The sequence below is a fragment of the Conger conger genome, chromosome 11 (genome assembly GCF_963514075.1).
Source record: "Conger conger chromosome 11, fConCon1.1, whole genome shotgun sequence".
NCBI classification, from domain to species: domain Eukaryota; kingdom Metazoa; phylum Chordata; class Actinopteri; order Anguilliformes; family Congridae; genus Conger; species Conger conger.
Window position 1 is genome coordinate 27,929,650 of NC_083770.1, and position 124,883 is coordinate 28,054,532.

At 43.2% G+C, this 124,883-nt stretch overlaps 8 protein-coding genes and 1 long non-coding RNA gene across 12 annotated transcripts in view; 1 reads left to right on the plus strand and 8 right to left on the minus strand.

Annotated features, from left to right (window-relative positions):
- The window catches only part of inpp5l (inositol polyphosphate-5-phosphatase L), a 31,965-nt gene extending 31,051 nt beyond the window's left edge, over nt 1-914 (minus strand). Inside the window, exon 1 of the mRNA XM_061260593.1 lies at nt 415-914. Within this exon, the coding sequence (XP_061116577.1) occupies nt 415-474 (60 nt within the window). The 5' untranslated portion in view covers nt 475-914. The remainder of the gene's footprint in view (nt 1-414) is intronic.
- A 3,535-nt stretch (nt 915-4,449) lies between these two features.
- gpat4 (glycerol-3-phosphate acyltransferase 4) lies at nt 4,450-29,359 on the minus strand. The gene is given in 16 exon segments (XM_061259665.1): nt 4,450-5,526; nt 5,856-5,935; nt 9,877-10,005; nt 10,420-10,505; nt 11,058-11,113; nt 11,456-11,571; nt 11,919-12,012; nt 16,058-16,147; nt 16,299-16,373; nt 19,131-19,225; nt 19,227-19,331; nt 19,333-19,434; nt 19,732-19,815; nt 19,817-19,822; nt 26,799-27,509; nt 29,220-29,359. Coding segments are annotated over 15 exon segments (1,395 nt in total). The 5' UTR covers nt 26,967-27,509; nt 29,220-29,359; the 3' UTR covers nt 4,450-5,417.
- A 755-nt stretch (nt 29,360-30,114) lies between these two features.
- Nucleotides 30,115-34,817, minus strand: polr3d (polymerase (RNA) III (DNA directed) polypeptide D). Of its 3 annotated transcripts, none has more exons than XM_061260964.1 (9): nt 34,639-34,817; nt 33,755-33,914; nt 33,547-33,590; nt 33,274-33,428; nt 32,710-32,834; nt 32,189-32,387; nt 31,459-31,709; nt 31,201-31,353; nt 30,115-30,952 (listed from the first exon to the last, which is right to left on the minus strand). In XM_061260964.1, exons 2-9 carry the CDS (start codon nt 33,899-33,901, stop codon nt 30,833-30,835), a joined length of 1,194 nt encoding a protein of 397 aa, XP_061116948.1. In that variant the 5' UTR covers nt 33,902-33,914; nt 34,639-34,817; the 3' UTR covers nt 30,115-30,832. The 3 variants fall into 3 exon arrangements, with proteins under 3 accessions (XP_061116948.1, XP_061116946.1, XP_061116947.1); XM_061260962.1 differs by having other exon boundaries at nt 33,755-33,993; XM_061260963.1 differs by lacking the exon at nt 34,639-34,817 and adding an exon at nt 34,571-34,588 and having other exon boundaries at nt 33,755-33,993.
- Nucleotides 34,818-37,858: 3,041 nt separating this feature from the next.
- LOC133140950 (phytanoyl-CoA hydroxylase-interacting protein) lies at nt 37,859-48,704 on the plus strand. Its single transcript, XM_061261270.1, has 5 exons — nt 37,859-37,978; nt 41,780-41,956; nt 43,644-43,821; nt 44,390-44,507; nt 46,489-48,704. Exons 2-5 carry the CDS (start codon nt 41,792-41,794, stop codon nt 47,033-47,035), a joined length of 1,008 nt encoding a protein of 335 aa, XP_061117254.1. The 5' UTR covers nt 37,859-37,978; nt 41,780-41,791; the 3' UTR covers nt 47,036-48,704.
- A 7,093-nt stretch (nt 48,705-55,797) lies between these two features.
- On the minus strand, nt 55,798-58,178 carry ppp1r3c2b (protein phosphatase 1 regulatory subunit 3C2, duplicate b). Of its 2 annotated transcripts, XM_061260518.1 has the most exons (3): nt 57,938-58,178; nt 57,377-57,464; nt 55,798-57,298 (listed from the first exon to the last, which is right to left on the minus strand). In XM_061260518.1, the coding sequence occupies exon 3, from the start codon at nt 57,253-57,255 to the stop codon at nt 56,404-56,406; it is 852 nt and encodes a 283-aa protein (XP_061116502.1). In that variant the 5' UTR covers nt 57,256-57,298; nt 57,377-57,464; nt 57,938-58,178; the 3' UTR covers nt 55,798-56,403. The 2 variants fall into 2 exon arrangements, with proteins under 2 accessions (XP_061116502.1, XP_061116501.1); XM_061260517.1 differs by lacking the exon at nt 57,377-57,464 and having other exon boundaries at nt 57,938-58,177.
- A 6,386-nt stretch (nt 58,179-64,564) lies between these two features.
- Nucleotides 64,565-69,138, minus strand: gins4 (GINS complex subunit 4 (Sld5 homolog)). The gene is made up of 7 exons (XM_061261078.1): nt 68,782-69,138; nt 68,291-68,377; nt 68,081-68,194; nt 67,768-67,865; nt 67,407-67,495; nt 66,824-66,914; nt 64,565-65,513 (listed from the first exon to the last, which is right to left on the minus strand). The coding sequence occupies exons 1-7, from the start codon at nt 68,872-68,874 to the stop codon at nt 65,417-65,419; spliced, it is 669 nt and encodes a 222-aa protein (XP_061117062.1). The 5' UTR covers nt 68,875-69,138; the 3' UTR covers nt 64,565-65,416.
- A 4,384-nt stretch (nt 69,139-73,522) lies between these two features.
- LOC133141167 (uncharacterized) lies at nt 73,523-74,694 on the minus strand. Its single transcript, XR_009710054.1, has 3 exons — nt 74,639-74,694; nt 74,216-74,431; nt 73,523-73,704 (listed from the first exon to the last, which is right to left on the minus strand). It is a non-coding gene; the product is annotated as an uncharacterized LOC133141167 (long non-coding RNA).
- Nucleotides 74,695-75,334: 640 nt separating this feature from the next.
- igsf9b (immunoglobulin superfamily, member 9b) lies at nt 75,335-108,459 on the minus strand. The gene is made up of 20 exons (XM_061259429.1): nt 108,432-108,459; nt 107,766-107,987; nt 98,865-99,071; nt 88,016-88,162; nt 87,006-87,157; nt 85,501-85,618; nt 84,655-84,796; nt 84,085-84,230; nt 83,624-83,766; nt 82,963-83,103; nt 82,756-82,872; nt 81,969-82,119; nt 81,649-81,760; nt 81,383-81,558; nt 80,802-81,028; nt 80,209-80,293; nt 79,720-79,890; nt 79,018-79,054; nt 77,317-78,547; nt 75,335-75,772 (listed from the first exon to the last, which is right to left on the minus strand). The coding sequence occupies exons 1-20, from the start codon at nt 108,457-108,459 to the stop codon at nt 75,335-75,337; spliced, it is 4,191 nt and encodes a 1,396-aa protein (XP_061115413.1).
- A 5,781-nt stretch (nt 108,460-114,240) lies between these two features.
- Nucleotides 114,241-117,669, minus strand: tmem230b (transmembrane protein 230b). The gene is made up of 4 exons (XM_061260715.1): nt 117,514-117,669; nt 117,001-117,106; nt 116,696-116,818; nt 114,241-115,686 (listed from the first exon to the last, which is right to left on the minus strand). Exons 2-4 carry the CDS (start codon nt 117,094-117,096, stop codon nt 115,546-115,548), a joined length of 360 nt encoding a protein of 119 aa, XP_061116699.1. The 5' UTR covers nt 117,097-117,106; nt 117,514-117,669; the 3' UTR covers nt 114,241-115,545.
- Between the last annotated feature and the right edge of the window lie 7,214 nt (nt 117,670-124,883).

The window sequence follows — 124,883 nt, forward strand, 5'->3', positions numbered from 1 at the left end:
TCAGTAATAGGCTACATATGTGTTCCTGGAAGCTTCAGGAGCCTTTAATGTAGCCTACACTTCCCGTGAACATGCAGATACTGCACCTAGCTAGCCAAACAGAATTGCTTTAACAAGCCTTACGTAGGCTAGCAAGCTCGCGAAATACGCTAAATTCTTAGAAATTTTACTCGGCTAGCCAACTAAAAATTCTAACAGCCAAAATATTGCACCGATAGTCTATTGTAATCTACGTTGTCACATTTTAAAATAAGGATTACAGGACAGAGGCTGCGTTTTGTTGCAAGTTCTTGATAGCCTAAATATCATATCTGATAAGACATTTCTTTGAAACATTTTCTGGATTCAAACTTGTTGCTAATTCTTTTCTAATAGCCCATGTTTTACATTTCATTACCAGGTGCAAATACTCACATCACCAAATAATGATCCAACATTTGCTGTGACTAGTAGCACGTCAATGTGTGTTCCCATGATAACGATCGAATTCCAGAAATAGTCCAAGTTAGGGAATTATTTTGACAGACGGACTCACTGGTTACTGTGCGTAAAACGAAGACGTATTTACGAGCGGATTGAAACGACTAGATAAAATGGCAATGGTACATTATCTAAAACTGAAGGTACAACAGACAGGTTGCGTCGTGTACATCGTCTGTTTCATCTTGGAGATGTTTTCTTCGACTGTTTAAAGTTGTAGGCTAAGCCCGGTTTCATTTGGTGGTAGCCTACCACCGTCTATTCTTATATTCCTTTTGTTAAGTTTATCCGCTGTGTCGGTTCAGAATCGTCATTGCGAGGCTTTCTTCTGGTCTCCACATGATAATTGGACTAGATTCTTAACAGAATTAACTCACGCAGCTACGGTGCATCTAGCACACTTCGAAGAGTGTGCCCTGCCTGCTTCTTGCAGTTGTTGCTAATGTTATGTTTCATGAACTCTAAAGCTCCGCCCAGTTATTGCAGCTTGCTGCGTTTATTCAAACAGCAGGTTTCCGCAGATCTGTCGGTACTCTCTTGATATGCACACCACGAATTACTGGAATAAACCCGCTAATTAAATCGTCATTTACTCTGGGAGTAGGTGGGCGATAATAATGATGGAGGCAAGAGGAAAAGCCTCCGCTGGGATATTCACGATTTTACTGGCCAAGTAAAGATAAGACCCTATGACAGAGGCTAAGTGCCGTAGCATATAGGCTACATACCCAACTGTAGGAATAATAGACTTATTTACAGTGCACGTCCTGAGCATGGTCAAATGAGGGAAGTCAGTGGATTTTCCCTGAAAAAAGGGGGACATAACAGGCTATACCTTAAAGATGAGGCAAATCGTGAAAATGGAATTAAGCTTATTTTTTCACGTGCAAATATATCCAGTTAATCCAAACGGACAGCATTAATAACATTAAAAACGAGTGAAACTAAATTATGTTTCTTACATTAGTATACATTTTACATATCACTATTGCACATTCGCTATTCTTTGCAAGATAGCAGTTATATTTTGGTCACTGAAAGGGCGGATATTTCGGGAAACATCGACAGCAACGTGAGATGAGGACCCATATCTTGATGAAAAGAAACCATTTCGTGATTTAATTTACAATGGGATGTCCTAATGCAACTGTGCAAGACTTCTGACTTAGCGTGTCTAACTATATGCTTAACTGAAGTTAAACTGATTTAAAACTAAACGTAGCACCGCACGAGTAACGTTAGTAGAACCAAGTCTGGTTGCTTGGAGAATCAAAGCAATTTCAAGAATAGCAGAACCATTGATGCTTTGTTTTGCACAGCACATACTAGAATGTATGCCTACAATTCATCCTCTCTCTCTCACCGGTTAATATTAACTTTATATTGACTTTTAAGATAAACCCTTTCCTTTTAATTATTTTCTTAGTCATTAAGAAATAGTGTTAATAAAATATTCAGCATTGAGTGTCCAATGTAAAATATTGCTTTATCTTCAGAATGTTTCTACAATACCACAATAATTTCGATGTAATCAAAAATAAAAGAAGTAGGGCAAGGTCAGAGATCTGGAGTTCACTGACTTCCACTGGCCCTTTGCTCCAGTCTGTTATTGCATTGTCTGACATTGGGCTAAGGGCTTCTCTGCCACAGTGCTGCTCCTCACTCAGCAGTGTTAAATTCAGTGAATACACTTCCCAACAAGCTCAGGCCTGACTCTTCCTGTTGGGAGTGCAGCAAGAGAAACACAACAAACACTTGCTTGGCAAAACTACAGCAGCTCCAAGTTAGAACCAGCGCCTAGTTTTCTCAAGGCACATTTTGTGGTTCTCAAATGGCTTGCTCCTCCTTCATCTATTATGTTCAGTATCCACCCCTTTCCATAAGCCGGTCTTGAGGCAATTACAGCACAGAAAAGGAAAACGTGGTGACTACAAGAGATAAACATACTAAGATCCAGCCATTTCGTACTGTATACAAACCTTAAAGGAAAACAAACTGAGAAACCAAGGTGGTCTTTTGCCACTTGGAAAAGACCAAGTTCTGGAATCGGCCGGGCAGAATCAATGGCCGTAATTTACCCAACCCCCAACGTTTGAAAGGAATCCTGGCTGCACAACTTGTCCCAGGGAGCACGGCTGCCTCATGGATCAATTTGGAAAGTATTGTTCAGGGCAAGGCTGCTAATTCTGTACTTGTGGCTTCCGGCCCAAGATGTGTTAAATTAATCAAGACGGCAGTTTGCCCTCTGCAGAGAAACTGGGCACAGTGCCATGTTAGGTTTGTGAGGTGAATGCAAGAATTACCTGGAGTTTTGCCCCTTCACAGAGAAACCAGAGAGAAAGAGATTGGAGGGGGTACATTTTTTTTAGTACATAGGGCCAGACCTCAAACATCTGCTGGTCTGGCAGGCAGTGCTTTCAAGTGCATGAGACAAATCAATAAATCTAGAAGACCAAGAGGCCAGAAAGCATCGGTTCCACTCTAGAAAGGGAATATGCATACAGCAACTGGCTCAGGAGCAGTTTTGGTGACCATTTGCTTGTGCACATTGGGGAAATTCCAGGACATACTTCAGTATTTTTTCATACATTAAAAAAAGCATTCTAGCGCCAAAAAATGGTTATTAAGTGAAGTTGCAAGAAACACTCCAAACACTGTGCAAACATTTTTTCCATTTATCTTGCAGAAGAGAATGGATGTGTGAACAGACCTAATATTTGTGTCTTTGTCATAATTGATTCCTTTAGGTTGCAAATGCCAAAAGCAGGACTCCTTTGGAACAATAAAAGCATTCAATTTTATTGGTCTTCTGGAGGATGTTGGTTTTGGAGGCTATGAATGAGGAGCTCCTCTGTTTCATGAGCAGTGTGAGTGGAGTCAACAATCGGCTGCTCTGTGTAAGACCAGCAGTCTGCTCGATCTCGAGCAGCAGTGGAGCATAGAATAAACTAAAGCATGGTCAACAGCCACACCCATTCAGCCAACAGTGGGCAAATTTCAAAGACCTGACCATTTTCAGCGAATTTGCAGAATGTCAACAGGTATGAGGGCAATGCCAAGCTAGTTTTGATGTCCCAGAAATGAAGCGAAACACTTCATCCATGGGTTGCTATTTCCCCCCCATGTGCTCCACACCACTGATCAGAACCACAGTCTGTGCTAACCTTTTCTGACAGCACCCAAAATAAAAGGCTGAGCACTGTAAAGCTGGATGAGCCAAAAAAATGAATAAAAATATTAGTGGACTGTAATTACGGGAGAATTACCCAAGTTCCAACAGGGAACAAGGATTTCAGTTGAACTGTTATACTTTCATTTGAATGGACCTGAAAGCAAATTAATCTGCAGCAGTCGAGTGAGAAAAGATGGCAGATCAGCATTATTACATTCAGTTCATCCACCACTCTAGCAATTGGCTGTCAGAATGTACATAAATAAAAATGGGCATTCAGAAACCAGAGCAGTTAAGCTGAAGAGGAGCATTTTGACAAAGGAAATGTAATGTTTCTCACTTTTGGTTGCTAGGCAGCTGTATTCATGCAGTTATAATGTCCACGCTTACCCTGAGATGAATCTTGCAGGCACAGTGCGTTTCAAGATGGAAACAGCATCTTATTGTCCATTTGCACATGCATCTGCCCAAGAAATGCTTCAGACAATAGATCCAATGCCATTTGTCCCTCTCTGTGCTCTTTTACTATCATCAAGGTTACGATGGACATTCTTTGTAGCTGGCAGTTAACTGTAAGTCACACAATGAGATTTAATTCTGAGCCAGCAATATATTAATATCTGGCTACTTATTACACTTTCAGTGATTTGATCAAATAGGAAAACTGCACATAATAGATTTGTGCATTCAAGTACTTTTAAAACAATTTTCTTCTCCCAGTGTAGTCGTATGTGTCCTCCATTATGGCAGACTAGCATTTATGTCCTCTGAAGTATTCCCCTTGTACACTCCATCAGTCGAGCTTTGCAGTCACTGACGCCGATTTATTCACAGTCATTTCGGAGACCACAACAGAGTTCTCACTGGCCAAACGGATACACTGTACACCTTCACTCTGGTCCGCTCTGAAAGGACTTACAATCTGGAGTCTGCATGAGTGAGGGATTAGAGACCTGTGTGAACAGGGGCAAGTGCGGCCACATGGAAAACAAAACAACCCACTTTAGTTTTTTTTTTGTTTAGTTTGAGTAAGTCCTGTATTTTATACATGTGCGTTACAATGCTTAAATGAGTTTTTTTTCTGTTCCAAAAAACTAAACGAGAAAGTATGGAAATTAACTTAATAGGGTACAATATGCAGCTGTGACTACTTGCCATCTGCTTTCCTCGTGCAGACATTTACAAATGCAGGCATGGGCAACACTTTCCACAAGGGAGTCTTTACTTCCCACTGCTGCTCCCCACCCCCTTTTCAGCCCACACAATCTGCACAATAACAATGATGACTAATAATATTAATAATGAGAATAATAATAATAATAATAATAATAAACATGGAAAGTGAAAGGTTAGGAGCAAAAACAAAATCAATGGAGATAAATACGTTACAGTTACTCCCAATGAAATATTTGACCTTTTTTTTTTTTTTTTTTTTTTTTCCAGACAGGAAGGAAAGAGCCCTCTCCTGCTTGCATGTTTGGAACACTCTTGGCAGAAATAACCGTCCGTTGTCGATGAATGATTCAGGAAAAGAAAGGGGGAATGGAGAGGAACAATTCTCCTGCCCAGAGCGGCCCTGTAACAACAACAAACATCAACAACATCGTTTAAAGGAAAAATGCCCTCTCCTCCTTAGTGGAGTAAACGAGTCTGTGGCAGTGGCCAGGGAAGCCGGTTTTGTGTTCTGGATGTGGGGGTGTTCTCATCCAGAGATTTCAGGGTTCTGTCTCCCCCCGCACGCACGGTCAGCGTGGTTCCCGTCCTCTCATGACCGGCTGCGGTCTTCTGTGGTTCCCACCAGCATCTTGCTGTAGAGCTTCTGCTGCTCCTCTTTGAACGTGTCCTTTACCTTCCCTCTCTTCAGCCCACCGTCCCTGCAGCGTCAGACACACGCAAGCGCACAGTTCAGCACACTCCACACAATCAGGCTGCCGAATTCACACCAGCCACTAACCAAATGTTGGTACATTTTATCTGTTGCTGGCAAGTTTGTTACCACCCAAATTTGGCATGGCGACCCATTTTGGGATCTTGTTAGATTATAAATATCTAGTTGTCTGGTAAAACCGTGAAACTGGCTGGTTAATTTTGGGCAGCACTGGCCACTGTGGTCAGTGGACGAAAAACGTTAGTTTTATGCCCTGCACACAATACAGAGCAGCAAGGAAGGCTTCAGGACTAGTGCAAGAAATAGTCAACTCACCACAGCAGGTCCACTAGCCCTCCTTGCCTGGCGATGGCTGCCTTGACTCGGTTAGCAAACTGCACAGCATCCTCTCCTTCCTGGAGAAAGCCACAAAATGGATGAGCCAGAAGACAGACAGACGCATGCGCAGACACTGCTTTTTACCCACAACCTGTTCTTCATGAGCAAGTCATTGTTATTATGCAGCTGAAGTTGAACACTAAGGCCCCATTTACACCCCGTAGCAAACTGCATCTCTGATTGGACCTGGAGACACATCTGGTGAGATCAGATACTGCTGGGGAAAAAGATGAGTATGTATCAGATCATGATCCGATCTACAGACCCAGCTGTACCTGAGGACGCATCAGGGTCACTGAATCTCATCACAACACTCCATGTCAATCCAACAGTCCCCTTTCCTTAAAATCTCCTGAAAGGTACTCTCAGAACACAGGAAAACAGTTCCAACAATCCCCGTTTAGCTTGGATATATAGCCTATGACAGCCGTCGATCTGCCTCACACTGTGAAGATGCTCATTCTGAAAGTAAACCCTGGGCTACCGTGGGAGGTGTGCATTCCTCGCTGGGGAATGATATGGGGGTAAGCGGGCTAGGTCTGTTGACCTCAGTGCTCATTAGCAGCCATGCCTGGGTTAGACCAGGCATCTGCGGACGCACAAACGGAGAATATGCTGATCTCACTATCCTGCCACGACATGGCCAACATGTAACCAGTGGTGCATTTGCAGTGTTAACAGAAGCAAGAAGGCAGCGGGAGATCAACAAGTTTTGTTGTTATGGTTGGGAAAATGAAAATGAAAAATGACTCAATAATTACAACGAAATGACAATTCAGTTACATGTATGACTTGGCATCCTCAATTTAACTAGTGCCATCTACCCACTCCTCAGTAGAATTGTTTACAAGGATTAAGTATTGCCAATGCGTTGCAATGGTCAAAGTCAGTGATTTCCTGTCACTTGTAATTTTGCTTAGGAAAATTGCAATAGTTGCTGTCATTTTCTTAGCATTACATTTTGTCACTGAAAACTGCCCCTTCCAGAGTTGCAAAGCCACAGAAAAAGTCCATGAAAGAGCATATTGGCACAACTACTATTGTTATTATTCTCCATCTGATTATGTAGTTTTTTTAAATGCAAATTAACGATGGAAAAAGACTCCCCAGCCAATATGCAATTAAATATACAGTGAATATATTGTTAAAATATATGACAGTTTGACACCTTAGAGAGCTTAATGTGGTTTGCAAATCATCTGTGCAAGGCAAAATGATATAGGCATTGCATAATCAGTAGAGGCGTTGAATGACTCACTAATTATATGCAAGCGATTTTGTTTTGGAAACTACGACTATGAGAACGACATTTGAGCTGCTCTTATTGAAATAATAATCCTGCGGCATTTCAAAACTGCATAGACAATGGAGGACGTCCTGAGGGCAGAATAAGAATGAGAGAGAGAGAGAGAGAGAGACAATAAGAGAATACAGCTGTATTCAATAACATGCGTTGGGGAGAGCGAAATCCAGACCAATGGGCTACACACAGACCTGTGGAATCTCCCCTCTCTTACCCAGCAGAGAACGGACAGCGTTCCCATCCACCCTCTCACGGAAAGTTTGAGCAAAGGGCAGAGCAGCTCTGAAGACTGCTCTGGGCACGGTGTGTGGGGTTTTCTGTGCTACAGGGGCTTCAGTGAAGGGAACAGCACAGGCCCTGCCAGGGCAGTCACTCTAGCGCTTTGTCTGGGAGCCCCTCGCACTCTACCCTTTTCCTGTTATTCCCCGAGCTGGGATCCAAGCACGGCTCTTTCCTATCCCGGCATGGAAGTTCAGCCAATGCCTTTTGAAAAGATGTGATAATGTGGGGCAGTTAGCTTACTGATATTTAGCCAAGCAGATAATTTCACTGACAAACTAGAATAACAATGGAAAGTTTTAGTCCGTTCAGCTACGAAACTAAAACGCACTAAGTTAGGAAACTCGAATGATAGTAAACTGTTCCAAGTTTCTAACATTAACAAAAGTAAATTTTTGTACAATTATAGCATTTCAGTAAAAAAAGAAGACATTTTAGAAACATTTAATTCTCTTGTGTTTGACCATGGGCAAACTCAAGACAGCCTTAAGGCACTGCAGAGCACTGCTGCTCGTGGAAATTTGATTTCCATATTATTTGCTTATTTTATTACCCTACGATGCATGTACGCTGGGTTTAGCGTGACTGTGGTCCGCACAGCTATGATGCCTTCTGCCCTTTCCTCCAAGGCCCGGTCTCAGCCCTGACCTTCTCAATGCTGAGCACTGATTTGGACACATATCCTCGGCCGGCAGCCATTTGCATCAGCCAAATACAGACACAGGATGCCATTTACATTCAAAGTCCATCTGGTGTGCGTAGAATAACTTATATGGGAAAACAGGGTTGCCTTATTTTTTTCCAAAACTAGGGCTGCTAATTGTTCACCTAAAGTTTAGAAGAAACCACTGAGATGTAGACACCAGGAATGCATATGAATAGACACCAATTTTAATTTAAATCCTTTATTAATTGGAGTCATATACATACACTCAGTGAGCACTTTATTAGGCATTTATTAGACTTATTTTTTAGACATATTAAGTCTTCTGCTGCTATAGCGAGAGTTTTGATGCATTGTGTGTTCAGAGATTCTCATCTGTATACCACTGTTGTAATGTTTGGTTATTTGCATCACTGTCACCTTCCTGTCAGCTTCCTGTCAGCTTTGACCAGTCTGGCCCTTCTTCTCCTCTTGTTTGCAGCTCACTGGATGTTTTTGTGTTTTGCACCATTCACTGCAAACTCTAGAGACTGTTGTGTGTGAAAATCCAAGGAGATCAGCAGTTCCTGAGATGCTCAATCCACCCTGTCTGGCACCAGCAATCATTCCACAATTCACTTAGATAAAATGTTTTCCCCATTCTGACATTCGATCTGAAAAACGTCTGAACCTCTCGACCACGTCTACAAGCTTTTATGCATTCAGCTTAATCAGCTGCAACACGATTGGCTGATTAAGTATTTGCATTAACAAGCTGGTGTACAGGTCGACCTATTAAAGTGATCACTGAGTGCACATTATGGTAGGCATGGTACATTATTGTTAGGCTACTCCAATTTTGCCACTATAATGCTTTAGTTTAAATAATAACCGATAATCAAACCAACAGTAATTGGATCTCATTAGAACATATTTGTTTTACCAATAGTGCCAAGACACATCCCTTGTGATAGTTTTTTTTTCTTTTTTTTTTTTCTCTCCTTCAGCACAGTCTAGCCCTCCCTTTATCCAGACAGGTAGAAAGCAGAGGCTAAGAGACAGAATAGGGACCACAGTTAGAAATGCCATGGCAGAGGATCCAACCTCCACCGCCTTAGCTGCTGATTACAGAACAACTAAGGCCAAGTACCCTGCTCAAGGGTACAATAGCCGTGCCCCAACTGGAGCTCAAACCCACAACCGTTGGGTTATAGGCCCAGTACCCCAACCACTATACTATGCTGCCTCCCTACAACCCACTGTGCCTTTAAAGTGTCGGCAATGTTTCAGTTCTGGTGGATTTAGTGACAGCTGTGGTTGCTGGTTGCATTCCAAACTAAGCTACTTAATAAAACGCATCAAGTAATTTATTTTTCTAGGAAGATAATCCAGCTGTAGCATATATGGAGAATGGAAACTGCAAAACAATGTTGTTTGACAAGGTAATATTGAGCAACATATCAAACCTCATTTTGTTATTTGAGATGCTTGCTCTTCCGCAATCGCCACGCAATGTTGTGCGCGCTTTTCTCGTTACACATCAAATCTCAGTACGTGGCGGGAATGTCACCCCAGACACAACTGGTTTATAACGTCAAGGAGAAATTTACAAATGCAAAGGCTTAGAATCGATATTGCCACAAAAATGCCATCCTGAGAAGGCATCAAATTTGGCATCTTTTAATATGAAGGTTAGGAGTTGACAGTTGAAAGAGAAGGTGTGGCTGGCGTACCTCTCGGCTCATGGGGGGCAGGTACCAGACGCTGCACACGATGGCCCAGCTGCTCATCATCCTCAGCAGGTAGTTGACCATGCCGAACTTGCTGCTGTTCCAGAAGGCGTCTCCGAAGCGCGGGTCGTACTGCGGGGTGCAGGAGAGGAGGGGTCAGGGGCGGAGCAGGAGGGGTCAGAGGTGGGAGAGGGGCAGAGCAGGAGGGGTCAGAGGTGGGAGAGGGGCAGAGCAGGAGGGGTCAGAGGTGGGGTCAGGGGCGGAGCAGGAGGGGTCAGAGCTGGGGTCAGGGGCGGAGCAGGAGGGGTCAGAGGTGGGAGAGGGGCGGAGCAGGAGGGGTCAGAGGTGGGAGAGGGGCGGAGCAGGAGGGGTCAGAGGTGGGGTCAGGGGCAGAGCAGGAGGGGTCAGAGCTGGGGTCAGGGGCGGAGCAGGAGGGGTCAGAGGTGGGGTCAGGGGCAGAGCAGGAGGGGTCAGAGGTGGGAGAGGGGCAGAGCAGGAGGGGTCAGGGGTGGATTGGGTATGGGGGAGCAGGAGGAGGGGTCTTACCTTGATGGCGACAGGGTAGACGGTGGAGCCGATCTCAAAGCTGCCCTTCTTGAACATCATCACTGAGGTGTTGTTGATGCAGGTGCCTGGAGCAGACAGGGGTAAACTTTACACAGGCATGGACACCAGAACTGGGTCAAATACACTATTCTTTTGGATTCAAATACACTTCTGCGCTTTACTGAGCTTGTCTGGTGTATTGGAACCTATGAAATCCTCTCAAAAAGTCCATCTAACACAGAACAATCTAACAAAAACAATTAAAAATACTTAAAAACAGTTGTTACTGCTTGATGTGAAATTTTCATATCCCACTGGCAAATGTTGAAATCAGTCAAACAGTCCTACCTCATTGGCAATATTTTTATTTTATTAGTTATTCACCAGAAAAGTAAAGGAAATAAGATTTCTCAGTACAAGACCAAAATACTTTTTTGTTTGTTTTTGATGTGTTACCCCAATACATTTCCATATGGGAACTGGAGCATGCATTTTGACCAGTGATAACATTAGCTGGTTTAGCAAACTGCAGTGGGTTTGCCTTTGCTGGTTTTGAGCTAAACAGCTGATTGACATAATAACCACAGGCCCTCATAGTCACAGTCCTTCAGTCCAGAAGAGAAGCACTCAGGACTCACCTTCAGGGAAAATCAGAATGGGTAGTTTAGTCGTGTCCTCGACATGATCGCTCAGCCTGCAGGGACAAGCAGTAGAACAATCTAGTCACACTCAGAGGATTGCCGGTGTTGATATGTGCCGTTTTAGTAGTTCATTCTATTAGTAGTAGTAGCATTTACTATTAATTTCACAATTTTCTCATCTCTTTTTTTGACCTTGATTGTTATTTTCCCCGTCTTGCTGTTCTTTCCAAAACATCTTTGTTTCTTTTCTCTTACTCCTTTGCTTTCAGGAAATACTTGGGGTCCACGTATCAAAACTCAATTCTTACTACTTGTATTAAAATTGTTCTAAAAGAAACTCTAAACTGAAACATTCTGTGCAGTTAAGGAAATTTGAAGTAATGCATGCAGTTCACCGTTTTGCCACCAGGTGTCGGTCTTTCACTTCGGAGCGCTCAAACCAGATGTGAGGGCAGGCCTTCACCATGGACCTCTGAATGACCCCCATCAGGCCCCCGTGAATCTGACCCACCTGGAAGACACAGCTGGCCTGTCAGTACTGCACTGGGCCAGGGCGGGCACACACACACAACCTACCAAAACAGAGTCAACCAACCAGGGCTCACACAAACACACTCAGAAACCTCTCCTTCACAAATATGAACAGAAAAACCCTTATGTGGAATTTACAACAGAAACAAGGCTGTTTATGGTGGGCTGAGACACATAAATATAAATATAAATACAAACACACACACGGGACACCTGTGGAACCATTGTTGCAGTCATTGTATTTAATATTCTTACGTTCACCACACTGTAGCAGAGTTTTTTGAGATATGAAATGATAAGCACACCGGACAGAGCGTCCCGTCCTACCATTGCATAGCAGCCGTCGCTGGCCAGGATGATGACGTCGATGGGCGAGGTGTGATTGGCCACGCAGATCCCGCCGTTCTTGGGCTTGTTCTCACTGTGGGGAGAGCGGAGGGCAGAGTGAGTGAGTGGGGCGAAGGGCACATTACAGGCAGCCTGGAGAACATCAGGTTCCCCTCACACTCTCCAGCAGAGCATGCAGGTCTACCTAACATACAGCACCTGAGGAGGGGAGGCTAAACCAGAGACACGCCAGCATCATTATTCAAGCAGGAACATCGTGACAAGCACAAGCATACATCTCTTACACAGGGGGCCCATAATGTCAGCTTTCCATAAAAGCAGCTGATGCCTTTCCTTTGGGTTTGAAAAACCTCTATACAACGCATTGATGCAAATACAACAGCAGTATGCTATTATGCCTTGGACAAGAACCCTCGGGCCTGTTGAACTAACTGGCACTCTGCACAGGCAGTGTATATCATGTCACGCTTGGCATTTATATTGCCTGGACGCGACATAAAGCATAATGTCAGTTTGAAATGAAGACATCCATCCATGAGAGTTCAGTTCAGTCGACTGAAAAAGCTGACAGGGAATGAGGGGCCAGCTTGATGTTATCAGCTTCTTGGTGAATTTAAACTGAATTAACCAATGTTGGAATTATGTGCTATATATATTTAGGCACAGCCGTACTGCTGAGATATTCAGTCCCAAGACCGATATCGCCCAGTGTGATGATTACAACTGGATTCTCTTATTGTCGTTAATTTTTCCGTTTTTATTGTTATGGATATGGTTCTAACAGCACAGTCTCAGAATAACATTTACATGAATTTCCGGAACCGATTTCAACCCTCAAATTGTACACTCAAATCATATTAAGCCTTAAACTTAAATACGATGTTACAAATTAATAATAGGAGAGAGTAAATTAATAAATTAAGGGTTCAAAATAGTAAACTGATGGCAGAAATTAAAAGGGCAACTACTTTCTTTTCAAACCAGAAGAAATGGTAAGACATGTTACAGAGATGTTCAAATGAAGGATTCACATAACCTGATTCAGGAGGAAATTGTAAGGACAGGCTTGGTAATTAATCCTCCTTCTCACTATGGGGGCTTAGAATGATGAACCCGTCAGAAGTGCAGAAGAAGGTGTCTGAGATGCAGGGCCAGGTGTGATGCAGTGACTGCAGACAGCTGCTAGCCTGACCTCCGCAGAAGGCAGGGACGGAGGCCGCAGTCACATTCCCTGGATATACGGTTTCTGATGGGGCTGCTGAAAAGGCCCAGTGGTGAGCTCTGGGTTTTTTAAGCACTGCAAAGCCACGTCACACCTGGAGCCCCGCCGCGAAGGTCTGGCTCTCAGTAAATGCGCAGAAATACAAGTCACAGCGCAATGGAACAAAATGAGAAAGAGCAACTGAAAACAGGTCGCGTGAAAAGCCTCTTAGGCTACTCTCCTAGCTTTATTTTACATACAATATGGAGAAGATTAAAACAGATCAAGGTTGTACACTGTGTAGCCAAAACATTTCGAAAAATCTGCCATTTCTAATCTGGGAAATTCTGCAAGCGAAAATAAATTAGGAAATTAGTGAAGGATTTTCAGGTAATCCGATTCTCTGGAGAGGCGCGCTCTCATTTCACCTGGAATGGAATTTTGAGTGAGTACAAATGACGTACAGTACTCAAACTAAAGCACGCATCTTCTCCATTTCTGAGAACAAGCCCAGACTTATCAAAAGAATGTACAAATGGCGGCGTCTCAGGAAAAAATCTATAATCGTGGAGCGTGCCAATTAACCTCGCCAGCAGCCATTCGAGTTCTCAAATGTGCAGTTAAAGCAGCGTTCAAAGCTTAATCCCATCAACAACAAACAAGTTTGTGGAGAACCTCAGGTAACTCTCTTAAGGGAATGTCATTGTAGGGGACAATTTGCATCCACATTAACATATGCAAAGTCATTTTTGGCTGACTGGATTATTATTGTGTGTGAGAGGACAGGCCTTCTGTATGCTTATCAAAATAACTAAATCAATCATGGAGGAGCACAGCGGCACAGTGCACTGTCGCCTCACAGCAAGAAGGTCCTGGGTTTGAATCCCGGCCTGGGCCTTTCTGTGTGGAGTTTGCACTTCTGCCCGTGTCTGTGTGGGTTTCCTCCGAGCACTCCAGTTTCCTCCCGCTATACAAAGACATGCAGGTTGAGACTAACAGGGTTTTGCTGCAAAAGAGCATGCTCAGTCAACTTACCCTGTATAAATAAAGGTAAATAAATAAATTATGCTGCAGTGCAAATGGAACAAGGGCCAACTTGTACTCCACAGTTACAAGCCTTGTATCATTCAGTCTGAGTTACAATTATAGACTTTTTAATAGATGCCCCCAATACGTCTGAATAATCACTATGAATGTAAATAGAGAAAACAAACTAGAAGTTAATCTCATCATCTTGTTTTCCACCCATAGGACTGAACACAAGGGGCATTCAGCAGGAAGTCAACGCTTCAAAAGACCATTCAGTGCAACAAATTTCCAATGACTCAACTGGCAGCGCGAAAACCACCATTTTCACCAAAGTCTGAGTTTGCCGCATGCCCACCCCCAGTTCCCATCAGTGTGACCACTCCCAGCCTCCTCCAGTCATGACGAGAGGACGTGGGACTTCTCTGTAATCGTCTGTTCCTGATATTCGCATTAAAAGCGACAACAGGCAAATCTACACTGCGGTGAAGTCCGGCCCAGGCAGCTATGGCTCCATTAAACTCACCTGCTGCTACCCAAATTTGGTGGAGCGGTAACAACGCCAATAAAATGTTCCGTCGTGATGGGAATACGCAATTTACAGCGCCATAAACGGCAAAGCGCTCTGTGGGCAAAAACAGGGGCTTGGTGGTATCTGACACAGGCCGTATAATCAGCTTCCCCACAGACCTTAAGAGCATGAGCAGCCACAACAGAACATGCGATTGTCTAAGAGAGAAACCGCAATGCATTTCTTCACCCAGCCCACGTTCGCATTGCACTCCGTTAATAAAAACTAAGACCCCCGTTGATTTGAGGATTAGAGTCGTTTGTTTGTGCACCGTGTTCGATTAACGTGGCTCTCGGCTGTACCGCGGGTGAGGGACGGAATGTCCTCGTTTGCCCAGGCTTTGTCCGTTTCAGCGATTACGGCGAAAGGCTTTTGTATGAGGGGCCACTAGAGCACAGGAGGGATCGATTCGGGCACTTAACTGCCTCCACCGAAGTCCACTGCCGAGCACAGAGGAGCACAAGCCGAACTGTGTGGGCATCGGACGACTAACGTCTAACGACCCCTGTTCAGTAGCACCAGTGTGGTGATCCAGCACAGGACACAAAAAGCTTTCATGAATACTGCATTTGAACGTCAATGGCCTGTGTAACCTGATAGGTCAGCAGAGTTCTTTCAATCCTTCGTCAACCCAAAGGAAATTTCATCACCTTCCATTGCAGCAGTCAACACTGGTGTAATAACAATGAAAGAGTCCCATGAAGGAGAATTATCCCTCATGAGGATTCATTGAGGGAAGCCTAGTGTTACTTCAGATGTGCTGTAGGTCACAAGGGAAAACCCAGGGCGACACCAGGCTGCCACCGCAACATTCAGAATATCCCCATGCGGACGGGTGATGCCACGACTGTAAAACCGCAGAAAACAGACTTGTTCCCTAAGCCACACAAGAGCAAAGAGTCAGCTAACTGCCCACAGTATGGCAACAAACCCCTGAATGGCACATTTTACCCTGCATAGCTGCCTTGATACTGGGGTGTGTGTCTATTATTGGGCTGGAGTGTACATGATTGCACATTGCGTGGCTCAGTGACTCACAGGGACACAGTATGTGTGTGGCTGGTTGGGCTGGAGTCTGCATTAGTTCCCCATGTGTGGCTTGTAGTGACTTGCGGGGGCACTGGGTGTGTGGTTGATTGCACTGGAGTGTATACGAGTTCCCCACATGAGGCTCAGAGAGACTTGCAGGGGCACTGGGTGTGCGGTTGATTGTGCTGGAGTATATGAGTACACCACGTGTGGCTCAGAGAGACTTGCGGGGGCACTGGGTGTGTGTGGCTGATTGTTCTGCACCATGTGAGGCTCATCGTGGACACTGACCTGTCGTGGTAGGTGATAATGGCAGTCAGGGCTCGAACGCAGATCCGGTAGCACATCAGATGCACCTTTTCACTGAGGACGTTCTTCATCCTCCAGGGCCACAAGAAACAACAGTTAATCTTCATGACTTCTCTTTTTTAAGAGAGAATCAAAGCAAGAGTTCGGAATGGGGGGGTGCTGATGAGTAGGGCTAGTGGAAGAGGGGTTTTAAGGAGTTGAAGCCACAGATGTTCTAGCCTACCTTCCATTGGGCAGAAAACCAATGATGGTGGTGAGAACTACGAGGAGCCCCACTCCAGTGAAGGCCAATGTTACCCTGTAGGGACACAGACACACAAGCCTCCTGTAAAGGGCTCAACCAACTTTCCCAAGAAGTCACATCAGCTTCTAAATTACAAAAGCGGGTCACACCCATATGAAATCATGTTTGCTCTCTTCTCTCAAAACAAATATGTACATTGTATTAAAAGGTCACCTTCCTTAGAGCAACCAGGATAGGCACATAAATAGCCATGGTATAAATAATAAAACCACGTAATTGTGGAGAATAAACATTACTCTAGGGGTGGAGGGGTTTGAAGAGGAACCATGTGTGCTGGACCATTAAGAGGAAATCCAAGGAACATTGTGTGCTGATTTTTCACAATTACAATTGACTGAATAACAAACCACCCTGTATTACCCTATACCAAACATTCCAATTGCCCGTGTTTTAATTAGGGATTCTGGCAGTTGGGATCAGGTGATCCTGAGAACAACACCTTCTCCAAGCCGCATGGTCCCGCCCGGGTACCCGGGTGCCCGGGTGCTGTTGTACGCAGCCATCTCACTAACACCCCTTGTCGAGTTCTCTCCCCACCCTTGAAGAGGCGAGCCAATTATGCCGCTCCATGTGGGCAAGCCAAACTCAGCTTTAGCGGGACCAGGAATCGAACCCAGGTCCTCGGTGTACAACTAAAAACTAAAAACGTAAGGGGCTGAACAGCAGAGCCAATGACTGCCTCCGTTTCCCCTGTCCCAGGAGCATACTGAGAAATATGGGTTAAAGCAGGCTGCGTCTCAGGCCTAATCCAGCTCAAATCCCCAGATGGCTGGTGGCTGTGCAGATTTAACTGAGCCGCTCATTAGCTGCGGTCTGGGTGAAGGGGAATCCGACCAGTCGCTCGTTTGGCACGTCCTGTAACGAGTCTCCGGACGGACTGGGCGTCAGACTGCCAGTCCACATGGAAGGGTGATACCTCTCTCTGAGGGTGGGGCACTAACACAGGGCCCCTCCCCCAACCCCCCGGCACTTGACATTTATACATGATGCACTAACTGGCTCGGCAGGTAGTGGAGGGAGGGGCAGCTGCCGTTGGTGCGGTAATCAATCAAGGTAACCCGATAATAAACCCTCCCCTCAAGCAGCCCTCCTCGGGCTCACCGGCACACACCATTTTGTCTGCTGAAAAAGGGCAGGTGGGCGTGGCCTTACCACATACAGAATGGTTAAAGGTTATGAGGCTATGCATTGGACCAAATAAAGACTAAGTGTGACTTAGTCCATGATACAGAATGGTTAAAGGTTACAAGGGTATGTACTGTACTAAATAAAGACCAGGCAACAGCTAATTTAGACCCTGAATCTCAGATGATTTCACAACCCGTCCTATTAAAGACTTTTAATAGCCCGCACCTGGGGCGTTCCGAAACTCAGTCACCTCATTATCCAGCCCGAGATAACAGTGTCATCTATTCAGATTTATTCATTTATTCACTTGGATCCTCATTAGCCGTTATCCCTGGGATTTGCATGCACCGGGGGATTGAACGACGAGCACAACAATCCACCCAAACCACATTGTCGAAGACCGCAAACTGCAACGGAAACAGAGCCGTTAGCGTTTAGGCTGCTTTCGTCTGGCAGCGTGTAAATCAACACAACAGGTCGAGAGATGTGTGGCATGATTGAAGCCTCTACATTTGGCAGAGAAGAAGAAAGAAAGAGTCTCAAGTACAGCCAGCTCTGCCAAGGAACTGTGTGTGGTCTGGCAACCCAGAGCAGCGCTGCTTAAAAACAAAATCAGGTCACTGAGAGAGAGCCCAACTAGGCCTCCAGGCGAACTAGGCCCTGCATCAGTGACCCTACACACACCAGAGCTCCAGCCCTCTTGCTCAAAGCCATGAGTGGTGCACATTCAAGCCAGCCTCGCACGTTTCTGATAAGGACAGCAGTGTGAGGAATTCAGCGCAACTCACTGCTTCTCACCGGAGAGTTGCTGCACCGCTGCATAACGCCGGAAGGTCTGGGAGATGTAGTCCACTCCCGCGTGCGGAGGAATCTCTCATTTCCCCCATTCTGACGGGACCGTAATTACACGACACAAATGAGCAAAGCAATAACTCTGGTTAAGCGCTGGAGTTAAAATGGCGTGCCTGCACTGTATCAGTGGCAGTGGGGTTTGGGGCCAGCGGGTACAGAGGGGGGGGGGGGGGGGGATCTGCCATCCAGGTCAGGCACGGGTCAACAAACTTGTTGTCCCTACTGCAGACACCGTTGGTCCTCTGGGGAAGGCTCTCTTGCCACCACTCTCTGCAGTCAATCCTCTGCCAGCAGCGGCTGACCTATACAAGCTCAGTCCTGCTGTCCTCATACTGACACAGGGAGTCCATGCCCTCACGCTCCACTCTTCTCCCTCAGGCCACAGATTCACACTTCCATTGGTGAAATGCAATAGATGGGGGGAAAAAAACCTTTATACCTACAGCCTTAGGCTTACTGAACTCTAATACTCAGGCATACTAACCATTTTCTTCTTGAAATTGTTGTGTGTAGTGTGTATTGAGAATGCCTATTGTGAATGTGTTTCATAGTATTTCTTATAAACATCTTTACTCCTGGCTGGAAAGAGAATTTCCCTACAAGGGAGAATTAAGGCACTGAAATCAGTCAAATACGGTTCTGCATTCGACTAAGCTCGCCTGGTGTATTGGAAAAAATTAAATGATCCCAAAAGTGCAAACCTATCTGCTCCACCTTGCAGGTGCAAACGCACCAGAGAAGATGAAAGGGCAGAGGAGAGGAAGCGCTGACCTGAGGGGCAGCAGGAAGCCGTAGCGGATGAGCACGCCCAGGCCCCACAGCACGGTCAGCCTCAGGCTGATGTGCTGGAAGTTGTAGTTGCTGCGGTGTGAGCAGGTTCCAGGACTCCAGCTCCTCGGCTGAGAAGCGCTTGGTCACCTCGTCGTCCATGATGCTCTCCACGCCGCGGCGGCAGAAGTAGAAGAGGTCGGTACATCTCGAAGGCCGCCGCGGCTCCCAGGTCCCGGTTGCTGCCGCTGCGGCGGATCTCTTTGATCTCCTCCTCCAGGGAGGTGGGCCTCCTTGGCGATGATGCCTGGAGAGGGTGATGTGATTGACAGGGGCATCAACACACACACGGACACAGACAGGACACACGCACACATTCTCACATGTAGACAGACTTGCACTCTCCCTCAAACAAACAAACACATTCTCTCACACACACAGGTTCTGACATACACAGACACACACAAGCACGTATGAACACACACTTAAGTTCTTACACATACACAAGTCAAACTAGCCCAAAAACAAACGGACACAAACACACACATTAATTTTCTCACACTAGCTCAGCCACAAACACACATTCAAACAAGCTTTGCCAAACACACAGTGCCGCTTCATACCATTAGTATAGGGGTTTGTAGAGCAGGTGGTTCTTCTCCTTGGCTCCTCTCTCTATTCTCAGCGTTGGCCCACTGAAAGAAGAGGACGAGAAGCACGATGCCCAGTCAGATATTCCCAGAAATGAAGACTTATCTGGCACCCGTTCCCTCGGCTGGGCTGCCAATCAACACTCCTAACAAACTGGCTTCTCTGGGCTGGGACTCAATTTAGTGCACAGCCAATTCAGACCACTGCAGAATTAAGACGCATCCTCTTCCTAAAGCTCATTAAAGACAAGGCGCAAAGTAATACTTTCAATTTGTTATAATAAAGAACGAAAACCAAATACTATGATTCTAGCCCTGTATTACTTTGTTGTGATTTTATATTAAAGCAGCAAAGCCCTTATGCTGCTAACTAGAGAAGGACTTTGCAAAGGTAACTTGGAGCCCATGTTTATTGCATACTTAAAATATATTATTTACATATTACACATCACTGCTGTGAATGTTCAATGGGCTGTCAATCAAAAGTGCACTTGATATGAAAATGCATACAGAAAAGGCCAAAGCATGTCTCATAGAACTTCAGTTCAGAGCCTGGGGTCTTTAACTGCTCACAACACAGATTAGCCTAACCCTGGCATCTACAGCATCACATCATTTTAAACTATGCTGCTGGGTTTCAAATCATTATTAAAAGTAGGAGACCTGACAATGCTTTTATTAAAAGTGCTTAAAGCTCTCCTCTGGGCTTGGTGTCTGAGCTGGTGTGGGGCCAGTCACACCACATCTCACGCCACGGTCACATCGACCAGTCCAAACACAAACAAATTCAGAGTTCAAAAAAAGAGAGAGAGATCATACTTCTGCTCTGCAAACACCATCCTTGCTATTGACTTAAAGCTACCTCGATGAGCGAGTACACAGACAAGCGCTTTTTTATGGCTAACAGACCCAGCTGGCTACACAGTGCAGGTAGAGAGGGCCACTCGTATTACCATTCACTTCCCCTGATGATAACTATATCCGTCTGCGTTCATTGGACTGAGTTTATATGTAGGCTGAAGGTGGTATAATTAGCCATTTTATGCCAGAAGATTACATCTGAATCGCTTACTTACGTCAGCCTAAATCTTTTTAACATTGTTTAAGTAATTTGCTGATGATTAAGGACAGGCTGAGTAGGCAGGATAACATTACAGCTGCACCAAATCAATGGCTTTTGCAGGATGAATTGAGTGGGGGACGTTACGCAACACTGCGACTACGAAGGCCAGCGCTTCAGCTTTTTCAGCTGGTAGGAAAACCCTAAAACAGCCATCCCCTGAAAGGAACACAAAAACAGCTTGTGTTACACATTCATGTAAAAATACACCATTGGCGTATTCATTACAGAGACCCTGCCATTCTGTGACATCGAACAGTGTGACTTTTTCACAGCTTTGTAAGCAGGCTGGTAACTGATTGATAGCAATGTGGCGTCTCTGTAATGGGTTCCAGGCAGGAGTGTGCACGCTTCTTTACACAGTTGGCTGATATGGCGGTTACGTGCACGCGCAGGCTCACGCAAGCAAAGCCCGTTCTGAGGAGAGCTGAAAAGGACAGCGTGTTCCTTCTTCTGTACAACAAGCATGAGGGGGGAGGGGGGTGTGCCTGGTGTCTGCAGCAGGTCAAATTCATTACTCCCCCGGGTGGGCGCGCACACGCAGACACACGCGCACACACGGCGGAGAGCGACGCTCCCCCAACCCAGCGTGCGAGTCAGCCCATGTGCTGAGGGGGGTCAGCTGGTGCGCAGAAAAGCACAGGCATTGTTCACATTCTCTACAACAGGTTGGCCATTGAGCCTAGACTGGGAGCGATGCTGCTGCCTGTTGCAGAGAGGCTGCTGTGGGCTGTTCTGGGGGGTGAACAGTGCCTGTTGCAGAGAGGCTGCTGTGGGCTGCTGTGGGCTGTTCTGGGGGGTGAACAGTGTCTGTTGCAGAGAGGCTGCTGTGGGCTGTTCTGGGGGGTGAACAGTGCCTGTTGCAGAGAGGCTGCTGTGGGCTGCTGTGGGCTGTTCTGGGGGGTGAACAGTGCCTGTTGCAGAGAGGCTGCTGTGGGCTGTTCTGGGGGGGTGAACAGTGCCTGTTGCAGAGAGGCTGCTGTGGGCTGTTCTGGGGGGTGAACAGTGTCTGTTGCAGAGAGGCTGCTGTGGGCTGTTCTGGGGGGTGAACAGTGTCTGTTGCAGAGAGGCTGCTGTGGGCTGTTCTGGGGGGTGAACAGTGTCTGTTGCAGAGAGGCTGCTGTGGGCTGCTGTGGGCTGTTCTGGGGGGTGAACAGTGCCTGTTGCAGAGAGGCTGCTGTGGGCTGTTCTGGGGGGGTGAACAGTGCCTGTTGCAGAGAGGCTGCTGTGGGCTGTTCTGGGGGGTGAACAGTGTCTGTTGCAGAGAGGCTGCTGTGGGCTGTTCTGGGGTGGTGAACAGTGTCTGTTGCAGAGAGGCTGCTGTGGGCAGTTCTGGGGGGTGAACAGTGTCTGTTACAGAGAGGCTGCTGTGGGCTGTTCTGGGGGGTGAACAGGTTCAAGCGCTCACTGCCGGGTCTCTATGGCCTGTGGAAAGGGTGGGTTAGGTCTGGGTCTCCCAGACTCTCTGATGCAGCTAATCCTGAAGAAAAGCCAGTTTATGTAATGTTATGGTTTTATAACTGTTCATGGAAGATCAGTGTCTCGCCGCTCGAGATGGAAAAACAACACTCCGGAGCTCTGGAGGAAGGCTGGAAGATTGGGAATAGGAAAACTAGGTACTGGAGTTCTGGACTAAAGGTCCACCATCTGGGAATGGGAAAATATGACACCGGAGACTTGTGCGAAAATCTCATGGATTGGGACTAGGAGAATACGGTACTGGATGACAGGAGGGTAGGCCAATGGTTTGGGAATGGGGAAAAACGGTACTGGAGTTCTGGAGGGAACGTAAACTCCATTAGACTGTATACGCAGTATGCGCTTTCTTTTTTTGTTTTTGTTAGTCATCATCTTTTTTCCATTTCCCCTTCCAACCCTCCCCGTTACCGGCGTTTCCCGCCTCTGCAAAGCAGCCGTTGAGGGATCTGCTGTTAATCCTGGAGAACGGCGGTTGCGTCTGAAGGGCGGGTGCAGGGGCGTGGGGCCAGGAGGAACGCCTTGGGCAGCCGCGACGGTGCAGGAATGCGTGCGCTGTTAACAGGGCGTAGGCCGCTCACGGCGTTCAGATCTGCGACGGTTATGTGCCGGATCAAAATAGATCTGCTATCCATACGCAACACTGCAGCAGAGGCCAGCCACAAACACACAGCAGCAGCCAGGCCCTGTGCCCAGCTACAGAGCCACCCTGATTCAGTGTACATCTGGAGGACACTACGCCAGGCCTGCTTGTGATAAATATTCACCTAACTTAACTGAAATATGAAAGATGATGTTCAAAGTTGTATTTAACACATGCTACAGTTAGTCAGCAAAGTTTTTTTTTCATCCCAGATGGTTGCATTTAGCAACATGGAGTTTTACGTTAAAGAATATTATTTTTTATTTTTATTTACTTTTTTACATACTGAAGCTTTTAATTTCAGTTGTCTAGACCTTAGACAGAAATATGACCCCAATTGCCCAAGAGTGCACCTCGATCAAATTTTAGCAGAAGCATTCATAACTAGATAATGTTGTGGAAAACCAAGGGTAAAAGTGAGATTTCCCCATCAGTGTAAGGCAGGGGCAGAGGTGTCCCCAAACAGGACATTACATAACGGTGTGGAAACATGCTGTGGAGGGGGGTGTTCTCAGAGCCATTAGAAAGAGTGTGGAGGCCCACTTCCCCCAGCTTTCCCCCGGCTGGCCCCTCCCCCACCCACGCCTCCCTGGCCTTGTTTGTGGCAGCTGTGCTGCATCATCACACCAGGATAACGGCCCTGTGGGTCCCTGTGGGGCTGTCCGTCTCCATATGAGCTTCAGTTCAGCATCCCCCCCAGAGAAGAGGTGGGGGAGAGGTGTAGATTTTGTTCACGAACCAGACCGGACCTCAGCCGCGAACCCTGAGAACTGCAAAGCCACTGCAAAGGTGTACCGTCCATTCTTCCAGGGAAGGCACCTAAACTTCACCCCCCACCCCCGCTTCTGTGTTTCACTTGGGCCTTCATGGCCAAAACACTGCCTGGGTATTGGGCAGGCGTAACCCTGTACAGCAGGGGCGCCCATTCTTACCTGAAAAGGGCTGGAGTAGGTGCAGGTTTTTGTTTCATCCCAGCACTAATCCATCCGATTCTACTTATCAAGGTCCTAATTCAAGACCATGACTTATTAATTAGTTGAATCACGTGTCCGATTGCTGGGTTGAAACAAAAACCTGCACCCACATAGGTTTTGTGTGTAGGTGTGGCCAAACTAAATTATAAGATTTGTCACCGCCCAGACAGTCCTCAGGGTCCTGTCATATCAGGTCATTTGGGGGGAGACGTCCTCAGTGCCTAAGTGATTGCGCATAGCCTGCAGTGCTGGATGGGTGGGGAGTGCCGTGCGAAGAGTACTTCAAGATCAAACGTGGATGTCTTGAATGCAAATGAAGTCCCTCAGGCAAGGCCCACTGTAAGCTCCCTAGCTGTTCAGCCTGAATATTGATGAGGGAGACATGTTGGATTTTAACTGCTTAGTTTCCATTGTCAGGGCCATTTTGCTCATTGTACCTGGAGGTCTTTTTTTATACAGTCACTCTACTGTATAAAAATACATTTGCATTTGAAAGCGCAAGACTTCAACCTGAAGTACTACAAAAAGCAGCAAAGTGCTACTTAGTCATCCGTCACATGACTGTTATGTGGTCATCGGAGCTCTTTCACGCCTCTCTCTACTGCGAGATCCGCTGGAGTTGCGTGAGTAAAGAGCTCCCCCCTGCTCCCCCTCCCGGGGGTCAAATTATTCCTGGATCTTCAGCTCCCTCCCTGAGCACATTCCCAGGAAAGTGCTGACGGTTCTGGTGCCCCCCACCCCCGGCGAAGTGGCAGGATGAGCAACGGAACGGTAACCTTCTCCGGTTTCAGCCACTGGCCGGCACTGTGGGAGGTGAAGGCCTGTGGCTGTTATTAAGTAGGAATGTTCTCTTCAGAGGAACACTGTGTTTTCTGGGGGGAGGGAGGGCTGAAAGGGAGAAGCTGAAGGCATGCTGAAACCAGCCCCTTCCTGGAGCCAGCGCGACCTTCAGTAAACTTGGTCAGGGTCCGTTGACACAGCAGTGTCAGCCTGACCTCCCAATCCCCCCCACCGCTGGAGCCAGAGCCAAGTTCAACACACACCTGGGGGGAAGCAGCCTCCTGTCCCAGGCAGGCCGACACAGGGCTGGGGGAGACCGTGATGTTATCTACACAGAACAGTCGCGCCATGCGCAGCCTGGGTAAAGGGGCGAGGCTTAAAGTGTACCCAACAAGCCAGGCCAAGAATCAGCGTCAAGAATGAAGCGTCATCTTTCAACAATTCCGAATTAATTTTTGATATGTGGTTAAATGTGTTGCGGCCGACTCAGTTTTAGGAAGGAAAGATGACTGATAATACCAACACACCCAGTGTGCACTGTAGCAATGGTGTGGGCCTCTCTGCTGGGGCCCCGGTCGCTAGGCTAACGGGCTAAAGGGGCTGTGCACTGGAAAGAAAGAGGCTCCTCCTGGCTGAATGGGGAAGGATATGAGGCACAGGCTGCCCAGCCCTAGCACAATGGAGTGGGGACAGGGGAGGGGACAGAGGCACAGCGAATGACCTCAAGTAAACCCTACGGGTGTTACAGCGCATTCAGGAACCAGGCAGAAAGGAGAATGCTTTTAAAAAAAATACAATTTGTACTCTTATGATACGCAGTTGCATGTACAACTGTATGTTATGAATCACCCCACTTTAAGCTTAGAACCAGCTTAAATATTTACTCATGGTTATAATTATTGTGAGTGAACAATAATACGCAGAACACTAAATGCAGCAAGACATCTTGGGAACTGTATTAGAGCTAAAATGGACTACAGAAGATTCTCAAGTCCTTTGATATAGTAGATGAGCAAGAGCAAGCCTTGCTTTTCACTCAGTTGCCAAATAACTCAGCAGAAGTATCACAATGCATAAGATACACACTTTTTCCTACATGATCCTTGGTCTCCTAGTTTAATTGAATGGGGATCTAGGTGGGAGTGCAGCCATTTCCCATGGGGCTTTTTCACACTCGGGGTGGAAGAACAGTCAGTTTCTAACACTGATTGGAGAAGAATATGTGGGTTCCAGGCCTACATTATGCAGACCGGGACTAAAGAATTACACATGCAGGGCCTTAACACAGCACAGAACACAATACTCTTTCATTCTAGCCATCACTCCTTTAAAAGTGAACTTGTACGCCCTGGCCAAGTAATCACACAGATATGCAGTGCAGCAACAATCCACTCAACAATAGCACAGTACAAGGCATCTGCCCAGTTTAGTACTAAGTGCCAACACTGTTAATGTGCTAGAACCTAGATGACCAATTACAAGCTGCCATCTGGTTAATGCTACAGTGAATGACTAAGATTAAAAACATGGTAGGAACTGGATTAAAGATTCTGAGAACCACCCGAATGGTTTGATACTTTGCTCTGGATTATGTTATGATAGATGCAATGATTACATTGGTGTCCAAGGCATATGAAATTTTACATTAGTCTTATCCAGAGCAACTTAAGTTATTTTCTTTGTCATTTTATAATTCTGTGTTTTACTAAAGCAAACGTACATTGCTCAAAAGTACAACAGTAGTACCCACCTGGATATGAAACCTACAATCTTGGGAGTTCTAATCCCCAGTTCGTTCCAGCAACCATTACAGATGCAACACTGCCACCCCTTAAACCGTGTCTAAAAATATGTGTGTTTCAGAAGAAGCTGCTCCTGAGGCCAAAGGTCGGTTAGGAAGGTAGGTTCACCGAGTGGGCAGTGACATGCCGCACTCCACCAAGCTATCCATTACACTGCAGGGAGATCCCCAGAACTGCCCATCCACCCCAGCACTGCCCATCCACCCCAGCCGCCCATGCCACTCACCTCAAAGAGCTTGAGCAGGGACTTCATGTAGAGGCGGCGGATGCCGAAGGAGACGCCGAAGATGGCGGGAACGATGATGAAGACGAGCAGCAGGGTGCACCAGACGGTGAAGGAGATGCCCAAGAGCATGCACAGCAGGTTGTCAAAGGGGGAGGGGAACCAGCCCATCTTGGCGGACCACCGGGCGAGGAATTGCGAGGAGAAGGGTCTTGCGCGCGCAAACAAGTGTTTGTTTTTCGGCCAGACGGCCCTACCCTTCCTGGACCTCTACGGTCTCAGTCTCTGCAGCCTGTGCAGGAACAGAGGGCTCCCCCGTGCAGAAGGGTGGAGACCACCTCCATGGAGGTGCACATTCCACTGGGGCGCTCCCGCAGGCCGGAAGTCTGAAGCTTTATTTACACCCTGTCAGCAGTCCCGGCCCAGCTTCAGTTACGTTCGGCTGCTTCGTTTCCCTCTCGCAATAAACGCAGCCATGCAGATTATTTCCAACCAGTCAGTCTTCAACTACATCGCTGAGTGATACAGTGTGCACACATTTATTTAAAGACACATTTACATTTATTTTCCCCACATCCTTTTTTTTTTTTTTTTACACTTCTTACTCCGATTGTGTTAACTGCTTCAGTAAAGATGTCTGGTTGGAGCGGACAGCATCACACAAATAAATCCTCAAGAAGGGATCAACAGGACTCCAAGAAGTTGCACCTGAACCTGAGAAAGCAAAGAAAAGAGATTATTTTCCAGGTTCTGCAGGGTTTTTTTACAATCATTGAGAAGGGAAAACTAGAGAATGATCAGGCGATCTCATTGGTGGCAATAGCCTGCAAATACCATTGCTGATACAAGCAATCTGAAAGTACACCCCAAGCTATTAAAAGGAGGTAGAACTGCTCAACTCAAGCAGCTGCTCAAATGATATGTCCACTACCAGGCCTGCCCTGGGCTTCACCTTAAGAGATATTTCAATCATATCAATCAAACTTCCCGACACAAGTATTCTTAGTCTTGACACAATGATTCCCTGATGTCTCCAATGAGCAACACGTGTGCCAAGTCCGCGATCCACTATGATGCAACCTCACCTACAGCTGTAGAACAACTAACCCAGGGAAATCTTAAGCACTGAACGGAATTATTCTTCGTACAATGTAGAACAGTGACGTGTATATAACAGAGAACGGTTCACAATGCAGCGTCTGCATCCACTACACAATAACAGAAGATGTCCAGAAAGCGGACAGTCTGTAGCTAACGTATGCCATGCATGTTTTTCAAATGTAGTCATGGACTCAAAATTATGTGGAAAATCTAAACGTTAACTACAGTGAACGTGTATGCATGTATACAGGCAGGGTTGCATGGATGTTTTTACTGAGCCGTTTCCCGTAGTTTTGACACTATGACACAGTATCTATTCAGTCCAGGCTGGCCAGCTAAATTCTCAGTGACAGATGGACAGCTGAATTAGATGCCGGTAGCTTGACATCAAACTACTGCAAGGGAACGTTACGAGGTCTATTCAAAAGTTAAAATAAACGTATACAGTCGTTTGCATTCTTGTACGTTAATTATCAATCACACAGCATGTCCGTATATAGTATTAGCTAGTATAGACTCAAAATCGTAAAACTAAGCAGGTGCTAACAGAGGTGTTCGTTCATTACCGTTAACTTGCACGATAAATATGTGCAGTGTGCTCAACAAGTCAAACAGTAACTATTACCTTGCGTGTATTTTGCGAATAGCTCGCGCTACCGAACTAGCAGTTAACGTTACCGCATATGCACTGAATCCAGTAAAAAAAATCAATTAATTCGAAATAACGGTTAGGCGAGTTGTGAATTACATCATATGCACGATGTACACCTTATGCCACTTATGTTAGAAAGCTGATGTAACGTTATCTGACATAAATCGGCGAAGCCTCTGGCTAACGTTAGCTAATGTGCTAACAAAAAAGGAACACTATGTAACGTTAGTAGCAGCAGCCAATCCAAATGATAGCTGGACGTTCCCGTGGCTGACTAGTGACTACGCACCAGAATCGACATCGTGCGTAGTTGGTTTCTTTACAACTCTGCATGTGTAAAGTAACTTACAGTAACAAGCTAGCAATATGGATAACCAAGCGACCGCTAGCCTTGGGATAAATATCTGGCCACGATAGCTACGTATTAGATATTTCAGATAACAGTGATGAGAGCTAGCAAGCTACCCTAGCTCAGCAAAATGATGCCAATGTCATGACACGTTTCCGTCCATCTAAGTCCCTATAGGTAGCTGGCTAGCTCGTTTAGCATGAAAGCCAGTCGTGGAAATAATAAAATGCAGTAAACAGCTACTCGGCTAATAATGATTGCAGTTGAATCAAACACACATTTAAATCCCAAAGATTATCCCACATATTTTGGAGTTACTCACCGCATTTCTGACTACAGGTTTCCCCCGCAATGTGCTTTGCCTTTGTGTCCGGCCTGCAAATTCGCGCATCAAATCTGCCCGACGCCAGGCTGGACAAGCACGCGCTGCGGGATCCCGTAGAACGCGCGCATTGTGCGCTAAAGATGTTCCAGCGCGTGCACGTCGCACATACATTTGACATGATGAAATACGCCGTAAATGTAATATTTAAAATGTAATGTTGCATAAAACTAATATCTCCAGGGGAAAAGAAAGGCTAATTCATTTGTCATTAATGATTAATCCAGGATGAATTATTTACAAACATGACAAATCAACAGATTATAATTATAATCGATTTTATATCTTACACATTTCTGTACAAGACTACTCCGCAATATTTTTTTTAGATGGGAATGTTATGTTTTTCTTTTAATGGCTCAAATTTGGACGCATGTGCGACAACAAACATTGCCTCATGAAAAGCTATCAATTTCTGCCATCTGGTGGACATACTCAGTATTTAAATATTCGAAAGGGAAGTGGAGACTGGGCGTTATACAGACAAATGGAAAAGCTGTTCGTCAATAAAACAATAAATTATATCAACCTGACCAACCAGCCTTTGAAGGACAGCATTAAACAAACTGTGCTACAGTGCTTTCCTTTGTTTATCTAGTGTTCAATAATCATTCATGATAATTAATGATCGCTATAGCAGGGAGGCACTGGTACTGTGACTTGGAGATCAGAAACAAACCAAGTTTCATTTTGGTTCAGTGGCCTCCTCAAAAGGCCTTCATACATACTAGTGTACACATCATGAAAGAGACTGTGACTGCAAGCGCCTTGCGGAGGAAGCAGTGGACAAGCAACAGCGGAAATGAATGACGTACAAAGGAAAGCCACGTGTCCATTCTGTTCAAGACATTTATTGACAAAACCATTTTGCCCACCACCAAAACCAGCACCATGGTGAGAATTGACTGCTTATTCGGCATGACAATCTACCACTGTCACCAACTCCTCTTGACGATGCTGATCTCAGAATATAGGGATGGAGGTTTTGGATTGGAATGATCCCAGAGGAGTCAGGAGGTCAGGAATCTGATGCCTGGCATCGTCTTGCTCTCCAGCCTTTCAGTCTTACAATAAAAGGGGGAATCGGATGACATTCTTTTGTTGGAAAAATAAAATCATTTGTGGGCCCCACAATTATCTCAATGTCCCTGAGAAATCTCTTCCAACACAAAGCTTTACTTCAAACAGAGGAAATTTGGCAACAATCTTAATGATTATTAAACTTCCTCATAGCCATCCTATTAGATCTCTCATTATGTGAAAGAGCATTATGTGAAAATGGAAACTCAAAGGCCATTTTAACGGGGGAAACCAAGCAAATAATAGTCTCCCATCAGTTAACTGCTCTGAGAAAAAAACAAAAAAACAATGACAAATAGTAGTTGTAAATGCAGAATTCCCTCCAGCTAGGTTTCAGCTGTAGGACTTAGTCCATTTAGGATCGTAGTCATACAAGTGGTCCTGGAACACAGTTAGCTGCAGAGAGGTGAGTCCGGGGATCAGATGCAGTGTGGGAGCTTTTCTGTTGCACAGCCTGCGGACGCCCAAGTTCTTCACGCCCTGTTCTCCAGCAGAGCCTCAAAGTCCGGCGAGCAGACAAGTTTGTGTTTGATATGACCCAGCACAGAAAGGTCACCAATCCTCCCCTCTCCTGTTGCCACGGATACCAACTCCTAAAAAGAGTGAGCAAGGGATAAAAGAGTGCATGAGGGAAACGAGTGTACATGTGCAAGGTACTGCTGTACTTTTGAGGTATTAAAAGTGTACAACTTCATACAGAATTAATTTACGAAACAAAATATTTTCCAAAATATCATCCTGGGGACAATGCCTTTGTAATAATGGCACAGGACTCCAGGTATCAAGAGTGCAGAGACAGAACACAGATGCTGCATAAAAGCAGATTATTCAATAATCTGACCTGCAGGAAGGCGCAGGAAGTCCCCAGGGCCAGATCCAGAGTGATTTGTCCCAGGATGAGCTGCACCCGCCCAGACTTGCGTACCAGCAGCCGACCCACAAGTCCCTCATGGAGTTGCCCCAAACAGCAGTTATTCTCATCTTCTGCTTCCTCCTGCCCTCAGGATAAGGGTCACACACAATGTAGTCACACACACCTGGCCACACAAGCATACACATAAAACTATGTATTATTCAAGCTGCATGTGGGCATAGTTACCTGGCTATTTTCAGTCTTCATAAGCATCTGGCCATCTTCAGACTGCACTTCCTTCTTGACTGGCCGGACATCCTCAGTAGGGGGCTGCCCGGGCAGCGAATCGGGCAGCTGCATGAAAAACAGCTCCTCCCCCTTGGACTGGCTCCAAGACTTCAGAAGCTCTGGCAATGACTCGGGCTCAGGCAGAGGAGGAGGCCTGAAAGAGGGCTCCATCTTCCTGACTTCTGGACCATCTGCTGGCTCCTCCTTCACTGAAGAGATGGAGAAGAGGGAGGCCCAGGAAAGCAAGGCGACAGTTATGAATAACTAGACAGTCATTTTTATGTTTTCTGGAACAGCTCATTGAAAATGATCCCAAAGGATCAAGTCTAGCAAGCATGTTCTAAATCAATAGTTGCAGCCAGACTAACATTATTATGAGTATATTTCAAGTCAATAGGCATCATCAGGCTGATTTATAAATACACTACATGCCCAAAGAAACATCTTCCCTTAGTTTTATTGTTTTGATAAAAGCAATGTCATTAGATGACTATGAAACAGTTACTGAAACAACCTTACTGAGACTTAACTGTTGGCTGCAAAACAGAGTTTGTAATACATAATTCCAGCCAGTATTACTGCCCCGTTGGACAGTGTTAATCTTTTATCATATAAATGGTTAGACACAGGCAATATGCCGGATTGGGGCTGTGGTCCTCTGGATGTGATAACTTGTTTATTTGGTTACCTTTGACTTTGGCTACTGGATCCTCCATGTCCATTCCATCACCCTCCTCCTCCTCCTCCTCACCCTTCATCTCCTCAGCTTTGAGGCTCTCTTTGATGTCAGCACTAAACTCCTCCTTGAAGACCCACCCTGACACAGCCAATGGCAGCTGAACAGGACAGCTCCTAAGCTCGCTCCTCAGTCGAGGGTCATCCAGAAACTGGAATCATGGAGGAGAGGAAAGAATAAGTAAAAGACAGGCGAAGTATCATCTAGTATCATCAAGTGTCATGGGTTGATGTCAAACAAGTGGACAAAGTAACCACATTTCTGGGTTTTAGTAAGTAAATATCCAATGAATAAAAGGATTTGCTGAAGGATTTTATATCAACAAAGATGGAGAGACAGTAAAATAGATGGCTGTAGCCAAGTAAAATAAGAACTATGGTAAAAGCCTTCGAACGATCAGACACATCAAGAAAGCCCAGAGCAAAAGACTGAAGAGGAAGCACATTTTTATGACCAGACACACAGGGACTCACATTGTCTCTCTCCAACATACGGAGTATCTCTTTGGTTTCCTCCTCAGTCTCCCTCTTCTCCTTCTTGATGTTAATGATGGGTGAAGGGCCCACGGCAGGGGTGTCCTTGTCCCCATCATAGGTGCCTGAAGGAAAACAATTTAAGAAAAAATAACTTCCAGAAACACTCCAATGGTTAGTGCAAGGGTGTCAAATTCCAGGCCAGAAGTGTTTGCTGGTCATTGGTTATTGTCTGCTGGTTATTGGCTAAAGAGTCCACATACCTTGTTCTCTATGCCTTATTTGGCTGCGGACTGAAAGGAAATATTGCAGACACTATGATACTCCAAAACCAGAGTTTGAAACCCCTTGTTTAGTGTGTGTCCCTCCAAGATATTCAAAAAGGTCTTCCCTTACCAATGAAAATGTATACATATTTGCAATCAAATCACCATAAAAATGAATGGTAATGTTGACAGTAAATACAATAATAGTGAGGCAGGGGCTGTTCATTTGACCTGACCAAAACTGCAGAGCAGTGTTGCACTTTCTGTGTCCATGTGTCTCAGATGTTTCCTTCCTCACCCCTCTTCTTCACCATCAACTCAGCAGGTCCCTGCTCGAAAATGGAGTGTGATTGGATGACCTCAGGGCGTCCGCGGCCCCGGCCACGCCCGTCCCGCCCACGGCCCCGGTCCGCGTCCTTCCTCTCCCGCCTCTGTCCGCCCTCTGCTTTCGGCCTGCGAGCACAAAACCCATTTCACTGGCTGTTCGCAGCAAAGCTTCGTAATGTTCCAATGAATAAAAGAATGGAGTAGAAAAATGTCTCAACAAGAGTGGCTTGTCCACTCAACTTACTCTTCTTTAACTTTGCGCCCAATGATATTTGGGGTGAATGTTTTCTGCATGACAAACAAACAGGTTATGTTAGCATGAACACAAGATTGACAAGATGACATTAAAAACATACATTACTGCATTCATTCTAGATCTGCCCACCAACACGCCAATAAGAAAACACTCTAGGCCACTCCATTGGCTGCTTTCATGACTGGGAGGACCATACCTTCTTCACTCCTCCTAGGGTGAGGTCCCGCGAGCGCATGGTGGGCAGCCGACCGGGGGAGAGAGTGGCAGGCAGCCTGCGGCCAGCCAGCACACCCTTTCCAGGCACATTGGGTGTAGGGGGGTTGGAGCGGCCATCCTCCGCCATGCTCTCTCAGGCACTGTTTCACGCCGTAAAGAACCAGGGGACACAACACTGATTCAATCTGAACTGGACCCACTCCTGACCGTTCTCCTGACCTAAACAGCCCAAACAGAAAAGCAGCATATCAAAAATGGCCACTTCCTTCATTTCTAATTACTACTATGATGCTTCCAACCTTTTAGAAACGTTTGAGAAACCTTTTTAACAACAACTAGGGCATGTATCGAAGAATGCAGAAGAGTTAAATGTACCAGCAAACACGTTATTCCGGAAGTCCATATTTGTATGCACATATGCAAATCATCTACTTTGTCAGCCATAAACAAACGCAGCGTACTGTATTCCGTATAGGGGACAGAAAATAACAAAAGAGGTGCTGACAACTGTCCTATTAAAACTATAAGTTACTAACTTAATAACGTTACGGGACATTTATCTAGTCACCCAGTTAAATATGGATGGAACGAATAACGCAAGACATTATTCAGGCCAACTTACTTGAAAGCTAGCTGATAATTACTTTGATCTATTTTAATGCCAAAGATGTTAACGAACTACATACAAAGCAAAGTAGACCATTAATTTGATATAATAGAAACAACAACAGATATCCATATAGGTAGCTGCTTAGCCATAGCTAGATGTTGAGTCACGAAAAACATGCCAACTCACTTGGCAACACACCGCCAACTAGCTAGTCTTCGTACTGTAACTACAAAGTCACACTGATTACAAATTACCTGGATTTGTCTTTGTTCCCCAAAATGAAAATAATGTCCGCGGACACGAACAAAGCGGGGTTTCTCTTTTTTGGATATATCACATGCGTTTACTATATCCTTACTTAATTGTCATTCTCTGACAAGCAGAAACAAACCTCCAACAAATTCACGTGGACAGCGCGACGGCGCCATGACAGTTTCGTAATTTCACGTTTTGACCCGTGTGACGTTCCGTCATCTCGATGCGTTCTGTTCAGACGCCATCTTTGTGAGGGCTAAAGCGACATCCTGTCCTCAACCAGCACAGGCCAATGGTATGATCAAATTCACAATTAGTCTAATCCCTCTTAGTTTTTTCTCGAAGCAATGTGCTTACTCCTCTGTGGTTGTCAGAATTAATACTTTTTTTTTTTCAAAATAATGGCCAAACGGGGTACTTGATGCAAAGGATAGGTTGTGCTTATGCTTAATTTTAAGTTTTACATTTGTCTTGCACAAACAAACAAGGATGACACAATTATAATTTTAAGCTTAACCTGTTACAATTCATTATGTTCAGTGCATTTATTGATCAGAAGGGCTGGCCAGAACTTAGAATCTAAAATACTCAACTAATTTTTATCAGTGACCCAGAGCTATAGGCTCTTCTAATAGCCGAAGGATCCACATGTTTCTCACTGCCTACTTCAAGTGGAATACATTATGCATTATCCTCGGCCATTTTAAACAATAGATACTTTGTGAAGCATTGTATTGATCTTCGTGTTATTTTTGATGATTAAATAAAGAACTACCATCCATCCATCTATTATCTTAACCCGCTTATCCTGAACAGAGTTGCAGGGGGGCTGGAGCCTATCCCAGCATATATTGGGCAAAAGGCAGCAATACACCCTGGACAGGTCGCCAGTCCATCAAAGGGCACACACATCATTCACTCAGACACTCATACCTACGGGCAATTTAGACGCTCCAATCAGCCTAACCTGCCTGTCTTTGGACTGTGGGAGGAAACCCACACAAACATGGGGAGAGCATGCAAACTCCACACCCCGGCCAACCGGGATTCAAACCCAGGATCTCTTTGCTGTGAGTCGGCAGTGCTACCCACTGCACCATCCATGCCGCCTAAACAACTACCACCACTATTTATCCAGAATTCAGCTGCTCAATGTGTCTCTAAGTCAATATTATTTTCAAACACATTTGCTGAACAACTTATTGTATTTAGGCTGGCCTCTTCACTTTGTTACAGCTGACTAGTTCAGCTAGCAGTTTTTGCAGTCACATTGTGATGTTTTGCTGCATGACATTTCTATATCAATGTGTATTTTGTCTCATGCACGAATCCATAAATCACCCTGGATTAGACCATTTGATAAATGATTCATGTAATGGAATCATCTAAATGCAATTCTCACTTATCTGATCCTGCATAGCTAGGAAAAAATACAATTTTGCATCGACACAAAGAACAATACAATAAATAAAAGAATCCTATACTACAGTCCAGTATATTATAGAGATATTTTGGTATTAAATGTAAAATATTATTACCCACAGTTTAACAGTTTTTCTTGTGACAGTTGTTCTCTAAGCCCCACTGATGCGCACTCCGTTGTGTTTGCCCCTGATGTGCCCTTGCCCTGCTGTCAAGGTTTGTCTGAAGATGGATGATTGCATTTTAATTACTATGTGATGAGACTGGTTAGCTGCAGCCAGCCTGGCGTATAAAAGGAGCGGGGACGCTCTGTGATAATTCACGCAGTGGTGTCTCCCTTTATGGCTGCGAGTTGCGATCGCTGCCGCTGATAAAACCAATTCTTGTTGAGGACAGTGTCCTGGGTAATGCATCATTGGAACATTGACCACAGGACATATCATTGAGCAAACACAGTCACTGACTTGCACAGATGGCTTCACTTTACCGTTACTGGCTTCAGTGCTGTATGATGTACATTATTTTTACCATATGCCTCACCATTCAACCACCGATTCATATCGTTAGATATTTCATGTTCATTTCTTCTAGACAAAATGCTTTACCCTAGTATTGAAGGTTCTGTATGATGATAAATAGCATTATTATATTAGGTGTCAGAAAACTTATTTTTGAACAAACAGGAAGTGCATTTTCTCTTAGTGATCATGCTTTCAATAGATAATTTATTTTGTTTACTTGGTTCTGTTATACAGTAACAGTCTCTCGCTGTGCTCATTCGTGTATCTCCCGATAGATGAGTGGGTTGTTTGTCCTGTTGAGAGGGTCCATATGGTACAGCATTTGGTAAGGAGCTCCAGTGCTGGGTAGCACAGTGCACTGCCATTTTGTTTTGACACATTTACATTATGCCCAATTCAGGAAACCCCGGTAACTGCTGGAGATCCCTTCCCATCATATCCTCCAGAATGGAAAAAGGAGGTAGACATGAAATCTTAATCCGAAATCTTTCAGGAAGTTAATCGCGGAACTACTGCAATTTGCAATTTTAGTTTGACTTTACATTTGACTTTTTGGATTGTAATACAATGGATTGCATTTGTTCATGTTAGATGGATATTTTTACAGTATCATACATACTGCACATATCATTTCTAAATGCATATGACTAGTTGGCGGTAACACACTACACTAAGGTTACATGGATTGACATGCACTAATGTATCCGACAACTGAAACGTTAAGCTGTTCAGCTTTGTTTATGTATTTGTACATCATGAATACATGCTGGAATGAAAAAAACTGTTATTGTATCTATGAATTTTTAACAAATAAAACGTCCTATGGTTTGATAATGTATAAATATTAATGTAACTAACACATTACTTAGGAATTAAGAATACATTTAAATCATTAAAATCTATGATTTGTAAATCATTAATTGATGTTAATTACATCAGTTAATGTCAATTCATGTGACCTTATTGTAAAGTGTTACCGACTAGTCCACTGCATCACATAAACACCTCCGCAAAATACTGTGTGTGAAGCAGTGGGCAGTATTTAGGGAGTAGAGCTGTGGAACTGTGCAGGCAGCAGTTCAAAACACATCCTCTCCCGACGCTCTCAGCCCCTACATCAGAGAGGTGTATGAGAGAGAGAGAGAGAGAGAGAGAAAGAGAAGGAGAGATACACTCATTTTACTTCCTAATGGTTTTTCCTGAGGGATCCATCATCCACTGCAGAGAAGGCAGCGAGAGAATGAGAGAAAGAGACAGAGAGATCAAGAGAGAGCGAGAGAGCAAGAGAGAGAGAGAGAGAGAGAGAGAAGAGGTGAATCCGAAACACTTGGCTTTGCAGTCTTTGATCCCATCCGTAGACGGATTCCATCTCACTGCTCAGCACCGCTGCACAGAGGTAAGGTTTTGAATCATGTGTCGTCTGTTTCTCCACACTGTTGTGGTATTACTTCACACCAGCTGGAGGTGAGCTTCATGTAAACATGCAGGCTTTCTGTTGATGTTTGGTTCTCAGATGGCAGTATCGTGTTCAGGTGCTCAGTTTGTTTGTGTGAAAACCCTTACAGTGTCTAGTGCTGTGATAATCTGTGAACATCTGAGGTTGCTTCAGTCTGTTCATTGTCTTAGTGTACTGCTATGCTGGTCACTCGTGGTGATACTATGAGTTAGACTGTCTGTGTGTTCTGTATGTTAAGGCAGTTGAATGTTGGTCAAAAAATTTAGAATTGCCATGCTGGTTTCAACAGTGCTCAGTATCTCAGATGCTCACGCACTGGTCCACAATATGATCTGCACCTCACTGTGTTAGAGTTCTGGTTTTAACTGTCTCAGTTAGCTGTCTGGTTTGGTCTTCATTGTCTCAATTAGTGTCTGGATGGTCTGAACTCTGTTCTGTATCTCAGAGTATGAATTCATTTATTATGGCAGTTTTTATGGTTGAATAGATGGCTGTGAGGTTTAAGCTGTTTAGGGACTGACTTGCCCCCAGACTGCAGTGCAGTTGTGGATGCACTCTCCGCACATCAATATAATCCCAAACCATGAAGCCATTAACAACCATTTGCAGATTTCTATTCCAGTGTTGAGATAGTCCATTACGAGACAAAGAGAATGAAAGAAAGGTTGATCTTTTCCAGTAAGATCTGCATCACAGCTGGGTCCACTTTCACACCAGTCACGTGAAGACATGGCTATTACCTGAAGATAAAATTGTTTTGTCAAGACCATATGTTGTTTGCCTTCAGTTTTGTTCCTTGCATTCTGTTTCACGATAACAATTATTTATAGCCAAATCATATTAATTCTGATTCATTCTGAGACTGCCAGGGTTTGTGAGCATGGTGCATTAGTATAAACCCATCCCCCTGTCCTCTGGCACACATACATGCCCAGGCACATGCAGACGTGCACATGCACACACACACACATGCACACACACGCGCACATGCACACACCCTTCCCGTACCCCAGTTCCTATCAGCTGCATATATTTTGGGTGAATTCAACACCAATTTGTACACCTGATACGCTTACCCCACTGCTGCTGGAGGATAACATTGCTGAAGCATAGATTCATTACAACTGTCAGCATCTAAAGGGTATAAAAACTCACACATACTGTACACATGCATGCATGCACTAACACAGCATTAACCAAACCGATTAAGCAATAATATAATACGTGTGCAACAGAGGGGACAAATAGCTTCACTTCAATAGCTTCATTCAGTATTCACACAGATTCATCATGACATCTTAATGATGAACAAGAGGGAGTTGTGTTACTTTGTGCAGTTGTGCAGTTGACATATTTAAACTCCACTGAACAGGTTCACTCACACTGGTATTTCCCCTGAGTGTAATTCTAAAATCCCAATGCCGATGGCCTCTTTCCTCTGAGGAATGACAAGATAAAAACATTAAGACCATATAGCAACCTGATTCACTGCAATGATTTATCTGTATTAATCAGATAACAATTTTTTAAACGTGAACTGATGAACAGTCGAACAGGACGGAAATGCTCATATTCGCAGAAAGTAGAGCAAGATGTACTGGAGGGGAGTAAGCTTTCACTACTGTCCTATGAGGCTTTCCTCGTGCCCTACATCCTGCATATGTGAAGACACCACAGAGCAAGATGAACATCTGTCAGGAAACAAGGGAGACCTGCGTAGCGCCGCACAGCACATCCACTCTCTCGCCACGGAAACGCTGCAGCCGGCACGCACGCATTTCACAGCTCATAGGGTTTAATGAGCTGCAGCAGTGGCTACAGCACAGGGCAGACTGTAATGCCATTGGACACGCACGCTTGATTACGGCAGCCTTGTGCCCTGCCTGTGTGCAAACACGCGAGGCCAGTGCACCAATTTCACACACACTCAACACACACCGTAAAGCAACAGTCAGAGACCGTTCCAACGACAGCGTGTACTCATGTATCGGTATTAACATATGCTGTGACATTCAAGAATATGCTCTCAGCACATGGTTTGTGTCTTAGTGCTTGTAATTAAAGGGAAATAGCTGTTTGCCCTGTTTGGCAAAGTCATTGCTGCTGTAGGTTTGCAGCAATGGGGTGGCACTGGGGGAGAATTGAAAATGGCATTTGATGAGGAGGAATATAGTGTTACAAAAACATAGTTTGATATGGAGGCAGATAGGAAGATAGACTGATGGAGTGGAAAGGATAACGAATTGTCTGAGTGACCCAGAGAGAGCAAAGGAGCGAGAGAGTGAAAGAGAGCACCCGTAAGTCTTTCCTCTCCTTCTCTATCTGACGTACACCCACCCCAGACCAGAGAGGAAGGTAATTGTCTTTGCTGAGAACACATCAGCTGGATCATCGATTCCTGGGGAAAGGTGATGGCTAATCAAACACAAAGCCCCAGCTTGCTGATTGAATCCCTTCTTCAAGGCTGTGGGCACCAGGGTGGATCAAATGGCCCCCGGAAACAGACGGGGAAATAAATAAATATATATGAGCATATATCATCTCAAATTTCTACTGGCATTTCATTTCCCTCCCACTGTCCACATGCCGCATAACCTGATGAAGGTCTCCATCCTTTATGCTTGCTCTGCTGTTTTCATCATACATTCAACCTCTCTGAGGAACCACAGAGGCACAGGGCAGAGATGGAGAAACTGGAGAAGTTTGCATGCGCAGCATATTTGGTTCAACTATGCTGAGAATTCTTTGTGAGGCTTTTCATCAACAAGCACCGAGACATCCTTCTTGGTCCAGGGGATTTGCGCAGACACTGTTTACACAGGCTTTTTGAAGGGCCATATAGTCAATCTGAAGGACAGTGGAGCAGGTGTTGCCAGGAGACTACTGCTAGGGGAACCTGGGTTGGCAAGGTGGCAGGAGGGGCAGGTTTGCCGTCCCTGTGGTGTGACTGTCTGGGCTCTCGTCATGAGATGTTTGTTTTGGAGAATATGCATCCATGTCAAGGTGGAACAGGAGAGGGAGCAAAGTCAGAAGGAGGTGAATGGCTGAATGAGGTGTGTGTGGGGGGGGTGGAGACTGAAGAGTTGGGGTAGAAGCATCAGTGACAGAATTGATCTCTGTTTTCAAAACGCTGGCCAACAGCCTATCTAACTTCTTATCAAGGTGCTTATTTAACAGAGCTTTCGGCTCCTCCCAGTTGTTGCACTCAGACACGCCATAAATAAAACCTGTAGTCGTAATGGGGAGACTATTGATCTAACCACAGGAGGCTACGCAAGGAGTTACAATCTCTTTCACTAAGAAGGCCTGGCTACAAAAATATAGCAAAAGGACAACTAAAATGTAAGCGTGATCACAATTATGATCCAAAACATGATCTGACTGGATAGTGAACACTGGAAAAAACATCTCCCTCTGGATACTGAACACTGCATAACACTATCTCCATGGTCTCCTATTTATAGTATGGCTGACGGCATGAGGCTTAGTTCAGCTGCTAACTTACCAGACTTCAGGAACGTCTGTAAATTCAATGGGAAAATATTACCTTCGGCCTCATAAGTGCTTTTGCATAAATAACCACTGGGGGGCATTTTAGGTTTGTCTTTGTACTGGTATTGAAGCAGAAACTTTTTGTAATGACGTAATTAAGCCTATGAATGCAACCGTATCGACTGATAAGTGAAGTTATGGAGAAGAATTTGAAAGCTAAGTCCCTTTCCTTCTTTTGACCTTTGGCAGCTGGTAGCAGACATGGACTCCCTCTCCACACCTCATAATATCCAGATCAGTGAGGTGACCTGTGACTCCTTCCGCATCGCCTGGGAGATGGTGCCTGAGGACGCGCAGAGGGTGACCCACTACTTCATTGATCTGAGTCGCAAGGAGGGCGGGGACCCCAACCGCTTCAAACACAGGGTGTGTCTCACAGTCAGCTCAAACACAGGCTCTGTCTCACAGTCAGCTCAAACACAGGCTCTGTCTCACAGTCAGCTCAAACACAGGCTCTGTCTCACAGTCAGCTCAAACACAGGGTGTGTCTCACAGTCAGCTCAAACACATGCTCTGTCTCACAGTCAGCTCAAACACAGGCTCTGTCTCACAGTCAGCTCAAACACAGGGTGTCACAGTCAGCTCAAACACAGGCTCTGTCTCACAGTCAGCTCAAACACAGGGTGTGTCTCACAGTCAGCTCAAACACAGGCTCTGTCTCACAGTCAGCTCAAACACAGGCTCTGTCTCACAGTCAGCTCAAACACAGGGTGTGTCTCACAGTCAGCTCAAACACAGGGTGTGTCTCACAGTCAGCTCAAACACAGGCTCTGTCTCACAGTCAGCTCAAACACAGGCTCTGTCTCACAGTCAGCTCAAACACAGGCTCTGTTTCACAGTCAGCTCAAACACAGGCTCTGTTTCACAGTCAGCTCAAACACAGGCTCTGTTTCACAGTCAGCTCAAACACAGGTGTGTCTCACAGTCAGCTCAAACACAGGCTCTGTCTCACAGTCAGCTCAAACACAGGTGTGTCTCACAGTCAGCTCAAACAAAGGTGTGTCTCACAGTCAGCTCAAACACACGCTCTGTCTCACAGTCAGCTCAAACAAAGGTGTGTCTCACAGTCAGCTCAAACAAAGGTGTGTCTCACAGTCAGCTCAAACAAAGGTGTGTCTCACAGTCAGCTCAAACACAGGCTCTGTCTCACAGTCAGCTCAAAAACAGGCTCTGTCTCACAGTCAGCAATAATTTGTCTCTCTCAGAGGTCTAATGCTTATGTGTGAGCTCTGAGACAGAGGGGCAAGGGCATGACAGACTGTTCCAGTTTACAGCTATACTTTCACATCTGACGTTAGAGGCAATGACAGGCATGGCATATCTTAATGGAAGCCTAATTGCTACCTTTTAAGATTGTGACAGTATTCGTTTCATTTGATCTTTTTCATTTGACTCTGACATTTGCAAAGCCTTAGACTGCTGCTTGGTGTGACGCAAGGGTCCCTTATCTCTGAACCAGTCTCAGCTCTATTCTGGCAGAATCAATGTCATGAAACTTATTCAAGGGTTGCCATGGATATGCAGCTCTGTGGGCACGGCATGATTAACTGCGTTTGTTATGGGACTGAGTCAAAACAGGAAACGCTCATGTACTCAGAGATAAGTTTGTCTGAGGATATGGAAGAAAGGAGAAAACACTATCAGCCTCTGTGTTCTCCAGAATCGAACGCTTAAAGTAAAATTTGCCTTAACAGCCACAGTCCTTGGGCTCCATTCGTCAGAAAATTAAAAAAATAACTGGACTTAATGAGCACTTTTTCCCCAAAGCAGTCATGTGTATAGCAAAGACAGAAAATGTTCTCTTGCAAAGCCTTAATTATCCTAATGGCCTGACAGTTTAAAACATATTTATTCCTTTGAATAGAAGGTTTTTTGGAATGTTCAGTTCAGAATTTCATCACATATTTCTGATCTTACCTCTGAAAGCATTATAGATCTGTGTACAATCACCCTGGCAACTGTGTGAATCAAACAGCAATTCCATTTGACATCGGAGTACAACCGAGAACACAGTGTTTACTCATTGACCACTCACTTCTGTATGCTTGGCCAGGATGTTCCCACCAAGCTGGTGGCCAAGGCAGTCCCCCTGCCCATGGCTGTGAGGGGACACTGGTTTCTGAGCCCCCGCACAGAGTACTGCGTGGCTGTCCAAACGGCCATACGGCTACCAGATGGGGGAGACTACCACGTGTCTGACTGGAGCCAAGTGGTGGAGTTCTGCACTGGGGGTAAGTAGAGAGAGAGATTGAGAGATGGAGGGAGTGTGGGGAGGAGAAAAAGAGTGAGGGAAAGGGGGGATCCTGTGGAGGGAGTGAGGACAGAGACAGAGAGATGGTCGGGGGGAAACCAGCTCAGGGGGTTAAGGAGTGAAAACCATATGTCCCATCCCCACACTTTATTCACCAAATTAAAGGGAAAACAGAGACTTGAAAACTGCTGTTCAATAGCCATTGTGCTAACCACAGTATTTTGCGGCACTTGATACCGATAGATATCATGCATTAATCATCTTCTTGTCTATGTTGTAAATCTTAAAGAAGACCTCTGGTGAAGCAGTTTCATTTAATATGCTTTATGATATTATGAAAGCACTGACATGAATAGCTGGGAATTCTAAATCACATCTTACAATCCTTTAATCACATTCTCATCATTCATTCAAAGGCTAAAGATCTAAAGACTAGAAAAGGTGTTCACAACTCATATTAATGTCAGACATCTTTTTGAGAGAAACACATATCATGCTTTTAAAATTATATTTTTTCTTTCTCATTGTATGTACTTCTATTCCTGTAGACTATGCTATGGAGCACCTCCAGCAGCTTCTGGAGAAAGCCCAGGGCGTATCAGGGAGAATGCTCAGATTCTCTATGTTCTATCGGAACCAACACCCCGATTACTTCCATCATGTCAGGTGGGTGCCTTGCCAGGAAGTTCTAAGCAATCATGATGAGGTTTTTTATGTATATATATATATATATATATATATATATATATATATATATATATATATATATATATATACAGTGGGCTCAAAAATTATTGGCACCCCTGACAGAAAATGAACAAACAATACTCTAATTCTAAACAATATATTTATAGACAAACTCGAAATACCAACATGTGATAAATACTGTGCTATATTAATGTTTCAATGGAACCAACAAAATTTACTGATTCATTTACTCATTTACTGATTTAATTAAAAATCTATTTCCTTCAAATCAATGTTTCACAATTATTAAAGATTATTGTAAATAACACCTACCAAAATTAAACCAGGTATTAAATTCCACTTATTTAAGTTTATCTATGTGTTAAGGAACTGTATTGAGTGATTACATCACTTCCTGTTTCAGTAGGGTATAAAAATGACGTAACACACATGCAATATCCCTTTGTCATCCAACACCATGAAGAAAACAAAAGAATTGGCACTTCAAAAGAGGCAGATGGTCGTAGACCTTCATAAACGTGATAATGGCTACAAGAAAATTCACAAACGATTGAATATACCACTGAGCACTGTCAGAGAAATTATAAAAAAATTCAAAAGATATGGAACTGTTGAAAATCTCATGGGTAGAGGACGCAGCTGCATCTTGCCCCCCAGGATACTGAGGAGAATGGTGAGAGAAGCAACAAAATCCCCAAGGATCACAGTGAAAGAATTGCAGGCCTTGGTGGCATCTTGGGGTCACCAGGTTTCAAAAAGCACCATCAGACGCCACCTCCATAACCACAGCCTCATTGGAAGGGTTGCCAGAAGAAAGCCTTTTCTGACCACAAGACACAGAAGAAAGCGCTTGGAGTTTGCCAAACGTCATTTACATTATGACTGGAACAAGGTTCTCTGGTCAGATGAGACCAAAATTGAACGTTTTGGTCAGATACAGCATCGGTATGTTTGGCGTAGGAACAGAGATGCATACAAGGAGAAGTGAAATATGGTGGTGGGTAAGACATGTTTTGGGGCTGTTTTAATTGCAGAGGTCCAGGGGCACTGGTTAGGATTGATGGCATAATGAATTCCAGCAAGTATCAGGCAATTTTGGCTGAAAATCTGGTTCCCTCTACCAGAAGTCTGGGACTTCGTCGTAGGTGGACTTTCCAACAAGACAATGACCCAAAACACACCTCAAGATCCACACAGAAATGGTTCCGTGACAACAAAATCAACGTTCTGCAATGGCCATCTCAGTCACCAGACCTCAATCCAATCGAAAACCTGTGGGCTGAGTTGAAGAGGTCAGTTGATAAGCACAAACCCAAGAACGTGAAGGATCTTGAAAGGATATGCATAGAGCAATGGTCCAAAATCCCTCCAAATGTGTTCCTTAATCTCAAAAGTTACAGGAAGAGACTCCATGCTGTTATCCTTGCCAGAGGTGGTTGCACTAAGTACTAGGTGAAGGGTGCCAATAATTCTGAAACCATGATTTTGTTGAAATTTATTTTTCATTAAATGATTGTTATGATTTTGGTTGTTTCCATTGAAACATTAATAAAGTAATGTTTCATTACTTTATTAATGTTTATTACAGTATTTGGCACATGTTGGTGTATTACCTTTCTCTGTAATTATATTATTTATTTATTTTTAAGCCTTGTTTGTGCATTGCTGGTGAGGGGTGCCAATAATTCTTGACCCCACTGTATATGTATATATATAATTTATTTTCAAAAGGCACATTCACACTACACATAAACCATTCAATATTAAATGAAATATAATGCTTAATTCAGGTCAAAAATAGTTCATAGAGGTCCAATAGTGTAGTTCATCAGTGTTAAATACAGTATTCAATATCAATGTTTTAACAGTCAATATTTAGCTATGTGCTAGTCAGAGTGTAAGAGTGATAAAGTAGCCAGAGCTCATTTTGGTCTTACAGGACGGCGTGTGGGGGACTGATGCATCGAGCACTGAAAGACAACAGCGGGAGCCATGGCTCTCCAATCAACGGCACCCTGCAGGGAGTCTTCTTCAGTTGCCACACAGAGTTTGACACGGGCTTGCCCCCGAACGACTCCCCCTATGGCCCCCTGCGCTTCCAAATCCCCGCTGGATGCCTGCTCAACCAAACCACCAGCCTTTACTTTGCTGACTTCTACTGCATGTACACTGCCTACCACTACGTCATTCTGGTGCTGGCCCCTGCTGGCTCAGAGGGGGATGACTTCTGCCGCACCCGGCTGCCCAAGCTGGACCTCTCAGCCAATCCCTTCCTGACCTACAGCCCCCCGCAAAGGGAGGGGGAGGAGCCTGTGTTCTGCCACGCCCACGACGTGATCCTGGAAGTGTTCTTCACCGAGCCTGTGCACCTGGAGCATGGCACTCTTGCAGAGATCAGCGGCCATCACCAGCTGATGAGCCAGTCCACAGCTAATGCCAAAAAGGATCCCAGCTGCAAGATCTGCAATATCAGTGTGGGTCGCTAAGCTGGGCAGGGTGGAACTCAAATCTGGACTCATTTTTGTGGAAGGACAACAGGTATGTGGGACACCCCACCTGCCTGACCGTGTGCATGCTCTTCACAACACGTGGAGTTAAAGACCAAAAATGAAAATAGCCCCTTATCTCCAAAAATGAGTTTACCAAGGGTTACATTTCTCTTTTAAAAAAATCCTCATAATAGAAAGATAAGCCTTATGTTGACAGCATGTTAACAAAACTGAGAGAACAGACCAGGGTAAAATTGTATTTGGTTAGGAACAAGGCCATTCTACTGTACAGTATATGTACTATAATGCTATTACATTTTAGGTTGGTACAATTGTTGCCAAGGTGTTTAAAGCATTCTGTCCAGTTGATCTCGGTATGTTCAGTTTGTAATGTGTTTTATATTGCTTGGGTTAGTCATAAAAACTCTTTAATGTCATAAACTTAAATCAGAAAACAGGCAACCACAATGGCTAGAAGTTTGTAATATGTAATACAAAAAACAAAAACTCTTCATCTGTTTTTTCTTTATAAATATTGAACAAAAACCAGCAGAGAAAACAAGCCTTTCCTAGTTTTTTTTGCCTCTCCTAGCTAGCAGCAGTACCTACCTCCAGGCCAGTTTGAGGTGGGAAACATGATGAGTCATTTGCTGAAGAAATGCTGGGTTCTGACATTTGTTAAGCTGACCGTTAAACTCAACTTGACTGTTCAATCATGAAGCTTGTCTAATTCTTTTGTGATTGAATTCTGGGTAGGTTTTCACATTGCTTCTGTCTTTTGGACTCAATGGCATACAATGCATGCTCTGTTGCCCATATATGGTCCTGGATGCACAATGTGTATTTTCTTTATATTTTTGGTTCTACATGTGCCACAGTTATTCAGGATTCATTTAGCTATTACAATTAAATGCTGACCTTATATACAAATTACAGGAATGTGAAAGAAAGATATGTGCTGATAAAAAGATAAAATGTGGTTTATCCAAAACTGTTTCTTACTATCTGATATTTGACAGTCTCAGTTAAGACAAACTGCTATTTTGACTTATTTCATCAATAAATCAAATGTATTATAACAATGACCGATCAGCAGGTACCTCAATATCAAATCCAGATCAGCAGTCTATCAACAGCAAGCCACACTATTTGAATGAACATTCCCTATAACATTGGCATAGTGTTACAATTCTCTGCCCTGTACCTTGCACTTTTATTCAGAATAGACTTCTCAGTGCACCCCTCCATGCTATCCACAATTTCCTCATATCATATTTAAATAACTGCGGATGAGACATTTATATATCGAGTACCCCTCAGTACATGACTTAGGAAGCACAATTGATACATTTGTGTAAAGTGAATGAAATTGTACACTTGAATGTTTAAACCTTCAAACGACATATCATTGAATGGGGCGTGGAGGCAGGGGGCCATGCACCTGATACATGCTGTGATTTATAGTGTCTTGAGTATCCCTAAATGTTTTTACTGTCTTATGAAAGTCCCGTATGTATTGTGCAAAATGACCAACAGTCCATGGAACTACCACTGACTGTATATATACTGAAATATTTTACATTCTTGCAATTACTGTATTATATGTGTACATAATCTATGTGTTTAAATGTGTTTCTGCCAATTAAATCTGCACCAGGAGGGTTAATTCTGGAAAAAGGGTTTTGTTTGAAGCATGCTTGGATTGACATTCTTGAACAGAACATCAGGTTTCTGAATGTTTGAAAAATAAATAAAAAATAAATGTTGGCATTCGAGTACGCAATACAGACAGTAAACCAGTTCCCATGCTGCAAATGGAATCTGCAGCAACACAATATTCAGCTGGAAAGACAGCAAAAAGATATGAATTAGCACAAAAACTCATGATTGGCACAGCAACAAAGACATTCTGCAACTGTCCTTTACCTTTGTAGCTAGCATTACATGGAGCTACTATCTGGATGAATTAAATAAATGAATGGCAAAGCCTCTATTTTTATGCCTCAGACAGTGTGAAATCCAATATTGATAGCTGATTAAATACAAGTAAGTTTGTATTTTTTATTCCTTTATGTCACGTTTTTGTCAGAAAGCAACTCACAAAATAAAGACTGATACAGATGAGCCTGGACTTGAACCTGAAGGTGCAAGATCTGCATTGTGAAACATGAGCACAATCACTTTTCAACTTCAGATTAGCAATAGCCATAAAATCACCATTATCCTGAACAGGGTCGCAGGGGGGCTGGAGCCTATCCCAGCATACATTGGGGCGAAAGGCAGGAATACACCCTGGACAGGTCGCAAGTCCATCGCAGGGCACACACACCATTCACTCACACACACACACACTCATACCTATGGGCAATTTACACTCTTCAATCAGCCTATCCTGCATGTCTTTGGACTGTGGGAGGACACCGGAGTACCCAGAGGAAACCCACGCGGACACGGGGAGAACATGCAAACTCCACACAGAGAGGCCCCGGCCGACGGGAATTCAAACCCAGGACCTCCTTGCAGTGAGGCGGCAGTGCTACCCAATACACCATCCGTGCCGCAGATCTATAATTATTTACTGTAAGAAAAAGCCAATACAATGTAACATTTTTTATCCCTTTCGATACTATGATTATGATTTTATTCATCAGCATTTATTCTAAGAATACAAAATGTAAGACAACAATAGTGCCAAAACACTTGCATATAGGCTCAGTGAGCATTTTATTAGGTATTAATAAGAGGTTTGACGAGTTGTGTGTTCAGAGATGCTGTGTGTGTGTGTGTGTGTGTGTGTGTGTGTGTGTGTGTGTAAAATGCAATAACTACACTCATAATCACAATATTCATAATTTATTTCTATGAACATATTAGTGACACACGTGCATGCCAGAGAGCATGGCAGAATAAGCATATTTACAAAATGGCCACAGCCTTAGACAGCTTCATAAACACATAGACTCTTGCCACCAGGTCTCAGTCACAGGGAAGGGAAGTTTGCAGTCATTTGTGAAACCCCAGTTATGCCCATTCTCGCAGGGGAAGTTTTGAATAGGTTGCAATCAGATTGCACTGCTTTTATTGCTCCAGATCCGGACCTGGGTATCACGTGTGCTTTGATGCGGGAACAGTTCTGCCCTAAGGACGACCTTTCTAGAAAAAAATGGAACACTGTCATGCAAGTGTTTAAAAAGTTTACATTTTTACATTTACATTTACATTTTTGTCATTTGGCAGATGCTTTTAATCCAAAGAAATTTACAAGTGCATAGTTTCTTCCACATCCATAACTAGTAAAATACACATGAAGTGTTGTTCTAAAGTGTTGTTTTTTTGGGGTTAGACAAGAGGGATGAGGATATCAGAAATGGGGGGGGGAATCAGGAGACTAAGGTACAGTTTGAAAAGGTGTGTTTTTAGTCTGCATCAAAATAGGGGGAGGGATTCTGCTGTCCTGACAGTGGTAGGCAAGTCATTCTACCACTGAGGAACCATAAGGGCTAACAGGCGTGAACATGCAGCTTGACCGCCAGGTGCTCTTAGTGAGGGAACCATAAGGCGACCAGAGCTGGCAGACCAGAGTGGTCTAGCTGGGGAGTAGGGGGTGATTAAGGATTGTATGTAAGGTGGGGCAGTCCCCTTAGCAGCCTGAAATGTCAACACTAGGGCCTTGAATCGGATGCGTGCGGCAATAGGAAGCCAGTGGAGGCCAATGAGGAGTGGGATGACATGAGCTGACCTGGGCTGACTGGTGATCAGGCAGGCTGCAGCATTCTGGACCAGCTGGAGGGGCTTGATGGCACAAGCCGGGAGACCGGCTAGGAGGGAGTTGCAGTGATCCAGGTGAGAAATGACAAGCGCCTGGACTAGGAGCTGGGTGGCTTTCTCCGTCAGGAGATGACGGATACGGCGTATATTGTAGAGGAAGAACCTGCAGGTTCTGGCAGTGGAGAATACCTGTGGGGCCAGGGTGAGGCTATTATCAAGAGTCACCCCAATTCTTTGCCGTATGGGAGGAGGAAACTACAAACAGTGAGAGGGGTAGATAACTGGCAGTCTTTTCTCAGGGAAAATGTGGGGTACTCAGTTAAATATAGGCACATTGATTTATTTACCATGAGAAAAGCATGTCAGTGAACTATCCCTCTGTTCGAGAGAATATGTAGGTAGGGTTTCAATTCTGCAGATGTGGGTTTTGAAACTGTGGGGATTTGATGTATTCTCAAAACACTATGCTTCTCTGGTGTGACAGCACAATTACTATCAAACACTCTGAGTCACTGCACAGTGCACCAGACCACCACAATACACAGACCACAGCATTAGCCAGACCAAAGCAATATTACAGAGACTATATATAGCTTCTTCTTTAGCTCATATTGAGTGTTACAATATAAAGTCACAATATAACTTTTACTGTTTGAGTATATTCAAGGGATTTTTTTTCAGATGATAGCCAATACAAGCACCTTTTTTGCTCATAATTTAATGAATCAGAAAAATTTCAGAAATAATAATTATAAAAAATAATTGCAAATAATGGCTATTTAAATGCCTAAACAGAATGCATTGGCAGGAATACCTTTGGTTATAGTTTTGAATGACAATTTCTTTGATCTTGCTCTTCTTAACATGGTGCAGCTATACATCCCAGACAGGGTTCAGCCTAGGCCATGTTATGTAGCATAGCTTTCCAGTAGAACTGCATGGCCTGAAGTATAAATAGTCACTGGCTTGTCTGAAAGGGTAACGGAGGACACAAGCTTCAGCCCCAGTGATTTTTGAGTGGGTGCAGTTGGCACAGTGATGATGCCTATATAAATGCCTGCCATTTGATGACAGAGGTACAACTTGCAATTCCAAATTTGGTAGAAAAATTTAAAAACCTTAGCTGCTCAACTGTGCTATCAAATGTATCAAGAGCTGTGAGGTTGGGGAGTTGTAGCAAGGAAGAAGCAAGGAAGAGAAATAAAGTAAGCAAGATAACTGAAGAAACCAATGTTGATTCCCACATCGTGACAAATGACTTTGGCATTCCTTCAAAGATGATCCGATAAAATGATTGTTTGATTTCCAGTCAGTCAGACACAGGAACTGATGCAAGACATTCTTTGCAAATGAATATTGAGCTATGTCTCAACTCCTGGGCAGGTGTATGAAACAAACAATCATTGTATATCTGCCCAACCCAGGGAGTATGTAGAGCACTACTGTAACTCACCTGCATTAACCGATCCCAGTGCTGCCAACTGCCACATTTTCCAGCTAGCACTTGCCTTTGCTACCATAATAGCATTTGAACTGCAGAAGTTTCTCTCATTCTCTCATGTTAAAGCCATATATAGAAAGAGAGCACCAGGCTGAGGGCAGAGTTTAGCCTCATAAGCACCCATGGGATAGTCACATTCAACAGAAACTCAACAGAGGTTTTTCCATGATATTTCCCCACAGATTCAGGGGAAGTTCACAGCCTTCTGTCAGCATGAGCGTACAGCTTTAGTGAAGCCAACACAGTCACCATGACACTGGGAAGGGAGTGTTCTTATTCTGCTGGTTTCAACAGAAATTTTATCCAGACTGTGTGCTAAAAGCATTTCACTGAGAATTCATTAGCAATTTGCCACAGATGGGGACCATAATATAAAAATAACAATTTTATTCAGCCGGCATGTAGTTTAACTTTTGTACTCTAACTTTTTTTTACTCCCAATGCATAACAGCAGAATCAACTCTATTGCAATTTACATTGTTCATAAATATTATTTGCCTTGAAGCTTATGCTCCATGCCCCAGTAATACTGCATATTTTATGTTAATTATATTTAGACACAAATGCAAAAAAATGTAAAGTCACCCAATGGTTTTGGGCCACCACAAACAGGCTTTATGTGTAGTGTAATTTATGTATAGTGCTGTTCGTCTAACAGCATGTGGAATGTCGAGAAAGAATACAATATCACTCTCTCATGGGAAGGAGTGTTTTGACAGTGTTTTGATAGTTAACTTTGGTCACTTTTGCTCTGTTTGTTTCTTTCTTGTTTAAAAAAAAATAAAATAAAAAAAATAAAAATTGGCCCTCGTCCTTATCTTTGTCGTACAGGTAGCAGTTCAAATTGTACTTCCCTCTAGGGTCTTTCAGCGAACTTATCCCTGGTTATGGATATGCACTTTGTTGTACGTCGCTCTGGATAAGAGCGTCTGCCAAATGCCAATAATGTAATGTAATGTAACTCATGATTAGTTAATGGAAATTGAAAACATCATCTCAGGCATGGGTCCAGAAGACAATTGAAGCATTTCTCAGATTTACTCATTTAGAATACCACATAAAAGTTTATTGGTTCAGAGTATGAGCGAGAATGCCATAACAAACTGATAGCACATTGTGGTGGTGATCTCTCAGCCACCTAAAGTAACAATTGACAAAATTCTTACCACCTAATGGTACAAGTATACCAAAAACATGACCCACGTGGAGCTACCAGAACCTGACATTTCAATTCATGTCACCCATAACCTACAGTTGTGAAGATTGGAAGCATGTTAAATTTCTTACTGTGTGAAAGGCCTCAGTTGCCATGTTGATCTGAAATGCAAGAAAATATAAATGTACCCAGTAAATCTGTCATTGGTATACATAAAGCTTTACAATACTACAGAAAAAATGCCACTAACCAGATAAATACCTTTTACCTTTTGAATTCCAAAAGGCTGCTGCAGATTAGGAAATGACTGTCCAGAAGCAGCTGTACATGCAAATAAACAAACAAAAAATTCACTGAGAGATTCTGCAGAATCACAGACCTGCCATAAATGATGCAGGGAGACAGGTTCTAATAGCTTCCTGCTGCTGTTGCCAAGTAACCAGTGCAGCAAAAATCAGTTCGTATGAACCATGTCTGGATACTGAAGTGTCCCCCTGCAGCATTTCAGGCCATTCACACCAAAGAACAAAAGTCTTTGCAGGTACAGTGATCAGACAGAGAAATCTGAAAACACACACATGCATGCACACACACACACAAACTAGAGGTATTTCCAAATGCCGCTTCTATGAATAGGTTTTATGTCATTCAAAATCTGCTGCTTTGGCTAATAACATTAAAGGAATACACCAACATTTTGGGAAACATTTTAAGGTATGCATTTGATTATTGTCTTCCTGGAATACCCAACCCCTCTTCAAATGTCTGGACTGAGGCCGAATTAGCCTTAATAATTTCTTCATATTTGGTGGACTCCATTCTTCCTTCCACTTGCACAGTGTTTCCTGTGCCACACAACTCAAAGCATAATGGATCTACCTCCATGCTTAACAGTTGGCAAGGTTTACTTCTTTACAAAGGCTTCACCCTTTTTTCTCCAAACACACCTTCTTTGGTGGTGGCCAAAAAGTTCAATTTTGGTTTTGCCAGTCCAAAGCACATTGTTGCAAAAGGTTTCACATATTGCTGACAAATGCTGACCTTCTGATCATTTATGTATGATAATTTATGCACTCAATACTTGGTCGGGCAATCATGGGGAAGACTGCTGACTTGACAGTCGTCCGGAAGACACTCATTGACACCCTCTACAAGAAGGGTAAGCCACAGAAGTTTCATTGCTGAAAGGGCTGGCTGTGCACAGAGAGCTGTATCAAAGCATATTCATGGAAAGTTGGAAAAAGTGCACAAGCAACAGGGATGACTGCAGCCACATTCTGAATTAAATGACAGAAAAAAAAGAACTTTTCCACGATATTCAAATTTTTTGAGATGCACCTGTAGATAACCATTCAGTCAGTGTATTAGCATAACAGAAGACAGTGACTGCATAATGTTTTTGTTTGTGGGCCATCATCAAGAACATTACAATATTAATCACAATAGGCCATTCAAAGTGTAGACAATGTCATTGGCATTTACCCTTCTTTGCTTTGACTTTGTGTTTTTACATTGTGATCATCATTGGCCCTCTTCAATGCATAATGTTCGAGTGAAACCTGAATTTCTCAGGAGCTGGACCAACAAATCCCCATCTCCCTGTTCAAAGAAGCAGTAAGGCACAAGCATGGTCTGACAGCTAACAGTGATATCTCACCCTTTCCTGCCGTTTCTTCCGCCACTGCACCATTACTTCTGATTATTGCCATCATGTCCTTTTCATCCCACCATGGGCAATATGTGCCCAAAGTAGGTCTGAAAAATCCAGTTGGTGTTATTCAAAAAACTTGCGTGAAAGGCATTTCTTCCAGCCTTCAGACCCCTAGGACCATTATTTTTCTACATATATTACATGTGGCGGCATGGGTGGTGCAGTGGGTAGCACTGCCACCTCACAGCAAGGAGGTCCTGGGTTCAAATCCCTGTCGGCCGGGGCCTCTCTGTGCAGAGTTTGCATGTTCTCCCCGTGCCTGTGTGGGTTTCCTCCCACAGTCCAAAGATATGCAGGTTAGGCTGATTGGAGTCTAAATTGCCCGTAGGTATGCGTGTGTGAGTGAATGGTGTGTGTGCCCTGCGATGGACTGGCGACCTGTCCAGGGGGTATTCCTGCCTTTCGCCCAATGTATGCTGAGATAGGCTCCAGCCCCCCTGCGACCCTGTTCAGGATAAGCGGGTTCAGATAATGGATGGATGGATGGATATATTACATGTAATCAGAAATTAACAATAGCAGATTTTGTTGGCCTGCTAATAAAAAGTGTCAGAACTTTGTTAGAAGGCTAGAGTGGGACAACCAAGTCCAAAGTGAGGATCCTGAAAGAGACCTGAGGCAGATTCAGAAATGACTAGAGTCACTTGAGTTTATTTACAAAAAAAAAAAAAAAAAAAACCAACCCAGGTGAGCTTCTACAGTTGAAGTGCATCATATAACTTCCCCCAAAAGAGCAAAACTTTGAGCAAGCGCAATATTGTGCAATTATCACATTTGGCAAACATTTTGCAGCTTAATTGGTCAGTGAATTTAGTTGAAGTACAATAAAGTTAATTGTCTTGGTTAGGTGCTCAGCATAAAAAGGAGAAGGACTGTTTATTTTCAGGTCAGGTTATACGGTTCCATCTGTCATGACCATTTTCTTATCAGTTTGCTTCTGAAGTCCTCACGGCAGGACAAAGTTTAAAAGTCTTGGGGCCAGTGAAGGACTGCTGGTCACAAAGGAATGAAGTACTAATGAGACAAGGCTACTGGCCTCAGGTGAACTTGAAAACAGTCATTTGAGATATTTGGGGAGGGGCAAAGGGTGAAAACATTCCAGCTATAATTGTTGCCAGATATCAGTGGGCATCACTGTCACTAGAAAGGGGAGATGTTTTACAATCTTCCCCAGCTGTGGTTAATCAATATCTCACAGGAGTGGGGTGAAGGAAGGGGCATTGCATCATTCAGGACATGCCCTTTGTTCTGAGACTGGCTTGCCCACAGACCCCCCAGACTTTAGATGAGCTAGGATGGGAGGATTGGGGTTTAGATTCAGGGCAGATGATGCTGTAGTTCTGTCCCTTGTTGTTGTCCCACAGAGTGGTGCTCTGGCCTCCCGGGAGGTAGGACACGCAGAACTCCACCCGCTCCCGGGGGTCCAGGTGCTTGGGGAGGGGGATGTCGAAGGCGAAGACGTCAGTGTCCGAGCCGCCATAGCTCTGCTGCAGGAAGGTGCAGGGCACGTCGATGTGGCTGTGCCACGAGTCAAAGGTGATGCGCACATGCACGGCCTTCTGGAAGCTGACGTTCTTCACCTGGACGATGCCGCTGAGGGCGCGCTCTGTCACGGTGCAGCTCTCCAGGAGCACCAGGGCCTCCTGCAGCCGGGTGCGGAAGGACTGGAAGTCGGCCAGAGGCTGCTGGAACCCCAGCCGCGGCTGTGCCTTCCTCGTGCTCGGAGCCTTCCTGTCTGACACTAGCCTCCGCAAAACACGCAGGTTGAACGAGGGCTCGGGGGGCGGGGGCTCCTCCCGATCAGAGAACACGCGCACGGCTGTGAGCGAAAGCCCCTTAGAGTCGGCGAACACCACGCGCTTCTTCTTTGTGCTGGTGCCGTCGCCGCTGATGCCGGTCTGCAACAGGGTACAGTCTGAAGAGCAGGGCATGGGGTGGGTGTGCGGCGTCTGCGTCTCGGGCAAGCAGGGCTGGATGCAGGGCCGCAGGGGCTTGAGTGAAGACACCCCCAGGAGCTGGCAGAGGGGCAGACTCTGGCTGAGACACAGACGCATGGCCAGGTCTACAGGCATCGATGGCATTACAGACTGAGGCACAGAGCACCCACCAAAAACTTGCAGCACTCTGGGGGAGAAACAGATGACAAGTTAATACATTTTCCTCCAAATATTATCGCCATTCATTTACTGCATTAGAACTGACCACTTTGTGGTCATCTTCAGTTTTTTTTTTTTAAATGTTGATCAGGAAATTAGATGATGTTCATAGAACGTTGGGGCCTGGACGTCAACTGAAAAATAAAGTTCAACATTAAAACCGAATTGAACACTATTCTTTTCCTTTTTCTGATCGAACTGTGACCAAAGATAACAAATGTAAAACTTGTATTAACTTTCCGAGATAAAAGTTAATACAAGTTTCCGAGATAAACGGCCGTCAAACACATTCATAATAACATTAGCAAATAAATTACCATCGAAGATTAAAAAATGATCAAACTGGAAAGCTTCCGGCGTTTGCATTGCAATCAATGTCAGCACATGGCTTCGTTGAGCCTCGGGTACGCATTTCCACAAGGAGGAAATTATGAGATTAGAATGGGTTGCAACATATATCATTTAAAATTGAATATTGAGTTTCTTACATCAAGGAAAATGGACGAGTAACAAAAGTAGGCTAACTTACAAAATCAACCTCAACATCGCAATTCAATATGGACTACTTGTGTACAGGTTACAAAAAGTTAATACTTGGACTACTTACAGTGTCTATCTTGTCAAAAAGGGAAAATACACATTGCTTGTGAGATTAATAATTTAAATAGATTAAAAATCAAGTCGAAATAAAAAAAGAAGAAGAAATGATCCGACGACTTTGCTTCGTGTGGTGCGCCGTGGAGGTGCTCTGTCCGACCAGCGGTTCCCCAAGCACCGGGGTTCTTAGAACAGCTGAAATCACGCACACACAGTATTTAAACTTCACTGAAAGTATCTCGTTGCATCAGCTGGTTTCTGCTTTCACCTCGTCAATGCAGCCAATCAACGTAACCCAACGGGCTAATTCTGTTCAGCCAATGAGAGCAAACGGAAACGTTACGCAGTACCGTGATCAAATCGTGTTACAATCCCACTTATAGATCTCCTCTGTGTTCCGTGTTCTAGGGTTCGCCCATAGACGCGGTTGGGATTAAATGACATTTCATATTGGGGTGGGAAATTATATAAAAAAACACACATTTATGGAGTTCCTGTCAAAGAGAGATGCCTGAAAGTATGTAGAGAAAGTAGGCTACTGCAACATATCCTGATGGTAATTGCAACAGCTGAAAGCAACAATAACATTGGTCAACAACAGGCGTTTGTCAATGATAGTTCTGGAAAGAAAGCTATTTATCAGTATTTTGACATCACTTATGATAATCATTCAGTTAGGTGTATTTTATTTGCTGAAAGTTACATTTTATTTGTATTTTAGCCTACTGGATCTTTAACATAGTATCTTCCAGCTTGGCATGATTGCAAAGATGGCAAGCAAATGAGCTTAATCATACATATTCAAATAATGACTGGAGATGGTCTGACACAGTAAGTCAACTATAATCATATACTATATACTAATCATATAAGATATAAACACCCAAGGGCTGTTTCATTCATTTTCATTATCTTAATATTTTCTTTTTTATGACTCTCATCAAATGCTATATTCAATGTAATTTCAATATATTAATACAACTGTGGTTATTTAATTAATGTATTAGAAGACCATATTTGCAACACCCTTTTCCATATAGCCATATACTGTACAGTGAGCTCCATCTTGAGACAAAGACATAATTTTTCCCGATTTTGCTCTGTATTCCACAATTTTAGATTTGTAATTAAACAATTCACATGTGGTTAAAGTACAGATTCTCATATTTCACTTAAGGGTATTGTCATACATTTTGGTTTCACCTGAATAATCTACAACAGTTTGTATATACAGTCCCCCTATTTCAGGGAGCCATAATATTAGGGGAAAATGGCTGATGTGCATCTACATTTGATAACCAAATCATTCTCACCATGATGAAGAAAACCCCCAAATCACCTTGTTGAATCCATGCTTTGAACTACTGAGTGTGTGAGTGTGTGCATACAATCTGAGAAAGACCTTGTGGAAACAGCACTGCCCTAAGACAGACACAGACATTAATCATTAAATAAATTAGTAAGTTCAATGCCAAATTTGATATCACAAATAAGCACAATGATGCATTTCCCATTGCAATATCATTTATATTTGATGACTTTTTAGAATAGAATGTCCTACACTCTCCACTATTTGTGTTTTATAGCTTCCCATAATAAAGATAAAATGGTTTTCTGTCATCTCTTTGCTAAATAAGACACTTTTGGATGCTGCAGCCAAGATGACTGATTATATGACTTCCAGGGCACTTGTTCGCATGTGTAATAGAACCTTTGTGAAAGGAATTATATTTTTTTCCAATACAAAGGAAACGGTGCCCTTCTGCTTCTTTTTAAGTCACTGAAATATTTGCGTCACTGAAATATATACTCCCCATCCCATTATTGTTCTTGTTACAAAGAACATACTGGTATCAGCAGCTTTTAATGACCTTGTAATTACTTTTGAAGAAGAATTGTTGCTAGTTATCTCACATCCTTGCCCTCTGTAAGATGGCTGCCAGTCAGTCGTTGCTCCTGAACCACATCAAAAGGAATTGTCTTTCCGTTTTCTTGGCTACTATTTTCTTCTTCTTTTTGTGGCTGCTTTTTTTAGACCGGTTTAGCTGAAACATGCCAAGAGCCTGACCCTTTCACCTAATGGTTGAAATTTATATAGCGCTGTACAATGCTTCTCATTCACCCATTCACACACCAACAGCGATTGGCTGCCATACAAGGCACCAACCAGCTTTTGGGGGTTAGGGAGAGCATTTGGGGGTCCTGCTCAGGGACATTTCACCCAGGGCAGAATCGAACCAGCAACCCCCCGATGACTGGCCTAACCGCCTGAGCCATGTTGCCCCCATGACTACATGTAAAATCATGAAGCAGTGAGTCACTGATAAGGATTTTTTTTGATGGGACCAAACCCATGTGACACCCAAATTGTACTTGCCTCAGTTTTCAAGTGGAACTAAATTTTTATTTACTCAAGCTTAGACATGGAATTGAATCTGCTATAGTGTCACACCCTTACTCTTTAATGTGCTGCACTTACACTTTCTATACCTGTGCTTTACTTTTACACATCAAGTTGAACAATTCAATTCTGTCAATAGAAGGAGTGGGTATACATGAAAATTGCAAAAGGTAAATTCTTTAGAATTTAGGTAATGATACTGACAAATTCACCAAAGTATATTACAATAACATTACAGTTATTTAACTGACACTTTTCCCCCCAAGTCACTTCAAGCTGAATAGACAAAGCAGGGGCCAACCCCCCTGTAGCACTGTGGGATTAAGAGCCTTACTCAAGGGCGCAACAGCTGCACTGATCTTATTGAGGCCACACTGGGGCTTTTACTGCTACTGTCTCAGGATTTTTGACCAACTTCTGCTCTTATTTAATTAGCCCAATCATTTACATGATCTGTCATTTATAGCCACTTTCCATCATATAAACAGCAGCTGATACATTTTCTTGTCTTGTAGCATTTTATTGTGGTCTAAATTAAGAGTTAATCAGTCATGGTTCATATGGCTAATTAGCGGATTGAGCCAGGGTAATTGGTGGCAGCATCCTGCATACTGTTAGCTTTTTCCCCGAAGAGACGACCAGGAGACTCAGCAGTGTGACCAGAAATGAAAGTTTATTCCAAGCAGCGGTCCACAGCGGGTTGGAAATTAGTCCAAAGTGAGGGTCTCTCACCCGTGTTTACATAGGGAGACATAAGCAATACATGTGTCGGTGTCAGGCTGACAGAACACAAGTCATTGACAGGAAACAATTGTGTCTCAATCATTCCAAATGCAGATGTACTGTGCCACCTTCACAGGGTCAGGTAGAGAATGTATTTTGCAACAGACAGCATACACAATTCATCAATACACATTGGCCTGCCAGGTTTCCTATCCCTGGAATAGGCTATAGGCTTCCCCAGTATTTTCTATGTCTGTAAATACTTAAGACATCAGTATTTCCTCACACAGAGAGTAGTCACTGGGTATGTAAATAGCTTGCCAGATCATGTAGTAGAGACAGAAACTAGGCGTTTTCAAGACCAGGCGTACAGTCCTAGATATCTAGATGGTCGATAAATGATGGTTAGAAAATACTGAGCATTGTTGGGCTGAATAGTCTGTTCTCAACATTATGTTAGCTACTTATTGTGAGAAAGAGAAAAAATAAAACTTGCTAAAATTAGTTCAAAATTCAAGGACAAAGCACAAGCTACTTAGTGTGAGAAAGAGAAAAATAACACTAGCTAACATTAGTTCAAAGTCAAAGCATAATTTTAGTAGTAATGAACACCTTGAGGGTACCAATGAATTGTAAGGAGCCTTTGTGTGTCTGGAAGGAATTTTGCTTTCAGTTTGACAATGAACTGGCACAAACTGCATCGAGGATGGCAAATCCACAAAAATGGTTCTGAAAGTTCTAAAATAAAAAGTTTGCCACAAGAGGATTCAGCTAAATGTACTGGCATAGTGATGGATTGAGTAGCTGTGCACGTATTGACTAACACAGCAGGCTTGTGCAATGTGAGCCTGGGTTTACAGCATGAGAACAATTCCTCTAATCCACCTGCACTATTCCTGGCCCTGTCAACAATCCCACTGGGATCCAAGCCAAGCTGTGAATCCTTTAACTGCTTGTAGGCTGTGGTGTCAATGTCCCACAGACCTGCTTCTGACCTTCAGATACAGTCAGGGCACACAGAGTGAAACGGTTTTTATTTTTGTCACATTTTAGCTAAAGGAATTTAAAAGACCTTGGGTAGTGAACAGCATCCAATTTGTTTTAGTATTTACTTGTTTACTACTTCAGGATGATTGTATTTTTATCGTATTGTCTTTCTTGTTGGACATGTCAACATATCCCGGTTGTGACTGTTTCATGGCTTCTGTTGTTATATAGCATTTGTCTTTTGGCATCACACCTAAAACATATTTTTATTTACTAACAAAAATTAAGCACTTTGAGATTTACAGCATAAAATAAAAAAAATGCTACTGTTACTATTATTTATTTGCCTTATGAGCCTGGGATATGTTGAATACAGATATGATGCGTTTATGATTTCTTGATTAATCAGGGCACTGCCACAGCATGAAAATGCAATGGCTGCAATGAATTGCCACCCTTGGCATGCTACATAACAGCATGATTATCACAATTATGTCACAAGAATGAAGATGAGGGGGGAAATCTGGCTCTTCCTCCAGGCAAATATGCCGGTCGCTTCAGAATGTTATTTCATCAGAGGAATTAAAATGGAATCACACCGAAACGGGATATCATCGCAGGGCCGTTTATCAAAGCTAGGCGGATACCTCTCTTGAGCAGGCAGAATAAAGGATGCAATGTGCAGAGGGCTCTTGGCCATAGCTGGGGTGACCTCAGACTGAATCTGACAGTATGCACTATATGACCTGATGGTCAGCTAGCTGAACAGCACACCAACACCAGCAATCCAGTGCCACAATGAGTCAGTATGACTTTGAAAGCAGTAAACAGGCTGGCAGGATGTTTGGGGGTTGTGGGAAGGGCTAGATTGAGAAAATGATTGCACAAATATTTCTGCGAGAAGTGACTAGGCCATTCCCTCCTGTTGGCATCCTCCTCACATGGTTTTGAGTAGTTTCCATTTCTATATTATTGCCCTTATACGAACAGAGCACTTGACCCGTAGTTCACCCACATGCACTTAAGTAATTACGCCAATTTAAGGAGACAAACCCAGATCTGAGGAGCTCAACATCTCATGGACCAGAACACAATTCTGCAGACATAAAACACAGACAACAGAATCTTTTGACAATTTACACTTCATTTACATGTACAGGTGATCAAGAATGGCAAAAATGTATTGAATACACTAGGCACTGACTGCACACCCCTCTTGTTCTGTTTTGGCGACAGCCTTTTATTTATAAAGGCCATTTTTATTTCGCTTCAGAGCTGAGCCTTTGGCATTTCTGCACAGGCACATTGCTAAACACACTCACAGAACCTGGACATACCACACTAGAGCAGCATATCTGCGCAAAGGTGCAGTCTTAAACCAAGCATTCTTCAGCAAATCTAACCTGGTCCCTGCCGCCAGTCACTTATGAGGAACCGTAATCGTAATTGGCGTAATGCTCACTTCCTTTTCCGGTTCTTCATCCTGTAGACGACACAAAGGAAAGTACCTCCGTTTTACGTACTAAACCTGGTGACACATACGAAAGCTGAACTACTCTCCCAAATTCACAGCTTAAAAGCCTTTGCTGTAGCTGCAAAATATTGCATCACACAGGCATTTGCATGTACAATTGATTAACTACACCACCATGATGGTTTGGGCTGGCATTGGTGAATGAGTGGAAAACATAGTCTTCTTCAGAACCCGATTACAGAATATCTGGAATAGCACCAAACTGGGTGACTCAACTTCCCGATTACTAAGAAGATGTGAGGCGTACGTGCTCAAAAACATAACAATTCACTCATACGGTAAACCATATAATTTGAGTAATGTTTCACAATCAATCAATTCCATTGCCTGGAAGGCTTATTTTCAGCTCATTTCATGGTACTGCGATAAAATCAAGACACTTTCTTCTTAGCTGAACTTGGGTGTCTCCAAGTTGGAGGCCAATGGAAACAGGAACACAATATTGCAAACACTTTTAGTTGGTCAATCAGACTCTTTATGGAACATGTTCAACAAAGACTTAAAGAGCCTAATGGAGCACTGTCACCAATAGTGCTTGGAGTGAAGATGAAATTTAAGACCGTTTATTTTGTTCTCAGTCCACAGTGCATGATTCAAGCCACGTTGAAACTGGAGTTATTAGTCCCCCAACTCTTCAAACAATAGATTTCAGACTCTCACTCTTGAAAGATCGTTATTTCTTAAATATTAACACAACCGTTCCATAAAGACTGGTACCTAAATGGAGAAACAAAGACAAACTTACAAACAATAGTGATTATGACAATACAAAAACATTTTTTGAGGTAGCTGTCAATACTGCCCCAAGAATGTTTAATATTCTGCAAAAGATTGCGTAAGGAGAGCTTTTCCGGGGTGACGTTTCACTCCAGCTTGGTGTACGTGCACAGGCCTGTTCCGGTGGAGGACGTCATCTCAGTCACTCTAGACAGACTGGAAATTCCTGCATACATGGGCAATGGTATAGCATGGTTTCAATACCAGAACATTGATTAAGTGAAAAAATAAGGGTTTTTTATTTTATTTTATTGAAAATATAAATGTCATAACATGCACACACCAAGAGAAAATGAAATTTCAAACACTGAAAACCAAAAAAAATCAGGCTTTAAGGTTTTACATTCATAATCAAGGTCCTACAGGAACAGTAGGTTGATGAAAACTGCATTCTCCTGATTTATGAATTTGACGGAAGCCTCCACTACATGATAAAGACAAGGCCATTCCCTGTCACTATTCTCAATGCTGGCATCTCCACATCTCTGTCCCACTGTCCTCTTCAGAGCAGTTGAAAGGGCACTCGGGTAACATGTGACTGGTTCTATATGGAGGACTCTGGAGCCAAGCCATAGATTCTAGTATATATGGAAAATCAATGTTGGCAGCAAACAACTATTCTGTAATCCAACACGTATTCTATCATTAATAAGAAAGGGTGTTGAAAAACACTGTGACTTCAAGATATGAAGCAGTGCATGCCAGCTCTAAACCACAAAAACATATTTTGATCCCTAGTCAAGCACATTTCAAGTGCTATGTCATTCTCATAGTGACAGCTTCCTTAACTACAGGAAATGCCTCTGCCTCATTTGGGCACATCACTTTTCCTCCTGTGCTGAGGAGGAAAGGCTAGCAACACATGGGTAGGTTTTTAATTGAACAAAACCCCAAGAAAATGAGCCATTTAAAGTCCTGCCAATGTGATGGGTAAATCTTGCTTTATGTTCCTCATAATACATGGCCAGTTGCAGCGCACTTTGCCAGCCTTTCCAAACAGCGTCACAGTGTGTGTTTGGAGGCAGGGCAGGAAGAGAGTGGGGTCTCGGTCCAGATTACATCCATTTCTATATGAGCTGCACTGCCCCACTGGCCACCAGGGGTGCTATTGTGCGGTACCGCATCAAGTGCTGGGAGCCTTCGTCCAGGTCAACAACATACTCCCTGAAAGAGAGGGCCACATTCAACACCAGGTCAGGCTGCCAAGCAATATTCAGTGCAGTAAATAGACTTAAAAGTAACCACTTTTGTGTGATATTGTGTACATATTGGAAAAGCTAAGTCTACAGCTAAGTAGCTGAAGACGCACCTCTTCAAGCAGCAACTCTCCCCATCCCTCCGTACCTCCCTGTGAACCTTAATTGTTGTCTTTGTGACTTACGTAGTGTTTCGGTATTTTTAGTTGGCTAGGTAAGCAGTAGTTGGATAGTTAAGTTTGGTCACTTTTGCTTTGTTGTTTGTTTATTTGTTGATTTAAAAAATAAATAAATAAATAAATAAAGAAGAAAAATAGGCCCTGGTCCTTATCTTTGTTGTACGGGTAGCAATTGAAATTGTACATCCCTCTAGGGTCTTTCAGCGCACTTACCCCTGGTTATGGATATGCACTTTGTTGTACGTCGCTCTGGATAAGAGCGTCTGCCAAATGCAAATAATGTAATGTAATGTAAAAGTACACAGGACCATGTGTATCACAGTTGAAGTTAAAAGAAAGTGAATCCACTGAATGTATACAATCTGAGCAATGGCGACACCTGCAGGAATTGGAGATAACAAGCATTCAGATCCCTATGGTAAACATTCATCACAACCATGGTTATATTTGAACATTTTGAATACGCACTTCTCCCAGTCCAATGAGGACAGGTGTATAATGTTTCCTTAATCACTCATGTAATGATATTATAATAAGTTAATCTAAATGGACCATATTGACTTGATGCATTTAAATAAACATCCTCCAAGACAAAGGATTAATTGCCATATTTAAATTCAGCACCGTACCTATGACTATAGTGAAATGCTCAGATAAACATTCATGCATCATCTCTAATACACCTAATTAAAAAAGTTATTGGTGACCAATATTATAAGTTTCTTTACAAGTTGCACCCAAAGATATGGCCTAGTGCACAACTTCTGCAGGTACAAATTAAATCCAGCACCACAATGCAGTGGTCACCACTGTCTAAATGTACCAGTACCAGTATTTAACCAAAGCTCTGATGCCCAGTGGCTATTCATGCAATGTCAACACTCTGCAAAGAGAGGAAGTGATAATGCATGGACCACTGAAGTTTCAGAACTCAGCTTCCTTGTCCTAGCAACTTAACTGGCCTCTATAGCCCACTGGCTTTCTTCACTGTCAATGAGAAATGAGTTCTGAGGGGACCATCTTAGTTAAATGACATGGTAAACTGAGTCATTGAGAGAGAGAGGGCTGATTAATTAGTAGGAGCAGGCGGGGATCATACCTCTGCTCATCCGTCTCAGGCTCCACCAGGATGTTCTCCTGACGCTCCTTCACACGCAGGAACACAAAGGAGTCCAGGCCGGGCTCAGGTACTGAGGAGAAAGCATTGCACAGGGGCTTCAGGGGACATCCTACTGCTGCTCAGAACCTGCATGGGCACAGCATTACTGAATACAATGTGCTACAGGCCAATGGACAGTGTTGAAATAGTGGCCCAAGACAGACGATCCCTAGAGATCCCTACACCACAGCAAATAAGAACACTTTATTTGCATCATTTAGAAATCCAGTATTACTCAACATAATGCTTAGGTATTTTCTCTCATTACAACTATTCATCATCACATTTTTAGGATGAATTCCACATTGAAGCACTTTACACAGGCCAATTCATGCCAATTAGTACATGTGCTCCGAAATTGTTTTTACTGTACGACATCAGTTTTCAGAAACAAATTTAGAAAAATAGAAGCACTGTAGTCTCATTATAGAGAAGTGGAGGCACATTAAACTGTAGAACAGAGAAATGTAATTATTCACAGCAATATGTATTCATTCTCATGCAGTCCATCAGCTTATCAAACCTGCTTTCAGCATATCCACAGTCTGTAGATTGGGGGGCATGTGTTTCAGTGCCACGGCCTTCAAATATGTTTCTGTGTTGGCCAGGTACCTGTGGAGGACGGGTAGGGGGAGTCATATTCGAATTACTACCCACACCAACCACTACCAGGCACAGCAGTAGCCACACTACTAGATATTACAGCGACCCCTTCATGCTGCAACCTGTCACATGGAATCATATGAATAAGCAGTAGATTGACGGATCAGTCATTCAAACAAGCTCTTCCCAGCAAGTAATATACATTAAGACTATTCCATTAAATGGTCATTGTTGATCTTCTACATCAAAGTAATATTAAGCTAAAATATCCTCTCACTCACTCTTTAGCAAAGGCAAATTCCTGAGGAGAAAGGAATGAGGGATCTCCCTCTGCCCGTGACTTTTCCTTCTCCAGGATGTGTGGGAAGTACTTCTCTATCTGGAGAGAAAAAGAACCACATCAAAGATGGTGCCTGCAGGGCCAAAGAGCTTGCACAGAAACCAACAGGCAAGTATAAAAAAACCCCAAAAAAACAAAACTACTGTTTTTCCAATTGCTATTCAGTAACCGGTTCCTTTTCTGTAATTGTAATGAGGGTAATTTGTAAAGGTAAGCACGCGAGAAGAGGCAGAAGCAGAACGAGAGGCAGACACCTTCTGCAGACGAGAGCGGAGGTAGCTGCTGAGGACGAAGCGGATCCTGTCGATCTCCATGCGGTGGATGCTGGCCTTCACGTCTCCCTTCCGCACGCGCTGCAGATTCTCCTCCTGTTAACAGGGCAGGTGTATCAGCCTTTCCAGCACATTCCAACAGGTGTGGATCCCACAGGTGCAAATGCACACACTCACACTACAGCGCCCTACCATGTGAGTCAGCTGCTCCATCACACACTCCACAATCTCAGACTTGTTCTCCAGAAGCTCTGGGGAGAACTTCTCATTCAGCCAGGCCTGCAAGACACAAAACACCTCACAATATGCTGTACTCTTGGGAGAACCAGTTACAGAAAGCTTTTTAAGCACACAAAACAATATATGTTAGGCGACACTGGGAGAATTTCAGTTACTTAAAAGTTAATCATATGAATCATTTGCATGCATCATTTGCATATCATGGCTGTCGTCGCAGTCGCTGAAATAAAGGATGAATTCAGGTAATTTGTCCCGTAACTAACGTTAATTAGCTAATTAGCTAGCTAAGTTTAGCCAGTGATTATTATATGAATAAATGCATATAAAATTATATCCAAGTTTTCACCTTGATAAATCTTAATAGCCATGTTGGCTATTACAACGGTTATGTTGTTGTTATAGTAAACATAATCGTAATTTACTTAACTATAGCGTCAATTTACCTCTTCGAGTTTAGCAATGAGCTCAGCCGGGGTCATAACATCCTGACTGTCATCTGCACTCAAGTCGCTTGCTTCAGACAACGCGTCCGACATTCTGTAAGATAGCTAACAATACCTTACGAAATGGGTAACTTACTCAAAAGCCTAAAGCCACTGGATAACAAGTTTTCATCACATATTAATACGGTGGTTTAGCTCCCTAGCACACCCCGTTCGTTATTTGTATTGCTTTGTACAAATGTACTTCAGGATTAAGCTTTAAGTGAAATTGATTACAGTACGCTAAAAAACAAAACAGAATACCATACACACTAGTTCATTTCGCAAACTTCCGCCGAAATTTTCGCGCCACCTACACTAAACGTCACGTCCCCTGATTTCGTAATCTGAGAATGGTTGAACGTTTCAACCATCTTTGTTGTGGAATTAGGTTTACTGCGGTGGATTAGTCCCACAGAACTGTAGGAGTTTTATGGCTAATCAGATCAGCTTTACTGTCTGATCTGAATTAGATTCTTTCCACAGATAAAGCCAAAAGACCAGCCCAACGTGGGTTTAGCCTCCATCCTCCTAGCTTGAACATTTTTATTGAGAAAGTCCATTGTATAACAGAAACGAAAAGATATTTTGGATGTGTCAGGTACGTTCAGGCAATATTCTGTATAGGTAATGTAATTGGCAGTATTAAGACTATTACACCTACTGAAAAGTTCCACACATTAGTGCATTATTTATTTGCTTAGATGCCCTAACCCCGAATGGCTCATCCACATGGCTTGCACATTATTTCTATAGTTGGACATTTATCGGAAAATGTGGATGAAAAACCTTACTGATCTGCAACAACAATGTCAGATCATAGATTCTCATCAGCCGCCTTCTAGAAATTTTGCTAAACACTGATACTGCTGCCCTACCCCCTGTTTGGAACTTAAACTTATTTAATATAACCTTATACCTCGAGCAATTTAGAGTATAGACACTCAAGCACACATATTACATGGACTTTGATGATTTAACTGTTGTGAAATCCAGGAGTCATGCTCTCTGAGCCAGCAGACAACACCTTTGACTGCACAATAAGAGTCTTACGAAGTAACTTAACCTAGCCACCAACAAGTAGGAGCATCGCTTTACCCTCTCTTTCAGAACATATAATTACTTAGTTATTACAATAATAAATGGTGGACAATAGTGATTTAAACTTGAAGGAAATTGGGGAAAACTGCAGTTTCAGTGAAAAATAATGAGAATGAGAGGATTGAACTGAAGTTCGGAAGGAAAGCTTAGTTACAGCTTAATGACTTAATTGGTTGTATTAAGTGATTGTAAAGAGAAAAGGTATCTTCAGGCCAAGACATCCAGGATCCGACATCACTACACAATTATGCATCTATCTGCTGGTAAGTGCTGCTGACAGCTTCTTGAGGATTTTTGGTCCATTATACATGTACATGATCGTGGAGGCAGCTCGCTTTAGCCATAGTCAGGGAAAGATGCAAATGCAGGACCTCTCAGGCAACAACTTTGATGCTGGGGCAATTTTGGGGCAAGAACAGCTCTTATAGTATTTTAGTTTCCCTTTGAATGTAAAAGAACAATTTAATGGTTAAGCTGGCTGTTTCAAATAAACTTAAGAAAGCAGGGTTGTGTTGTGTGTTTATTTATATGCTATTCTTCTTTTGGTACATTATACACACCCCATCCACACACAAACATAATGTACAGACCTTACATGCACACACACAAATACAGTGCTGAAATATGTAAATATTGTGATTGCAGTGGACGCTACCTAGAAAACAATATGTAGATTCAGCATTTCCCTTTCAATCAAAAATACCCCCCCTCCTGTTTCAATCCTCTCCTTGGCAACAACAGAATAGGTAACAACAGAAATTCCAATGAAATGTATCAATTTATTCAGTTTGTTACAAACAAACATATAAAAATAACATGTACAACATTAAAAACAGCAACATAAACAGACTGGACATAAAATTAGAATTTTGTCTTCCAAATTTGTACAAAACCTGAAAAAGTTCTCAAAAAAGATTCTAAATTCAATAAAAAATGTACAGCAACATCTTAAATATAAGATAAGGTTTCAGTTCTTTCCTTTTATGTATTTTTGTCTTTAGAAATGTAAAAATCTGACCTTTTCACTGTACAAAATCTAAAAATGGGCCTTTTCATTTTCAAGAACACAAACAAACTTTACAGAATAAATTCAAGCACATAACAGACACTGCCAAGAGCCAACAGAAGTACAATTTACCAGCACTGAGGTGTCTATTCACATATTTTCACAATGATGAAGGACACTTATGTAGTGTACTTACATATCACTTTCTTTGTGCATCAACATTATAACTGCAACAATGTGAATAAATATAGTAATGGTGATTCAAAAACATGACCTCATCATTATGAAAGAATAATGCCTAATGTATTACATCCCTGGAATTTTAAGTGTTAAATGGAATAAGAGCAGTATTAGAAAGATGGACAATCGAGTGGTTTTCATTTCACATAGAATGAAGTACAGTCATTGAAATTCTGAAGAAAACGTGTATACTAGACTGGGTGATATTTTTCCCTCCTCATTTCCCCCCATTAGTGTCAAACCATGTTTTGAGCAAAGGTGCAAAGTTGCATTAGGCACTGGGCTACAGGCAGATTAAAAATACAATCTTAATCTGTCATCATTAGAATATACAATTAGGAAATATTTTGAGTGCTCAAGGCTTACATTAGAAAGCCAACAAATTGTAAATATGTGTAATTGACGACAAATCACTGAGTCTATTTTTACAGCTAAAATAGTTGAATTAATTTCTATTTCGGGCATAGAAAAAACAAAGCCTCATGACAAAGCAGCCTAGTGAGACAGATATCAACAATATTTTTTTCAGGGTATTTTTTGTGAGCAAGATGAGGAAAATGACTTTGAGCACTGAGGTAATGGAATACACCACAAATAGGTCCCATCACTCTCCCTGTAAACTGTAAACACAAATATGAATTTTCTACAACCATAGAATAAGTCAAAACTCGTAATGAATGAAAAAGAAGTAATCCTCCTGAATGGTTTGCTTAAGCATGCATCGTTTACGCAGAAAAAAACGAATGACAGTTGGTTGCAAAATATTATTTTTGCATGGAATATAAAAGTGGTCCCACAAATTTGAAGCCCATTCTACACTGACTAAAGAGTCTGACTAAATAAATGACATACATGTATGGAAATATATTGAACTAAATTGGTGCCTTTCAGTTCAGTACATTGGTATTCTACCAAATACTTCTACTTGCTTCATAACAGCTCTAAGATGTGAAAATATATACCTCTTAAAATGGACAAAGACACTTACTAGTGATATCAAAATAGTTCACAGATCTTAACATGCATGACTCTTCCAGGGACAACAGAACAGGAGGAGAGATTTAACTTTCCCAGGTAGACAAATGCTATGACTTCTTGAAGTCTTCCTTCAAATATATTCATCCTCTGGAACTGGCGTATACATATTTGTTATACACAATCTTTCATCTTTGTTTTTTACAGGAGATACATAAACAAACTAAATTATTATTCTATGTGTCCATGTTGCATGTATTGGTGTATGGTGGGATTTGGAGAAGTTTTACAAATAATTGGTTATTTCATAGAATACTACAAAATATATAAAACAAGGGAAAAACATGAAAATATACGATCTTCTATACAAAAAGCCAATGATCAGTTACCTGGACCTATTATGGCTTTTAATCCCATTAAAGCTCTCCCGTGAATCATGGTTAAAATCAATAGGGCTTGAACACTGTCCAGAACTAACACATACTTAGAATATAGCCTAAAGGAGTTTTTGTAGAACACTGAGAGACATTGAGAATAACATTTAAGGCAGTTCATCACCTTGCTTTCCAGTTGTTTTTTGAAGTGAGGGCTTTAAGGTTTGATTGTCCAACCAGTCTGGGAAAGCATTATATTGAAAACATAAAAAGCCACTTTTTGTTTTGATTTACCTTTTATCGTTAAGGAAATTAACTTTGTTTGATATGTTACTAACACTGTGTTGTCTTCAGAACCACTACTGTATAATGCTAAAACAGGCAAACTATTATTACTTCATCTGGCACAACTGGGCTTATCATTGGGATAGCTGGAGACTTCCACATTTCCAAATCTGGGCCCAGCTGTCTGCTTGTACTTAATATTGATGGTGGTTTTACAGGGATCTGAGGCGAGGGGGAAGCACTTAACTGTCCTTCAGTTAAAATGGTGTTTCTGCCAATATTAACTCCCCAAGACATGCACCAATCTGACAGCCTCTTTTCTGAGCCTTGTGTCAAATGTAAGACCGATTAGAAATACCATCCAGTCACATTTATTGTGATTTATACAGTACTGAGTTCCACTGACCTTCTGTAAAAGCCTGCACAGAACAAAGCTTGGACTGACAATAGGCAAAACAGAAATACAAACCTATATTCACCGAACCATAGCACTGAAATCAGGATAACGCAGAGATATTCAGCCTCTTACTGTACTCTAAGAAGAACCAACCCCAGATACAAGCCAACTATAAATGGATCAAATGACATGCAGTGTGTTAGTTTCCCTTTGTGGTAACATTACTCATTGGAGAAAATTATGGATATTTATGAGTTTTCTTTTGGTTGCGTTTTCAGTTTTCCTGCCAGAGTTCTGGAGGGGATTCACTTGAGGTCTTGGGAAAATATGGACAGAAGTCTCATGCTATCCATGAAGTTTCCAGTGTTGTCATCTAGTATACTAGTTTTTGAACTGTCCAATCAACAGGCTTCATGGTCAACTAACATCCAATCACTTTTCATCCTGAAAGTTTGTTCTTGTGAAAAGATGAATCCAATACTATTTGCCCCCTCCTTTGGAAGGTTCTGCAGGACAACAGAAATAAGAAATAGAAAGAACATGATTAATGTGGTGTTGTTATCTTTCACATTGTGAATTAAAATCAAGTCATCTCTTTTGTTATAAGTCACTTCTCACTTTAGGTATATCAGATAAGAAGTGATGTAGTTGGAAGGACAGACAGAGAAAAAGATGTCATTACAACAAAGGAGATGGTTGCAATGGTTATTTATCCATTTTATCTCTTATTCATATTTTATACTATGTGGCTCAGGGAGATGCTTTGCTGTGTCGTTGTTTTATACAATAACAATAAAGATACTTGACTTGAATGGCAGATAGTATCATGCAGGCAGAAATCTCTAGTTACATAGTGAATGATTGTGAAGTGAAATGAATCTGCCAGACAGACAGACAACACACAATAAAGACTGAAAATAGGTTGCATCACAAAAATCAAGAAACAGTGATGGTAAACAGAGGTAGACAGAAATTTAGGTGGTTGCTGAGTGAGGAATGACAGAAGGACAAACGGACCAGCATATTTTGGCTGTCAGAGCAGTGCAGTGTTGGAACTGGGGTCGAGGTCAGGGTCAGGGGAGAGGCAAGGATCTCGGGAACAGATGGACTCCTGGGTACGACGGTACTCCTGATACTCCCGGCGAAGGGCATTAAATCGTGCCTCACTGAGTGAACGAGTGTACAGACCACGTGGGGGAGTGGACACAGGCGGACTGATCAAGGGAAACAGGCCTGGGAGGTGAGGGTGGGGAAGGAGAGGACAGGGGGGCAAAAAGACCAAGGAGAACAGTGAGGGGGGAAGGAATAACCTTCATACTTGTCACAATAAACAGTAATGGCATACATCTTTGGATGAGGCCAGACACACAGATGGTAGGCTATAGTAGCAAACAAAATCTATAGCTTGGTTACTAGATATCCATGAAGTACTCCTCTAACCTTTGCTATGAGGGTCCCGGAGGCCAGCAGTAGAGCAAGGGTGATCTCTCCGCTCCCCTCTGCCCTTTCTAATACCCTCCTGGGCATAGTCTGTTTTTGTGGCCTCCAGGAGTTCTGACTCCACAGCAAGATCAGTTGCATCCCACTCATAGCTCTCATCAACTGATGTGTTTCTCCTAAAGGCAGATGTATAAGAACAGGTGCAGGTGGCTTCACAATAAGAATGCGTAATATTGTTGACAACAGGATGATCTAACTCAAACATGAGGAATCGAGCAATCTAGAAAATCACTCACAATGTAAGTACATATCAACCCACATTAGATAAGTGATTTTCTTATCTTGCAACCAATGGAACTAAACAGTCAATAGGGGGCACTATTCGATGCCTTGTGTGAATCTCTCTCTTGGATTGACCGTGATGGTCGAAGAGAGCAGCCCCACCTTTTGGCCAGTCTCCTGCTTTGCAGCTCCATTTCAGCTTTGTGCCTTTCAGATTCTTCAGTGGTCTCTGGGGAGCTGGGGAGGGTGGGGGTGAGAGAGAGGGACTGGCGAAGGAAGGCATGAGTGTATGAGGGTCCCACACTTCCCCGCCCACTGCTCTGACTAGCATAACTAGCTCTCGCCTCTTTCCCATCCCTACATTCCCTGATATCCACCTCAGCCCCTTTTCTTGCTTCCCTCTGCCTCTGTCCTTCACCCTCCGGCTCCCGTAGGGGGAATGGGGAGTGGTAGGGTGAGGGCCAACTGTAGCCCCGGGGTAAAAAGGCCCGTTGTGGGCCCTGCTTGGATTCGAGAGGTCTTGGGTACTCCCCCCTCATCAATTGTCTGGGGTGAATCTGGAACTGGGAGGGGCCACGGGGGGCTGGCTTGTGCTGCACAGACCTTAGAGCCTCCTGGTAAGTGACAGGCCACCTGGAAGAATCGGGGAAGGCAGTAGCCTGTCGTCGAGGATCTGAAGATTGTCGCCGTTTGGAAGCGGAGGTCTCTTGGTGCCTTAGGGGTTCCATAGGTGGAGGTAAAGGGGTGAGACAAGGTGGAGTACCTGAGAACCTCTCTGGACGGGGAGGACTCTCTAGGCTTCTGGTACTCTGTGGTTGAAAGGTGGCTGATCCTCGCCATAAGGGGCCTGGTCTGGAGGAGAAGGGATATGCTGAGGTACGACCTAAGCTAAAAGACTTGATTCGAACATCTGGGTTTGGGAATTCGTCCCGATAACACCTTTCAGTGACATAATTCTTAGGGCTCTCATAATGCTCCCATCTCTGTGACCCTAAGCTGATGGACTTCTTCAGAAGAGGCCTTGGTGGGCCCATGACAGAGAGGGCTCCACTTGGACCCATGCTTAATGACTTCTTCATGAAAGGAATGGGAGCCTGATAGATCCTAGAAGATATTCTGTTAGTCCTATTGCCCTGAGTATCAAGTCTTTGGGATTGTTCCAAGGCAGGCTCCTGTCGACTTTCAGGAGCTCTGGACAGAAAATCTGCCACATCCTTAGCAGTATGAGCTAATGCCTGAGCTGAGTGCAGACTGAGTTCTGTTGTTGCTCGCTTTGCCTCTAAGTTTGATGACTTGTCAGGGAGCAGTGGTTGCGATTCCACACTCTGTTTAGTTTCACTTTCCAATCTTTGCGATCTTTTGATGTTTTTGTTTGAAGCCCCAACCTCCAAACCTCTTGTATCCAACTTTGAGGAATGTCTACACTCTAGCCCTTCACTTGGCCCTGAATTTGCACTTTGGCTAACTAAGGGTTTGTTTTCTGCATTTTTGTGACTTGAATTTGTTTCAGAATCTTGAGCTTCCGAATCTTTTGAAACTACATCAAGCTCACCTCGCAAGACGTTTTCAGACCTCTCATCTAAGCTAGGCCAAGGTGGGTCTGTAGATTCATCAACAGGCTCATCCACACTCATCTCAATGAACCCAGGAAGACTCAAATACTCAAGAATTGCACTTGTCTGCAGAAGGGATATTTTGGAAGGCTGCATCATCAGCCTAGGTTTCAGAGAGTCTGACATTCTGGCAACAGATAAATTTGACTGGTCACTGTCACCTTCATTTTCTAGAAGAGTTAAAGGGGACCCGCAACTGGGGCTACTGCTGTAAAGGCCTTTGTCGCTCTTTCGGGAGCGTGCTCTAACATCCTCTTTCTCAAACTCTGGAGAAGGTAGAGGGCTACCAGCAACATCTCTGGTCTTTATCTCTCTCCCTTTGTCTTTACCCCGTTCTCCTGATTTTCGGTGTTCATAAGGCAAGGTAGCACCCTCAGAATGGCTCTGCAGTTCCTGGTCCCCTCCTTCCCTCTTTGGAGGTTGGAAAGAGTGAGAAGGACTCAAGGCCCTTTCTTTATCCATTTCTGCACAGTGTATGCTGCTTTCCATGGCTGGCTCCAGTCTTGAATGAATCTGCCGAACATTATAATTGAGGGTGGACACAATACCACCTTGGTCTGGACTACTGACTCTCTCACTGGCCCCCTCAGAAAAGAAAGTACTCTCAAGCCTCTCTCTTGGTGCCCTCCAGTCTTCTTCTGGCAGGGATCTCCCATGAAAATTGCACTCTTGGTCTGCAGTTCTCTCAGGATACCTTGCCTTAGCCCTACAGAGGCCCCCAGAAAGCAGGGGTGGGCTGTCAATTGTTGGAGAGAGGAGGGAGAGGGATGTGCACTGAGTTACAGGGGAACGGGAACAGTCCATAATCACTGAGTCCCTCGTGGCTGCACCTGCAGGAGGTGAGCATGGCTGCTGTGACCTCAGTGTGATATTTTCCAGGGGGCTCTGCATGGGGACCAAGCTGGTGACAGAGGTGACGGGGCTAATATCCCAATGGATGTAGGAGGAGGAGGAAGTCCTTCCCATGGGACTGCTGGTGTTTCCAAAATAGCAGCCTCTCCTGTAGTTAGACATCTGCTGAGCCTGACCACTGATATGATGTGGTTTTTGACGAAGGGTGACATCTTGTGGTTTCCAAATGGACTCCTCTGCCCTCCACTCCCTCCTACTTCCAGTTGTATCTGCTTCCCTCTGGCTTGAAGTATATCGCTCCAGCTCCCTCTCCATTTCTTCCCGCTCCCGTGCCAGCTGCAGGCACTTGCTCAAGTTGTCCTTCTCACGCTCATGTTCCATCTGGGACACCAGGGTGCTGGTGTTGGTCAGCTGGCTCTCGCTCTCTATGGTGGGGCACAGCCTCTCTCTTTCAACCTCCCTTGCTTTCCTGGTAAGGCTGGGGAACATGCCATCTGGGTGGACAGACATGCAATACTTCTTCAAGGGGTCATAGTCCCTCTTTTCACTGCTGTCAGAGTAGAAGCTGGCCCTCTCGAGCAGAGCCTGAGAGCAGCCTTGCTCATCATCTGAGTAGAAGCAGCCATGACGGGAGAAGTTCCTGGCCATCGCCTTGACCCGGCCAGGAGAATGTGAGATTTTGCTGGAGCCAGGGAGATCTACTGTGGGCGCTGGAGAGGGATTCTTCTTCTCTGCACTCTGAGAGTCTATGGAATCCGATTTTGGAGAGCCCCTGTAAGACATTCTGCTGCTATTTGTGCTACTGTCTCCCCCTGCTGAACGCTGTGGGAAATCCTTCTTTAAGCTTTTCTTGATGTGGCTGGGGGTAGAGTCCTCATTGTAAGGCTGGACAATGAAGCGCCCATCAGGCCCTCGGGAGATGGACTCCAAGGCAGAGGTGGGAGAGGATGTGCCCCCAAGGTGGCTCTCAAAGAGGGTGTAGTGGGGTGGGGGTGAGGAGCTGGACAGGAGCTGTCGCCGCTGGTCCTGGTATTCACTGCGGCTGGCCTTGTCGAAGGAGGAGCGGTCTGACTGGGAGGATGAGGAGTTGGGAAAGAAGGACAGCGGTGGGCAAAGCTTCAGTTTCAGGACACTGTCGGGGCTGTCAGAAGGCGAGCCAGCTCTGTGAGAGAGAGAGAGAGAGAGAGAGAGAGAGAGCAGGAGAGAAAGAGAGAGGGGTGGAAGAGTGGAAGAAATGCATTTTTTAATACTCAACTGGATGTTTATTTTCTGACCTTTTCTACATGTCAAATCAAATCAGACACTAAATCCTAAGCGTCTGCATGTCTTTACACACTTTCTAAGGAAGTCACATCACGGTCTGACATGAGAAAGAGGCAATCAAGCATGATGATTCGAGGACTCATCACTAATTAATAACTACACCAGCATAAACATTTCAGAAAAAGCTCTTTGATGTGAAGGAAGAATTCACAGTAGTGATCATTTGTTAGATTATGGTCACCAAAATGTGCCTCCATTCTACAGTGACTCAAAAAAAAAACAGAAAGAAAAGAAAAAAAATGATGGGGTTTATGAGAGGAGCACAAGGAGACAATGGAGAAACACACAGGACAGATGGAAGGCACTTACTCCGTAGATGGGCTCTTCTGCAGGGCAGTGGGGAGATCTGAAAAGGGGGGTAGGGGGAAAGGTCATAAAATGGTGCAAATCAAACAAAATGAAAAGATGAGATGCTAAAAGAGGATCAAACCAAAATAAAATGCTACAAATGGTCACAGGGCAAAATGAAAACACTGTTCGATGTAAGTCCAGTCTTTAGGGGGCCTAAAACTCTTCAGCAAAGTTCAATCATCATTTTTCACCAGCTAGACTGAGGCCCTCATGGAGTAGAGGAAAGGAAAAGATCAACACAGACCCCTGTTTTCTAAGATGCTCCAAGATAACTCTCACTCAAGGTGTAGTTTCTCAATTTGTTACAATTAAAAAAATAATAATAATAATATATATATATATATATATATATATATAATTATTTGTGACTTGGGTCTCTTATGCATGAACAAAACGTTTGTATACGCATTCATAAATAACTGGACTTGAAGGTAACAGGGCATAGGTCATAGCAGGGCATAGCTTGCTTTTCACCACTGCATGTCTCATAAAAATGATCAAATAGACTGTAATCATTTGGATGGCCCAGATGATCTGACAACTGATTTACTGATGAATCTTCTGTGCTAAAACTGAGGTTTCTGAAGTGTACAGCATGGGGACCTGTGGGAAATTCAGTCCTGTGGCAGTAAAACTGTTTTACAGCACAAGAGCATTTACCATCCCTCCTTTTCCTGCGCCGGCGGTCCCTCCTGTGGCTCATGACACAAGCCGTCAACAGAGAGAGGATGATGGCCACAAATAGGAAGCAAACTCCGCCCACCACACCAGCCAATAACGGTTCAGGGACAAACTCCAAGACGCTTGTTCTGGCTGGATATACTTCCATGCCTGCAATGACATCGCATGATATTAAGATAATACACAAAATAATTACGAGCACTTTAAGTAATAGTTAATCTACTCAGGCAGCCATTTCATAGTTACATTCACAGTGAAAATAAACAGTAAATAAATATAAAAGAGAACCTGCTTTCATAAGAATGACACATTTGAAAGTCATGGTGACAACTATAATGATAACATGAATTACTCAAGATGTTAACAGTGTTTGATGTGGTGATGCACTGACCAACTTAAAGGCTAAGGAAATAGGCTATTTGGTAGTCAGGGTTCTCAAAGACAAATCATCAGGAGCCATTTACCGACCTGCAGTGGAGATGTTGACTGACTCACTGGGCTCACTGACCAGCTTATTTCTGCGAGACAGAATCCTCAGTTCGTAATCAGAGTCCTGCAGGGAGGGGAGGGGTTGCAGGTGACCTCAGTTGAACAGCACATAGCATAAACATTAACATAACATTTAGAAGAATATTGTGTTTTATTGTATAATTGTTTATTGTATAAAGTAAGCGAAACGAATAGAAAAAGAAAGGAAAGGCAAACCAGGTCTCCTGCATTACAGTCTATCATGCTAACTGCCACACTACATCTGCTGGAAGTCAAGGCCACCTCTTTGCCATATGAAGCATGTTGAATATTGACTCCATTGGCGTCTGATAGAACCAATTATATGTCAAGTATGTCAGCATATATCCCACCTGGGAATTGATCCAACCACCTACAGGTTTACAATGCAGTGCTATAGCCTCACATGCACTTGAGTGACAACATGGTTGACATATAAATGCATTCCATGCTCCAAAAGTATATTTCAAAGGATTTCAATTTCTGAGGCACATAAAGGATAGGAAATACAACAATATACTGTGCTATCTGGAATGGTAGTCTTGGCCACACACCTTGAGTAATCCTTCCACCAGTATCTCAGTTTTATTGGCACCAATGGCCCCATTGAGAATTGACCACTCCTCTCTTTCACGCCGAGCTTGGAGCACAAAGGCAGTAATGGGCAGAGACGTAGACAGGGGCAGTTCCCATGACAGCACGATCCCCTCTGAGCTCCTATTGGCAGACAGCGATGTCGGTGGGGCCAGTTTCGGTATTGTCGTTACAAGCACAGGTGGATCTGTCGGGGGAACTGATACAGAGATAAAAAAGAGAGGGGTGAAGATCAGTTTGGCGATTAAAAAACAGATTACATTTCGAAGATTCAACATCAACAGGCTCTCTATATCTCTACATCAGTGGTTCTCAACACTTTTCCTAGAGATCTACTATCCTGTAGTTTTTCACTCCAAACCTAACAAAGCATACCACATTCAACAGCTAAAGATCTTGTAGGACTACTAATAAGTAGAGTCTGATCTGCCAAATTAGGGTTGAAGTGAAAAGATTTCCAGGAACAGGGTTGGGAATCACTGCTCTACAACATATCCAATTAGACCCTGTGGTAAGGTAATCCTACACTGAGAGTACTGACCCAGCGTTCTTATTGTAATGATTTCACTGAAGGGTCCTGAGCCCAGTTTGTTCTGGGGTAAGATGCTGATCTGGTAGCTGGTTGCCGGCAGCAGTCCAGTCACCAGCAGGTGGGAGTTGGAGGTAGGTACAGGCAGGGATGTCCACTCATGTTTTCCCCTGGAAGCCTGCTTCAGCCTAGTCACAGAAAGAAAGAATCTGGTATTAAGCAACCATGAGGCCATGGATGGCATACAGTACAGGCAAAGGGGTGACTGAGGCACCTACCAAACACTGAATTTTTGGGTGTACCCCCCGTCAAAGCCAGGCTCCCAGGACACATTGGCCTGGTTCATCCCCGGGACGAATGACACAGATGAAACAGTGTGGGGACTGGTACCTGAGAGAATAAGAGAGACCAAAACAGTAAACATTTTGCACAGCCATTTTTTGACACATTCAAATGTTAAAAAGTATTAACGTACTATATCTGTTAGTTTTCAATTTAAATTAATAAAGTAAATAAGTCTGTGTGCCTGCTGCATTTGTTTATTCTTTTTTTCTTACATCTGATCTGTGTGTTTGTAGCTTATAGAGGAGTCACTCACCCAGTACCAAGACTATAGTGCTGGTGCTGACGGTAGCCACTCGGTTGGTGGCGTGACACTCCCATGCCCCCTGGTGGTCTTTCTTGAGTGGCCGCAGCACCAGGGAGCCATTGGCCATCACAGTATACGGAGAACGAGGCAAGGGGCCGACCTTGGGAGGAAGAGAGGGAGAGAGGGAGAGAGGTAGGACTGAGGTGAAAGATTGGATGAGTGAAAGTATCGGTATTTTGAGTTGGCTAGGTAAGCAGTGTTTGGATAGTTAACTTTGGTCACTTTTGCTCTGTTTGTTTGTTTGTTCAAAAAAAAAATATATAAAAAAAAAATAAAAAAAGGCCCTTGTCCTTATCTTTGTTGTGCAGGTAGCAGTTGAAATTGTACTTCCCTCTAGGGTTTTTCAGCGAACTTATCCCTGGTTATGGGTATGCACTTTGTTGTACGTCGCTCTGGATAAGAGCGTCTGCCAAATGCCAATAATGTAATGTAATAATGTAATGTAATGAAAGCACTATGGGGGCGTACGCTGTCTTATGGGGACCCCATGACTATCAGAGAATATGACAAAACTGCTGAGTGCATCACAGCATCTGTGAATCTGGACCAGAAAATAAATAAATTTATCAAATTTGACGAAGCACTCTTAATGATAGAAATTCCACAAAGTGAATTTCACGGAAAAGGACAGGCAACATGCTGTTGAAACTGAACATGAAATTGAACAGTTATCAGTACATGGAGGTACAGGGTGCTGGAGTCAGTGCTTCAGGTTTCTTCAGCATCAATGCCTTACCTTGCTCCAGGTGATGTTGGGAGATGGGTCTCCACGGCCCTGGCAGGGGATGAGTAGGTCTCGGCCCACCTCCTGGAGGTACTCTGCGCGGGGGAACACCTGGAACGAGGGGGGGTCCTGTGGGGTGGGAGGGAGGGCTTGTTGAATACTGACACTGAAACACTGCACTCTTCCTTTGAGGCCACAAAGCAAACACGAGAGCCTTACCTCCAGAACCACTTTGGTGGGCTCCGATTGGCCCATCGTTCCATAACTGTTATAGGCAGTGCAGGTGTACATGCCCACTGCATCATCATTGGCTGTTGCTATGAACACAGAGCCCTCTGAGTTCACCATCCAACCTGGGAACTGAACAGAAAGGAAAGGGAGACCAGTTTTTCCATTAACCATCCACTTTAGAGGGAACGTTCACCTATTTTGTAATAGTCCTAATAGTCCTATAAAAGATATACTCCCAAGAAATATCTCAAAATCAATGTACTGTACACACATGGTTGCATAATTAAATTAAAGAGGAGGCTTGTACCATTCACAAATTTGAGACAGAACAAATTTGTCAGGGCATGTACATACAAGATACATTAAAATACAAATAAATTACAAAATTCCATATGTTTTTTTAGTTCAGCACTGAATATCTCAATTTCTAAGTCAAGGATCAACCCAGAACTACTCAATATTTGTGCACAACCTGTGTCTTTTTAACAATATGCCATTGTCGTTTTATTACATTACAGTTTTTTGTATGATATAAATATGAACACAACAATAATCTGAGACGTTGATTAGGGTTGATAGGGTTAAAGAAAAATAAAACGCATGAATATCACAGACAGGTAATTTTGCGGAGAGCTTTCAGGACCCTTACCATATTCAGGTCCAGGTTGTCCCCGTCTTTGGTCCAGTTAACAAAGAGCATGGGGGGCTCAGCTCTCACCGGACAGGAGATGACGCCCCCCATGCCCGTGGGAAGGTAGGTCTCCCGTGGCATTCGTACCACCTGAGCAGGGTCTAACAGTGAACAGGAGAGGGAGGAGATCAGTCACTTCAAACACACTGACAACCTCACTCAGGACTCACAGCATACTGATATACTCCATTACAAAAAATAGTAGATGTCCTAATACACTGAATTACTGAAATAGAATCATACTTAAAAACCTAATCATTGACAAGGAAATTAGATTAAAAATTCACCCAGGAGCAAAGTACTAAACTGGGGTATGAACACATGCACGCGCATGGGCAGACAGACACATACACACACACATACACACACTGGTAGATGAAAACACTGCATGCATGCACCAATACAAGAGACTTTCTTACGCTTCACAGTGAGGTAGGCTGAGGCAGTGGGTGGAGTCAGTAGCCCATTGGTGGGCATACAGGTATAGTTCCCAGCATCCTCAGGGAGAAGGCGATGTATGAGGAGGGTACCATCAACGAGGATCTTCACACGGGATTTGAGAGATCTGAGGACAAACACAGACACACAACTGTGTGTGAGCTTCATCATATAAATAATAACACAAATAATGACCAAGTGCTGTATAGTTTGCTTGGATCACTCATTTAATTTAATTAACATTCCATTATTATGTGTTTTCTCATTTTGCATCACAGGACATATAGAGAGAAAAAACATAGGAAAATAAGATGAACACAGTTAACATCAATTCAAAAGGCATCTTGTACCACAATACATGTGGCTTGCTACACTTCTGTCTCAATTAATTGTAACTGGCAAAAACAATGAGACAAAATTCTAATGCCTTAATCTTTGTGACATTATCAGTGCTGGAATATTTTACTTATTTTAATACAATACACTATTAACATTAAAGATATAGCTTAATCCATTTTACCGCTTATATTACAGTATTACAGAGGACTTACTCAATGTGGTACACATTCTCTCCTTGCTTCCACCACACATATGTTAGGTTGGTGGGATAGGCTTCAGCTTGGCACTGCAGAATGCCATCCTGGGACATGTTGAGTGTGACATCGTCTGGTGGAATGGTGATAATTGGTGGGCCTGATTTGGAATAGGAGTTGTAGGTTAGCCATGAATATCATGAGTATATAAACACACAACTCTTCAGACCAAAATCGGCTTTTTAATGTGGGCTTGACTCCCACTGTTTGGGTTTCTGACTCTGACTTCCTGAAATATTTTACTTTTAATTTGAGTGGGATGAACAACAAAGGGTTAGAAAGTAATAAAAAGCTAAAAAACTGAATTATGTTATCACGGAAAGCTGTATGAATACAGATATAAGTACAAATCAAGCTGTATAATTAATCAAATTGATCTGGCTATTGTGAATCAGTCAGTGAAATACAAGGACTGCCAAGGGTGAATGTCTTTATTACACAGAGGTAGTACTGCCTAGTGACAGTAACATTACCACTAGATGGCAGCATTGGTTTTACACTCAGAAAGAAAGTGTCACTTAAGGAAACAACGCAGAAGCAATCCTGTGTCATGTTCAATGAGACTCTGTATGGAGACATGCATATTGGAAAATCACACAAAATATATTTGTGTGCATATAGTGCACTTGCATATCAAAAGCAAAATAATGTGCTTTTGATCAACCACTTGCAGAAAATAAAATATATATACCATAATAAAGATGAAATAAAGGATTTAAATGATTTGGATCAATGAATGACACCGCAGGATTGAGCGACTGAAGAAGGCCATTCATGACGGATGAAACACAGTGCACCACTGACCTTTGATCAAAAGCTGTGTGGAGTGAGACAGATTCCCTTCCGAGTTTGAGACGTGGCATTTGTACATTCCTGCCGATTCCCTGGTCACCGTCGCTAAAGACAAGGTGCCATTGAGCACCTGAGAGCGAGAGGGAGAGAGAGACTTTTTTTTACTTTTAGGTCTCCTATTGCACAGAACAAAAGGAGAAATAAATAATACCTATACGTTCACAACATTATCAAATACCCAATCACTCATTCTCTCTCTCACACACACATGCCCACAAAAAAACAGAAAACAAGAAATAACCACAGAAAAAGAACCAAACAAACAAACAACAACACAATCCAAAGGAACAAAAACACAACCACAGTTACAGAAAGTGCCTTCTTATCAGTACTTTAAAACAGCAGTTCCAATGTCCCCTCCCCCACTACCCATACAAACTTCCATATTCCTTTGAGTCAGCCAAATAGTCTTTGCCTTTCCTTACCAGACTTTTGGTAACAGCACTAGTTTCTTTTTGGAGACACTATTTTTATTTTGGCCCATAAATAAAAAGTGCATGAGACTACCCGCCATCCAACCCCATACACCACTCCCTTACTAAACGCAAGACTCCTGCTAGACGTGCACACTCAACAAAAATGTGGAACACTGATTCCGACAACCCACAAAACAAGCACCCCTCCCCCACTGCTGGATCCAGGTGTGCTTTGTGTCTGTCTGAAGCTAAAGTCCCATGTACTATCCTCCACTGCAGATCAACCAATCTTTTGTCAATGGGGACTTTCTACAGGACCTGCCAGCTACCTTTCTGGGAAGTCTGGCCCCCAAAAAAATCAGCCCAATTTGATTCCTTAAGACATTGGAGAGCATGCAGGTTCAACACCTTCACACAGATGCTGTAAACGGCATTTTTTCTATGTCACTGAATTTGCCCAGCTCTGGTATTGTGAAGGAGAGAAGCATTCTCTCCCCTTCCTGCCACTCCCCGAGCTCTGGTGCCACTACCACTTCAGAGAAACGGCCCTCTCCCTGCTCCAGTCTCCTCGTAGGCTCATATTCATTTAGGTAGGCACCAACTGTGGCAGGCAGGGCTGCAGGTATGTGATTTGTAGTTGAGGTGTACATGCATGTGGCTCGGGGGAAATTGTTGTAACAAAATTATTTTGTGGCCCCGATACAGGCTGGCTTTTTAAAAATCCTTTTATCCTGTTTTCTTTGACATTTTGATCTTGTCAGCTCCCTCTATTTCCCCTCACCCTTAGCCTTTTCCTCCTATCACTATCACTACTCAACTGACAATGGTCAAAGCTTGCCAAACCTATTGCCTTCTACATCATTGGGTGTTGAATAAATATCATAGTTCTTTTTTTTACCATAATATAACTGTGATAAGATATTTTAAAAGACAGGAATGAATTGGCTATAGAACTTATCTTGACCTTAGCAGTGACATCGGTCAGCGAGTGTAACATCTCATTCTGAATGACAGAATGATGCTGTTTGAGCTCTTACTGACCTTCACATTGTCTTGTTTTTTGACAGGGGCGTCTTCTTTTTGCCAGGTCACAGTTGGTTGGGGGTTGCCATGCGCAGCACAGGTGAGTGACACGGAGCTGCCTTGCATGGTCTCCAGGAACGGGGGCGGAGTTTTGAAAAACACAGGTGGTGCTATGGAAAGGGGAAACAAGAGAATCAGCTTTCGCCCTTTTGGAGAAAAAACTGATCAGGCTTTGCAAAGGAACTATAACTATATATTGAGCTATACTAATGGATTGGAAAAGCAACTTCACACATAAATAATAGTGAAAACGAAAACGAATGCACCTGCTAATTGTATTAATTAAGTTGGTATATAGGTTAATACAATAGTGAGTAATACAACCTTTACAAACAGAATTAAAACTATGAGTGTAACATTTTTCTGTTTCTCTGTGTATTGCGTGTGTGTGTGTGTAGTGTTTCTTTGTGTAGTGTGTGTGTGTGTGTGTAGTGTTTCTCTGTGTAGTGTGTGTGTGTGTACTGTTTCTCTGTGTAGTGTGTATGTGTGTGTGTAGGGTTTCTCTGCGAAGTGTGTATGCTTTGGCTGAAGGCCCTGGGTGTCAGTTGGAAAAAGCTCAGTACTCTGTGCCAAGTTAAACACAGAATCAGGTCTGAAATCCCCAGGCGGAGCCGGCACATGGCGAGAGATGCTGGCACAGATTACTTTACATGGTTAACACCCTTCCACCACACCCAACTTCCGCACACGCACACCATCCCTATGTTCAGTCTACCATGTGTCTTCAGCAGCTGGGTAGTTCAAAACTCACTCTTCTGTGCACCTATGATGAAGTACACTGACAGAACTCATCTGGCAGCAGACACCAGCTGAGACAGATATGGATGCTTTGAGGGAAAAACTGAATATTATGCAACTCTTCCTCACAGGCTGCAATCGGGATCCACCCATTTGTAATATCAGAAGAGGGAGGCCGTTGACCACACCTGTCTCTCTCTCAACGAAAAGGCAACCAGCCAGACACTCACCTGTGATAGAGAGGAAGGTCCAGGTGCCATTGCGGAACTCATCTGTGGCTCTGTCCAACAGCAGGATGCGGCACTCAAACCAGCCCTCATCATCCAGGCGTAGCCCCTCCACCAGCAGAGAGGCGCCTTGAGTCAGGGATACCCTGCCTGGGGGCACAGAGGGGTGGGCTTGTCAGACAGCCGCCCTTAGCTCATAGCTACACCAACAGCGTCACCACATACAGACGGTCACGGGGTCAGAGACGGACGTTTACAAACAAAAAGGACAATCCCTAAACCTTATCGCTGCCGAAGGTCAGTGGCAATGGCTATAGCTAACTTGAGCATAACAATAAAGAAAGGCTCAATTACTGAAGTTAAATTTTTTTTTTTTTAAAGCAAAACCAAAATTGAAAAATATGTAACAGATTAGGCAACAGAATGTTTTTTATATTTTATTTGAAATTGTAAGTATTTATGGAATGTGAATAATTTCACTTACATCTGCTAAATGGCTAAATAACTATCTTAATCAATCTTCATTCATAGCAACAGAAAGCAAGGAATGTTACACAAAGAGAGAGTGACCAGAGACCTTGAGTATAAACAAGCATTCTTCACTTGCACTATATTACGTCAGATTATACAGTGGTGTGAAAAAGTGTTTGCCCCCTTCCTGATTTCTTATTTTTTTGCATGTTTGTCACACTTAAATGTTTCAGATCAAACAAATTTAAATATTAGTCAAAGACAACACAAGTAAACACAAAATGCAGCTTTTAAATGAAGGTTTTTATTATTAAGAGAGAAAAAAATCCAAACCTACATGGCCCTGTGTGAAAAAGTGATTGCCCCCCCTGTTAAAACATAACTTAACTGTGGTTTATCAAAACTGAGTTCAATTTCTCTAGCCACACCCAGGCCTGATTACTGCCACACCTGTTCTCAATCAAGAAATCACTTAAATAGGACCTGCCTGACAAAGTGAAGTAGACCAAATTATCCTCAAAAGCTAGACGTAATGCCGAGATCTAAAGAAATTCAGGAACAAATGAGAAAGAAAGTAATTGAGATCTATCAATCTGGAAAATGTTATAAAGCCATTTCTAAAGCTTTGGGACTCCAGCGAACCACAGTGAGAGCCATTATCCACAAATGGTGAAAACATGGAACAGTGGTGAACCTTCCCAGGAGTGGCCGGCCGACCAAAATTACCCCAAGAGCGCAGCGACGACTCATCCAAGAGGTCACAAAAGACCCCACAACAACATCCAAAGAACTGCAGGCCTCACTTGCCTCAGTTAACGTCAGTGTTCATGACTCCACCATAAGAAAGAGACTGGGCAAAAATGGCCTGCATGGCAGAGTTCCAAGACGAAAACCACTGCTGAGCAAAAAGAACATTAAGGCTGGTCTCAATTTTGCCAGAAAACATCTTGATGATCCCCAAGACTTTTGGGAAAATACTCTGTGGTCTGACGAGACAAAAGTTGAACTTTTTGGAAGGTGTGTGTCCCATTACATCTGGTGTAAAAGTAACACCGCATTTCAGGAAAAGAACATCATACCAACAGTAAAATATGGTGGTGGTAGTATGATGGCCTGGGGCTGTTTTGCTGCTTCAGGACCTGGAAGACTTGCTGTGATAAATGGCACCATGAATTCTGCTGTCTACCAAAAAATCCTGAAGGAGAATGTCCGGCCATCTGTTCGTGACCTCAAGCTGAAACGAACTTGGGTTCTGCAGCAGGACAATGATCCAAAACACACCAGCAAGTCCACCTCTGAATGGCTGAAGAAAAACAAAATGAAGACTTTGGAGTGTCCTAGTCAAAGTCCTGACCTGAATCCTATTGAGATGCTGTGGCATGACCTTAAAAAGGCGGTTCATGCTCGAAAACCCTCCAATGTGGCTGAATTACAACAATTCTGCAAAGATGAGTGGGCCAAAATTCCTCCACAGCGCTGTAAGAGACTCATTGCAAGTTATCGCAAACGCTTGATTGCAGTTGTTGCTGCTAAGGGTGGCCCAACCAGTTATTAGGTTTAGGGGGCAATCACTTTTTCACACAGGGCCATGTAGGTTTGGATTCTTTTCTCCCTTAATAATAAAAACCTTTGTTTGATGATCTGAAACATTTAAGTGTGACAAACATGCAAAAAAAAAAAAGAAATCAGGAAGGGGGCAAACACTTTTTCACACCACTGTAGGTCAGCGGAGTACATGTATTTAGCATTCCAATTGTTTACAATTGAAACATACAAAGCATTATGGCATGAATGTTTTGAAAGCTTTGCACAAGGGCATATCATTTCTCTAGTATACCACAAAAAGATTCAATAATTTACTGGCATCTGCTAAGGAGGAAAATAAGAACTCCTGAGAGCCATTATCTGTAGAAATCAATGCAGATATTAAATGCAAAAATACGTATTTATGTATACCATTAATTGTTCATTTCTGTGACTTTCTGAACCATGAGCCACATCCCTTTATGGATATAGGTCCATAAAGGATTGACCCACAGGTGATGTTTTACATATTTGCAACACATTTGATGTTTCACATAAGTGCAAAGTCTGGATTGTTAGAGGCAATCATGGTGAAAGGATACTGAAGCATATGGAAGAGGCAGAAGGCAAGGGAACACACACTGAATTATCCTTCAAGCCACACAGAAACACATGCCCACTCTCTCACTCTCTCTTTCACAGACAGACACACAAAGATGTGGCCTCCGCAAAAAATATCTCCTTGATCTGTTCAAAGTTACACTTGCCCCTTCAATCTGTACTCCTCAGATTCAAATCTAAACAGGTCTCTCTCTCCCTCTCTCTCTCTCTCTCTCTCTCTCTCTCACACAACTTCGGGACTTTGAAATTTGATCTCCTAGTTGCCTGGTGACTGAAGCCTGGTTTTCAGAGTACTGAATTACCCCTCCCTCCCCCACTCCCCCTTTCTTTATCTTTCTCTCAATGAAGTCTTTTTTAAATGCGGGGGTTTTAAATGATATGAGGATGTGCTTCGTGAACGAGGGCGAAACTCAAGCCCCTAAGTTTGCTCAAGGCCTGCAGGAGCCGTTGCATTTTTGAAAGTAAGCATAACTAAGCATAACTAAGCATGCAGTGAGTCCACTGTAAATCCTCACTGCCTCAAACCTGCATGCTTCTTTTTAAAGATTTTGTAGCAATCACCCAAGATGAAAATGCATGCCTATTTCAAATTCTTGATTTAAGCCAAATATAAAACTGACAAAATGAAAAGGAACTTAAAGAAGGCTTACAGTGACTAACAATTAACCTATTCTTGTACATGTTCCTTAGGGGAGTTGCTTAGGCTAATAGTTAGGGAGCCAACGTTAATGATTACTGACTGTTCTGTTCACAGACAGACCGAAACCCTCAAAGGGAGGGACTCATCCTGGGTTATCATAAAAAGGTTCCTGTGATCCTGGGTCTATATCCCTAAAGCAGTAATCAGGAAGCTAGGCGTGGAAAAATGTGTACGGAAGTGATAACAGGTGTTTAAAGGATAGACGTGCATGCTATCTCGCCGTGAGGTCCTCCCTTTACCTCCCAGAATATCCCATGGTTTTTCCCCCTAAATGTCACTGGAAGCAGTCAGGAAAATATATATATTCATATGAACACCTACTCACTAAACACATTTGCCCAACACTGGCAACAGATTACTTTTTTAGACAAAATGGCATTGCGGTCAAGGAATAGGCTTCATAATTAGAGTTGCTGGTTCAAAATATATCCAGTTGCAAATAGGGAGAAAATATGGAAATGTATACTATGTGACCTTAGAAAATCAGCTGAGGTGCAATCATTTAAAGAGGTTTCTCTTATTTGCATGTTTGCATATAAATTATTTATTATTTATTTATTTTATAAGTTTATTTTAGCTACTAGCCTTTAAGAATAACAACAATCAAAAAACAGGACATAGCTAATCATGGGCACACAGAAATACACACACAGCATGTTGATTTTTAAAGGCCAGCATGCACTGTGCCAATTGGCTAGTCCAGAGGGAATTCCATTTTCACCATTGTACTCTTAACCCTTTCTCTTTACCTCTCACTCTCCCTCCCTCTCTCTCTTTCTGTCTCTGTTGTATACTCTGTCCATCTAGACGACAACCCCCCACCCCTTTTAATTCTCTCATGTTACCATAGTGATGACACCAAGAATGGCCAGTAGCAGGAGTTTGTATTTGAATTCAGTTGCTGTAGAAACACGACAGGGCAGAGCAAAGGGAGGGTGTGTGGTGGGGGGGAGGTTCACGGGAGTGTGCGTTTCGGCCTGTGTTGTGATTTGAAAAATTACACAGAAAAACATGTTTTGGTTTGAATAATGGGAAAAGGGCTTGGACAGAGAGAGGGTGGGGGAGAGAAGGGGAGAGCTGTTTTCATTTAAATTCATGGTCAAACAATAGCCCTGACGTGGAAAGAGGGAGACAGATTTGTTTGCATTTAAATGTGGCATCTCCAAAGAATACCAGGTTTACACACTTCCCTCTGGCCAACAATAAGGCTACTGGCCTATGGTCACAAAAAGGTGCTTTATCACAAAATAAAAATAAATATGCACAACATTAACAGGAATAAAGCTTCAAGCCTTCTACATTTTGTTAAAGTCAAGTTCAAAAAGAGATGCTTCACACAGGACTTGCAATCTTTTTTTATTTTGGTTTAGACATTTGGTATTGACTTTCAGCCAAGCTTTTGCCACAGGCTTATGCTTAAACAGAACCAGACTAACACTGAATTAGATTGCAGACATATGGAGATATTAACCCAATGGCCACACATGAAGGAAGACTAAACATTCCCATCATGAACTTGGCACTCATCTTGTAACAGAGAACTGTACCAAACACTTTACTGCTATTCTGCAACAATTGCGTAATCAAAGCAATTTATCTGTCATGCCAGACTTTCCAGTGAACCAAACAAGCTCATATTAAAGTTGCCCTCCATGTTGGTGGGTTATTGATTGACTGGAAACATTCTGAAGGACTCAACTGCATCAACTGCACCACATTTCTGAATTCTTCTTAAGTTGTTAGAAAGGGTTTTTGGATCAAAGATCTACCATAAACACAGATGAAGCAACCCTGCGTGACATTCTTGAGCCAATCATTTACCACCAGATATCTCTTTTCTGTGGCCTGCTGGCTGTGAAGAGGGAAAATAATTCTCCTTCCAGATGATGATTAGCTCTCCCTATGCCTACATTTAAAATCTAAAGGTCACTGCAGAAAATGAAACCTTAATGATTTCATTTGGATAATGTCACATTGTAGTCAGGGTCCAAATTCCTTCAATTATTATGTATGCCTCATCCTCCTTACTTTCCATGCAATTTATGTTATTTCATGTCATGTTTGCTGCTATGGTCAGCCCCAACAACTTCTCATCTGTTCTGGTCAATAGCTCTTTACCTGTGACATAGCATGAGGACTCCATCCAGCCGGAGATCTATATCTGACATGTCTGACCTGTGTGCAGTGGACAGTATAAAAGAGGCGCTAATCTGCCCAGCAGCACTCTTGATATTCGAAAAAGTCAGATGTGCTCCCAGTGGGTGGCAGACAGAGAAGCACGGGGTTCTCGACTCATGCCATGCCGTGGCCAAGTCTCTGCATGCGGCGCTTGGACTCTGACAGCCTTTACATAACACGGACCACAGGCAATCTCCGCTGAGGAGGCCTTCTGTGGGATACCAATCACTGTGTCCCTGCTGCTAGCGCCAATTCACCGGCACTAATAAACAATATTGCCTTCTGCAGTACGCGATAAGGTGCGCTGCCTCTTCCCTTAGCATGGCGCCAAGCATGACGTGCCCCGGACGCGGTAGCCAATTGTTGCTAATATTGCACGTTCTGTTTATGATTACTATCCGCCCTCGGCCTCCAAGTTAAAGCTCTGGGATTGTGATCCATTGTTTGGGGCAAAAAGGAATGCTTGTATGATTGTATCAGTGATGCCCGGTGCTCAAGCGCATCGATACAGAGGAAAGCACACTTGACATGCTACAATAATATTGCCACCTATGTAGGAAGGCAGATTGATGCGTTTTGAAAGACCTCTGCTTTTGTTTTTCTTTGCCCGTCCGTATGAGTTTAAGGGAGACAGGGAGAGGTGCATTGTGGGATGTGTTTTGATTTGAATACAATCATAAGTCTGGGTTGGCCTCCCAGCCCCCCCACTGGCTTCACTGCCTCCCCCCAAATTTCTCTCTCCAATCCTCCTCTCCCCTAATCAGTTTAACCCTCTTATGAATAGCTCTTTGTCCAGCGCGAGATTACAGTTAACTCTGTCCCCCTCTCTCTGTCCGGCTGTGTTAGCCCCTACCCCAGCAAGCACGCTCAGCCCCCACGCCCCAGCAAAACCACCCCAGCCACAAGCTGCTAAATGTGCCTGCGCTTCCAACAGCCTTCTGGGAGTACATTAGACAAGAACGTTTTTTACTTCCAACTACTTTGGAATTGTGTGGAGGACCGAGCAGTAGACGTGCCCCAATCCAAAATAAGCATCCCCACATGGAAACAGGATATGGGAAAAATCCTTTCATTTCAGGATTTTAGACTGGAAAGAATTTCAGGATTTAGACTTTCAGACATAAAAGAGTGGAGGGAATTTTGTATGAAATGCTGTTCATTTCAGCGATGCATCTCCTTGAAGCAACAGGGGTGAATAGCATGCACTGTGTGGGATATTTAGGATGATCCTTCAAGAAGAAACACAGTGGATTTCCCCAGGTCACAGGATCCAGCGGCATTGATGCCATCCCTGCACAAACACTTCGTGGTCTTGCCATCTCTCCCGCCAGTCTCCCTTACCTACCTCCTAGTTCCCGGGTACGAGAATAGGGCAGTGCGTGGCCACAGTGCAGCGTGTGGGACAATGGCACTGAGCACAATGCCGGCTGATCCGTTTCCCTCTCTTTTGATCCCATGACACAGGCCACACCTACTGCACAGTGAAATTAAGTAACAGCGCCTTTTGTTCTCGCTGAGACTTCAGTGCCTGAGAACGTGAAATCCAGGAGGCTGGGCAGCATTCTTCCGACCTTGTGTCAGCCTTTGGCAAACGACTCTCAGGTAGAGGCTTTTGAGATTCGGTGGGCATTCAGGTTACACACCAGTCTTTCTAATCGGACCTTGTTTACTTAATCTTAGCAACAAGAATTCAATGGGCCACAGGCCACAGGCAGTGGGACAAAGTGGGTCATTTATTACTTATCAGCAATTATTTGCAATACGGATGCCCTTATCTTGGAAGCTATGACATTTGTAAATCCCCCTAGACTAGATATTACACATACCCATTCTAAATCCACATATCCATTGATACAGCTAAACTGCAGTACTCTACAAACACAACTGCAATGCTCCACCATAGATTTCAACGTGCAATATTCAGTTTATAAGCATCATTCCAAAAGCACTGGGACTGACACTGGCCCAGATAACAGGGAACCCATTACGCATAAAAAGTAACCGAGAACATTCAGTAACGCTTTATATAGGTTCTAAGAAGTACCTATAACGTTACAATAATGTTGCTGGAAAGTTCTAGAAACATGTGTTTTACTTCACCATGCTTAACATAATGTTCCCCAGATAATGTTCCTGCGACATTCTGGAAACATGCTATTCAAGAATGTTTTGTTTCACAACGTTTTTACATTTACATTTTTACATTTTAGTCATTTGGCAGACGCTTTTAATCCAAAGCGACTTACAAGTGCATAGGTTCTACCACAAGTCAAAGCATCGCATCCCGAACTAGAAAAATACACCTGGACTGCTGTTCTAAACATATAGTCGTCATCATAAGTGCAATTTTTTTTTTTTTTTGAACGTTGCTCACTGAAATTGTTAGCTGGGGGCCAGCTGCAACTGCCAATCACAGAAGGTGGAGCTCCACGCTGAGAGAGAAGAGGTGAAGTGAGGTCGTGTCTCACAGTGTCCATCTCAGACTGTGTGCGAACGGAGGCCTGCTGGGCAGTCTGGGGCCTATCAGAGCCAGCCCCCCCAACCAACAGAGACCTGCTGGGCAGTCTGGGGTTTATCGGAGCCCCCCCCCCCCAGTTCGTCCCTCACCAGAAGGGCTCCTGTCTCTACTCGTCTTCTCTGGGACCTCTGCTGAACCAGGAGTTGGGGTTATCCGTGGCATTTCACATGCGCCATGCTGTTCTGTGCGGCTCAAGAGCCGAATAAAATGTGCTGTTGGATTGGGTGAGATTATCTCTAAATGCCTTTATTTGCTCTGGGCTTCCCCCAGCTGAACCTTCCTGAAATAGATCACTCTTGTCTGTTACGGAGCGACTTGCTGTCAACATGTGTGGAGCACTCCTGGGAATAAACTGATTGTGTTGTCTTCAGATTTACAGCCAGGATTAATTTGGTCTGGCTCTTGGATTATAGGCCCAATCCGGGGGGGACTCATATTAAGGGAGGAGGAGGCATATAAAGAATCACGCGTGGCACTTGATTCCATAGATTATAGTGATATGCCGTATTTGCCATTTCTCATATGAAAAGGATCTGGAGGAGGAGCAGAGACACGGAACTTCCCCTGGGGGGACACACCTGAGAACACTCCAGACTGAAATAAGACCCCACCCCAAACACAGCTGCATACCCCTCTCGGTCCTATCAGAGAGCCTCCATTGGCTCTTTCATGTCCTCCTGTACAGGGAGGCCTTTGAGACCTCCTGTGAATGAGAGGCCCCAGTTTCAACCTGGAGTGGGAGGTGGGAGGTGCGGGTGGGGGATGGGGCGACCAACTTCACTCTTTCACAACCCCTTTAATCTACGGCAAATACCGCCGCCCATTCTGGTCCGAAGGATATGTGCGAAGATGTGGCCATTTTGAAGCTACTGCGCATGAAAAGGGATACTGAGGAAAGAAATAAAGAAGCTGGTTGTTTGCTCCAATAGAAGTCCAGAGCAGTCCGAAGGACACGATACGCAAGCACTCCTCTCCTCCCGAGGAGCAGAGAAGTTGGGATGGAGGAGACCACATCCCCATGCATTTAAATTGGAAGGGAAGAATACATTAGATCAGCCGCGGAGACGCGCTTCATCTCCCGCCAGCTGGCTCCAGCAGAGGGTAAATGAAAAGCAGAGACGCTTCACAGAGGGAAAGAGACAGCGAGATGGAAAGACAGGGAAAATTAAAGACTATTATTGTTATTATTAGAATTGCAGTTAAGTGCAGCCATTTGCGACCCCTGTTTCTTAATGCCAGGAGCGCATGAATCAGAGGTGCTTTCTTGTTTTTGTCAAGTAAAGTAGTACAATTATGTGAGATTTGCCAAATAATCTCCCCTAAAAATCTGTGCATGTAAGCTTGGCTGATCAGGGAGGTGGGAAGCATTTTGGCAGAGTTCCAACACTCCTGTCTTATAAGAGCAGGACCCAATAGGTGGTCACATCTTTGAGGTGACAAACATTTCACATTTCCTGATTTCTGTCTGTGATCTGATTTCTGAATCATTACTCAGATCAGGTGTGAAAAGGGTGGTTTCCAGTCTGACCTATTTGGAAGGAGACAGGATTTTCACATGCACCAGACAGATAGGTCATGCCGTTGGTTGTGGCGGGGGAAGGGAGGCTGGGGGTAGTGTGTGTGTGTGTGTGTGTGTGTGTGTGTGTGGGGGGGTGCTTCGTTGATGGGCTCTTTGTCTTGTTTATCTTAGAAGACAATAGCCGGATTATGCTACTTGCACAAGAAAAAATCTGGACTCTCCATCCACTCACCCAATAGCAAAACAACCCCATGTTTAATGGGTCACCCTGCTGGATATCAATAAAGAAACAGTCTCTGGGCCTGGCCCCCTCTTCCACCCCTCCCACGCATCACATCCTCATTTAAACCCCACTCTCCTTAAGCCTGAAAACCCCTATCACACCTCCCACTCAACAGCCGCTCCTCTCCCGCACACTGTCTGTCTGCCCCCCATACCTCTTCCTCATACAGTACCTATAAAAACCAGCTACCTCTCATTCTCCTCACCTCCATGACTACCTCTGGCTCTCTTTTTCTCTCTCTGTTAGACACACACACACAAACACAAGCGCTAACGGTAATTGCAGGCCTCTTGTTTGGATGGATTACCTATTTGGCAAATCTGCTCATATTTTCTGTCCCCTTGCTGTCAATAAAGCAGGTTTCCCCCTCCTCTGCCACCTCCCACACATAAAAAAACACACACCAAGGCAGGTACACATGCATGCACACACACACACACACACACACACAAACACACAGCTGTATTGATAGGGCAGTCAAAGGCACTTCCAGGGAAGAACAAACTACCAAAGGAGCTTTGAATGTTTTTCTAATTTCAAGAAGGGAGCCCCCCCCCCACCTCCTACCCCCCAAATTACCCGGGAAATCACCCACTCTCAGGTCCTTGTGTGCGTCTCTCAAAAAGACAACAATTATCCCAGCCAATTCAGAGCCGAGTGCCCATTTTTCCACACCAACTGCCTTTGTCTCCAGGCCCCATTGCTGTACCTTTACAATAGGGGGCAATGCAGTCTAAGGTTGTACTGTGCTCTTTTGTGTGCTGGCAAAAGCCTTTTCACAGCTACCAATAATCCTGCAGATCACACTAAGGCAAAACACAATCATGTTTTTCAAGTTACTTTGAATCAACAAGCTGGCTTGGGAGTTCTTGCAACCCCAGTCAAAAACCAATTCCCAACTGCTTCTCACAAAGCCCAAGTTAGTTGCAATTTGGTTTCAATGAATGAAATGTTCAAGCAACAAAACAACAACACGGCCTGAATGAACATTACATCAGTTATGTGACAGCAGTCACAGATGACCTCAGATGGACTCACCCCTGTAGCTAGGATGCACACGAGGGGAGTACACTCCGAATTTGATGAGGATGGGAACGTTGTATCCCAGGCGCACCCATTCCACCACGTGTAGGGGGAAGAGTCGTGGCGTGGTGGCGCCTGACGAGGGTGGGGTGAGGCTGCACCCGAGCTCCGCTGCACCCCCAACTCTGGCCCGAACCAATGACTCTGCACCCTGGGAGGTACCTGTGGGGGGGTAGAACATCAGTATGACACACCCACTACAGGAAGGGTGGGATCTGTAACTAATGTTTTCCGGAATATTCCCATTAAAAATATTTGTGGCTGAGCAAAGGAATGTTCTGCAGGCAAATGCATTTTGCGCTTAACATATGAATCAAGACAATCTTCCATGAGGAATGTTTAAAACGTTTTTCTAAAATATGTGGTTTTGCAACAGGATTGGGTTCCCATGTCACTGCTGGACTTGCAGCTTGCTTCAGTTTTAAAAAAAAAAAGTTTTTGGATGTTGGGAATATTTTCTTGATTGCTTCGAGGCAAAATCTGTTAGCATTTATCAAATAAACATTTAATCTAATTTCCTTGGTCAAAACAGATTCTAGGACTTCCTTTTACAGGAGCATCTTGGCTGTTTGTAGTGGAGAATGGGGGGGGTACAGTGGGGAAGGGGGGGCAGAGATGTAGGACTAGAGGGATAAAGGCAGTAACAGAGGGGGAAGTAGGCCAAGCTTTGAAATGGGGTGTAAATCTGTCTACAAGCATGAGTGTGCAAGTACACATGCATATATTTGATGGGCCTTAGCCTCCAGAGCAGACAGCGCTCTTGTTATACTTGTTGTTTGCAGTGGATTTGGTGCACCTTTGTGTCAACAGTCATTTGCTGTCGGGTCACACAGCTGAAGTGAGCACACTGTGAACTCATTAACTGCACCTGAGGCCACGCCTGCACTTGCGGCCACATGTTGTTTCTTGTCTTTGTCTGGCACGGTGATTATGCGCTAATCTCAACCAGAGAGAGCGGCAGACCCCCGAGCCCCTGTCCCACCCGTCCCCCAGACCCCCTGAGACGCACACATGGCCCGTGCCCCACAACCCCCCACCCCCAAAAAGCGTGCTGCAGTGAAAGGGGGGACCTAAATCCCGGATTGGTCCAAATCCGGATTTGGCGGATATGTTCAGCATGCGTGGGATTTCACCCGATTCCCACTCACTGGCTGGGTTACCCCACCGCCCCCTCCCCTCACGCCATCGGGAGCAAAAAACAAGATGCCACTGTGTAGCGTCATGATCCTCCTTAGTTTTACTGACTGCAGGGCGAACGAAGAAGATATGAGTCTCAAAACTGCTCTAAAATGTTTTAATTAGATGCCACAAATGTTTTGGTGCGATGACAGGCATTTGAGTATTAAATACAGGCTGATATACAAAATGTGTTCTGCCAGCATTACAGAGAGGGGCAGCCAAATTAGATAAGAGTTTGCACAGGTGTAGAGTGAAGAGAGTGACAGTCTGAAAGGGAAAGACACAAAAACCTTGAGATGGGCGCTATGGAAAGGGACAAAGGGGATGGCTAGAGGATGGAGAGGAGGAGAGACAGAGAGAGGGAGGGGAGACAGAGAGAGAGAGGAGAGACAGAGAGAGGGAGGAGAGACAGAGAGAGCGAGGGGAGACAGAGAGAGGGAGAGAGAGACAGAGAAAGAGAGAGAAAGAGAGAGAGAGGGGGGACCATGGTACTTACGCAGCAGACAGAGGGCGGCGGTGGCTGTGACACACAGAAGCCAGAGTCTCTCAAATCCCATGGCCGTCGTTCACACTCCCTCGCACATCGCCCCACCTGCAGATGGGACAGAGACATGTGTCACTCCTCTGCCCTGGACCCGAGCACAAGCACTCACACAACCATAAGGCACTCATATTCCCATAATGCACTCATAGTCCCATAATGCTTCTCCCTTCACCCTCCTCAAGTGTCCCACACATGAGGTGCCCAGGGAATATGCACACCTCAGTGTAGCTAAGGGACTGTCACCAGGAGTCAGGGAAAACCGTAGATGTCTATGTTTACGAAGGCTTTGAGCGTGCAGCCTGTGTTGGGAATGACTGATTATATTGGAGAATAGACGACACAAGGTTGAACTCATTTGCATCAATCATATTTTATTCAATAGCCCAGACTGGATACCGTGTGAACAATTCAAGAGATTCCGATGGGAATACCCTCAGTGATTCGCATTCTAAATGAGCAATTCATAAAATGAAAACGCCTTCTGTGTGTTATTCATAAAATAAGAGCAAACGTGTTCTCTTGAGGGAATGAACAGAAAATACAGAAGATCCTCTGACAATGATATTGCATCTGTCCAGGGACAAGATAAACATATGAAATGACACAGGATGTAAGTAATACAGCACTCTCTCACTGTGGAAGAATGTTCCAGGCCCAGATGAGAATCTCAGTGTGATCAAGACAGGAAGGGCCTCAATCAGCCAGGTGCCAGTGCCACTGATACAGCCACACAGATCAGCCCTCTGATGAGGAGGGTGGACACTGACAGACAGGTGACGTGTGAGATAGCAAGGGTCAGCCTCTGCTCCTGCCACTCCGACCCTGTTCTCTTATCATTTTCCTCTTAATCGCTGACCCCTTGCCCTCTTCTGTATGCACATGCAAAAGCAGATTCCTTCATCTTACACAACACATCATAACTCTTTTGTTTGCTTTGGAATCCACACATTCCTACCTGGGAGAAATTGAGCAGATTTTTCGCAATGGCTACGATTCAATCTTCTGATTAAATAAAAACACAAATTATTATTATTATTATTATTATTATTAAAAACAGTAGAATTATTCAAAAATGTTTTCTCTTCTTTTTTCTGTTTTACCTGAAACGTAACAACAGCTCTTCAATTTACAGAAGACCCCCTTAAAAAAAGAAATCTTATGAGCACAATACTTTGAAATTAGAATATGGCCTACTCAGTATCACAGACTTATCTGTTGCACGCAGCCGCAGGCAAGCAGACACGCACAGCAGCAAAAATTAATCAACTCATCTAATCTACCTTTCCTCTCTCCACATGACTCAAAACACCAAACATTTTTCTGCAGTGGCTGGACAATACTAAACTAAGAGTCTGAGATTTAATGAAGTTCAAATTGAACCCAAAATTACCACAGGGAGGATAATTCTTGTTTAGCTGCCTGACCACCTACCACTGCCCCCCTCTCCTTCCAACTCCCATGCACTCCATTCAACAGCACTAATACCGGCTTACTATTTAAGTTAATTAGACAAATGGAAGGGGGTTGGCTATTTTGGGCCTGCCTGCTAGTGCAGTAGTTTACAAAATCCTGGGAACAGGCGAGGAATGCAAGCACAATCACATAGGGCAAGGTGGCACTTGGAAACACAAGCCAGTTTGACCAATTCTGTTATGTTCCCACCAGCTGACCTTTTTGGAGAAATGCTTTCGTGAAAACGGCAAGGTCCCATGGTCTTTCTGGCCTGTGGAGATGGTCAGAGGTGGATTTTGGTGGTGTACACAAAGTCTCAACTGAGAGTCAGTGGACCTGGGTAGAAGCTGTGTTTGTTTTATATTCAAACACTTTTCTATGATTTACTCAGCTTGTCTGGTTTATTGGAACCAAAGAAATACTCAATAAAAGTGCAAACCCCACCTTCTGGTACTCTTGTGGTTGGCTCAATTGCACCAGGCAAGATTAATTGAGTGCAGAAAAGTATTTGAATCCAAAAGAATTACATATTTGACCCAACTGTAATGAAGAAAGCCTGTTGGGTTTCCAGAGGGCAGACCTGAAGCCCACACAAGCTCTGACAGATGTTGGTGCAGGCTGGGTGCCAGGCTTGCTGTTTAGTGTGTCATAAGAGAGGCATTAGGCTGCAGGGCACCTATCCTGGGGCAACATTTTGATCTACAGCAGCTAGGGAGCAGATCAAAACTGTCCGTATAAGAAGATTAATTTCACAAATCCGAAGATGTAATTTGCGACTTGAAAACAATTTGCCATATCACACAATCACATGTAGTACATGTATGCACACAAGACAGAAAATAACATGGATTTTGAAAATGTCCATAAAGCGTACAGAAAGCACCCATCAGGAGATGACTGTGCTTCCATGACTGTGCTTCCTGATCTTCTATGAGGAAGATCATGTTATACAGCCCAGTGGTATAATTGCATAAGGGCAAAAACGTATTTGATGTCTCACTTCAAGGAAAATGTGGCTGGTTTCTGTGACCTCATCAATTTGCCATTATATGTTTGTATAGGAGAAGAGAAGCATTGTGTAGTGAAAACATGGACTGCCTGAAGTCTAGACATTACAGCTCAATAGACCAGGGGGGAACCCTTGTAGACTTTAACCAGTCAGAGCTTACCTTTAAGTTAGAGCTCTAACATTATATGCTAGAGGTTTGTTACCTCTGCTTACTAAAACAGTCAGGTAAAACAACACAATATCAGCATAAATCTACCATGTAGTAGCAACAAATTTTAAATATCTCCTGAGAAGTACAGCCCCAAACCAAGTCCACAGCTATGTATCTGCCTTCTTTTTGGTTTTCATGCACTTTAGGATTGTAAAAAGTACTGTGACAACCTAATTTCCATTTGGGGGGATCTGTAAAGTATCTAACTACTCATTGCTCAGGTTATAAGGAGCAGAATCAGTGGCATTCATTTCTTATGTGAGTTGCAGCGTAGCGCTGCGAAAAAGGTGTGATTGCACGCTGTCGGTCTGGATTGCACTCAGCTGCATCATTCTGGGAAGCAATGCCAGTCTCCCCCGAGGTAGCGCTCGCCTTCTGTTCCTGAAAGCCCATTGGCTACGATGAGAAAAGGGCCACGCGCTTGGATTTAAAGACCAGTTAGGAGAGGTGTGAAAACAAACAGCACCATGGGGGTGTGTTAGAGGACCCAGCTCCAGCAGAACACGGTTTCCAACCGCATATGACACGAGTCAGAGGTTTCCGACTGAGGCCCCAGATTGGGATTTGATTAAGGCATTTCAACATTGCCTCTGACTGACTGTTTTAGTACAATGGGCTATTATTCTCCTCAAAATTGAAGAAACAGCTACCATGTTGTTAAACCACAACTAGCACAATTGAGGATGAAGAAATGTAACCCACAATAAGATAACACCAGTTTTGCTCCAAAGCATCAAAAGGAAACCTGCAGTCCATTATTCACCATTTCCACAGACGCCTCTCAGACAAATGGAATCAATCAGTTGCCACAGCCCTTTACTTGAATGCAGAGAAAGTTAACACAAGAGTGACTATGGATAGGAAACATTCCAACCAATACAATAAGGTACATATTGACACTTACTGATACACATTAGCTTTGAAAAGTCCACTGTTCCCATGGGTATTCAATAGTTACCATCTATGAATGTGATAGTAAAGATAAAAGTTGCAAGACATGAAAGTGATGTGCAACTACATTCAATGACAATCCTGTACTGCCTAAGGGTTCAGAGACCAGCGATCTAAAGCTTTCATTAATGGCAGCTCATTAGTAGATAAAAAGCTACCTAGCTATCACATTAGTAAGTAAGACGAGCCAAAGCTCACACATTTCCTTGTGAACCATCACAAAAACCTGGGTTGGGTTGTTAACACGCAGCTTGAAGTACAACAACAATCCTTTCCCATAACTCTTTGGACGCTCTATTGGCTGAGTGACAGACAGTCTAGGAGCAGTGGCTTAGCCAGGCTTGGAACCACAAATGTTCTTACCAGACTGTATAAACTGCACACAGTAGACATAAAAAAACTCAATCAAATAACAGTCAATAAACACACAAACAAAGATTTGCTACCATAACAAAACAAAACACGGCAACTTGGATTGGTTTTGTGACATTGAGCATCAAACCTGCAGCAGTGGTCAGTGTTTAATTTCTAAATACAGTACAAAGAAATAGCAGTCACACCATGATTCAGGTGCAGAGTAAACAGGCAGACGTGGGTGTTGGGCTGGAGGAGTCTGCGTAGCCTGCCTGGAATGCCTCTGGGGAGTGTCTGGGGGCAAAGTGTACAGGTGTGTGCAGAAGAACAGCTGGCAGCAGAGGTGAGCCACAGTCCCCACAGAAATGAGCAGTGCTTTACTGCTGACCTCTTTGAGCAGTGCCCACAGAAATGAGCAGTGCTTTACTGCTGACCTCGCTGATCAGTGGCCACAGAAATGAGCAGCGCTTTACTGCTGATCTCGCTGAGCAGTGCACACAGAAATGAGCAGCGCTTTACTGCTGACCTCGCTGAGCAGCGCCCACAGAAATGAGCAGCGCTTTACTGCTGACCTCACTGAGCAGTGCACACAGAAAGTTAGGAACATGTGCAAACCAAAATAGACAAGTACTCTTACCTATAGGGATACTAGAAATATTTGGGGTAGATTTCCTTTCTAGAAAATACAGTGCCACACATGAAAGCACACATACAGTACCACAATTTCAGCAATTCTAAATCGAAGGTAGCCAAGTAATTGCAATATTTTATGATAACACGTACTGGGAGGGGTACCCAGCACATTGGCAGACCTCAACTGTACTGCACACACACAAAGTGAAGAGTTTTAGCATTCACTGCTGCAGTAACAAAGGGTTCACACTTTAGATGGGGCAATAATACATGTGCACATGTACAATGAAACTTGACCTCCTTTTTCTGCATCTCAGGTGGAATTACGAAAATGAAAACGTATCTTTTCATCAAGTTTCACCGAAACCTCCTTGGGTATGTTGAGATCCTGTTTTCAGGTGCTTATAAGAGCCCTTCACTAATCCCTTAATGGAAGACAAATTCCGAGATAAACACAGAACCAGATTTCTCTGAACAAGTCTAAAAGAAGCCTGAATGCTCACATCGGCAAAAGTACACCCAGAAAACAGCGACCATTACAGCAGAAAATGAAAAACATCAACAGCTACTTTTTATGGCTTTTAGGCAACAAGCAGCACCCCCTCCACTGAATGTGCCCTTGTGTCACCCTGTTATGGAGGGAGAAAGGGCCACTTGTGAAGGTGTGGTGACACACTGGGGATGGCGTGGGCTACCATACTCTGGAAATGCAGCTGAGCCAGTCCCCACAGAGATAAGAGGGTGACATATGGACACAGACCACTGTTGCTACCTTTCCCTGTGTATGACAAGAGTCTTTGCACAGAACATAGTACGAAACACTGTTTAAAATTACAAAGTGTTACCTCAGCAAACAGAACTATAATTCACAGGCACCAAATCAACTTCACCAATAGCTGCTTGCTGGTTTCCACGTATAAAGGTTGGCTTGACAATGAAGTGTGTAATTTATGTTACTCCCCGTCTTACTTCGTCCCTTCAGGGAATCTTCCAGAGGTAATACTTTCAAAACAATTATCCTTCAGCATAATTTCATGAGGGAAACTCACAGTAATGTTTGTGCATTGTTCTAGATACAGAAATATATAAAATTGTTATTTATACACATAAGTTAGACACACGCATTAGATTGTATTAGTAATGTATTAGATTTTCACATTCCTGCATTCTGAAGCTGCCTTCTGTGGGTTACAGGAAAAGATAAGCGCCCCCTAATGCTGTAAACATCCCCGTTAGCATGGGAGTTTCGCAACAGGTGTCAGCAGCATTTTGCAATGTGTTTGTATTTGGGAATGCGTTTGCAGGGCCACAGGTATCGTCAGCACCTCGGTGTTCTGGGTGAGGGGAAAGGCAGCTCCAATTTCGCCTGTGGTCAGTTCTTTCGTTTTACAAACAGCACCTTTACTGTTTGTGCCCAGGACATGGTGCACCCCACAGAACCAGGGTTTAATTGGCTTAATGGAAGGCGATTGATCTCCAAATGGAGCTAAGTGAGACTCAAGAGACCTCTCAGATTAGAGGTAACCAGAAACATACACATTTATCTGCCTTTACCCGGGCAGCCTTGAATCAGTGTCAAGTCACCTCTCCTGCACCGCATAAAGAGGAGCCTAATGCACTTCCTGCTAGCACAATCCCATCTGGAGAAGAGACCGCTCGTCAGGTGATTTGAGGGGAAGGTAGGCTCTCAGAAAAACAGTTAAAGGGATAGATCTGAAAGTGTACAAGGTAGGTACGTCGTGCGAACCTTGGCATAAATGTAGGATGCTGGTTCCCAGCTTGTGATGTTAGCGTATTCAAACTAACATTGACCATGAATTTTAAAGAGCCTGTGACTATGATGACTCACAATTATATTGCAAGAAAAGCAAACCAGCCATCAATACATTATACAAATTAACTGAAGGCAGAAAGATCTCATCAGTGGTTTAGCAACCTGGACGAAACACATGAGCAGGTAAGACAGTCCACAGTTTGAAGAGCCTGGATTTAAAAGCAGAGTAAGTGGGCAAACAGGCACATAAATCCCTCAGCTCTGAGCTCATTAAAAGCAGACACTAAAAAAGAAGGTAGGGTGGAGGCTGAAGGGATTTTGCCTGAGATTACAGCTAGTAAAAGCACTATGCGCTGTAATAACTACTTCAAGCTCTCAAGAGTGCGTGCATGTGCACTCCGTGTATAAGATGTCTCAGTGTGTGGGTACAGACACATGTTTGAGTATGAATGCAGATGAACATCTTAGTGTCTGAACATTAAAGAGCATGTTGCCATTTGTGTATAAGCTTACAAATGACAAGGTATTGTGAATTCCCAGGGGTTGGGCCAAATGGACGAAGTGTGGACTTGGTGGGTTGGGGGAGGGAGTGCAATTTGTTCACACGTAACACTTTCAGCTACTTTAGATGTAGCCTACTTTCACTTTAAAACTCTGCTAACTCAGCATGCCTGTGCTCACTTGATCCGTTGGGGGGGTCGGGAGGGGGTTCACCAGAGTCCCGGGGGGAGGTGGGCCGGGGGGCTCACGTGAGCCGGTCGGGGTGAGGGTGCAGCCCCGCAGTTCAGCGCTCCCTGCCACGCGGCGTTTCAGCGCGAGCGGTGACTGGGAACGGCCCTGCTGAGCAGCTGCTTCGCTTTGCTGGTAATCCTGGATGATCCTACCAGGGGCCTCGGAGCGAGCGCAGGCCAGGGGAAGGACAGGGGCCGTATCAGGGCAGTGCAGGAGCAGGGCTCCCTGGCCTAGCAGCGCTGCTCCAACAAAGACAGCGATTCAGCCCCGGCTCACCCCAGCAGGGCGACCCAATGGGGAAAAGCAAACACGAAAACCCGACTCTTTAATTAGAAAGAGGCGAGCGATACCATCACAGAGCGTATCCACTGCTGTGTTGGAGTTCCTTTCAGAATAACCAGATATCTGTGCTGCTATCCAAAGCAGCAATTAGCATGCAAAGTGTGGAAAGGCATGGATGCTAGAAATGGTAGAAAAAGCACACTTCTTTAATGTTCCAACTCATATTAAACAAGAATGCTAACTTAAAGGGGCCCATCTCTTCATAAACAGGTTAAGCAATTGAAACTCAAGTGTGTCTTCCACACAATGAAGCCCTTGCCTTCATAAGCAGTCCCTTGTTGCCAGCTCTGGCCTTTAAAAGTGATAAAAACACACTTAAGAAGGGAGGTCTCCGGTATTACCCATCAGCTCCACAACAGTGGCCCTCATAGGGGCTGTGCAAATCTAAGCTCAGCAACTTCCCTTGTTTATGTGTCCCTTAAGCATGTAACCCAGGCCTCGCCCACCCCCACCCATTCATTTCCTGTATTGACTGAATTGAAATGGTATTGACCCCAACCCTGACTGCAAACACCTCCCTGAAAGAAGCAGTGCACTTTGGACAGACCCTCCTACAGGCAGACATCTCCAGTTTGAAAAGGATGCCTGAGTGAGTGATGCCTGAGTGAGTGACTGGCCAGACCCAAACAGCCCTCCATTCTGGGGTCAGGCTCCCAATCTGGCACAGTTCTGAGTAGGATGAGCAGCATTTAGACACTGCACTGAAGTGAACTGAAATCATTCTTAAGCCTCAGTAAACTTTTTGGCATCTACAGTCCTTGAAGGCCTTGCAATCAGGAAGTGATTTAGGCAAGATAATCTTCTTATTAGGCAGGAGAATCGTAGTTCTTATAAAAGTAACATCCTAAATGAAACATTACTGACATTGAACAAACTCTTGGTGATAAATATGTATTTCTGATCTTGCACTGTTGGGGATGTCCTTGCGTTCTGTCTGCCTCTACTATAAATACCTTGAGTGTTTTCGTTTTCCTGAAGACCTTGACGTGGTTTTGGTGCATGAAACCCTGAAAGTCCCAGCATGAAACAGCAGCCATACTTTTACTCAGGGCACTGAACCTCATGAGAGACAGGCAGGGGTTACTGCACCTCTGAGTTATAAACAGGCCCACCCCACCAGGAGGGCAATTATGCCATAAATGGTTTAGGTTTTACTATGCTTACAGAAGCGCTGAGCTGTGCAAAAACTACAGTGAAACTGCAACTTCCATCAAATGAGCAAACACTGCGACATCGGACTTGACTGTGTGACTTTGCATTGCTAAGAAACAAAGAGACCTTTGAGCCTCAATGTCAGCCAGTCGGAGAAGAGAACGCGAGTACAAACTAGCCTGTGCTCGAACAGGGCTAATCTGGAAGATCAGACACAGTGAAGACTGTGGGCCCACTATTATAGGTGTCATCACATTTAGTAAATTACCAGAGCTTGGGAATGGAGGGCAACCTTCGATCCCATTATAGGGAAGTACCCTAAAACTGGGCCTTTATGGCACCCCCAGTAAAACATTTGCAGTGGCAGCTGGATGCATGTCCCTAGGTCAACAGAAAACTGTGAGAATGAGAGATTTTTCACAAGATAAAACACCCAAACACCCCAACATCGCCCAGTTTAGCCCCAACCTCTGCCTCCCCACACAGAGCAATATCACTGCTGAAACGTGACCTTTTGCTTCTGGAAATGTGACATTTGAATTAATTCCACACATATCCTGCACATCCATCATGTAGCTGACAACAACAGTAACAAGGAAAAAGAACCTGCCCATTATTTTTGATGCTGCTTTGACAACCAAGACTTACCGAGAGACTACACTAATTAGGCCTAACGACAATAGTGAGGGGGAGAAAAATGAATTTTTGATAAAGGCGATAAATCTCAACAACAAAAACACAGCTGGGACACATCATTAGAGTACCCATTTAAAAGTCTGTTAATGGTCTTCACATGACAATGAACCCCAGTCTAATGTAGTTGAAATATTCTGGGATGCTTCAGTTAGATGTAGCATTTTATAAATCATATTATTTTAAAAGGCAGCATGTCTGTAATGAATGCATCAGTTAATGTTTAAAAAAGAAATGCAACAAAATGAATGGGCAGAAAAGGCACACGCTGCAAACACTAACAGCATAATTGCAATGCTTTTAAAAGGAGAGGAGGGAGAGAAAAATCTAAGCAGAGCTGCCATTGTGCAGTCTGTGCTGAGTATGTGCAGACAGACAGCACGGAATGAGTGTCACCACCACCAAGCTTAACCCCCCCAGGCTGCATCTCCCGCCTCCATCCCCCTCCCCTCCCCCCCACCCCGTACACACACTGAATCCTAAGGGACACTCCCAAAATCATAGCATAAAGACACCCAGGGGGTGGAAGATTAGAAAGTGTGAGAGCTGGTGTTTTTGTTGACACACATGTCTACGCTACATCTGTACATTCATATATCCAGGGTGGGCCCATTGTTCTCTAAATTGAATCCCTGGTGGCTGTGTGTGTGTGTGTATGTGTGTAGAGATGATTATTTTATGTCAGGGTGTAATCTGTGTGAATGGTATTTATGACCCAGAATCTGCAGTAAGTGGACTGAGAAACTGCACACGGTCAGCTTTCCGTGGCCGAAGTGAGGAGCAGCATACTGCTTGTTTGTGCTGGTTGTTTACCCTGACTGGGGGATGGGAGGGTCAGGAGCAGATGCTAAATGAGTAGGATGGAGACATAAGGAAACTGAGGTGCACATGATTTTAACATGAAAAGTAGTGAGAGCGAAAGGTGATTGAGGGCTGTCACTCACTCTGAAGAATGACTATTGACAAAATAACATGTTTCAGAGCAACTTGTTTATTGTGTTGCAGGAGGGCATGGACAGGCATAGCCAGCTTCATTCTGTAGTGCTATACATCTCAGTACAGTGTAGAAAGTGCGGCTGAGATACTGTAGTACGGACACTACTGTCTGAGTGTGAAGCTAGACCAACGTGGCAACCAACCAAGGTTTCAAATATAAACATAAAAAAACTCTCTCTATGTATTTTTAGGCAACCTATATTGTCAAATGATTCTATGGTCCTATGTCAAAAACCACATTAATAATATAATAATCACATTCTCATCTAGCATAAGTCATATCCATGCTTATGAAAACAAGTATTAGGCTACATGGTGAAAACACAAGTAAGTGAACAGATTTAGGATTTAAATTGACTAGAAAAAAAACCCAACTTTTTAAAATATGAGAACTGCAGCATAATAATTGTGGCTAGCGAAAATCCCCTCGAGATAACGGAAAATGATCAATGAATGTTAATGTAAACAAGGAAAATGGAGAGCTCCATTCTGTTTTGGGTGTCCATTGTTCTAGACACATACCACTGTATCACAGACGCACACGCGTGTTGCATTTCCATCGTCGCCACAGTGTCAGAAGCACACTTTTATTCACATTCCAAAATAATAAAATGACAGAAACGACAGAATAACCAATGTAAATCCAAAATTAACTAGAATAACAAATCATCACTATTTTGTTGGATAGGGTTTTGCTTGCTACATACACTACAGCTGCTTACAGTTCACATTCGGGCAGCCCAAGCATAAACATGAGCAGCCCAAGTAAAGAGCATTATTGTTATTGTCAAGTAGCTGATATGGTTATGCTACCAGCATTTGTGCCACTGAGTAATTTCACCAATGTGCAAGAATATCAAAAGGTTCAAGTGTAAATTATTGCACACTATCTAGCACACGTGGTTTGTTTTTTTATGGAAAAGAAAGATATAATCGACTTTACCTTGCTTCAGGCACTTTTCCGAGGCAATCAGAGCAGGTTGTCAGTCCATTGATAAACGACGCTATATCTTCTATTCTTCTCTCTCCTTCTTCCCATACATCACCGTCGGTAGTCGCTCTGAATTGTATTGGTTTATTTATGTACAAAAATGCTTCCCGCGTGAAAAGGTGTGTACTGATGTAGCGTAAATTCCTCCAAAAGTTAATTTGGAAATGTCAGGAAATAAATACTAATGCAAAGTCTGTTGCCGCATCTCTCAACCCTTGGCACAGCAAAGGGATGAATGGAAATCACTTTTAATTCAGGGAAAATAAATTCAAAGCGTAAGCAGCTAGTAAACAGAACGACGTGCAGCCCTATGTCCGACTCGTTTCAGTAGCCTATTATTCAATAGTCTAGCCTATCCTATACCAGTGGTTTTCCACACATGAAATCCAACTCATTTGACTTCCAATCGTAACATGTATCAGTGACTAACAAAAAACATCTGACCTGACATATATACTTTTCCTAAAACTAGGCTATAGTTCTGTAAAGAAAAAAACGGAAAAAATCAAAGCAGGGAAAGCAATAAATTAAACAAACAGCTCTGTTATTCAGCAATGTATCCTAAGCCTGTCGGGTCTACCTTGCTACACATCGTTTCCTCCACCTACGATATAAAGTCTTCAGATTCTCTTTGCTGACGCACAATTGCTAGTAAGAGCGCATTATAACTTCTTCTGAGAAAGTATTTATGGATGCGTTTTCTAGAGAACGAACTCTTCAATGCGAAGAAACAATATAAGCAATAGAGTCGTTTAAAATGTAAATGATTAAAACAGCCAGTAAGCATAAAGTTAAGTTATATATATTTCTTTTTAAAACACTGACATCCCAGCGGTTTATCTTGCAGTCTATCTGTGCGCCAGGGCAAACGAAGAAGGTTGTGATTGAAGTTCATCCCCAGTGCTTGTTCTTCAGTTTTCAGTTTTGTTACTTCAATATATAATTTCCAAAATTGTTGCTCGTCCTCGTTCGTTCCAGAAGTGTACGGTGTTGACATGCGATGCCTCCTTTCTTCCTTTTACCTCTTTGCCTCCCTCCGTGCTGCCGACTCACTAAGCGCTTTGCTCCCAGAGACAATACGCACACCTCCCTCCCCCCTTCCCCAAATTCAAACGTGTTTCATTCTTTTTTCCCTCGATTGAATGCTTAGACTGGAGTTCTTTCACTCTTCTGACCTCACCGCGTCTCGAACATTTAATGACCTCCTAAAAAAGGTCAGCTCATTTTAAATGCCCGTGATGTATTACACCCATTTAAACAGGGTTTCTTTCTGCTTTCGAGTCGTTGTTTGCAATCAACTTTCATTCAAGATATTTGCCTTATTTTGTATGAGCTATTTTGCCTTCGTTCTTAAACGCTTTAAGTATAATTCTACAACACATTTTTGGCTGGCTTTTAAGGTCAAGATAGGGTTAACTCGAGCTCTACGAAGCGCAACCATGTGCTTATTAGACAAAACGCATACGAGCAGCTTTTATGCGTTGTTTATCCTGATGTGTGACAATTCTGTGGTGTTTGATTTGTCCTACTTTAATTTCGCAAATGATCACATTCAGAACGAAACCCCAGAATAGTTTCCTTGTACATTTAATTTTGATGGTTACAAAATGTCAACACTAGCCTAAATGTCCACATGCTACCTATTATTTATTTTCCGACAAACTGAGCAAGAAACTCGACAAATAAATTTTTTTTTTTTATTTATCGTTGACCCTTCCAGAGCCTACGTGCTTGCATAATGTACTTATGCTCCGACTTTTAGCTATTGTTAAATTCCACTCACCATGTGAAGATTTAAAGTGCATAATGCTTCACGATTAAAGTTAGATTTTCAAAAAATGCATAACCACAAGAGGGCGCATTTCCTACCTCTTGTCATATTCTCATGAAAGTTACACAAACCATTATTTCAAGATGGTAAATGGTAAATGGCAGGCATTTATATAGCGCCTTTATCCAAAGCGCTGTACAATTGATGCTTCTACATTCACCCATTCATACACACACTCACACACCGACGGCGATTGGCTGACCAGCTCCTCAGGAGCATTTGGGGGTTAGGTGTCTTGTTCAGGGACACTTTGACACAGCCCAGGTGGGGGATCGAACCGGCAGCCCTCCGACTGCCAGACGACTGCTCTTACTGCCTGAGTCATGTCGCCCCCCAAGATTACCGGTACAACGCATACATCCCATGTTATGAGAACTTATAGGTGAATGGCATGCTTTGCTCCGAGCACTATTCACTTTAGTAATCATTTGAGAAGAAGAAAAGAATACAGAAGCATAGAAAATAGTTCAGGACAGAGATAAAGCCGTCTGTTCATTTGTTTTTATTGTTGAATGTCTCAGATCAGACAGGGGTCCAAGGGTGTGTGTGAGCCTTCCAGAGGCGCTGATACACAGACAGCTTAGTACTGCATTGGCACCGGCAGCCTGAACATAAAACACACTTTTTATTTTCAATTAAATTATCCACATTTGCTTCATACGAGAGGAAGCAAGGGGTTCGAAACAATGTTTTTGGAATGTTACAAAACAAGAAAACACAGGAAAAAGTTAAATTAAACCTAATTGATTCATATATTAAGTTAGGGCTTCAATACAGCAAAATAAAAACAAATTGCACAATTTGTGTAGTCTACTGCCCTTTGAAAATGTATGCAAATGTATGTATATACATATTACTTGGGGGGGAAAAAACTATCCTGAATCACCTATCCTGAAACATACAAAGATCTTTGGTCTCATTAAAGTAGTTAATAAATAGCACAAGTGTTCCACTCAACAGCCCAATAACACAGTGGGAGACCAGGGCAACTCATGAGACGGACTGTAAACAAAACCCGAAATTGCACAAGCCTACCATGCGCTTAACAACTTACTGAAGCCACCTGACAATATACCGTGAGAATGTAAAAGCTAAAGGAGACTGCTGTTCATTCGGCCAAGGTGTCCAAAGCTCCATCCTAGAACCATTTACTTACAAGGGTGAAGTGTGCTCCTTATGAACTTCAGTGGCTTGTCACTAATCACGTAAGACACTCCTTTAGGGAACTAAGATACACAAGAAAACACAAGAAAGCAGGTGGCACCTGGTTCGTTCAGGTAGAAGACCCACACAGAAGACCTGGTGGCCCAATGCACAGAGAACCCACTGTCAATTACATCCCAAATATATCCCATTATTACACACAACACATGAGACAGGTGGAAAAATACCTACAGAGAAAAAAAAAGGTTTTCTGCTGTGTATTTTTAATCAAAGTAAAAATCAATATTTTAAATTCTCCCAAGTAATAATACAGGAACAAAATACACTACAATAATTTGTTTATAATCCAAAATGATAAAATAATGCAATATAAGCAAAGTAGATTTCTGTATTTGGGTCTAGATGTTACAAGCGACAAAATAGCTTCATCTACCTGAAATACTAAATGCTACTGCATATTCTTCTCATAATTGTAATTTTTTCTTAATTGTACAATGTGTTGTGATGCTTTGTGTAAAGCTTTCAACTCAAAATTCTGAAGGTATTCCATGCAGTTGTCATGTGACAAAGGAAACCAAGACCTTGTTCATTGTGGTCTAGAGCACTAGCGACTTGGCCTGCGATTGGCTCAATCGTCAAAGTCGGGGATATCATCATAGGAGTAACCACGGTAACCCTTTGATGCATAGTAGGCGATCCTCAGGTGATAAAACCCAGGAAGGAACACAAGGACTCCGATTATAAGAACAGGCACAGTGCGATCTGGGTGCTGGGGAGAGTGGGGAGAAAATGTACAATATTAAACTGTATAAATGCAACACAGAATTTGCGCAATAAATGCAACATTGTAAACTCACTAACTGTGGCAGACCACTAACAACCCAATAGACAAGACACAGAAACAATGTAACTACTATGGCATGCAATAGTCGACATGCTCCCACTTGAACAATCAACATAAGTGGATTACGTGTGCATTGTGTATTTATCTAATGGTCTCCCAGTGTCTGAGTCTGTATTTCCAGGTGTGTCACCAGCCTGCTGCAGCTGAGTCTGTCAACATAACACACTTCTCCTATCTGATACCCTGTCAGAGTAAGGGTCGCTGGAAGGGTGCTAAGCCAGCTATAGATACTTTATAATGACCTCCAGTAGGACCCAGACCATATTGACACATTTATGGACAAAACTATAAGGCATCGCCAAACACTTTTGTCATATCAAAAGTCTGCCACAGTAGGGAATGAACTTGCATGTTCACATGGTGGTTTATAAAATAACCCAGTCATGTGGTCTCTGGTGGCTGACAGGATAATTGTATCATCTGATGCAGCAGGCGTTCTACAGTGTTAAAACACTTCACTAAAACCTGACCTTATTTTGGACGCATTTCTCCGTAAGTTGGCAGACAGGCATGGTTTAGTATTTTTGAATGACCATAACCTTTTTTTTTTTCAAGCAGTATTATGAAAATCTGACTTAATCTAAAAGCAGACAGAAAATTCTGTAGATGTTTAGACATAAGAGGCTCCACACTAACCCAAATTTCCCAAATTGGCACTCAACTTTTTGGGTGCCAATATCTCTAAAATGGCAAATCGAATTAGCCAATTTGTTGCATGTTCCCTTATTAAAAATACAACATGAGCATAATTTAAAAAAGTTTCAAAATAAAGTTTCAGCAAAATTAGAATGCTGAAACAATTGAGACCAATGAAGCCAGTTCTACTCTCCTGTCAATAATAATAAATAATAATAAAAAATAATAATAAACTCACCGAGACTTCAATATATTCTGTTAAAAGAAGTGCTCCGATGACAATCAGCAAGGAGCCAATCAGGAAAAGGACTGTAGCCAGCGCAATAGCCTTATATGGAACTTTGGGTGGGCTCCTTTTAAACTGCAGAATAGTTAAGACACATGCCAATCAAACATTGATTACTGTATTTCCCAGAAACAAACTTTATGAGTCAAAATAAAGTTACATAGTGACATTAGCTAATTATTTTGCGATCATACAGTTGTGACATCAAATTAGTTAGCTAAAATACAGTTTTGAACATGTGGACATGCATCCCTTACTTGCAAGTCTATGTAGCCGTCATCACTGTCCGCTAGCTTGGAGTACTTCACTTTACTGTTGGGGATCCCACTTGTCACACTGCTGCGGGCTGGCATCCTGAGCTAGCTGCATGTATAGGGAAAAGTAATTGACAGTCACATTACTAGGACTTCAATGTCGTCAATATATCAAAGCATTCAAACCATCTACAGTAGCTTTAGATCTGACGTTACTTAACTTAACCTAGCTAAATTAACGAACCCAGCAGAGGTACGATAGACTACGCCTAGCTAACGACAAAAAAATGAATCTTGTGTTGAATTTCACTGGTCTAGTTTGTGGCTACTACCAGCTACATTAGTTCGCATATATGCACCGCAAACGATCAATGAACGGCGTTTGTTTAGCATACTAATGCTAACTAGTGATATCTGTTGGTTTCACACCTAAACAGAAACCCGGCTAGCTAAATTAGCTGCCGCAACACTACTAACGCATTAACTAATTTAGTTAGCACTAGCTGTTTGCAGTACCGTGTATTATTTTTTAAATCACCACTCATACGTCCAAGTGCCTTTTCTGTTATTTTAATATAATAACTTTAGTGTAGCTAGCTAATACATAGCTAGCTCATGTTGTCAAACAAGACGCCAAGAAATGTTTCGTTTCCTGTGCGTAAGCTAGAAACAGCTCCGTGAAGATATAGAACAATTAGACTTCCTGTACAGAAGTTCCGGTCTTAACTTCCTGTGATTTCCCGTCAAAATAAGAGATGCTGAGTAACGTTAAATAATGAGAACATAGCTACCGCGTTTTCTGCACTTACTCACATAATTACCATTGTTTAAATTCATTGCGATACAACTTATAAAAGTCAGCAAGCAACTAGCTTGCTATTTGACTAGTTACTATAATGTAGGCCAAGCATAAATTGCTTGACACTGTCGGTTCAGCAACAGCTCATTTGCATACCTGCTTACTGTTTGAAATTTGACCAAAAATAAAGGGGCATACATTAAATCTATGTATAATATCGATAAAATGATACATTTATTATCTAAAATAATGTTCACAGCAATTGATGCTGTATTTACAGTGTGGGAAGGGTAGACATGTTTGTTAACAAGTCGTGCCTGTGAACGATGTGCCTGTATTCAGGTTAGAGTCAGTTGGCAAAGTTACTAAATATGTGGGACTTATACCCCCATGGTTGAGTTTTTAAAATATGAATATTTGACATAACCGTTCAGGAATTATTTACGTAAACGTTCACGTTGTGGCAAGTCAAACCTAATACATACGCACGAGCTTCACGTTATTAACTTCAGAATATTATTGGCCACCCAATGGAAATATTGGTAATGGATATTTGTGAGGAAAACATTTGATTATCTCAAGATTATAGTTAACATATTTAAAATCTTGTATGATTAGCATTTTTTCCCCAAAGTACTTTAAAAAATCACTATCAAATATTTTTTTTTATATTTAATGTTACGTTAAACTGTAACTGAATCGCCACCACGGGGCGCTATAAGACAAATTGGTCTCCGAGCCTATGAAAAGCAGACGGGCTTGTGCATTTTAACTGCGCAATTTTAACACCAGGTGCAACGGATTCACACGCTAGTGACATACAATTAGATAAATATCCTAAACTCTCTAAAACGGCAATGTATATGCACAAAAATTTAATTAACAAAAATTTAACAAAAAACAAACATTAGATATTATTATCAGATTAATGTTTCCTCCAGCACAGCATCCCCAGAACTACAGTGGGGCTTCTATCTGGCTTTCTTTCTGGTAGAAATTTGCCTCCTGCTGGTATACCCACACTAATTACAGTCGCAAGCTTGTTTTCCACAGTGGCCTCTCATCCTAGTGCTAACTAAAGTCTACTGGTTCAATCATCAGATTGATATGCATAAACTATTCATCTTGCATATTTTGATCTGAAATCAGATCTGCTCTACCCAATAAAATAATTTATGCACAAATAGTACCCTGATATATTTCATCAGCTAATGCCAGAGTGATTATGGATTCACATCCATTGCATCCTTATTTATTTAATTTGACATGGTTGTGACGTGGAAAAGCAGAAATGTTGCCGTACAGCTCTGTATGCCAAGATTTGCAGAAATTTGGGGCATCACTCTGTCAGGTGAAAAAATAGGTTGACAGGGTACTAATTATTACATGGAGGAAGTGATTAAGGTGCTATGGATAAGCATGGCTGCTAACTGCAGTTTTCAGTGTATGTGGTAGTTTGCAGGATGTGGCTGATATTCAGCTCTGAATGGTAACACTCGATGCCATTGATTATTCATTGTAAATCCACATTTTGATAACAGCACATATAATGTGACTGTCACATGCAGAGCAAGAGCTTGGTTGATCTTGGATTACATTTCTGCAAGGAACCCAGAGTCCAAAGACTAAAGAGACACGGCTAGTTATAATATAACAACTGTATCTAAAACGCAGCTGCAATGTTGCTAAACAAGAGTACCATCATCTTCCCAGCTACAACCAGCTACAATCAGCTACATCCATCATTGTCACCCTTTGCCTTAATCAATCCTTTTGTGGATTGGAGATATATTATAGTATATCTGTAATTCAAAGAATACTTATTTCTAATTCATGACAAATTGCTCCCAAGCATTTATGGCAATCTGGTTAATAGTATTGTGATAGTCAAATGCTGAGATGTATATTTGGTTTTTAGATTGAGTATATTTGCAAACGCAAGGCCAGAAATGCATTGATGCCAACTAATTTGAATAAATTAAATGAACTGAAGTAACAGTGGGGAAGGATGACGCATTACCTTGAAATAACTGGCAGTCATCATTGAAGTCCAGTGTTGTCAAGCTGTCAGGCTTTTTTTTTTTTAGCAGAGCTATTTGACATGGCTTCCCAATAATGCTTGCCATTCTAAACTCTCCTTGCTCAGAAACCCATCCTTTATTTGGCACAAAACTGTTTCAAGGACAAGTCACAACACACAGTGACAGAATATGAAAACATATTTACTATTTAAATTCATATTATTTTACTGTTTACATATCCAAGTATCCAAATGTGTAACAGTGTCTGACAATGAGTAACATGAACAAGCTATATGCAAAAATCAGAATATTAACTTTCATTTTGTTTTCTTTACTGCTGAAAGCAACATTTTTATAGGTAATACAGATTGAACACTGGTAAAATAGAGCTTGTGTGATCAATGAGTGTTTGCTTTTTCTGTAAGGAGAATATGGGCCACACTTGTAATGGATCACATTAAAATAAATGTGTACTCAATCACTCCCTGCACAAAAATAGTAAACATCCAACATTTGGAGGCCTTATTAGCCTCTGCAGGTTCTTTGACATGCACAAGGGCACGTGTGGAAGCTTAGTTGACAGATGTCGGCTACAAACCTTATAAAAAGATCTCACATACATTGAGTACTCTTGTTCCATAATATATGTCATAGGAAATGCCTGAAAACACATAGGTTACAACCTGAAAACATATTCATATCCATAGACTCCTGGACCTTCCAAGACACTTTGGTTATACTTGACTGTATGCAACTGAAGATTTGTTGGGTGCACATCCAGGCAAATCAAAAGCCCTTCCTGACATCATATCCGAGAATGTGTCTGGCACATATAAGATAGGCTTTCAGTCATTATGGTTTCATATGGATCATTGAAACTGTTTTACATCACTCCTTCATTTTGTATATGCTGTTGTCATACAGAGAACTAGAAAATGGCTGAATTTCAGCCCTAATGTCGTTTTGGAACTCACACATTGTTCAGAGCTTTAAACTGGAGGTGCCATAACAGAGTAGTACACAAAACAATACAAAAGGGCATTTGTTTAATTTAAGAAACAAATAAATTCAATTTGATTTCAATTTTAAAAGTGGTGGATTTGTATTTGTGGATAATTTGAAAGAGGTCTGCATTCTGAACAGGGCTACCAAAGATTCTAATTATTATTGAGAATAAAAGATCATTTCCTTTATAATAGGTTCTGATGAGGGCTTGGCTCCTTTCAAACCGTGCTAAATGGCCTCTACACAAATTTAATTCTCTATCTTTATTAAATGTCCACCCACTCTCTCAGGCAATGTCATATTTTTGTTTGTCATTTATGTCCCCTTTTCTTCCTTTCCCTTTAGCAGTCAGTTTAATTAATTGGGTACGTACTGTTTCAATTTTTTTTTTTTTCATTTGTGAGTACAGAATCACACAGTTCTGTGCTTTATTTGGTTTGGGGTTGCCCTGTCCCTCAACCTTAAGTCCTTTAATGGAGCCACTCTGCTGCATTGCATTTAATAGCACCAGTACCTTTTGAGATTAAACTAGGTTCTAGTCTACAAATTTTCTGGGGAAAAAACACAGCAATCTATGATGTACGAAAAGCCAAAATTTTCAACCCAGGCCAATTTATGGATTGAGATCTGAAGGAACACCTGCTCATATGTTTTAAAATAATTACCAATTTTCCAGCCCATCAATTAAATCCATGGTTTGCCAGTGTGTGTCGGTGTTGGTGGACCATGCTATGCTTCCAGCACCACAGACAGCTGTTTAACAGGCTGGAAAATCTTTGATTAAGCATCTGGTGTCAGTGTGGCATAGAGCAGGGGCTGATGCCTCAAGCACGATCAATAAACTGCATGTGGGCTGAGGGAATTTTCGAGTGCACGGGGGAATAGAGTGAGGGTGAATACAGCTGAAATCTATGGATGGAGATACTCCCAGGCAGGTAGCAGAAATATGTGATGAACAGCTAAGCTCCATCCTATAATAGAGGCTCGTTTAGCAGCGTAATATGGCAATTTTCACTAATCATACTTGCACATCCCTGCAGCTCAGCCCAAACTCTTCTGCCAGGAAGGGACGCCATTAGCCAAGCTTCCCCCACACTGGTCCCGATAGACCTGCCCACAGTTCTGTCATGATGATGAATTATCTCCTTTCTCCTCTCCAGAAGCACCAAGTGTGTGTCCTGTGTGTGCTGATAAGAAGTCTTGCCCACTGATCTGTGTAATGCAGACGAAAAGAAGGAGGAGAAGGCACTGAACTGGCTGGGAATTATATTGGACCTTGTATGATTAAGGAAGTGCCAGCTCCCATCTTAGCCTCCCTGTGCACAGGGTTGGTTCTAGGCATAGGGGACAAGAGACAAGGGCGGCATGCATCAATGAACAAAGCCAAAACCAAAATAAAAATGAAAATCAATATGTTGTGTCCAGGAGAAGCGTGCATTGCTGCACAATGAGACACTGTCATCACGGTCAGATGAAACCTTGCCAGTGACTAAGCATTTTCTGTTGCTGCTGGTCACCACTGGCATGGGCATAGTCATGATTCAGCACCAGCCTCACACTGATGCCCAGTGTTTTAACAGGACGAGCCGGCCCTGGCTGCCCCCACCTCTCTAAACTCATATGAAGTTGAAGTTTGAAAATTATTTTTTCTTTTCTTCTCTTGGACTGGCCAATCTCTGTCACTGTCAGTCACTGCAGCTGAGCTGCATGTGCATCTCTAATAGACCCACTGTGGGCTAGTGACTGTTTTGCAGCCAACAGGCTATACAGCACTTAAACTAATTCTGGAGGAGAAGTGCATCTTGCACTGAGAAGAAATGCCAGCCTACAGTTGCCTGGTGCATTGCTGGGAAGGCAGAGTGAAGGCAGTGGTAACTTGAATAACCTGGCTCTAGAGTAACTCAGTATGTCAGGCCAAATATGAATGTACTGATTTGATTGGAAGGAACATACAGTACTTAAACATCGGACAGATTTTCAGAATAATAGCTATAAAACACACACTGCAGCAGCATTAGGTCCTGCGTTATTTTTCTTTATGGGGGAATCCAGAACTCATGCACTCTGTTTGTGTGTGTGTGTGTGTGTGTGTGTGTGTGAATGTGCGTGCGCATGCTTCTGTGTGAGTGTGTTTCAGGAGATAGAAGAGGGAGGAGACCTGTTTATTCCATTTGATTGACTTCGGGAGCAAAACAAAACATAATTAAAAAGAACATGGTATAATAATAAAGATTTGTGAGAGTTTTGCAAATTAATTTTCTGCTGTTGTGAGCACAGTGGTCTGACCATTATTGATATAAATTAATGCAAAAATGTTTATTAAATTTAACCACATTTTGTCACCCAGGGATGGAAGCATTCAGTTAGGGGTCCGTGATTCATTGCACTCTTGCGACCCCCACTAGTCGATTGGCTGCAGATGGACTGCTTGCCAAAGCTGAAGAAGAAATGTGTTCTTCAAACTAAACTCAGTGCAACTTAGCTGTTGCCGTCGTGAAATTGGAAAAATTATAAATTAACCATGGCAAGGTTGACTTCCACTCTTAACATTGAGTCAGGAGATCAATGTGTGCTAATCAATATGCAGTATGTATCTTGAATATTGCTCCATCTAATTAATTGAAAGGGATGCATTGATGTAGACATGGCATGAGTGAACCAACCGTTTTGTGGAGATGTGTTTCACTGAGGTAGACACTGAACTGAGCAGCAGGCTGACTTTTGTCCACCTTTTGAAATGACCAGATGCACAAGCAACATCCCAGCCATGCATTTGACATTATCACCTGGGGAAAGATTTAGAGTGGCTCCAGTAGACCAGTGAGGTGGACTGTTCATCTCTCTCACAAACCAAACACCTCTGATCCTTCTGACAGCCAGCTACCTGGTGCTACAGATGTTTCTAGAATGATCCATTATACAAACTGAACCCCTGGTCACAAAGGATCTGTGGACCATGAAAGTTATTAGAATGAATTTAAAGCTATTAAATTCAGTTTCAGTCTCCAAAGCAGATATTGTGAAACCCTAGAGCTGAGCCCTGAATGTAGGTTTTTAGTCATCAGTAATTACCTATGTAAAGTGGATTAAGATACCGGTTTACTTGACTGAATACCTTCAGATATTAATGTTAATTTGTGCAACATGCTTTCCCTTAGGGTGCTGGATCATTTCATCATGGTGCTAAACAAATATAAAACAAGATACGACTTGCCATGAAAAGTGTCTGTTTAATGTTTTCTGATAAACTGCTGTCGTGAGCTCTCAACTGAATAGAACACCTCTTCATGTCTTTGAATAAAAATAGGGAAATAGGCATGTATACATATTTATACATGATTTTAAATAACTATGAGCCTTTAGGCATCTAGTATTTTTTTTACAGATGATAAACTAAAGCCAACCGTCGCTACACCGCATTTTAACCCTTTCCACTTTGCCCCCCCAGAGGGCAATTTCCACCTATTTTGTACTAGTCCTGTAAAAGAGATCAATAGCTCAAAAACTCTTTACTGCACACACATGGTTGAAGACTTAAATGGAAGAAGAGGCTTGTACCATTCAGAAATTTGAGACAGAACTAATTTATGTCAGAGCATGTACATATAGTGTACACAAAAATTACACAAAAAAAGTACAAAACACCTCATAGTTTCGCACTGAATCCAGTTGTCCTCAAGTGTCCACAAATTTCTCCAAATACAAAACATCTGCATATCATTCTGTCCAGACACATGAATGATCAGAAAAGCATATTAGGAAAACTTCCTAGACATACTTTAAAAAAAACAATGTAGAATGCTATTTTGTCCTCAAATTTGAAAGGGGATTTGTCAAGAGTTGTGACTAGGCTCCATTGTGTTTCTAAGTGCAGACATCACAGCTACAATAATCTGCATCCAGTTAAAAACATAAAACATTTTCAATGAGAGAAAAAAAGCTTCTGCACCTGTAGCGTGTTCGGGTACTCCCAACCACCTGTAGGGACTAGAGAGACTTTGGCTGAGGCTGTCCACATAAAGCTCAGACTGTGGTGAGATTCCATTTTCTCATGGTATATA

What these genes read in the sequence shown, in the direction of transcription:
- ppp1r3c2b (XM_061260518.1), bottom strand. Translation starts at nt 57,255, where the DNA reads ATGCCATCGATGCCTGTAGACCTGGCCATGCGTCTGTGTCTCAGCCAG.
- polr3d (XM_061260964.1), bottom strand. Translation starts at nt 33,901, where the DNA reads ATGGCGGAGGATGGCCGCTCCAACCCCCCTACACCCAATGTGCCTGGA. An exon ending in GGGCGCAAAGTTAAAGAAGA is followed by an intron (nt 33,429 to 33,546) that starts GTAAGTTGAGTG and finishes TTGTGCTCGCAG; the next exon opens with GCCGAAAGCAGAGGGCGGAC. An exon ending in GTATGTTGGAGAGAGACAAT is followed by an intron (nt 32,388 to 32,709) that starts GTGAGTCCCTGT and finishes CCATGATTCCAG; the next exon opens with TTTCTGGATGACCCTCGACT.
- igsf9b (XM_061259429.1), bottom strand. Translation starts at nt 108,459, where the DNA reads ATGAGGGCCACTGTTGTGGAGCTGATGG. An exon ending in CCACCAAAGTGGTTCTGGAG is followed by an intron (nt 82,873 to 82,962) that starts GTAAGGCTCTCG and finishes CCCACCCCACAG; the next exon opens with GACCCCCCCTCGTTCCAGGT. An exon ending in CCAACATCACCTGGAGCAAG is followed by an intron (nt 82,120 to 82,755) that starts GTAAGGCATTGA and finishes CTTCCTCCCAAG; the next exon opens with GTCGGCCCCTTGCCTCGTTC.
- gins4 (XM_061261078.1), bottom strand. Translation starts at nt 68,874, where the DNA reads ATGTCGGACGCGTTGTCTGAAGCAAGCGACTTGAGTGCAGATGACAGT. An exon ending in TGTGGATATGCTGAAAGCAG is followed by an intron (nt 66,915 to 67,406) that starts GTTTGATAAGCT and finishes CTTTCTCCTCAG; the next exon opens with TACCTGAGCCCGGCCTGGAC. An exon ending in CCTGAGACGGATGAGCAGAG is followed by an intron (nt 65,514 to 66,823) that starts GTATGATCCCCG and finishes CCTCTCTTTCAG; the next exon opens with GGAGTATGTTGTTGACCTGG.
- LOC133140950 (XM_061261270.1), top strand. Translation starts at nt 41,792, where the DNA reads ATGGACTCCCTCTCCACACCTCATAATATCCAGATCAGTGAGGTGACC. An exon ending in CCAACCGCTTCAAACACAGG is followed by an intron (nt 41,957 to 43,643) that starts GTGTGTCTCACA and finishes ATGCTTGGCCAG; the next exon opens with GATGTTCCCACCAAGCTGGT. An exon ending in GATTACTTCCATCATGTCAG is followed by an intron (nt 44,508 to 46,488) that starts GTGGGTGCCTTG and finishes TTGGTCTTACAG; the next exon opens with GACGGCGTGTGGGGGACTGA.
- tmem230b (XM_061260715.1), bottom strand. Translation starts at nt 117,096, where the DNA reads ATGCCAGCCCGCAGCAGTGTGACAAGTGGGATCCCCAACAGTAAAGTG. An exon ending in ACGGCTACATAGACTTGCAA is followed by an intron (nt 116,819 to 117,000) that starts GTAAGGGATGCA and finishes ACTATTCTGCAG; the next exon opens with TTTAAAAGGAGCCCACCCAA. An exon ending in CAGAATATATTGAAGTCTCG is followed by an intron (nt 115,687 to 116,695) that starts GTGAGTTTATTA and finishes CACTCTCCCCAG; the next exon opens with CACCCAGATCGCACTGTGCC.